This window comes from Notothenia rossii, assembly GCF_949606895.1.
Source record: "Notothenia rossii genome assembly, chromosome: 9".
NCBI lineage: Eukaryota > Metazoa > Chordata > Actinopteri > Perciformes > Nototheniidae > Notothenia > Notothenia rossii.
This window is the reverse complement of record NC_136907.1, coordinates 11,065,728-11,193,870: the sequence shown is the minus strand read 5'-3', so window position 1 is coordinate 11,193,870 and position 128,143 is coordinate 11,065,728. Positions and strand designations below refer to the sequence as shown.

At 40.3% G+C, this 128,143-nt stretch overlaps 5 protein-coding genes across 10 annotated transcripts; 3 read left to right on the top strand and 2 right to left on the bottom strand.

The window, feature by feature from the left end:
- Positions 1–16,519: 16,519 nt before the first annotated feature.
- On the bottom strand, positions 16,520–28,501 carry nfrkb (nuclear factor related to kappaB binding protein). 5 transcript variants are annotated; one of them, XM_079647473.1, is made up of 26 exons: positions 28,417–28,501; positions 27,844–27,994; positions 27,536–27,737; positions 27,313–27,440; positions 27,066–27,237; positions 26,850–26,954; positions 26,689–26,762; positions 26,530–26,611; positions 26,246–26,441; positions 26,037–26,148; positions 25,828–25,954; positions 25,372–25,449; positions 25,212–25,288; positions 25,078–25,124; positions 24,730–24,790; positions 24,464–24,638; positions 23,760–23,866; positions 23,560–23,683; positions 23,129–23,208; positions 22,778–22,971; positions 21,852–22,122; positions 21,583–21,765; positions 20,275–20,988; positions 18,188–18,294; positions 17,636–17,771; positions 16,520–17,197 (listed from the first exon to the last, which is right to left on the bottom strand). In XM_079647473.1, exons 2-26 carry the CDS (start codon positions 27,967–27,969, stop codon positions 17,057–17,059), a joined length of 3,819 nt encoding a protein of 1,272 aa, XP_079503599.1. In that variant the 5' UTR covers positions 27,970–27,994; positions 28,417–28,501; the 3' UTR covers positions 16,520–17,056. The 5 variants fall into 5 exon arrangements, with proteins under 5 accessions (XP_079503599.1, XP_079503597.1, XP_079503600.1 ...); XM_079647471.1 differs by having other exon boundaries at positions 28,364–28,465; XM_079647474.1 differs by having other exon boundaries at positions 22,778–22,968; positions 28,364–28,465.
- Positions 28,502–29,119: 618 nt separating this feature from the next.
- On the top strand, positions 29,120–84,106 carry LOC307017754 (ryanodine receptor 1-like). Its single transcript, XM_079647522.1, is given in 110 exon segments — positions 29,120–29,582; positions 33,329–33,448; positions 33,533–33,631; positions 34,141–34,161; positions 34,513–34,587; positions 34,675–34,753; positions 34,836–34,948; positions 35,035–35,134; positions 35,221–35,317; positions 35,757–35,831; positions 35,921–36,077; positions 36,169–36,333; positions 36,474–36,595; positions 36,695–36,881; positions 37,286–37,421; positions 37,530–37,625; positions 37,998–38,116; positions 38,250–38,383; positions 38,488–38,729; positions 38,850–39,042; positions 39,138–39,354; positions 39,602–39,706; positions 39,794–39,897; positions 39,981–40,064; positions 40,190–40,349; positions 40,483–40,630; positions 40,729–40,928; positions 41,013–41,187; positions 41,287–41,495; positions 41,596–41,954; positions 42,068–42,197; positions 42,439–42,599; positions 43,887–44,049; positions 44,143–44,229; positions 44,356–44,582; positions 44,814–45,252; positions 45,828–46,388; positions 46,807–47,007; positions 47,402–47,513; positions 47,632–47,775; positions 48,023–48,296; positions 48,398–48,512; positions 48,658–48,790; positions 48,873–48,967; positions 49,044–49,179; positions 49,302–49,488; positions 49,610–49,721; positions 49,822–49,942; positions 50,063–50,232; positions 50,346–50,566; positions 50,648–50,738; positions 50,828–50,968; positions 51,538–51,701; positions 51,805–51,883; positions 52,011–52,100; positions 52,173–52,313; positions 52,408–52,485; positions 52,556–52,631; positions 52,729–52,852; positions 53,312–53,427; positions 53,530–53,597; positions 53,685–53,806; positions 53,956–54,005; positions 54,172–54,232; positions 54,329–54,455; positions 54,570–54,681; positions 54,767–54,848; positions 54,942–55,072; positions 55,426–55,746; positions 55,855–56,095; positions 56,250–56,337; positions 56,431–56,523; positions 57,000–57,014; positions 59,749–59,919; positions 60,085–60,144; positions 60,246–60,380; positions 60,971–61,083; positions 61,195–61,291; positions 61,380–61,489; positions 61,592–61,643; positions 62,018–62,110; positions 65,477–65,576; positions 65,658–65,737; positions 65,806–65,882; positions 65,993–66,066; positions 68,669–68,749; positions 68,870–68,958; positions 69,198–69,326; positions 69,403–69,507; positions 72,910–72,991; positions 73,089–73,113; positions 73,115–73,137; positions 73,140–73,832; positions 73,835–74,197; positions 74,200–74,405; positions 75,322–75,391; positions 75,694–75,845; positions 75,958–76,044; positions 76,111–76,380; positions 76,491–76,621; positions 76,731–76,773; positions 76,858–76,991; positions 78,830–78,890; positions 79,005–79,151; positions 79,230–79,364; positions 79,454–79,610; positions 79,773–79,837; positions 80,023–80,123; positions 80,198–80,249; positions 82,854–84,106. Coding segments are annotated over 110 exon segments (15,198 nt in total). The 5' UTR covers positions 29,120–29,534; the 3' UTR covers positions 82,950–84,106.
- A 9,550-nt stretch (positions 84,107–93,656) lies between these two features.
- LOC307017745 (uncharacterized protein) lies at positions 93,657–97,172 on the top strand. 2 transcript variants are annotated; one of them, XM_079647510.1, is made up of 5 exons: positions 93,657–93,807; positions 94,177–94,565; positions 94,670–94,811; positions 94,917–94,989; positions 95,206–97,172. In XM_079647510.1, the coding sequence occupies exons 2-5, from the start codon at positions 94,187–94,189 to the stop codon at positions 96,094–96,096; spliced, it is 1,485 nt and encodes a 494-aa protein (XP_079503636.1). In that variant the 5' UTR covers positions 93,657–93,807; positions 94,177–94,186; the 3' UTR covers positions 96,097–97,172. The 2 variants fall into 2 exon arrangements, with proteins under 2 accessions (XP_079503636.1, XP_079503635.1); XM_079647509.1 differs by having other exon boundaries at positions 93,657–94,565.
- Positions 97,173–97,602: 430 nt separating this feature from the next.
- Positions 97,603–107,299, top strand: sms (spermine synthase). Its single transcript, XM_079647523.1, has 11 exons — positions 97,603–97,852; positions 98,939–99,059; positions 99,907–99,994; positions 100,271–100,335; positions 100,434–100,609; positions 100,778–100,925; positions 101,084–101,180; positions 101,905–102,019; positions 105,118–105,197; positions 105,594–105,709; positions 106,057–107,299. The coding sequence occupies exons 1-11, from the start codon at positions 97,807–97,809 to the stop codon at positions 106,085–106,087; spliced, it is 1,083 nt and encodes a 360-aa protein (XP_079503649.1). The 5' UTR covers positions 97,603–97,806; the 3' UTR covers positions 106,088–107,299.
- Positions 107,300–107,612: 313 nt separating this feature from the next.
- Positions 107,613–124,985, bottom strand: LOC307017734 (uncharacterized protein). Its single transcript, XM_079647470.1, has 31 exons — positions 124,952–124,985; positions 124,642–124,760; positions 122,710–122,783; positions 121,770–121,838; positions 120,986–121,053; positions 120,330–120,880; positions 120,021–120,057; positions 119,902–119,939; positions 119,697–119,821; positions 119,560–119,611; positions 119,319–119,371; positions 118,432–118,473; positions 118,290–118,357; positions 118,148–118,188; positions 118,013–118,052; positions 117,703–117,737; positions 117,475–117,602; positions 117,233–117,353; positions 116,706–117,136; positions 116,407–116,608; positions 113,838–113,994; positions 112,819–112,986; positions 112,069–112,194; positions 111,721–111,766; positions 111,533–111,636; positions 111,321–111,445; positions 110,012–110,383; positions 109,633–109,916; positions 108,996–109,097; positions 108,735–108,887; positions 107,613–108,146 (listed from the first exon to the last, which is right to left on the bottom strand). The coding sequence occupies exons 2-31, from the start codon at positions 124,734–124,736 to the stop codon at positions 108,046–108,048; spliced, it is 4,008 nt and encodes a 1,335-aa protein (XP_079503596.1). The 5' UTR covers positions 124,737–124,760; positions 124,952–124,985; the 3' UTR covers positions 107,613–108,045.
- Positions 124,986–128,143: the final 3,158 nt, after the last annotated feature.

Below are 128,143 nucleotides of genomic sequence, written 5' to 3'. Positions count from 1 at the left end.
TGTTGACATCCTCATGACTCATTTTGCCTGTTCTCTGGTTTTCAAAGTCACAGTCAGCAAGCTCTTTAAACCTGAGTGTGCTGACATTTGTTGTACATCCCATGTGGCCCCAGCAAGAACCATTATGCTTTTTGTTTTCATATCGCCTTTCCCCTCTCTTACGCTCCCCTTTCTCAACTTAATTGTTGCTTTGCTTTCTGAGTGTGCCTCAGAGGCACGACTTAATGCTTTCTTCTAAAATATCACAGTGCCTTGCAGAGGCAGTCTGTTTCATGTCTGTGAAGTGAGTCGGGTGCAGGGATTTGGGGATACTGAGGTTGTGGCAAAGGAGAGGGGGTTCGCTCGTCTCTCTTTCAGGCAACCACTCTTTTATTCCCACATTTTCCACGCATTAGGCAGTTATTATTGAACTACTGAAGCTTTCGTTCACACACTCACTCAGACACACACCGTACGCATGCATGCACACCATCGTGCCCGTGCCATAGGGAGGTTGTGCTCACGGCTTACATGAGGACAGAATGGTGACTGTGTTTCCCATCATTCTCTGTACACACAGATAGCCCTGAATGGAAAATCAAGGTGGTGTGTGTGTGTGTGTGTTGTGTGTGTGTGTGTGTGTGTGTGTGTGTGTGTGTGTGTGTGTGTGTGTGTGTGTGTGTGTGTGTGTGTGTGTGTGTGTGTGTGTGTGTGTGTGTATGCCACCGCAACCAGAAAATGTGCTGCACCGCTTAGGATACCCACCGGCTGTCCACATCACAGTGACCACTGATTTCTGAGCTCTGTAATCACCGAACACAGGACTATTTTAGTGGAATCTGACTATGGATTAGACAGCAAATTGCCAGGGATAGCGAGTGTTTCCATGGAGAGGGTGGAAGTTGCTTGTAAGGAATAATAAACAGAGTTAGATTAAGATTAGACGTGATGATCTGAGAGCGGTGGCAGCTGGAGGACAGTATGAACGTGTGTGTACAGTATCAACAATGTCCAAGAATTTTTTTTAAGTACACGATCAAGAACGTTATATATGGGACAGAACATTAAAAAGCTGTGCAAAAACTTTCTTTCTTTTAGCCCCACACTTAATCTGCTCCATTTGTGTCCAACTGATGATTTCTTCCTCATCCACTATTAATCAGATGGGTGTAATGACAAGCTGACATAGCCATAAATGTTTATACTCCGTCAAGCTCGCACATAATGTGTTGGAGACCCACACAATTGTCCCAAGTCTTCCCAAAGCTGAACTCATCACAGAGTTTGCGGTTAGAACTGTCGTAAAAGTGAGCTAAACCCAACAATTAGCTCCTTTAATGAACGAAAATATGAACACTCTGTCAGAATGCCTCCAGTCTTCAACGCTACATCGTGTTTTTATTAAATATGACTCTCATCATCTGGAAAACTGCTGAAGGACTGGCGTACATACACAGCATGTGTCGGCCACATAAGCATACACAAACAACAGGAATATATCATTGGCAGGAAAAATCTACAAGAGATTGTACAGTGCAATCAGGAATATATAGATTATCAAATAAGGAGTTATTTCATTAAATCAGGAAATCCAACAAAAATAAACTCTCCAATGAATTTCATTGGGGATCTCTACATTCCATGACACTGTCCCATTGCTTTATTTACACAACACACCAAGCTCTTCTCTTCAACAATAACAATTGAAGAAGACACACATCTTTGTCTAGTTTTGTGAGGAATGTTTTCTTTGGTTGGGAAGAAATTGAACTACACGATGGGTATATTGAGTATGAGATTTTGCCCTGCATGTTATACGAAGTTATGTTGAATCTCATTTATAAGACAAGGAATCTATTGTGCTGATAAACTTGGTAAAGACTGAATGCAGATGCTATGTAAATCATGCCAAAGAGAAAGAATCTGCTCTGGCTCTATCAATGATAGTGTCGTAAATTATTGAAGAAATAACATGACCGTGCAATGAATCATCTCAGAGCAAGCAACCGGGTCAGTGTAGAAAGAGTCGATGCATTAAGTTGCCTTCATGAGGTCATCTGCAGAGTTTGTTTTTGTTACTGATCAGCTTCCAGGAAACATATCTAATACTAAGATGTTATTACAAAAAAAACATTTTCTTTCCTTTTTTTTAATATTAGACACTGAACACGTAATTGAAAAGCCTGCAGTTTGACTGAGCACATCCTGTCATCCACCTTTCCTCTGCCTTCATTTCCTGTCTCTTCTCTAATGTCACTATCTAATAAAGGTTAACACTGAACGAAATTGATAAGAGAAAAACGAAATGCAAAAGACAGAAGTCACACATTCAGTATTCAAACCTCTACACGTCCTTTAATCAGGTTTACAGTCAACATGGTTGAAATGTCATTTTCTGAGATTTATCAAGTGAGTGGTTAACTTTAGTCCTTCATCCTAAATGCCATAAATATTCTTTACTCAACAAAGTGACTGAGAGTTAAGCCACAGACTTTTAAAAAAACGGTTTGAATGTGTTGTATGACCTTCCCATGTGATTGTTTTACTTGCTTGACTCTTTTATTGCCTAATTATGCTGAAAATATGAATTTAGCCTTTTTAAAATACATTGCTTACTTTGGCAATATGATACATTTTCTGCAGATTGAAAATGTACACAGAGGGGCAGCTTGAATCTATGTTTTTCTTTATATGGGACTAAGTTCATCCTGGTTTCATCTTAACTGTTGATCAGTAAAAGTGTGCTCATTGTTTGTTTCGGTAAAGATTTTTAGGTAAACGTTTTTATTAAATTAAACAAGTGTTCAGTTCTCTTTCAGTAACTTGTGGCACGCTGAGTGGCCACCATTCACCATTCACCCCAAAAAATAAATGAACCCAAAATCTCCCTTTCCTCCTTTTCACAACTTTCTACGATTGGTTGTCAAATTGTAATTTATGTGTTCATGATTTTTGAACACATGCCATTGCCTTAGGTGCTTGCTGAGTGGTGCTTGTAGGTTTATCACATTTTCCAGCAACCGGTATGGCCTCTGATGCTAACTGCACACACACTCACCTGCGCTCCAACTGCTTCATTTCCTGAACATCAGAGGCAGAGTTTGGGTGGGTTAGACAACAAAGACTGGAAAGAGTTTGAAAAACTGACGGCTTTGATATTATGAGCTTATTGTGCTACTCTAAGCACTCTTTCTGTGTGTGCATGAGTGTGTGTGAAGGGAAATATGGGCGCCATGTGGGGTTTAAGGTGTGAGAGGAAGCCCAACAGGCGGTCTCATTTGTGATCCAATGCCACACGGCACACACTGAAAACACTTTGATGATTGTTCGCGTACCTCGCAACAGGCTCCAGGTGTTCAGTGTGACCATAAAAGTAACTCTTGACACTGTACACAAGCGTTCTTGTTTATACAAAAAAGAAAATGGAATCATATTTTCCTTTGCATTATATTCATAGGTTTTAATAATATAAAACACTTGCCTGAAAGCAACAGATTCCCTGTAAAGATTTGCCAGGAATCATGCTTATTTTACTCAGTTGATGTGATGATTGCGGCCCAATAAAGATGGCAGGGGGCTATGATTTTAACGAGACCCTTCGTATTGCTTGTGGCTACTCTTGTTCTTTCTTTCATTTTGTCCATCTGTCACACTGCTGAACATGCCAGCGTTGCTCTGTTGTGGCTAATGCTAAAGGTCTGTCGTCGCCCTCTGATGTGGTGGTTTCTCTGAGGGACATTGTAACTGTGGTGCAGTGGTAGATTGAAGGGATTTGATAGTACTTGACAGTATAGTCAAGTGAAGAGTGAGTCCAAAAAACCTCAAGGGATATGATCAGAAATGTACTTTCTGTGCTGTTGTGTTCTGCGTGTGTGCGTGTGAATGTTAATATATGGCAGTTTTATTTGGATGCAGTCTCTTATTTCTGTTTGTGTGAGAGAGTCTCATTTGGAGCTAATTCAGCAGAGCAAATATAACCTCCCCAAGGACACTGTGATCAGTCCCAGCCGACAGGGAAGATTTGGGTTTCTTTCGTGATTTTATAAAACAGGTGGTTTTCATTTCAGTGACAGTATCATCTTCAGATATTTGTCCTCTCCAGCTGTCTGGCTTCTGCACCCCGACCCACCCTGTTTTTCTATGTTACCGAACTCCTGCGTCCCCACTTGCCCCCTCCAAACCTTTTTTCTCAACTTCTTAGCTTTTTGTCTGTCTCTTCCTAAGTCTCTCCATTTAAAGATGAAGGCACTGTTAAGCAGGCAATCATGAATCATTTAAAATATGAAACATTTAAGAGCTTTGTCACCCAGTTGATGCCAAATGTAGCATATTACCATCAGGAAGTCATTACGCGGTTATATTTACAATATTTCAGCCGGTTAGGCTCAGAGAAAATTGCTTATGTTTGCTTAAATTAAATGGGAATAACTTTTAATTTCACCACCTTTAATATAGAAAGTCCAACCGGTGATACATTTGCAGTCAAAACTCCCCAGAAGTCTTTGAAATGTTGTGCCTTCAGCTCTACAGTATATTCACTGAAAACGTTCTGAATCAGTTCAAGATTCAAACAAAGAAAATGGCTCCGCTCTCACAGCGGGAATAGAGCAATAGTTTCTTACCCTGGCAGAAAGCAGAATTTTAAAAGACCCTCAGCACATTCTCTGTGTTTATCCAGCGTGTGTATCTTGTTCACTAAAGCAAATATGAAAGCTCTTAACCAGAAGAAATAAAGATGCTCTTTGCAAAAGGAAGCAGTTCATGGAAAATGTGGTCCTTATTTTAAGAAACACTTACAGTAAACGGCCACTTGTGTTGGTTAAAAGCTGCAAATCATCTTTACTCTGGCCCCATTTTGTTGAGAATAATTACATACAAATAAACTATTATAATGACAATGACATATTGGTGTTAAAACGTTTGGCATGAGTCACCTGCAAGGCAGCCTTTTTCAGAGCCAGTCATCTCCGACATCCCGGACCCAAAACTGTCAGAATACACACGACAGATCCTCCCTGCTTCTCATCCGAAGACATTGATCAAGTTTAGCTTGCGGTTGTTCCTGCACCGCGATGAGAAGAGTAGAGCGGGTTGGGATGGTACAGGAAGCGCCAGAGGAGAGCTGCTCTTCCTAGGATCACCGGACTTCAACGGTCGATTCAAAGCAAGTATTGCATATATATATATATATATTGTTGGTAGATGGCAAAGTGCAGGTCTGCTAAAAATGAACTCAAGAAAGTTGGAACACTTAAAAGCATTGTTCTTAATGTGCCTATGATAACAGCGTTTCGGTATACATGATATAAAGAGTAGTTAGAGTTGCATGTTGCATGGAACTCACTCCCACAACCCATCAGAGACCGCACTGACCTCACCACCTTCAAAAAACTCACCTCTTCAATCGGGCTTTTAATGTGTGATTGTTTTTGTATTGCTTGATTTTTATTTGACTTTAACTATATTTAGTTGTTGTTCTTTTATTTTCACTATATCTGTAAAGTGTCTTTGAGCACCTATAAAAGCGCTAACAAAATAAATCTATTATTATTATTATGTTGAACTAACCCTCTTTTTTCTTCCTCCACCTTAATGTAGCATTTCTTTTTTTTATGAAGAACCAGAAAGGCCTGGAAGGACTCACATTGTGAATTCCTTGTCCACATGCAATCCCCATATGAAGATAGCAGGATTGTTCACAATATAAATGATTCCAAAACACATCCTCTGACATAATTTATCATCACAATTAAAAACATATGATCATAAAAGCACACATTGTGTTGTTGTCTGATATATCAGACTAAGCAAGAACATTATTTGAGTAATTGAGGTGATTTTGAAGCCATGAAAGTTAATGTTTCTTGGTCAGTGGTTCAAGGACTTCTTATCTCAAGTTTAATTATGATTTTTTTTTGGCAACGATACTGATTATAGACATATCCTTATCTTGACTTGTCTTTTATTAATACAGCATTCAGGGTTTGCAATAAACTGTAATATGTAAGGCAGCACACTGAAGAGACATTTGTGAGCGCTAACTTTAGGGTTGCCAGGGGTTTCCAGCAAACACATCAGGATCGAAATGGCACTCTCAGCGACTCCAGCTGTTTCTCCCCTCCTTCAACACCATCCTCATCCTTTGGGTGACACCAACAGGATATCCTCTACGAACACTGCTCACCTTGGAAGAACTCCCACATGCACACTACTAGAGTATGTGTTCTGCCATGTGGCCTGCTTTCCATATTTGATATTATCACAATATTCAATGATTGCCTTTAACTCAGAGATTACAATGAGTTTAATACGCAATCGTTTTTTTATATAAAGTACCAAAGTAACGACTTATCAACCAAGTTTAAATTCATATGAGCTGCTTTGCTTACAGATGACTAAATTACAAAGGAAACATGTTTATAGTATTGTCTATACAAGAAAATATGTCGTGTTTTTCCATCTAGATAACTGCAAGAAAGTGTTGAATCAGAATGTATTTTACAGCAAAGGTGCAGTGCAGATAAAATGCAGACAATATGCAGGCTATCATATTAAATAAACAGACAAGCACCAATTATTACATTCAAATACATGGTGAAAATACAAAGTAGCAGCATCATAAAATTAAATTGACATAGAAAGTAAAAGAAGAAGGCAATATAACAATATAAATTATAAAAGTGTGTTTTAAACAGCTCTTAACACAGTCTGTAAATTGCTTAATTTTTTTACCGGCTGCCTTTTCCCCCCCCTAAAACACAGAAGCAGACCTCATCAAATCTCGACTTCTGTTTAAAGCTCTTGCTGCATATTAAATGTACTCTCTTGAGTATTTCAAAGGTCATGTCCACTCAGAAAACCTTCTCTTTAAACACACACATACATAGTGTTCCATGCACACACCGTATGAATGAATCACAGGAAATGTGGGTTGTTTCTTTAAAACATCCAATTTGCTTATTATAGTATTAGAGGTTTAGTATTGATTAGTTTATGCCTGTTGAGCCCTGTGAGAGGTCAACCAGGCAGTCACTATGTTAAGGGAATATTTCAACATGGCTGTCGATGACATATTGTCCATAAATCTCAGGGAACAATAGCGTCGTGGTCCCTTCCTAAAATCTGGCTTGGAGACGTATTTTCCTCCAAAGATTTCACAGGTCTTTTTTTTTTTAAAGATTGGAAATGTTGACTTTAGGAAACTATAACCATTGTGAAGCAGAGGGAATGGAAAAACCAATGGTATAAATGTTTCTATCCCGGATGAACTGACCTTCCCTTATAAAGAGTTTGGCACGATAAAAAGATCTAATGATTTAAAGTGCTGGTCAGGAATTCACATCGTTTCCCCTCTTCAATGTGCTGCATGTCTTGCTGAGATGTCACCATTTGACAGCGCATCTCTGTTTCATGTTTTACTACAAAGCAACAGTAAGCTGATAAAGGGATAATCAATAAGGTCAAATGAGGGTTAACCACCCCTCTCTGCATGACTGTTAAACATCAGAGTCAGCAGCATGCAAGCTGTATCACAAAACCTACATCTGGTAAGAGTCCCAAGCCAGATCATTTGGGTCACATAAGTTCACTTTTTAAATGGCAACACATGTCAAATCCTAAATTGACAAGAAGCAAAAAGCTTTTTAGGCAAAACATTTCACTGTAAGTAGAGGAAACACCAAACGATTTTTCAAAAATAAAGACATTTACACAAAAAGGTTACATGCCATATATTAATTGGGAACATTTTGTTAAGTTTATATTATTTTTAAGGTTTATTGGCTTTATTTATGGACGTAATTTACATTGTCTCAGTGGGAACAGTGGAACAAAAGGTTCAAATTGTCCTGCTTAAAGCATCTGGTTTCACCCCCTGGTGTGGCAGTTAGCATGTAACAGATGAAATCCAGGAAACATCTTGGCAGAGTTTGTTCGTTTCCAGGTGCGGGGAAGTTTAAAGCACCCTCATCCATCTTTTTTTCTCTTAACCTATAGGTAAAGAAAAGGCTAAGAAACAGTTCACGTTGGAAGCTAAACCTTTGAACGACACTTTTATTATTCCAAAAGGACTGAGAAATCAAGGACAAAGATGGTTTTCATTGAATTTTGTTTACATGCCTTTGCAAATTATGTTTACAATTTACAAAGGCAGTAGTCTTCTTAGTACTGATATTTATTTTCAAGTTCACCATGTCAGTCAGTTTGTTTGTTTGTTTGTTTGTTTGTTTGTTTGTTTGTTTGTTTGTTTGTTTGTTTAGGCGATTTTCTAAGAAAAGCCTGACATCATATCGTTTGGATCAGATTACCAACATTATTTATCATAACAGTAGTGTGTGAAAGGTTGTGAAGGGTTAGCTTATAATTACGTTACAGCAAGTAAAAGAACTTTGAGCCAGATTTTGGTTAAGTCATTTGAACACATTTATTCAAGGTTTGGGTAAGGTTACAACTTTATTAAAGGATAAAAAAATCGTTTAGAATAATACAACATGTGAGAGTCTTGGCTTTTCTTTTGGACCGAATAAAAAAAAGCTGACAAAAAACACTTTGTCCGTCTCATAGTCTTTTACGCAATTTTAATGCACATACAGAAGTATTTTATTCAAATTGGAGTGAATCTGGCATTTCATTTTGGAAATATGCCAAAGATAGGGCTTAAACAGCGGAGGTGACAGCTCATAAAGCTATCATGTACACATATCTGGTTGTCATTCTGCAGATGCATATGTTCATGTTCATATGTTCATGTCAGTGATATTGCTGAATTCACTGACACGGCTGACATCAATCACTTGCAGACATGGGACATATGTTAGCAGTGTTCCAGTAGACACAAATAAGTCTCAACAGCTGGAAGAAGAGACCTCTGGAAGGAAGATAAGGTCAAAACAACCCTCCGGATATTATTTTTGTCTTTAGACTTTCCCTGCTGGTAGGAAGATATCTGCCTCTGAAAATGCCGCGGCTTCCAGGCTTTACAAACAACAGGAGGGTCCTGTCTAAGTAATTCCCTGAAAGTCAGAACAAGGACCCAAGGACATTGCAGTAGTCTAAATCTTGCCGCAAGTTCTTGAGAAATCTCTTGTTGTTGTAGGGAAGAACGGAGAGAGGGAGGAATCCTTTGGGACAGCATGGACAATAGATTCCCCATGCCCCACACTCAGCCGTAACCCAATATCATCTACTACTGTACCGAATGTGAAGGAGTCTTCCTCTCTCATGTGTGGGTTCATGACATCTGGCTTGATAGACAAAATACAATCCATCTTGAATGACTGCCTTCATCAAAACGTGGTCCAGATGTATAATTTGACACCAATGTTGAACATCGAGGGATTTGCTAATTCAGACAAATTAAAGCAAAACAATAATATTTAAAAGGGTCAGTGACAGGGTGGTTTCCAGAGAGAGATTGTTGGTTGTGGAACTTTTTCCATAAAAGTCAAACAAGAAGTGGATAGAAATGCTGTCTCCATGAATAACAGGGGGGGCCTTCATGAAGTTGTTCATCTTCAATGGTTACGATTGCTTACAGTCAACCAAAATCTAAATTGAACCACAACAATTGTATTGTATTGTCTGTTTAGCCAAATTCTGATGTAGTTTATTCATCTACGACGTGAAGCTCAAATATGTACACAAACACTGATAACGGGAGGCGTGTGGTGCAGTGGGTTGTGCGTTGGTGTTCGGATCAGGGGGTCACAGGGGGTCACAGGTTCAAACCCCACTGCAGTCAGCATGTCGTTGTGTCCCCGGGCAAGACACTTCACCCCAAATTGCTCCTGTGGGGATTGCCCACAGTATTGAAGTTGCTTTGGATAAATGCGTCTAAGGTGCAGTGGGTAAAACAGTCCCTACCATAGCCATTTCAGTTTATTTTGAGTCAATAATACTAACTTAACAAGCCTTAAAAAGGGAAAAAAGGAAACGTATTATATGTTACTGCTTTTTAATTATTAACTTACTCATAGAAACCAATGGGTTTGTGACTGAGAGCCACACACAGCGTAGGGAAGTCCGGAAGTATCGAGAAACAGACTCTGTTGCTTTTGGTATTTTTATGTGATTTTCTAACAATTAAAATTATGTAAAACCAGACTGATGCATGTGTATTATGTCATTACAGAGGGTAATGGGCAATCAACTTTCTGGATAGCTGTAAGATAATAATTTTACATTTTAAACTTTTTTTGCAGACAATTTCCACTCCAAGGCCATAATTAGAAACCTGATGCTCGTGAGCGCTGCGGAAACTGTGCTAATGCAAACTGAATGAAAATGCCTATTAATAGGCCAGTGAAAACCACACATAGCCAAGTGCAGGCCGTAAAAATGAGCTCATTGGAGAGAACAGAGGCATGGGTTGGGTCAGAGAAAATCTGATAAATACAGATGTGACTGTGTGCTCACACATCAGTCCACAGCATGCTGGCTCACTGTTTGCCGGTGTGGCTAAACAGAGGGTTCACTAGCCCTGTGGTTCCCTTAAAGTAAGAGCTTCTGATTTGACCAGGGATACCTCTCTTTGTCAGTTTGTGTGTTTGGGTCTGTTTGTGTTTAGGTACACGCCCCGACCAAATGCAATTAGTGCGAACCCACTTAAGACACACGTTGCTGTATACCCAGAGGGAAAACAAAACATTCAAGGATAATTGAGACCAGAGAGAGGAGACCAAAAGAAAGAAAAATCTGGATTGTGACGATGATTGCATATAAATCATGACATATAATGACGATACGAGTCAGTTTAGGTATTAGTAATGCTCACTGTAATCCCTCAGAGGTACAGACATTGAATGTGGCCCAAATATCACTGTCTCCTCATTCCTCTCTGATTATAAGGTCCTGACGTTCCCTTCATCCAGGCAGCAGGCTGATTAGTCTGAAGCACTGAAGCAGTACCGGGAAAATGGAGAGAATTGATTGTCACAATGACCTTTCATTTGCCACTGTTCCAATGTGGGGGGTAGCTATTATTTAAGACTCCGGCACACCATCAGCCGAGAGTGGCTAAAAACAGGAGCACTTCTCTGCATAAATGACATTCATTTCTTTCACACACTAAATTGTAATCATTGTGTTCTCTGGGGGGTGGCATCATCCTACAACAACCTTCAGCTGGGCCCTCCTAATAATGGTGGGGGATAATCAATGTGATTTGCCATGTTCAGAGAAATGACACAATACCAATGTTATGATTTTGGCCATTCAAATAATAATGTATATGAAAAAAATGAATATCTGCGCTTTGCTTCAATTGTATTTATCCCTGGCAATACAGTGACCTTATCAATCAATAGTGTTTGTGTGTTTTGGTTTGATTGTATCTTTCTGAGGCTCATATAGAAACCACTTATCAAATCTGAATCTTTGAAGGTCTCCTAGGTGTAGTTTAGAATTGTAAAGATAAGACCTTATACAAAATAGCTTTTTTTTGTTCAGCCAAGTCACAATTGTGTTATTTAAATCAAGGATACCCATTATACCCATTCGTTTTCGCCATTGTTCCATGCTAATAAAAATTAAAGCAATAGTACTCATTAATCCCAGTATATGATAATAAATGTATTACTGAGATCCCAATGAATCCTGATATTTTGACACTTTGGAAAGAGAAGTAAAATGAAGGCCCTGTGTGTAAGTGTATGTGTGTGTGTGTGTGTGTGTGTGTGTGTGTGTGTGTGTGTGTGTGTGTGTGTGTGTGTGTGTGTGTGTGTGTGTGTGTGTGTGTGTGTGGTGTGTGTGTGTGTGTGTGTGTGTGTGTGTGTGTGTGTGTGTGTGTGTGTGTGTGTGTGTGTGTGTGTGTGAGAGAGTGTGTGTGTGCGCCCACCCTGGAAAGTGGTTCTGTGTTGCTGTGAAATGTGGTAGTACTTCTAAAAGCAATCAAGGAACTGAATGAAAATACTGGCACTTGGATGTGGCTGTAAGTGTGTGGATATGCAGGGGCGGGGGGGGGGGGGGTGAAGGAGTGACTATAAAACCTCTTCTGGTTGGTAGGATGGTTGGAGATTACACAGGAGAGAAGAGGGGTCTGTGGTCGGGGCGTGTGCCAATAACAGCAGTCAAAGATCTATATTTGAAACAAAACATAAAAAGCTAGGCAAGTAATTGAGAGAAAATGAGGATGTGGAGGAGGGAGGTAGGACCGACAGGGGAATCAACATTATTGGCGGTTAGGACAGAGAGAAGACATATGTGGAGGGAGTGGGTAACCACAAGAAGCCATGGGATCCAGATGGGACCGAAACAGGTAGAGAAATGTGTTCATAATGAAGTACAGATAAATAAATAAAAAAGATCAAAGGACAACCGAGCAAAAGGGTTTATGGGAGAGTTGAAAATCCAAGTAAAGATGACAAGTGATTTCAACCTTTCATAGGGAAAAGCATAGGAGGGAATGGCAGTAATTACAGGTCAGGGACAGAGCTCCTGGACCTCTGACACACTTCCAGCTAAGCACACACATAACTTATAACGCACACAAAGATAGCACGTGGGGAGCGTGAAATCATCATAACATCACTTTACCGACACATATTATCTGTTGCACTGCAAGGCAAGCCTGCCAGCAGGGGGAAACCAACACAGAGGCGTGACCTTTGTCCAGGGTAAAAGAGGTGTAGATAAACGAAAAGATGAATGAGCTCAAACCAATTGACAAGAAAAGAATGTCTTTGCTTATTTTCTATTGCCAGTCCTGTAACTGTACAAGTCAAAATAGATTAAAAAACATCGGGGCAAGGACTAGTACAATTGTGACTGTTGACTCTTTTAAAAGTAATTTAAAGACGTTTGGGTATAACCTGTGTGCTTTTATTTTTATCCTATGTTTTTATTGTGTATTGTGTGCTTAGCACTTCTTAACACGTGGCTTGTGTGGTCATTTATTCTTTTATGACTCCTATGATGTTTTAATGTTTCGTCAAGCACTTTTTGACTATGTCTTTGAAAAGGGGTTTATAAATAAATGTTACTTACTTATCATTGTGATGTGGTTTATTCAAACTATAGCGTTATTAAAGCGCATAGAAGCAGACATGAAACCTTAAAGCTCCTGAGCTGCGTGGGAAAATATGCTGAATGTGTCAATAATATCTGCACAACTTCAACTGTCAAGCTGTATCTGAGGAAAGCATTCAGGCTGCATCTGCTCCTTGGAAGCGGTTCACTTACAAACTATTCAACACTTTTGTATTGAGCATTTTCTGTGCGTAAAAAAAATGGGTCAGAAGCAGCTTTTGTGGTCAGCAAAATCAACACACATTCATATTAACAGTCAGTCTTATACTAAAGTTAATTATAGCTGAGCCTATCTGTATAGAAAATGAGAATTAAAAACATTGAATGGTGGAATCAAATCTTCCTCCAATGATCAAATCGCTCCAGCCTGGGAAGCCCCTCTACTGCACCCTTGTAGCTTCAGTCACGCAAACCACCTCAAATGTTTTTTTTATATTATAGTGAATTATCTCCTCCCAGGGAGCAGAAGGTTGAGATAAAGAGAGGGTCTGTTAGCAACTTACTGGATCAACATCAGAGATTCAGCTATTGGCGATGTGATGTGGTATAGTGCAGATGATCGTACTGCTGAGTCACCTCGTTTTGGAAACCAGAACCCAAAGACCCTCGATCCCCCTGCCTTCAAGCTTTCCTTTAATCCTCAACGACCCCATGCATGCCAGACACATTCAAGGATTTTTACCCCCTGGGAAAACGGTCTCCTCGCCTGCAAACTATCATCACTCTTTACCACACCTTCATCTCTAATTTAACCAGAAACCTCATGTGTGATGCCAAGCAAGTCCTGCATCAGATGATCCCTTATTTAACCTCCGTGAATTCAAACTCAGTGTCGAAATTACCTTACAATCACGCTGCAGTCACGGTTCTGGAGACTTGAGGATGGAAATCAAATAACTGCACATTAACATCAGACGTCATTTGGGTTTCCGTGAATGAAGCCAATTCAAACTGACACACCAATTATCAATTTTTAAAAAGGAAGCACACTTTCACTGGCATGTTTCTACTTCAACTATGTTCACTGAGTTTCCCCTTGGATATTAATAAAGTATAGGTCTTCTTCTTCTTCTTGTTCTTCAGCAACAAGACTTCTCAGAGGGCTGCTACATGTTCTCCCACTGAACCAGCTTGGTGGTTATCCAATTGTGTTTGTCTTGCATTTTTAACCTTTTTCACAGGAAGTATTTGTCCTTTCTATTCTCATGGGGGTTTCCCCGTCATCCCTTGCAAATCACATCTCTCAACTGAGTTTAACTGATAGAATCGTAATGTGCAGACAAAAACCCTTCAACAACCAACCCAACTTAAAGATAAACTGATTACCAACACCCATGATGCACTTGTATAACTCTAATGTGATCTAGCGGTTTCAGTGCAGATGTATATAAGGGTATTGTATTACATTGCCATCATCTCTTTCATCGTTTGTGGGTGCAGACATTATTTACATGCCTCTGTTTCCACACTAACACAATGGTCCAGTAACCAAGCATACAATCTGATAGGGTCCGTGCCAGGATTGCTAATGCCCATTCATCATCCATAAAACACACACCGTTTGCTTGTGACATGCTTTCTATTCAATCCAACATATCTCCAAGAGAAGGGGCAAATCTAAGAAAAATAAGGTTTACACACATGCACATACACACAATGACAACCTGTCTCAGTAAAAGACAAAGACAGGAGGTGGGAACTTTAGAAACTTCAGCACAGGAAAGTCAAATACAATTTATTTTGGTATGAGAGGAACAGTAACGCTTGACGTTTTTGGAGCATGCACTGGTGGAAGAAATGTCTGACCATTTCCTATAATCAAAAGGAATTGGTCACCAGCATAGCGTATGGTATATTGTTGCTAAAAAAAAGTGTTCTTGTATTGGGGACCATAACATTTTGTGGAGACAGCTCTTAACTCCTCGTCAGACTAGGGGCGGGCGATATATATCGTCACGACGATTATTTTTTAACCTCCGTGAATTCAAACTCAGTGAAATTACCTTACAATCAAGCTGCAGTCACGGTTCTGGAGACTTGAGGATGGAAATCAAATAACTGCACATTAACATCAGACGTCATATTGTCGTGACGATATTAGGTCTCCACGATATGCTTTTTCAGAGATGTCGTATATATCGTGATAAAAAAAAAAAGAATTGAAAAAAAAAATTGGAAAAAAAAAGAATTGGAAAAAATATATATATAAAAAAAATAAACTGATGTGAAAGACATGCTCTAAAGCTGTCTGGTCAGGATTTAGACAGCATTGCACTTTATTTATTGTCTTGTTTGATTCTGTTGACTTATATTTTATTTGATCAATAAGGTATTTATATAATTTTTCCCTTCAGTTATGCTAAAGTATTTTATTGCACTTCAAGTCTAAAGTTTACATTTGAATTGTTTGGCACTGACTTTTCCTCATTGATGTTTTACTTAGTTATGTTTTACCCTCCTTTTCATGTTTATCACTGCTAGTGCTACCTCAGAAAGTTCATTTTTATACTGAGAAACTGTGCCTTGAAGCCATATCAACATGTTGAATTGTTCATTCAGGGATTCATTTCAGAAATAAAACCAGCTTGAAATGCTATTTTGGTCTGTTACTCCTTTTTGTTTTAGTTTCTGTTACCTTGTAGGTGGTTGTACTGTTAAGTAACTTGAAAAATAACCATAATAACCGACATGAAAAAATATCGTGATATATATCGTCTATCGTGATACTGCTTGAAAAATATCGTGATAATATATTTTTCAATATCGCCCACCCCTACGTCAGACCATTACATTACGCCGTACGGCTGCACTGCCAACATAATCAAGTTTGTTGTGGTTAAACCTAGTCTTCAATAGTACCTTTGTAACACTAAAAACGTGTAAAAAGGACTGGATAAATATAGGTTTACTGCTACATTAATATGATTTCAACAAATGTCATCGTTCATTCCTTGTTAGACAACATTGAGGTTATGATTATTATTTCTCTTTATGTCCATGTCTACAACAGCTGGTATTTTATGTAGGGGTTTACATTTATATTGTGTTGGCTGATTATATTATAGGTGTAGCAGCATGTCAGTGAGCCTGTAAGACTGGACCAAGAGTGACACCTAGTGGTCAATATGCAGAGGACAGAGTCACACATCAGTTGTTAACCTGCATGGGATTATTCATGAGATACAGTATATTCAAAGTTTAATACATCCTCCAAAATGAGCTCCCAGAAAGCTTTGCTTGAAGAGCCGGATGAAGATTGAATGCATGGTTATGACTCGTTTAACTATACTAGATTTCATTTTAAATGTTGACGGTCTATGAGGCTGCGTCTGTAGTTTTGCAAAAAGTAATTTCAGTTTCTTTTTTTGAAAGAAATCTAAAGATAAAACAGAAATTCTGTATATATGATATGATCTGTTGTTCTGTTAAAAACAGAAAAGTTCCTTTAAAAACAGAAAAGTAAAAGTTACAGAAATGTATGGGTGTATGGCCTGCGATCAAAAGAATGCACACCTGATAGGAGAACAAATAATGTATTAAAACAAAAATCACAACATCCAAATAAATCAGACAAATTTCCACTTCACATTTGATAATATTGCTTTAAATCAAACAAAATGATAGAGAAAATCCTATTGACAGTCAATTAGAATTTACAATGTGTACTTTAATATGAATGAATGAGTTGTGATAAGAAGTTGTATTTAGGTTGTAAAATATTAACAGAGGAACTGGTCTTGTGTACATGTGTACAGTAAGCTGCTGGAAAGGAAAGAGCCTGCATGGTTGGAGCAGCATAGTCACACATTTTCCATTGTTTACATTTTTGTTGAAACAATGTGGCCATTTTTAACATACTGTTCATAGTGACTGAAGAGTTTAACGCGCTTCAACAGAGAAAGGGTTAGACGGAACGCAAGTCAAAATCCTTAAAAGAAAAAAAAGCAATGTTTCTGGCTTTGTGAGTATTATCCAAATTGTAATGATAATATACAATGTTACAAATACACTTGCGAGAGAACAAACAAGTAAAATCATGTTGAACAACCGACCATCACTGTTTGGGTGCAGGAGGGGGGTCGGGGGCACATTTGGGTGAAGGTGCTGTCGTGACTACAACTGTGGAAATAGATTTCGGGGAGCCTGTTGCCATGCGCTGCTGGAGCTGCTGCGCTTGGACCGTCTGGATGCGAACCTAAAACAAAGAAAGAAAAACGATCAGGCTCTAGGCTTACATTAGTGGACCGTAAAGCAGCCTCAAGGTGGTTTGATCAAGTCTTTAAAGCTCACCTATCATACTGCTTTCATCAATATATTATAGGTCTCAGATAATATACAAAACATGTCTCTGAAGTGTTTGGCTCCAAACACCAAACAGATCATTGCAGCATTACCCATAATCCCCTCTGTTTCAGCCCTGTTTCAAAAGTGCTGATTCTCTGTCTGTTACTTTAGATGAAAATAAGGAGCCACTCCCCACGCCCCTCTGAGAGATATTTGGTTAAAAAGAACACAAAGGAGCTCTAGGAGGAGATTCAGGTGATAAGGGGGGGGGGGGGGGGGAAGTGGATTTTGCATAATAGTTGATCTTTAAATTATTTGACTTATTGACAACTGTGCGCTGTAATGTCACCTGTGTGGCCTGTCCCTGCTGCTGAAGCTGCTGGAACTGCTGCGCGGTGACGAAGCTGACCGGTTTGTTCCCTGCGATCAGCTTGGTGCCTGCAGGCATGGTGGTGAGGATGATGTTCCTGCCCAGACTGCTCAGACTGCAAAAAGGAGAGGGGGGAGGGGCAAAAACATTTCAATCCACCGGCCAAACGTACAGATGAAAAGGAGGATCAAGTGAGACAAAATGATTGTTTTATTGATAAATAAATATATATAATAAAGAGGCTTCAAAACTACAAAACAAAATATACATACATTAGAAAGAAAGATGACGATTCCAAATTAAGGTTAAACGTCAAAGGATTGGATTTAACAGTTCATGAAAATAAAAAGATATAGTGGAAATTCGCAAAATAATACCTTACTTACCAATCATTTTACTTTTTAGATTTCATTTAATCTTTTAGCGATTTATTAAAATAGATAATTACCAATCATTTTGTCTTGAAAAGGTTCAAACAAAAGAAAATGTTCTCCAACTTTTTTTTAAATAAATGCAGATAATGAGACTTACCTAGCGTTTAGACTTCCTTTCACCATCGGTGTGGTCACAACACTCTTGCTCTTCAGTGGTTGGCTCAGCACAGAGATGGGTACAGTTATCCGTGTTGGTAACTTCCCCTAAAGGGTTGTAAAAAAAAAAAACATTATTCCCTAGTCATGTGACTTAAAAATGATTAACTAGACTTTGTGGGTTCCACATGAATGAATTCCCATTGTCTCTGAGAAAACTATTCAAATCAATAAATCACAACCTCAAGCCGGCCAACTCTAATGAAACAAAGCATTGTCTATGTTTTTAGGATTTCACTATATAACATAGCTATCCAAAAAAAAGGATTTTCATTCATTGTTTTGTCCTAAGAGAGCCTCGATCTTTTTCTTTGAAATCAAGAAATCAACTATTCAGAGATGCATTTGTTTTCATCCAGCAGCATCTCAAATGCTGAACACATTTCCTTGCTGTTTCTTGTTGGGAAACTGGGATGCATGTGAGGAGGAAGAAGGAATAGCAGATTTGTGCTTAGCCGTGTCCATCGGTTATTTCATATTTCACTCCGACATATCCGCGTTGTTTGGCATGGGCAAACGTGCGTAGGCGGCGCGTGAGGCTCAGGTTTGGGAAGGCTAAATAACTTTTTTTACCTGACGCTGCCCGCCTCCGGCGTGTATAGAAAAGAGATCAACTCAGTGACCAATCAGAGCTCAGTGTGCGGAGTTTAAATCTATCAAGTCATATTACAGGATAAAGGAAATACAGTTTAAACTGCCGTATGCAGAGAAGACGCCGACGTGTCGCACTTATCATTCATATCACATCATCAATCAGATCATCGATCATATAATATCATAATATATTTCCTTATCTGAGTCAGCTGAGCCGTATCTGGCCGTGCAACACTTACATTGTCACATACTGTATGCAGAAGTATTATTTTAAGGAACACATTAAGTTGACGAAACACTCAACTCAAATGTAATTAAAGTCAGATCCACTCGTGTCTAGATGGGGCAGTGATATCATAAAACTGTTGTACGCTCTCAACACTCTGTAGTTTATTTATTTTTTAACCAGTTGTTCTGTATTCACCTTGCAGGTGCAGCTAGTGGCTTGTATCCTGGATTATAAGTTTAAATCATGGATGGTTAAAGCTCATATTTGTCTAATATTAGTTTACTTTTCATGAATGAAGTATGACGCTGCGCTGTCAGTAGGCTACACTTGTCCCTGTTTGTGATTGGTCAAATGTTGCTAACCCCGCCCTTTTCACGTGAATGCACACTCAGCTGGAGAGAGAAACCCTTGCTTGATTTACAGAGTTGATAACCAGCGTCGTAGGACCGCTTAGCGAGATCTCGTTTTGTTAGGGTTAGTTAAGATAACTCAAACATATCCAGGGTCTGTTGAACTGGCTTCGTAGTACAGGGCACAGGTGGCTGCATAGCAGCGCTAATGTCAAAGACACAAACATTATATTTTTATTTTACCACGATGCAGTGACAAAAATATTTGAGAAGGCTTAGCCTTCCCTAGCCTACAGTACCCGCCGCCACTGCAAACGTGAGGTGTTTGTCCGAGGTTGGCTTTATAAATCATTGCTGATTGTGGTTACATGCATACCCTTGCTGTAGGGCAGGGGTGTCATACTCATTTTATGTGGCCCGCAAGAGTTTGAAAATAAAATAATATACAATACAATTGGTGTAATTGTTGAATATTTGCTTTCCATTATTTGCCCTAAACTTCAGACGAAGTTATTACCAGAACTGATAATAATCCAATGCAGAGCCAATAATGTAATATAATACATTATTAAATTAATATGATTTATTTATATATGTATATTTATATAGTCTTAAAGTTACAGCCGGCCCTTTGAGTGCTACCATAATGCTAATGTGGCCTGCAATGACATTTAGTTTGACACCCCTGCTGTAGGGGCTTTGGACCGGATCAATTCAAGTGAAACAGTGACACCTAGTGGCCATCTGCTGTTATTCAATTACATGAAATACCTGGTGCGATCATGATGGCGCAAAATATACAAAAAAAATAGCATTGTCCTTAAAACATGAGCAGAATGAGACAAACTCTCTTACTGTTTGTGTGGTAACCACGGTAGCGGGGACCTGCCTCACGGTGGCAGTGGCTGTTCCTAGCGTCAGAGTGGAGCATGAGACCCCCGGAGCCACAGTGAGCCCCTTGGCCCCGGCCACAACACTGGCAGCCATGGTCACTACGTTAGCACATGTAGACGCTGTGAGGGTCTTAGTGCCAGTGGTGGTTGTCATAGTGATGGTGTGACCCTGTTTCTGTGGAATCACACCGAGGCCCGGCATTATCCGAATGGTGGCCCCGCTCTTGTCGGGGGAGGAAACAGTGGAGAAGGTTCTTGTTTTTTGGTCCGCCATAGTGACAGCCAGAGTGGGCATCAGACGAATGTCGCCGGTGGCCTTCAACAAGGTGGAGGTAACAGAGCCTGCTTTAGTGGTCTGAAGATCCGAAGTGGAACCGGAGGCAGAGGAAGGCAAGGAGTGGGGGGGCGTCATGTGCAGAGTAGCTGATATGCTTTTACCGCCTGAGGCTGAGCCCAGGAAGTCAGGGGTGAGTTTGACAGTCGCAACTGGGGATTTGGCGAGAGTGGCCATCATGTCTGGGGTGATCCGCAGCACCGTCTGGCCCTTAGAGTCTGTAGTGATGGAGGAGGGAGGGAGGCGGAGGACATCTTTACCCTGGATACGCAGGTTGGTAGCTGTTATTGGGATTCCTGCTCCTCCAGCATGCTTCATTCCCAATTGGCCTGTGATAGACACCTTCAAAAGGAACATTCAAAGATATGTTTCAGGTTCATACTTGTATTTTCAGTTTCCATGTATACATGCTCTAATGGTTGATATCACATTATTTTTCTCATACTGCCTGAATATACCTGTATTGTATACCTTGAATGAAACACTTCTATTTAGTGGCCATATTTTTGCTTTAACAGCATGTAAATAGCACCTAGACCTGGTTACTCATTAAAACACAAGTGAAATCTCACTTCTTACAATATGGAAGCTCTGAAGAAAAAGTCAGAAAAAAAGTGTTACTCATTTAAGAATATGGTATTTGTTTCAGTCTCAGCCAGCACCAAAACGTGTAACTATATAACGTTTGTAATCAGAAGGGGAACAAAAAAATTCTCCATGCGCGAAAAGAATGAACCAAAACTAAAAAGACTGATTTCCACAATTAGGAATAAGAGTTTAAAACATTTTAACGACTTTATCTACTTGTAAATACCTTATTGCAGTTTGAGGGATTAGCCCATTTACACATTTTAAACCTTTGCTTTAACAAAACATTATAGCAGCTAAAGACTGTTCCGGTTAACTTACTGGATAAACATCATAGTTTAAACAAACCTGTTTTATATTCTGGCCGGAGACTCCATGCAGCAGAGCGGGGGAAGAGGGGTGGTTGTGTGCCGGGCTTCCAGGGGACCGGGCTTGAGGTTTGGCCAAAGCTACAGCAGACACTGAGAGGGTGGTGGGCACGTGGACCGGACTACTGACAGACTGAGTCCTCAGAGGAAGAGAAACCACTGTCTGTTGACAAATATAACAGACACAGCCATAAGTCATTATGTATTTGCAAGATACAAAACAATAAACTCTGCTCTTTATCTGTCTACCTGGGAGATGCCCTTGGCTGTCATTGACATTGGCATCCTTATCTGGTGGGGGGTATGATGCAACATGGTAGCCTGTTGACCTCCTGCAGAGGGAATCAGACCAGAATGAGCGGACACCACCCGCACCTGAGGGAGGGAGCCTGCCGCCAGGTGGCTCACTATCCGAGCCGCGTGTTGGGACGTGACCGTATGTGAAACCTGTGGGCAGGCCTGACTGCTGGGTAAGATCGTTCCCAGCTGGGGCAGCGAGGGGGGGGACACGAGGAGAACCCTGGGATAGCGAGAAGAGGCAAGGAAACGATGAGTTAGTACACTTTTTTTAAATTTTATTGTTTTACTTTTATGTATGCACCACGACATCAAGTCAAATTCCTACGTACGTGTCAACCTACTTAGAAATATACCTGTTTCTGATTCTGATTCTAATGATGCTGAAGAAAATAGGTTGTATGTATTGTATTGTATAAGAAGATAAGATCAATATGATAAGAAGTCATTTATTGATCCCAATTTGGGAAATGTTTGCGAGGCAGCAGCTTAAAGACATGGCATTGTACAATAAAAAATAAAAGACTAGAAATAAATATTCCAAAATGTAAACATCTCAATAGAAATAAAATAGCATTAAAAAAAGCTGAAAATATACATGTTGAATTACAAAAGCAACAAAATATAAATCAGGATATTATATATACATAAGTATGTGAGGAATGGAATATTAAATATTATAATATTAATAAGAACATAAAGACGTTATAAGTGTGTCTTTTGATTGTGTATTTATGTATATATATATATACACACACTGTATATATATTATATAGTTTTTGTATTCGGGATTGTGGGAAACGGTATTTCGATCTCTCCGTCTGTACACACAAACTGAAAGATTGACAACTTTGACTTTTGACTTGTGGCACACTGACCCTGTGCTGGTCTTGATTGTGTCCGGGCCCCCGGTCTTTGTTGGCGTGCTGGCAGCGCAGGGTAAGGGGGATTTAGGGTTTCCTGGTATGTTTAGAGTGGGTGTTGTAGGGGTTGGGGACATAGGAATGGAGCCCATATCCTGTCCTGCCTCCAGACACCCCGGGGTTTTACCGCCTCCTTCTTTACCAGACTTCTAAAAGATAACCAGGAGATTCATAACCAACACTTGACAACTTTCACACACTGATAAGCCACTTCAAACTTCCACAGTGTTTTCCAAACAGCTAATAGTTTATGTGTGCAGGTAGATGTCGCTTTTTTTTGCAGTTAAATGAAGGTGATGGACTCACAGGCTTTGACGGAGGTTTAGGTTTCTGCTGTAGGGCTTTTCTTGCTTTTGCAGCAGCAGCTTGAGCCTGGTGGATCCTCTCTGGAGAAAAGATAGAAAGATATGAAAAAACATTGAAATAACTGAAAGCATTTACTACAAGAAAACGTGTTTCTTCCTCTCAATTCAATCAGAGTATGGTGAACACAGGACCAGGGCAATAGAAAGTTAAAGGAATGAAAGCTATCAAAGTTCAACATCTTCTACAAATCCACGGTACAAAAAAAACTAACTTTTTGAATTCTGTGTCAGGCAGATCAAATGGAGTTATGGGAAATAAAATGAATCTTATCGTCAAAATAAGACAAATGAAAAAGACCACAGACTTAAGAGATCTTTACGCTTTAAAAGGTGGACAGCTGAGAGCTAAACATCGAGCACATGCTATCTTACCAAATTCCTCTTGGCTGCGACTGCGGTGCAGGTAAATCCAGAGCTTACGACCAATGTCATACTTCACACAGGGGTCTTTCTCATAGTGAAGTCTATCCAGAGCCCCACTGACCACCGTGTTCACCTAGATAGCAAAGAAGAAAATTACTTAAAGGCTTCAAGCCACTGTAAAGTTGACTAAAAGACAAATAATATCTTACCTGTGCACTGGTTACATCTGGAGCAAGAAATTGTGAGTCTTTCAACAGTTCACAGATCTCCGCCCTTGTTCCTTCTCCGTTGGGTAACCTGGCCGCTGCATCTCGCACTACGGGAGAAATAAGGTCAGAATTATGGCACACACTTAAAAGGTCCCCTATTATACTGTTTTTCATCAATATATTATAGGTCTCAGATATATACAAATCATGTCTCTGAAGTGTTTGGCTCTAAATACCAAACAGATCATTGCAGCATTACCCATAATCCCCTCTGTTTCAGCCCTGTTTCAAAAGCGCTGATTCTCTGTCTGTTACTTTATATTAAAATAAGGAGCCCCTCCCCACGCCCCTCTGAGAGATATTTGGTTAAAAAAACTCAATGGTGCTCTAGGAGGAGATTCAGGTGATAAGGTGTGGGGGGGGGGGGATATGGCAAACACTGACCAAAAAAACATTGTGACATCATAAAGTGGCCAAAATGTGATCAGCTCATTTTCAGACAGGTTTTTATAGAAATGGATCAGGACAAAAAGAGAGGGGGTCTTAGTTACTGAGACTTTCAGAATCTCTTTACACAGAGGGGACACATGTTGATGTATAAAATACATCGAAAAGTGGATTTTGCACAATAGGTGACCTTTAAATAAATACTGATTTCCCGCAGCCATACAATGGTTTTAGAGTAAAAGAGAGGGTCTACCTACCCAGAGAAAGAATGGTGACATATGGGGGTCGGTCTGAGCGCAGCAGCGTGTGCTCCCTGGCTTTGTTGAGGGACATCTCCTTATCGAACACGCCTTTAACCGGCCCCACCACAGATTCAAAGCCGTGCATCCTAAAGGTGAAGGCCTTATGCGGCTGGTTGTATCGCTGCTGCTCCTAAAAAAAGAAAGAAAAAGATGTTGGGTTCAAAAGATTGTGCAGGAAAAAGCGGAAACATGCTTTAATAAAAACATAAGATTCCACAAACCTGGATTTGAAATACTTGTCTCTCATCCCCAGTGCTGGGCCGTACCACATAGTCAGTTGAGCTGTTTGGGAAGAGACATTACATTGTTAACTTCAAAGAACATATTGTAACTCTTACTTCTTTGGTATGTTAATGTCATGCTAAAGATACCTCTAATATTTATTTAAAATAGAGCTATGGTTACTTTTTGGCTGATAAAATAAAATACTTAAATTAATTTTAAAAAGCTAAGTACTACCAGGAACCCATAAAAAAAGTTTTTCAATTTAGCTATGGTCCATCAATTAATTCATAATTTGTTCAGCAAGTATATTGTGTTTGCAATGCTTTTAAGTCGCTGAATCTTACACTCTTGCAGTAGGAGAAGTCATCTCCATCATTTCTTCATTTTCGGTCTGTTTAAAACACAAAGAAAATAGTGGTGAACATTAACATCGTAGTATAGCACAGTACAAACAGATTTGATATAACAACGGAACTACCTTGATGACTAAATCTTTGGAGTCCAGCCACAGCTGACAGAGTGCGCTGAGATCCTTCTCTGTATCGTGCGTGGGGCCTGAAACAAATGATCCACTTTAACCCTCAAGTATAAAATCAGGAATTCATCGATATGGGATTTCAAAAGCTGACCCTCCTTACCGATCCACCTCCACTGCTGAGATTCATCAGCGAATTCCACAAATGGAAAAAAGCCACTGGGGAGTGCCATCATGCCATCTGATAACAAACATAGCAAATGTAAGTAACATGGAGTTGAGAAAAGGCATCACTATGTCAGTGTGAGTGAGCACTACTTAGGCAAGGCACGTTTATTTATATATGACCTTTCAACACAAGGCCGTTCAAAGTGCTTTACAAAAATGAAAAACATTAAAGAAATAGTACAGCAGAAACACATTATAAACATTAAAAAGCAAAGATAAGAAAACATGAATAGGACAGGTACATGAATACAAGTTACAGTGCAGTGTAAGATGTGAATAGTTCAATTAAAAGCAGCAGCAAAAACAAAAGTCTTCAGCCTGGATTTAAAACTAGCAATATCCCTAATTGAGTTCAATTAAAAGCAGCGGCAAAAACAAAAGTCTTCCTCACCTTTAGTCTCTCCTGCAAGGAACTGCAGGGCTTGAAGCACCAAGTCAGACCAGCACGGGACAGATGAGAACCAGACGTTGAGGGAACTGGCTGGAGAGGACTGCCACATTTGAACTTTTTCCTCCAACTGAGAGATCACAATGTATGTGTTATAAAGTGAAGTCAATTGTATAATATGTAAGTGAGACTCTGTGGTGCTGAGTGCATACCAATGAAGTGCTGGTAAGGCTTTCTGACGCTAAAATGCTCTCCAACAAGCTGAAGAAACTGATAGCTATTTCCTCAACTGGAGCCGGACTGCTCGGACACTCCTCCACAATTCTGTAAAGAAGTTTTTTTATATTAGTCTTTGATGATAGTACAATAAAGACGTATACAATTCATAATATTCTTAATGCCAGCAGAGGACTAGACTTACTCCTCTTTGATGTTGGCCAGGGGAGTGGACGGCGTGTCCGGCAGGGAGTTGATGATGCTCGCTGGTGGAGCTGATGCGTTTTCTGAAGGTGAGAGAATTTCACAAGGATCCTCAGATTCCACTTTTATTGTCCTCATTTTCTTCTTTCTTCTTTCATCTTTAATCTTCTTCTTAGGCAGTGACAGATCAAAAAGTGCTGCAAGGAAAAAAACAAAGAATAATAAAGAGTTTGTCATGACAGCAAATAAAGCAAGACTTTTTTTATTTATTAAAGTTTTACTCACGCAGTGTCCCCTTCCGACCGATATTTGTTCTTGAAAGTATGTCCCCAAGGTGGAGGTCAGAGGTCATCAAGTCTGGATGATCCTGAGTAAACAACCAAATAATCAAGTACAAAATAGGACAAATTGTATCTCTGTTTTTTTTCTACCGACATCACTTACTGGCTGTCGCTTCCTCTTATCCCGATGGTTTTGCAGCATGGCCTTTAGATCTCTCTCCCCTAGTTCTATTTTTTCTGTGGAAACATTTCAATATTTGTAATCATTTTTATTTGCTGTAGTATTGTTAGGAACATCATCTTGATATTGCAGAAACCACTGACCAGTAATCTTCATGTCTTGGGTGGAGAGGCTGGGGAGGACTCTGAGTGAGACAGTGGGCGTAGGAGACGAAGGCGAATGGGGTGCTGGAGTCCATAATGATATATCTACAAGCATATGCAAGACTTATTAGTGTTCATCACATTTTTATCAGAAAAGGCTTTAGGAATATAACGCTATTGTTATTGGCAGTGAAACAAATGAAAGAACAGACTCACCGTCATCATCAGATGAAGCGTTGCTGTCTCCGCACTCAGTTTTGACCTCCTTTAATATGCGGCTCAATCTTCTTCTCACCCTTGGTTCTCGCATTTCAGCATGAGTCTTGGTCTGCAACTTTCTTTTTGGTGGAAAGTCCAGACCATTTTGAACTGCAAACTCAAGCAACTCCTAAAACAAGAAAACACAATTAGACTGATTGTGAGACGCCATGTGCCTTGTATTTCAAACTTTTATAAAAAATACCTTTCTGGAGACGAGGATGTGCTTCAACAATTTGTGGTAATACTGCTGAAGGGAGTGTAACTGTCGCTTCTTCTGGGACTTGGCACACAATTGTCGGTACTTGACCACTTCGGGATTGAAGTAACCATCTGGGATAAGATAAGAGTCATGTTCAGAAAAAGTGCATCACAAATGTATTCAGCATGATATTGTTGTTTGTTGGTGGGTGAATCTAGGTAAGCACCTCTGAACTGTCTTTGTGCAAGATGGAGGGGATTTCCAAAATGAAAGTTTGTGTTGTTGAATAGGTCACCGATGGTTTCATCCTGTTCTGCAACATTGTTGTCTGGAAACTTTGGCAAAAACTGACGAAGGTGCTGTCTCTGGGAATCTGACAGTACTTCACTCCAGGTGCTTTCACTCAGCACAGAGAAGAAAATGTCAGGCTAATAAAAACAAAAAGTTAAACAACAATATTGAATGCATGACTGTGAACAGTCATTTAAAGCAGGAAAGAGCAACATTTAAATCACTGAGCGACAGATAACTCACGTCCTCGAGTAGGTCCTCTGGTAGGTTTAATCTACAGTTTCCCAGCATGCACTCCTCTGTGATTTGTCCATTTTCTTCTTCTTTTGGATCAAGGGGGTCTGTAAGCATGTGAGTGAGGGCATCCATTCTCCCTCTGCACCAAGCTTAAAGTCTTTCACACAGGAAAAAGACATATGACTTTTAAATATCTCAACATCTGTGGACGGATTCTGAACGATCCGTTTGATACAATTCATTCAATTTGCAAAATGTTGTTGTGATTACATTCAATGTAGAATCTGATAGTTCAGTGCGACAAACGGTTTGAACATTAGAAAGCATTCACCAATGTCAAAACATTAGCCACTCTAACGCAGCGCTACTTAGCAAGTTAGGCTACCAGCTGGACTAGCAGTAGAGACAGTTATAACATGTTGATTCCTGTTCCAAAGCAAACATACTATTAATGTGTGAATTGGCAAATGTGCATATTTTTGACTAAGTTGATACTGATAGTTAAAAAAATGCTGCTAGCTTTTACCTGAAACTGCTCTGTGTTTTGGAAATAAAGGGGGAACTGTTTTACCGACGTACCGTTTTCTTCTTCTACTGAGAATGTTTGACAACCAGCCGTCCGTCGCTCTGCTGCCCTCCACAGGAATAACGTTACTAGGTCATTCAAGTTATAAACTGTAAAAATACATACAAAGACATATAAATTATATGTTTTTCTATAACAACGTGCTTTGTATTATTCATATATTTGTGTTCCGCAGAAAAGCACTATAATAATGTCAAATGTTCAATCTCACATTTTAGCTAAATGCGACAAAACCGTCACCTGGCTAACGTTAGGCTACACGTAATTGTTCAATTAAGATGTATATTCTGTTGTTTTTGTCGCTATACGTCTCTGAATTGTTTTATTTTATTTTCCTGTTATCTATATTCTCAACAGAAAGTGCAGGATATAGCCATTTAGGCAGCTGATCCTATAGGTGAGATGTAATTCCCAGGGATGTAAAGTAAACAAGAATGTAACGTTAATAAGAGCTAGCGTTAAGCTACTCTTAGCTAATTAGCATAGCCTTAACATGTTATATTTTTAAATAGCATTATACACATTCATTTTATGATGAAAAGGCTTGTAGCGGCTTAATTTTTAGGGCAGTAGGCCTACATATAAACTATACGCTAACATAATATTATCCTTTTAATTTATTTGTCAATGCAATGTATATTGTATATTGCATAAACAACTGCAATACTTAGTAATAATGGATACAGCATGAGAAAACTAAGGTTAAATGTTCACACTGTCTTTTTAACAAACACAAAAAACGCATATTTACTTCAATTGTTGTTATTATAATAATGAAAGTTCTAACTTCAGGTTAATAACTTTTTTAATGCAATAATTTAGATGACACAACATAGTGCAAAAACAATGGTCATGACAGAAACATTTGAATTGCTGATTCAGCTTTGTCAGCAGCAGCTTGCTCCACCTCTTTATGATGCTGTGATGAACAGGAATGAACAGTCAATCCCCCTGCCCTATGCCACAGCCACAGAGAGAAACAAGACCCACTGCCCTTCAGAAACATTTGGCAACATTGTCTTGCTTTAAGTAGTGGGCAAACAGGCACCAGGAGTTAAAAGCTGAGAGACAACATTTTTCATCAAGGTTTTGCTTTTAATGCCTTGGGAGAATGGCAGAAGGTGCAGATGGAGAGGAAGAGATTCAGTTCCTGCGTACAGTAAGTGATGCTATATGCTTTGTGTCAAAAAGTATTACTAAACCTATCCACAATGTAAAATAATGAGTCTTTTGTGTAGTGAATTGTCACTTCACTGTATAGAGCAAAGGCATTTACTGTGTTGGTTGACTTTCCTTACATAGACTGATGGCACAGATTGCCACGGACAGGTGGCTGGTTTTGTCAGCATTGTCATCTATTTTTATCCCATTGGGTTCTTGATATATTACTGTTTTGTCTCAAAGAAGAATACTTCTGGTGACAGGTGACAGTTGATACAAAGACACTGTGTAAAAAATGTATAAGCATTTCGATGCAGTCAAATTCAAGTATTATGACAGTTAGACACAGACAACACCACATTTTCTTTAAAAGACAATAATGATTTTTTTTTTTTTAAAGAAACTGGTTGAGTGTTTAAAATGAAAGACAGAGTTCAGTTCAAATGTATTTGAGCAGGTTGTGTAATGAAGAGGCAGTTAGGACTAGATAGGTGAATTTGAACAAATCCTAAAGAACAATTGTAGGATTCCAAACTTATCAGATGACAAATGCTGAAACCAATAACTCTTAATAGTTGAACTGCTGGGTTCAGATGTACCATGCCAATGTTTTATGGGATTGTGGATGTGTCAACTTGGCTTGTAGTTTCAAGATCTACATCCAAATAATATATAACTATATCTAAATCTCTCTCTATATATATATAGATATACTTAATTTTTTAAAGTTTCGGCAAATGGATAGATGTTATTCTAAATTACAAACATGTTCCTTTTTCCCCCCGCTGTTAGAGATACAAATAGGATACATTGAAGTATTTTGGACCATTTTTTTTATTTGTATCAATACTCATTGTTATCTGGACAAGTCTTCATAATTTATAGTAGGCCTACATTTCCTTCACTTTTTTAAAGACAAAATGCCATACGATGGATTGTGTTGTATCAAACCTAAGTTGTTTCATTTATGGTTTCGTAAGGATTAATTTGCCCAAACATCATGGAGTTCGATTTTAATTTGTTGTTCTAAAATAATGTGCGGCACAGATGGTTGCAGTTTCCTTATCTCTGCCGTTTTAAAAAAACAAACAATACAAATAGCTAGCTCTTTTTCCAAGGCAGTTAACATATATGTTATGATAGTAATATCTTGCTTAGGGATTTATTCATTTAGAAATGTTACCTCAAAGTTTTACATGTTTCGCTTAATTGATTTGACACTACGGTTAAATGTGTTTATTTTTGCTGCATTACTCACCGCTCAGCTATCAGACTTCCAGTTTAGATCTCTGCGCCAAAGTCTACAGAAGGGCATTGTGGCCTTGCAAGCAGTCTTCCAAATGTAACACGCTCTATTTGTAAAGTTAGCGTTGATACTCAGCTATTGTCGATGTCCCACATAGTGTCACTTGAGTTTCTCTAGAGCCTGGTAACTCGAGCCCGTCGGTTAGTGTAAGCCAGGTACTCATTATCTATCTGCATTATAACCATCACTTGAAACTCAGATCCTTGTAGCCACTTGATCATAAGTTGTGTATCTTGAAGTGTGACGACAGCCTGTGTTTGCATTGACTTTATATCATATTTTTAATTGGACACTTTTAAATAAATGACTATTACATATTCAAACAGAAGTAACGTAACTCAAAATCATGTTTGCAGTTGGCATGGTCTCATGGCTTGTAACATAGCACTAAAGTAAAATATGTTAACAATGTGTCATTAGGTTACTGTCAGTCTGTAGCTATTCACCCTCAACCCAGAGTTCTATATTTACTGTGTGAGGATTAACAGGTTCGAAGCCCGACCCACTGCATCACCTGCTAACGTCAGTCCATGCAGGAGCTTAACTACTAAAGTAGAGCAAGAAAGGGTTGTTATCACATGCTATGCTGACATTTTAGTAGATTTCTCTGGTCGTTTTTTAAATGACAAACAACAACTTCTGGCAATCCAAAACGTTTAGAAATAACACGTTAGAATTGTATGTGAACACACAGCTGCCAGCCCCATGCTGTCATGTTGCATCTGTCTCTCAGCCCATCTGTCAGTCAGTCCGTCTGTCTGCCTGGGAGTATGTCAGTCTTTCTGCCTGTACACACATTCCTGTCCGCACAGTAACTTAGGAACCGAACCTGTAAGAAACATGATATTTACTTCGGTAATAGGCTGTGATAGATGTGTCAATTTGTCTGTGGGTTTCTAATATTTTGCAGAATTAGTCTTCAAAGTAGCAACATTTTCAGATGCATTTATTAAATCAGTATAATGCCTGTTGTACATTATTAACAAACTATTGACTTCACAATAATGTGTGCGATAGACAGTTAATTGTCAGATATTTGAGCAGTCCATAACAACTCTGCAAACAACGCAAGGTTCATTTAGGCACAATACAAATTCTCTTATATGTGTTTCAAAAAACTACAATAAGGCACAAAGTACTAGTAATTAAACCTTCATTAAGCGCTCAAATAACCAGAAGCATTTGGCGAAAAAGGTTTAATCTTTTGAAAAGGTTTGACCTGAGGTGAATTTTAAATATTCCTTTCCTGAGCTAGCGGACTAATTGAAGCATCCAAACGTTCCAATGTGGGCCTTTTTTCCCCCCTGGCCGTCAAATCCTAAATATCTGTTGCTTTCCAGAAGGGGTTGTGTGGACAGCAGGTGCAGCGGCCTGAAATAGAGATCAAAGTGGGAGTGGCTTGTGTTTTGGAGCAAGAGAGGCGGGGAGATTAGAGCTGGCTGACAGGAACAGAGGACTCCATTAGTAAGACAAAACAAGTGAACAGTGTGTGAGGAAAAACTGCTGTTTCTGCAGTTTATTTTACTTTGTGTATTTTCCCAAGTTTGTTTCTTTATATTGTCGTCAGTAAGGTTTTGCTGACCAAAACCAGACACTTGTAAGATACAGTCAGACACTGTCTGTGTTCCTTTGTTAACTGCTTCGTTGGCACGTTGACACCTCTAAATAAGTTTCACTTGTAATGTCAGCCCTCACAAATATAGTACAATTTGCGTCACAACGATTCGACCAATCACAGTCATGAATGGCAAGTTTAATATGAGAACCCATGAAATGTAAGAGCTATAATGTATTATAAGATTTGCAGCATGCATTAAAGGGGATCTTTATAGATTTTACAACTCCAAGTCCGTTAAAAAGTTCTGGAGTCTTTAACGCCAATTATGTGAAAAATAAGTTTGGGAGGGAGCCATACAAAGCCTGATAAATGTGTAATGGCACTTGAATCGATTTGCATTGTGGGTAATGTTAACGACTGAAAGAGCCATATAACATCACATCTCCCATGTTTCATATATGTTAACTCTCGTTGTCCCAAGGCAATGTCTTGCTCTAATATATATCTATATTTGTAATGCTCTTGTGTCAAATTCTTGATAATGTGATAAATTGTATTTCTTTAAAACTAAAGTTGTGTTGCATTAGGAGATATGCCGTTCTCCTTTTTAAAATAAAATTATGCACAATCAGAGTTTGTATAGCAAATATTCTTACAATAAGTTTCACAGTTCAACAATTCAACGTTTTTTTTTAATTAAATGTTTATTTTGCGTGACAGTTATCTAAAATCCAAAATGATAGGTTTACCTGAGACAGCTCTGACTTGGGACCTTTGTTGGGTCCCATTTCATATCTCTTGCTCAATCCCAATGTTTTCCTGTAAAGAATCCCCTTGTAAAAAACTCTTCGTTAACTGTGGACTTGCTCTGTTGTTGTAGGATGATCAGGTGGTGCTTCAGTGCACTGCGTCTATTCTGAAGGAACAGATCAAGCTGTGCCTGTCTTGTGAAGGCTTCAGTAATCGTCTGTGTTTCCTGGAGACCACCTCAAACGCTCAGGTAGTGAAACACTGTTCATTCTGTCTTTAATGTTATTTCTTAATGTCTGATCTTCTTAATCTAAACTGCTCTCCTCTGTTTCAGAATGTGCCTCCAGACCTTGCTATCTGCTGCTTCATATTGGAGCAGTCCCTGTCTGTGCGAGCGTTGCAGGAGATGCTGTCCAACTCTTCAGTGGATGAGGCAAGATCATTATGTATACAGTCTATTGGCAACTTGGGCTGAATTATAACTGTTTGGTTACAACGATAAGGTTCAATGGATTGATTTAATGATCAACGGTATAATCTAATTAATATTTATTTATCATTGATCCACTCACCTTTTCCCCAAACCTCCTAACTGTGCTCAAACATGAGGGATGTGGCACTTGATGTTAAAATAAAGAAGATTGGTTTTTTTCATTTTATTAAGAATATAGATTTTTTTTTTTTATTTCTGACAGAGCACAAGTAAAACATTTGTAAAAAACATTTTTTAAGCAGTTTTTTTCAGTATTTACCTGCAATGAATACACAGCTATAGCTTTGCTCGATTATGATTGGTCCGTCAAAAATGTCCCTTTCCGTTGGATGTACCCATGATATAATAAACAAATGACATTTATTGTTCATTCAAAATCGGAAACTTACCTTCTTTCTTTTTTGATTTGCCAACACATGCTGCTTCACTCTCCCACCTGCCAACGTTAGGCTGTGGATTTGGACAAATGGGTAAGTTCTCCTTTGCTGTCTGTCACTGAACGTTCATGTCATAAATGTGTTACAGCTACCTTTCACAACCCCATTAGTGCTAAAGTTATATATACAGTGTTATCATGCAATGTAGCTGTTGTTCCACCCATTTGCCTCAGCTGTTCTCAGATGATTTAGTATATTTCCAGTAAGTTGTACTTCGCTTGGTTTTTACAATTGTAAGATATGGCTGTATTTTTGTATTCTTTGCTACTGGCTCTGTAAACCCTATGGTCATTTTGATATTAACAAGGCAAAGTTGTGTCAACGGGCTAACTTTTAATACAATAACCTCTTTCTGTCTCTGAATCTATTTCCTTCTTTTCCCAGTCTTCACAAGGTGGGGGTCACCGCACCCTCCTGTACGGACATGCCATCCTCCTGAAGCACACTCACTCCAGCATGGTAAGCACATTTACAATCGAGTCTGTAACTACTGCTGCTCGTTTTGAGTCCTCCTCTTAAGTTTTTCTCTCTCTGTTTATCTTGCAGTACCTGTGCTGTTTGACTACTTCCCGCTCACTGACAGACAAGTTGGCTTTTGATGTTGGCCTGCAGGAAGACTCCACAGGTTTCTAGACTTACCGTCCGTTGCCTCCCACGAACACAGTGTTTTTATATTTCAGTGTTCTAAATCTTTTTGTCTGTCACAGGGGAGGCCTGCTGGTGGACTATCCATCCAGCCTCCAAGCAGAGGTCTGAAGGAGAGAAGGTCAGGGTGGGAGATGACCTCATTCTTGTCAGTGTTTCCTCAGAGCGATACCTGGTAACCATGATTTTATTTACCTGCACTGTAACTAACAGCATGCTCTCAATAAATCCTACCGATATGAACTCCTGCCCTTTTTTCAGCATCTGTCCTACGCCAGTGGTGACTTGATGGTAGATGCCTCTTTCATGCAAACGCTGTGGACCATGACTCCTGTGATGTCTGGATGTGAGCTAGCTGAAGGTCTGTACTTTTTTTGTTAAAAGAAAATGATAATTTTTCCAGAACACGATCCACTCTTTCTAACCTGTATGACTCCTTTCCTCTAGGTTTTCTGACTGGAGGGTATGTGCTCAGGCTGTTCCATGGGCACATGGACGAGTGTTTGGCAATCCCAGGGGCTGACCAAGGGGACGACCAACGCAGGTGACCAGTGTACTTCATTACTCCAAAATGTGATCATTTACTGCCCCAAATGTGTTTGTTTCTGGTTTGTTCTTAATGTTGTTCTCAGCCATTTTCATTTTACCATACGTGTGTCAGCACTGTCTCTACATTATGAAAAAGTTGTGTATTTGGTGTTAAAGTCCTACGAACTGTCTTGACTGTCTCTTTGACCCTAGTTTGGATGTCGAACAGCCATATGGCAATGTTTTCCGTTATTAAGAAAGCCAGATTTTTTTGGCAACATTTATTTAGAATGTTTCTCAACAGCAAGGAGTTCCCATATTGGTTTGTGCTTGCAAACTGCATTTTCTGTTGTGTTTATTTTTAATGTGCTACCACTCTGAAGACAGTTTCAGGTGTCTGGAGGAGTTTTTAAACCTTAAATGAACTAATACCCGTTGTATGTCATCAATTTCAGAGCTGCTTATTATGAAGGAGGGGCTGTATGCAGCCATGCTCGTTCCTTATGGAGACTTGAGCCACTTCGTATCGCGTGAGTATCTTAATACAGTGCATTTTTATATGTGTATTACAATCATTCACTTGTATTGACATTAAATGTATTTATTTTTCTGTTGGTAGTTGGAGCGGAGGTCACATTAAATGGGGCCAGTTTTTCCGGATACGTCACATAACAACAGGAAGATATCTTTGTCTGGATGAAGAGAAAGGACTGCTGTTGGTGGACCCGGAAAAAGCTAATTCTAAGTTGTCAGCCTTCTGCTTCAGAATTTCAAAGGTGATTGTCATGCAAAGTCACTGGCCTCAGAAATCTCAAAACTGTCTTCCCTGCCTTGATGAATCAAACATATTTTTTATTTTAATTACAGGAAAAAATCGAAGCGATCAAGAAGCGAGATGTGGAAGGCATGGGCACGCCTGAGATAAAGTATGGAGAGTCCATGTGCTTCGTGCAGCATGCCTCAACTGGCCTCTGGCTCACATATGCTGCTGTCGACGCCAAATCTGCCCGTCTGGGTCCTCTAAAGAGAAAGGTAAAGCAGAATTATACGACAAGATAATTCTCTCACCAACAGAAATGACACAAAAGGCAACCAGCGATGCACTCAGCTAATTGAGGATATATTCCTCCTGTCGAACTTGTGTTTTAATAGCAACTGTGTTCAATTCTCAGGCCATACTCCATAAAGAAGGTCACATGGATGATGCTCTCACAGTGGCTCGATCTCAGATAGAAGAGTACCAAGCTGCCAGAATGATTTTCAGCACTACGGGCCTCTTCAACCAGTTCATCAAGTAACACTCAGTTTTATTTAAATCTTGCTTTAAAAGCCATTTTTTCGAGTTACAGCATATTCATTGTGGTATTCCAATGTTCTCTTTCCGTATCTCCAGAGGTCTAGATGCTCTGAGTGGGAAAAACAAGTCTTCCAGCTCCGGATCTCTTCCTATGGACACGGTGGTGCTCTCCCTGCAGGACCTCATTTTCTACTTCCGCCCCCCCGAGGAGGAGCTGGAGCATGAGGACAAACAGTTCAAGCTGCGTTCCCTCAAGAACAGACAGAACCTCTTCCAGGAGGAGGTTAGTCCATACACTGAGGAATACATATGAATTAAAATGTATAAAAGTGGCAAGTTTGGGTGTAAATTAAGTTTGGTTGATTTAGTTATATTTAGTCAAAGTCAACTTTAATATCAGATTTTCTGTGTGTTTGTACAGACAGAGAAATCAAAATAACGTTTCCAACAATCCCGAATTCAAAATACAAATATGCAAATATGTATACAAATATGTATAAATATGTATATCCTCTATATATACTATCAACAGACACATTTGCACATATGTACACATTAAGATAAAACACAACAATCAATATATACAAAATAACAGTCACTTCAATATCTTAGGGAATGTACATAGTGCAAGATCGTTTAATATTTGTATTTGAGTTCTCTTCATGTTTTTCTTTATTTTTGAAACAGGGAATGATCACCCTGGTCCTGGAGTGTGTTGATCGTCTCAACGTCTACAACACCGCAGCCCACTTCTCAGAGTACGCTGGGGAAGAAGCCGCAGAGTCGTGGAAGGAGATTGTGAATTTACTTTATGAATTACTAGGTAAGCCCATCTGGTGATTTGTTCAATGCATCCCAATATCTGACCAGCTTCCTTATCTGTTAATGAGATTTAATAACAATCATTTTTTGATCCTCTTCTTTTGTCTAGCTTCTTTGATCCGAGGAAATCGTGCCAACTGTGCCCTGTTCTGTGATAACCTCGACTGGCTGGTCAGTAAACTGGATCGTTTGGAGGCATCTTCAGGTATTAAGAAACATTTAAACGTGAACGTTTTTTTTCTCTCATTTGTACATTCCTTAACCGTATTTGAATGATTAGATAAAGAATGAAATAAATGAAAACCATGTGTATTGCCCTGTCATTTGAATTTACAGATGGTGTCAATATAAAAGGAACACCTTGAAATGTAATCAGAAGTTAAAATATTATTCTTGCAACAAAAACGACCTACAGTATTTGAAACTTGCAATTCTTTATGAATACAGTTGTCATTTCTTTGTTCTAAGCTTGATGTGTCCTGTTTGAAGACGTACATAATCGTATATAGCTTTTTCACTATATCAAATAAACATGACTACGAGGGTTTGTTTACATATTTGTCCCATTTTATGACAGGAATCCTGGAGGTGTTGTATTGCGTTCTGATTGAGAGTCCAGAGGTGCTGAATATTATCCAGGAAAATCACATCAAATCAATCATCTCTCTGCTGGATAAGCACGGACGCAATCACAAGGTCAGGAACATTAAACACTGTTTGCTGAGAAAACCTGATCTATTGCAGTTCAGATAAGACACTGAAATATGAAGCTACCAAGCAGCACCAGAATGATTTTCGTTTATTGAAAACAATCTCCCTTTTCTGCCAGGTCTTGGATGTGCTCTGCTCTCTGTGTGTGTGTAACGGGGTCGCTGTGAGGTCGAATCAGAACCTCATCACAGAGAATCTGCTTCCTGGTCGTGACTTCCTGCTACAAACCAACATTATCAACTATGTGACGAGGTGGGTTCATTAGCTCAAGCACACTTCAGATCCTGCTCTTCATTCCACGCTACAGCCAATCATCAAAACCTTTGCACTGATTGTTTTGTCCCCCCCTCCTTCAGCATGAGACCCAACATTTTCCTTGGGACTTGTGAAGGATCCACTCAGTACAAGAAGTGGTATTTTGAGGTGATGGTGGACCATGTGGAGCCGTTCCTTACAGCTCAGCCATACCACCTGCGGGTGGGCTGGGCTCTAACGGAGGGCTACAGTCCTTACCCTGGTGGGGGCGAAGGCTGGGGGGGCAACGGTGTCGGAGATGACCTGTACTCCTACGGTTTCGACGGGCTAAACCTCTGGTCAGGTAAAGTAAACATGGCATAAATTAAAAGTAGTGTTTTGCAGAAAGTGAACAGTTTATTTCCAAGAACGAAAACATGTTGTTAATAAATATGTGCTAATTAATTACCCTCTGTGTACACAGGACGTGTTCCGCGTCACGTTGCCACGCCCAATGAGCACCTCCTGGCCGCAGAAGACGTGGTCAGCTGCTGTTTGGATCTGAGCGTGCCCAGTATCTCCTTCCGCATCAATGGGTATCCTGTACAGGGCATGTTTGAGAACTTCAACCTGGACGGCCTGTTCTTCCCCGTTGTGAGCTTCTCTGCAGGCGTTAAGTAGGGCATTGTATTAAGATTATTTTTCCTTTAATAAGTGCATTATAGATTTTACTTTATGAGACTAATTTCAATTTTCCCGCTCTAATTTCAAGGTTGCGATTTCTTCTCGGAGGGCGTCATGGGGATTTCAAGTTCCTCCCACCTCCAGGCTACGCTCCGTGCTATGAAGCAGTCCTGCCGAGGGACCGTCTGCGCATTGAGCCCATCAAGGAGTACAAGCACGATTTTGATGGCGTCCGTAACCTGTTGGGACCGACTCAGTCTCTCTCACATACAGCCTTTACTCCTGGCCCTGTGGACACTATACAGGTACAATTTATACCATACTATTTAGTTCTCATCATCATTTGCACTGTTTAGTATTTGTTTATAGTGTTGTGGACAGTCCCCATTGATCAACTGTCACAAAAAACAGTAAACGGGGCAGCTTTAGCCAACATTGCTAAATTCCAGCTGTTGTCCCCGGCCAGATGGACACCCTTAAAATCACGATACATCCACACCATTAGTTATAGTTAATATCATTTGCACTGTACTGATTGTACTATTCTTTCAGATTGTACTTCCTCCCCATTTGGAGCGCATTCGAGAGAAGCTTGCAGAAAACAGCCACGAGTTATGGGCTGTTACTCGCATTGAACAGGGGTGGACCTACGGGGCAGTGAGTTCCTTCTCTTTTCCTTCCCAGTATACTAAAAGTTCCCCATAAAAACATTGTTTAACTCTCCTTTTTAAAACCAATGTCAAGTTTCGCGATGACAACAAGAAGCTCCACCCCTGCCTGGTAGATTTCCAGAGTCTGCCTGAACCAGAGAAGAACTACAATTTAGCAATGTCAGGAGAGACACTCAAGTAAGTCACTGACATTGGCTTATTTAACAGCATCTGCTTTGGTTTCTTCGTATTTCTAACTCTCAGTGTGATTCATTTCATAGGACTCTGCTGGCACTGGGCTGTCATGTAGGAATGGGAGACGAGAAAGCCGAAGAGAATCTGAAAAGGAACAAGCTCCCCAAAACGTGAGCTGCAAGGCATTTGTTTATTGTGATGCCCTTCTAGCATTGGTTCTCTTCTATGATGTACTGTTAATGGCCCTGTAAAGGCTCTCTAGGACACATTCTGATCACAAAGCATTGTTTGTTAGTTACATGCAGAGCAGTGGATACAAGCCAGCGCCTCTGGATCTCACCTATGTCAAGCTAACGCCTAATCAGAACACTCTGGTGGAGAGACTGGCAGAAAATGGACACAATGTGTGGGCAAGAGACCGGGTTCGCCAGGGTTGGACATACAGTATCGTTCAGGTACAGCCATTCTTTTTATAGAGACGTCCCTATAAGTATTTGTAGATAATATGCTGGTTACATATTGTACAAAGTTAATTTGCACAAATCTTTATTGCCCTTGTTACATGTTTGATCTTGTTTTTTTGTACAGGATATAATGAACAAGCGTAATCCCCGCCTGGTTCCTTACAACCTATTGGATGAAAAGACTAAAAAGACCAACAGAGACACAGTTTCTGCAGCTGTTCGCACTCTCATCGGATATGGCTACAACATAGAGCCACCTGATCAGGAGAGCAGTACGTTTGCCCTGCTGTCTAAAATGTATCTGTCCTAGTATCATTATCATTACTACATGCTCTTCTAAGTGTTTGTTCCTTTGTTTGTGTTAATGCAGGCGGGCATGGACCAGAGTCTGGCGATAAGGTCAGAGTGTTCAGAGCAGAGAAGTCTTATGCTGTCACTCAGGGGAAGTGGTACTTTGAGTTTGAGGCGGTGACAGTCGGGGAGATGCGAGTGGGCTGGGCCAGGCCTAATGTTCGTGCAGACACTGAACTCGGTGCAGATGAGTTTGCGTATGTCTTCAATGGCTTCAAGGTGGGAACAAGACCTACAGTAGTTACATCATTGTAAAACATTCAAAAGCCCCTGTTGTACTAAACGTACATGTTTCAAATTCAGGCCCAACGTTGGCATGTGGGAAACGAGCCATTTGGTCGTCAGTGGCTATCTGGTGATGTGGTGGGCTGTATGATCGACCTCACAGAGATGAACATCATGTTCACACTCAACGGAGAAATGTTGATCAGTGACTCAGGCTCCGAGATGGCCTTTAAGGATATAGAGATAGGAGAGGGTGAGTAACACAGAACAGATCATCTCAGGTAGCGACTATGGATATTAGCCCCTGTGTATTTCTGATGCTAACGATCATTTATGTTTCAATCATCCCTAGGCTTCATACCTGTGTGCAGTCTGGGCCTGTCCCAGGTCGGCCGGATCAACTTGGGTCAGAACGTCAGCAGTCTTCGTTTTTTTACGATCTGTGGGCTGCAGGAGGGATTCGAACCCTTTGCTATCAACATGAAAAGAGACATTACTATGTGGTTCAGCAAAAGCCTTCCCCAGTACATCAATGCACCTACTGATCACCCTCACATAGAGGTACTGTGCCTTACTTCTTGTAATGTTTGAATACATGAATTGTTTGTTATCATTATGAACAAGCCTATCACAGCCTACCTCCCTTTCATTTATGCTCTAGGTGTCGCGTGTTGATGGGACTGTGGAATCTGCCCCTTGTATCAAAGTGACCCACAAGACACACGGGTCTCAGAACGCAAACACAGATCTGCTTTTCTTCAGACTCAGCATGCCAGTTGATTTTCATGAGACTTTTAAAGTCCCAGCGGGAACCACACTTCTTACACGTGCACTTACCATACCTGAGGACGATGTGTTAGAGGTGGACCCAGACTCTGACTTTGAAATACTCAAGAAGTCAGCTTCTCGCAAAGAGCAGGAAGAGGAGAAGAAAGAATCGTCCGTGCCGAAAGAGACCCCTGCCATCAAAAATGGAGAAAATGAGAAGGATTCCTCAACGGAGAAAAGCAAGAAGAAAGGGTTTGTACAAATCAATGTAGAGTGACTTGAGAAGGGTACATGTATGGGGGAGAAGGCTGGTGTACTTAGTTTATTTTGTACACATAGCGAGTGATTGCTGCTGTTATTTACAGATTCCTATTCAAGGCTAAGAAGGCTGCATTGATCAATCCTCCACCTATTGTTCCTGCAATGCCTCGCTTAATGGAAGATGTGGTGCCAGATGACAGGGATGACGTCGACATCATCCTCAACACCACTACAGTATGTCAAGAGCTTACATTTAAATGATTATCATATTCACAAATATAACATCCATTCACGTTCTGCTCGTTCTGCTTGTACTGTCATCTATAGGTAGAATAATCAACAAAAGAAATAAACAATGTTGCCTTCATTGCAGTATTTTGTCTAATAAACTTCTGGCTGTACTGTTATTACGCCATCTTGACCTGAAACTGTACTTGTGTGTATTTCCCACCCACCTCTTTCTTCCCTTTACTAGTACTATTATTCTGTGCGAGTGTTTGCGGGGCAGGAGCCCAGTGGAGTGTGGGTGGGCTGGATCACGCCAGACTATCACCAGTACGACCAACATTTTGACATCAGCCATGTGAGAAATGTGACGGTCACTGTGGGCGACGATAAAGGAAACATTCATGACAGGTATGAAACCTTTTTCTAGTCAGTGTTTTTATTTGTATTTAAAGGTCCCATGTCATGCTTTTCCAGTTATTACCCACCCCCTTGTGTGTTATGTAGCTTGTTCTGCATGTAGTCACAAACCCTCAAAGTACACCCTGTAGCGAGTAAAACTCTAACACAGAAAAGAGCTGTCTGTGCTGCCCCAGAACGCCTCATTGGAGATTTTTCATTTTCCATTTTTTTCTTCCTGGGTATGGTGACGTAACCATACCCAAATGGAACAATCCGCGGAGCCGTTACGTTACGTACGCGGAACGGTTACGTTGAGTCCGCGGAGTGGTCCATCTTTCCTCAGCTGCAGCTCCGCGGATTTCTCAGCCTGAGACAGCGGGACGCGGCGAGGCCAGGCTGTGTGTGTGTGTGTGTGTGTGTGTGTGTGTGTGTGTGTGTGTGTGTGTGTGTGTGTGTGTGTGTGTGTGTGTGTGTGTGTGTGTGTGTGTGTGTGTGTGTGTGTGTGTGTGTGTGTGTGTGTGTGTGTGTGTGTGTGTGTGTGTGTGTGTGTGTGTGTGTGTGCGTGCTCGGGCTGGTTTCGGGCTGGGTTTCGCTGTGTCTCGCTGTCTCGCCGACCAAGCAGCAACTAGGAAACCACATCAGTAAGCCAGCTCACACTGTCCGCTCCTCGCAGCAGCGAGCCTCGCAACGTCCCGCCAACACAGCACCCAGACCCCACGCAGCATTCTCATCTGCTTCTCATTACTGGTGTCATTTTCTGGTTGCTAACAAACGCCATTGTAACACATAATCACTGATGTTCCGCTGTAACGGTGGTGGACTCGAGGGGGGGGGGGGGGGGTGCAGGAGCTCCAACAAGCCGTTTAGAACAGAGTGAATACACATATTATACAGAGATGCTGTATGAGAAACCAATGTGAGTTGCGTAATGTAAATCTATTCTAGTATACCTCAACAATGGAATTATGATCAGTAGAAATGGCCATGTCATGGAATCTTTAAAGGTGGCCAGAATTTCAGTTTAAAACAGAAAAACTCAACTAACTTTACCAAAAAAATAGTTTTTTACCAGATGGCTAACGCACTGCGTGTAGATTATAAGAAAGCATTGTCTCCGAATTTCTGCAGTTTGCTCGAATATTGCACCCTCCCTTCAGTCTTGATAACTTTAATATCATTTGTTTGGACCAAGAAGTAGAGGGGAAATGATGCGCTTTTGGAGTGTGTGAGCAGGGAATACACTATGCACCTTTTTAAAATGACAAAATGCATGATTGTATTTTGTGTCTTCCTCAGTATAAAACGCAGTAACTGCTACATGGTGTGGGGAGGGGAGTTCAGCAGCTCCCAGCAAACCCGAGTCAGTCAAGAGGATTTTATGATTGGCTGTCTGGTTGATTTGGACACAGGACTCATGACTTTCACTGCCAATGGAAAAGAGATCAACACTTTTTACCAGGTCAGAAAAGCTTCAACAAAGTATTAAAACAGAGCCTTTATAAAGTCTTAACTTCATAATGTAATGCAACCATGTTATGTTCCTTTCTTGCAGGTGGAGCCACACACAAAACTGTTCCCGGCTGTCTTTGTTCTTCCTTCCAGTCAGAATATGATTCAGTTCGAACTAGGCAAGCTCAAGGTCAGTCACAAGGACTCACTCCACTCAGCCAGCGCCAATCTGCAAGATCAAGGCTACAGTTACATCCGTTATGTATCTGTCTTCTTCTCTAATACATCATTTGTCTCCCTTTTCTTATCTTGCTAGAACATCATGCCGATCTCAGCCGCCATGTTCCGTAGTGAACGCAAGAACCCCGTCCCCCAGTGCCCTCCTCGATTGGACGTCCAGATGTTGACCCCCGTCATCTGGAGCCGCATGCCCAACAACTTCCTGGCTCCAGAGACAGGGCGTCTTAGTGAGAGACTGGGCTGGGTGGTGCAGTGTCAGGAGCCCCTCACCATGATGGCCCTACACATCCCAGAGGAGAACAGGTCAGAATTGTGTCCCTCTTTAAAAAAAATCTTTGGGTTAACCTTTTTTTGACTAATTGACCCAGCTAAAATATATATTTTTTCAAAGGGAGCCCTTGCCAAGACAGCAGCAATAGAGCAGAACACATTTATCAAACATACAGTAACCACATGTTAAACTATGACTATGCATTTATTGTAAGGAGTGGTAAAAGCTAATGTCAGCAAAATGAACCTCTTAAATTCCTCTAGGTGTATCGATATCCTGGAGCTTTCTGAACGTATGGACCTGCTGAAGTTCCACTATCACACTCTGAAGCTGTACGGCTTGGTGTGTGCTTTGGGAAACAACCGTGTGGCTCACGCTCTGTGCAGCCACGTGGACGAGTCCCAGCTCTTCTACGCCATCGAGAACACCTACCTGCCCGGACCGATGAGGAGCGGCTTCTACGACCTGCTCATCAGCATGCACCTGGAGTCTGCCAAGAGGAACCGGCTGGGAACCAACAAGGAGTTCATCGTTCCCATGACAGACCAAACACGCAGTATCACACTGTACTCGGACAAGTCTGACGCTTTACCTGGGGTCGGACTCACGACATGTCTGCGCCCAAAACTGCATTTTTCTTCTGTCGGGTTTGTTGGAACGGATCAAAACATATACACACTGAGCCCAAGCATCCCCTTACAGGTGAGTTTCAACACATTCAGCACTTAAAGGGGCCCTTTTGGGGGTTTTCCCTTTCCTGTAGTGTGTAATATAGGTTTATGACAATGTAAGGTCTACAAAGGCTAAAATCTTAGAGTTCGGTCCAGAGGGAGTTTCTCTCCCACACAGCCTGAAAAGCCTCCATTGGATTCCTTTGTTTATTTCCATAACATACATGTAGTGACATATAACACTTGTGCTTCTACTGTATTGACTATCGCTCCAACACATTGTACGTGATTGGCTAAGGGGCGGGACATCACAGCAGAGCCAAACATGTCACAGGAGTGGCCCAAAATACAAATATGACCTGAAAATGAGCACAATAGGGCTCCTAAAGACACTGTTGATGCAGTACTTGCATTTGTATCTACAGTACTGCATTTTTTTCATAATGTAATCTTTTTGTAACCTCTGTCTCCTGCAATGTTGTCCGACTGAAAAAATGGCCTCCCTTACTGGTTCCCTTGATAATTGCTTAACGATTGTGGATGATATCAAGCATTCTTTGATGTAAACCTGGCCAGCAGTATTGACAAGTTTGCTTATATTTCCAGATGCTAAAGACCAAAGCCTTACAAATGCTGACTGAGGCCGTGCAAGATGGAGGTCAAGCCATGAGAGATCCTGTGGGCGGTAGTGTTGAGTTTCATTTTGTTCCAATCCTGAAGCTCATCAGTACCCTCCTCATCATGGGTGTGTTTGACGATGAAGATGTCACACACATCCTGAAGATGCTTGAGCCCGTAGTGTTCAGCGGTAAGAAAGCAGAGGAGCCTGCTGAGGAGATTGACAAATCGAAGGAAGAAAAGGAACAAAAAGCACCCCCAGAAGTAGGAGCGGTAAAGAAAGAGGAGCATGAAGCCATGGGTGAAGAGGAAGAAGAAGAAGAAGAAGAGGAATATGAAGATGATGGCTTGGGTGAAGAGGAGGAAGAAATGGAGGAAGAATTAGAGAAAGCTGTCGTGCCACACGGAGAAATGCAAGTGGAGACTGCGCCAGTAAATGGTGAGAAAGGCGCTGAGGAAACAGAGAAAGAAATCAAAGAGGAGAACAAAGAAGAACAGCTGGAGCAGGGACTCTTTCAGATGAAGCTACCAGAGTCTGTCAAGTTGCAGGTAGGACTTTTTAAAAGATACAAAAACTTGGTTCCTCCCAGATACTGTGTAACTGATTCACCTTTTTTATATTATTACATTACATTTAGCTGACGCTTTTATCCAAAGCCACTCACAATAAGTGCATTCGACCAGGAAGATACAAACTTGAAGAAACCAGAATCATATAAGTACATCAGGTTTCATAGAGCCAAAACATTTCAAGTGCTGCTCAACTGGCTTTAGATAAGCCAGCCCTTTATTAGTATATAAGTGCTTTGTTAGTAATTCTATCGCTCGAAGTGGAGTCTAAAGAGATGAGTTTTCAGTCTGCGCCGGAAGATGTGTAAGCTTTCTGCTGTCCTGATTTCAATGGGGAGCTCATTCCACCATTTTGGAGCCAGGATAGCAAACCCACGTGTTCATTTATTTCCTTCAGATGTGTACTCTGCTGCAGTATTTCTGTGACTGCGAGCTACGTCACAGAGTGGAGGCCATCACTGCGTTCTCAGACCAGTTTGTCAGCCAGATACAGTCCAACCAGAGGCACCGCTACAACGAGCTGATGCTGGCCTTCACCATGAGCGCGGCCGAGACCGCCCGCAAGACCCGGGAGTTCCGCTCCCCGCCACAGGAGCAGGTAAACACACACACACACACGCACACACACACACACACGCACACACACACACACACACACACACACACACACACACACACACTTCATTTCATTTTATTAGGATTTGTTCAGTTAAGGAAAATCTCCATCCTTATAACACAGTTAGTAAATTAACTTGGAATCTACCTTTGCTTTCTGACTTACCGTACATTCTCTGGTCTTTGATGTATTTTATTTCATTATGTTAGAAAACCTGGCAAATGCGGATGAAATTATGTCAAACTGATAACTTTTCAGTGCAGCTGGTTTAAAAATGTCCTCGCTGGAAGAGAACTTACCTGAGAAATTCTCCAAAGAGCAAATCTTTTGAGAAAAGTATCATAACAATGGAATTGTTTTTTTGCTGTGTGTCTAGGTCAATATGCTCATGAACTTTAAGAACTGTTCTGAGGGCGATCAGTGCCCCGTTCCTGATGAAGTCCGCGATGCTCTGCTGATTTTCCACAATTTCCTGCTGGCTCACTGTGGTCAGTGTTTATCCATACAGTATAATCAAGTCTACCAACATCTGCATCTTAGGTAAACACTGCAGATGGAGCGTTGGAATGGAAGTTACACTATCTGATTTAAAACTTACCCTCGCAGGTGTTCATATTGAAGAACAAGAAGAGGAGGAAGAGGTGGATAATTCGGTCCGTGGCCGACTGGTCCGTTTGTTGGCAAAGGTGAAAAAAGTCCGTGAGAAGAAGGTGGAGGTGGAGCCTGAGCCGCAGGAAGATAAAAAACCAAGTGAGTCTCTCTTCTTCTACATGTCACATACATCTGGAATAAGACTGCATCGTGTCACGGTTTCTCTGGAGATATTAGAAATATTCCTTTTGTAAAGTGACACTTTCTTTCTAAAGCACTTTGAATTGCCTTGTGTTGAAAGGTGCTATATAAATAAACGTGCCTTGCCTTGCCTTACGTTTCCACAGTCACTTTTAATATGGTGTCTTCAGTATGATTGCTTAACTCTATGTTCTTTGTATCCCAGGCACATTGCAGGAGCTGATTTCTCATACAATGATCCATTGGGCCCAGGAGTCTTTCATCCAGAACCCAGAGCTCGTGCGCATGATGTTTAGCCTTCTCCACAGACAGTATGATGGGCTGGGTGAGCTCATGCGTGCCCTTCCCAAAGCCTACACCATCAACGGCGTGTCAATTCACGACACCATGGACCTGCTAGAGTGCTTGGGCCAGATCCGCTCACTGCTTATTGTCCAGATGGGTCCTGAAGAGGAGAGGCTAATGATTCAAAGCATCGGGTCATTATAACATTTTAATTATTTCTGAATATCTTGCCTTAAAGTGAATTCCTAGATAACTACATGTGACAGAAACTGAACTTAATGTTTGTCCTCCTTAGAAACATCATGAGTAACAAAGTTTTCTATCAACACCCCAACTTGATGCGAGCTCTGGGCATGCATGAGACTGTCATGGAGGTCATGGTTAATGTCCTTGGCGGCGGGGACTCCAAGGTATGTTTTTTCATCTGCTTAACTTCGTTTTAAATATCCTCAATACACAGAAACCCTTTGCTTAGTATTCCCACAAAGTGATACAATGAGATGGATAGATGTTACGCTACTCAACCTTACATGTATAACATTCTTCCTCCAACAGGAGATCAGATTCCCTCGAGTGGTGACGAACTGCTGCCGCTTTCTCTGCTACTTCTGTCGCATCAGTCGTCAAAATCAGCGCTCTATGTTCGACCACCTCAGCTACCTTCTACAGAACAGTGGCATCGGCCTTGGTGATTGTCTTTATCGGCTTTATTATTGATGCTCTTGAAGTGTGAGCTGTCATTAAGCTGGACATTTTCTGCTGTTCTTTAGGAATGCGAGGCTCCACCCCCTTGGACGTGGCTGCAGCCTCTTGTATCGACAACAACGAGCTAGCATTGGCTCTCCAGGAGCAAGACCTAGAAATGGTAAAAACCGTCAACACGTACCAAACAAGCATTGTTCAAACTTCGTCAATGCTTAAATACACTGTTATATTTCCAGGTGGTGAAATATTTAGCAGGATGTGGACTTCAGAGCTGTCCAATGCTGCTGTCTAAAGGCTACCCTGACATTGGCTGGAACCCTTGTGGTGGAGAGAAATACCTCGACTTTCTTCGTTTTGCTGTTTTTGTCAACGGTCGGATATTTTTTTAAATGGCTAAATGATGCAATATTCCAATTTCTATTGCCCTGATTTCAAATAAATACATATTTTTTTCACCCTTTATAACAGTTAGTATGTTGTTCTTCCCTCTACAGGAGAGAGCGTAGAAGAGAATGCCAACGTGGTGGTACGTCTCCTCATTCGGAGGCCTGAGTGCTTCGGTCCAGCTCTGAGAGGCGAGGGTGGTAATGGTCTGCTGGCTGCGATTGAGGAAGCCATCAAAATATCTGAGGACCCTGCAAGGGATGGCCCTAGTGTTAAGAAGGATAGACGCTTTCCCATGTAAGAGTTATTAGCTTTGGCTTAACGGCCTTCTGATCGTATTTAACGAGGTGCCAAAGTGTGCATTACCCCCCCCCCCCGGCGTTTGATAAAGAGCCACAATGTTTTTTTTTTCTGGTAGGTTTGGAGGAGAGGAGCAGCAAGAGGAGAACAAGGTGCACCTAGGAAATGCCATCATGTCCTTCTACTCTGCTCTTATTGATCTGCTGGGACGCTGTGCTCCAGAGATGCATGTAAGTAAGAGAACACTGGGGTTTTCAAAAAGGTTGAAGAAAGGAAGGAAGATGCAGGAGTAGGGCAACTAGATGAAAATGTTTATTTGTGTCTCTGCAGTTGATCCAGGCTGGTAAGGGTGAGGCTCTGAGGATCAGGGCCATTCTGAGGTCTCTGGTCCCTATTGAGGATCTGGTGGGAGTCATCAGCCTTTCTGTTCAGATTCCTTCATTTGGAAAAGGTAAACACTTGGGAAAACATTTATACATTTCAATTGTTACATTTGAACATTTGATCTCTTCTATCCGACTTTTCACATTCACAATTATTTATCTTAAATGTTTTTTTCTGTCGTGCTTAGACAACAGCATCATTGAACCAAAGATGTCAGCCAGCTTCGTGCCGGATCACAAGGCTCCCATGGTTCTGTTCCTGGACAGAGTGTACGGTATTGACAACCAGGATTTCCTGCTCCATGTGCTGGAGGTGGGCTTTCTGCCTGACATGAGGGCTGCTGCCTCTCTGGACACGGTGAGCATCACAACATTTACAAATATACGTACAGTATATGGGCTTTCGGAAGAAGAATCATTCAATCAATTCATATTACTGTCTGACTTAATTCGCCAATTTCTGTCCATCAGGCTGCTTTCTGCACCACAGAGATGGCCCTGGCTTTGAACCGCTACCTGTGTTCTGCTGTGTTGCCACTCATCACTAAGTGTGCACCGCTCTTCGCTGGCAGTGACCACAGAGCCATAATGATCGACTCCATGTTGCACACGATCTACCGGCTGTCTCGTGGACGAGCCTTCACAAAGGCGCAAAGAGACATCATTGAAGAGTGCCTCATGGCTCTGTGCAAGTGAGTTCAACCTCCTGGCAAATGTTGTTTTGTAATCAAACATATCCAAGGTTATATTGAATGTGTTTTTCTTTTCGTCAGACATCTACGTCCATCCATGCTTCAGCACCTGCTGAGACGGCTGGTGTTTGATGTGCCCATTCTCAATGAGTACGCCAAAATGCCACTGAAGGTATGAGCACTTTAAAACCTGTTAAAACGATAAAAACACGACTCTTCTTGTATTAATGTTTACTTTCCCTTTTTGTTTACATCATGCAGCTTTTGACCAACCACTATGAGCGTTGTTGGAAGTATTATTGCCTCCCTAATGGTTGGGCCAACTTTGGACTGGCATCAGAAGAGGAGCTGCATCTGACCCGCAAACTGTTCTGGGGCATCTTTGAATCGCTAGCACACAAGGTGAAGCAACAGCTATATGAGTGTTTCTTTTTCAGTTGATCAGAATCAGAATACCTTTCTTAGTCCCACGGAGGGGAAATGTGTGTAGTTACAGCAGGAAAAAGAGCCACTGACAGCTTAATGTTACATATGTTAAATATGTGACATGCATTTAAAAAAAAGTACTAAGTTATGATATAATAAAAAAAATATAATAAAAAGTTAAATAATTAAAAAAAATACACATCCTGTAAAAGTTCTTAAGATTTAGCAGCCATGTATATATTACAGTTATTAACGGCATCTATATATATTGCACATCTAGCACATATTGCACATAGATGGTTGGTATTTAAAAGCAGCAAGTTACACAAAATACAAAATACACACCTTGTAACAATTCTAAGGATTTAGCAGCCAGATATATATTACACAGTTATCAACGGTATTTATATATTGCACATATTGCACATAGTTTGTTGGTATTTAGCAGCAAGGGGTGATATAGTTTGTGTTGTGGTGTGTGTGGGGGGGTCAACTTATTATGGTATGAGCATATTTAAATTCATTCATTTACATTTTGATTTCAGAAATTTGATGCTGAGATTTTCAAGATTTCAATGCCGTGCATTTGCGCCATTGCTGGAGCCATTCCTCCCGACTATGTGGACGCCAGCTACTCCTCCAAAACGGAGAAAAAGGCATCAGTCGATGCAGAGGGAAACTTTGATCCTAAACCAGTAGAGACCACAAAGTGAGAGGGTTTTTATAACTCCTAAGACATCGACATCTCAAATAATAATGATATCTCTCATAATGCTGAAAGCTAAATTCACTGATTCTCTCTCCAATCACAGCACCATCATCCCTGAAAGGCTGGATCCCTTTATCAACAAATATGCTGAATATACACATGATAGATGGGCCTTTGAGAAGGTAGAACAACTTCCTATTATTATTCTTCAGCTATTTCAGGATCAACACTTGTGTTTAGTTTCAACAGATAAGAATGCATTATATTTGTAAGCTGTAACACAATGTTAAACTTGTTTCTATGTTTTAGATCCAGAATAACTGGTCATACGGTGAGGTGCTGGAGGAAAATGCAAAAACTCATCCCATGCTCAGACCCTACAAAACCTTCTCAGAAAAGGTAGGTTTACAGTCGCGTTAACTCATATAAAGCGTCCCTGGTCATGATCACACTGACTCTTTCTTCTGGCAGGACAAAGAGATCTACCGTTGGCCAATCAAAGAGTCGGTCAAAGCCATGCTTGCGTGGGAGTGGAACCTAGATAAAGCCAGAGAGGACGAAGAGTCTGAAAAGAAGAAGACAGTATCTCGAAAAATCTCCCAGACAGCTCAGGTATGAAGCAGTTGTATACATGTACTTACAAACCTAATATGTCAGCCATTGTTGTTTATTGTACAGTATGTAATGATAGGTATTTTTGTTGTAGGCAACCTATGACCCAAGCCAGGGCTACAGTCCACAGCCCATTGATGTCACACACATGGCTCTTTCAAGAGACCTACAGGTAAATATTGAACCTTCTGTGCTGTTATCTTAGTTTCTGATCCTTATTCATAGTTTATATTTGTTCACAGTCTATGGCAGAGCAACTGGCAGAAAACTACCACAACACCTGGGGGCGTAAGAAAAAGTTGGAAATACAGTCCAAAGGTAAGATATATTTTTCTGGAGAAGGGGACCGAGACGTATAGAAACTGAGAGATTTGGCTTTCTGGATGAGTTTAGATTGTGCCTCTGTTTGTTGTAGGCGGTGGGACACATCCTCTGCTGGTGCCCTATGACACTCTCACGGCCAAGGAAAAGGCACGAGACAGAGAGAAGGCGTATGAAATGCTCAAGTTCCTGCAGCTCAATGGTTATGCTTGCACAAGGTAATAATGCAGAAGAACAATTATCAGGGTATGTCTGTATTATTGTGTTTATTCTAATTGTTTAACTCTGATTACATATTTTCTTTTTAATATGTTAATCGTGTGGCCACAGCGGATAATACCCAGAGTACCTGGCCCTTTAAATTACATACATTTAATTAGAGTATTAATACAGATGACAGTGAAAGCAGTCAAAAGTGGATGATACAAAGCAGAAAGACTGGATGCATGAAGCTGTGCACATTTGAAGCTGTTTCAAATTATACAATTGCCAAAGTATATTTTCTATAAAGTGCTTTATTTACTATATTTTAAAAAACACTTACAGAACAACAAATCATTAAAAAATATTCAAAGTTTTCGGTATATCCTTCTGTTTATGATCCTACATTTTTGACTGTATGTGGGAAATCTTTCATTAAATTCAAGCACAAAGCGTTAAACTGTGTTTCACTTCAGGGGCCTGAAAGATATGGAGTCTGACATCTCATCCATCGAGAAGAGATTCGCTTACGGTTTCCTGCAGAAGCTGCTGAAATGGATGGAAATTGCCCAGGAGTTCATCGCCCATCTTGGTACTGTGGAGCATGAACGGAGAGCATATCCTGTCACATCTGACAGTATCCCAATAGTTAGACGAATAATATTGTATCGTATTTTGCAAATGTGTTTCACAGAGGCTGTGGTAAGCAGTGGACGAGTGGAAAAGTCTCCTCATGAGCAGGAAATCAAATTCTTTGCCAAGGTGAGTGTATTGTGAAAAGCTCGTGTTTCCACAGTTTTTAAGGAGTAACTTGTCTCTGTACTAAGTGTGAAAACTCCCTATTTTCAGATCTTGATGCCTCTAATCAACCAATATTTCAAAAACCACTGCCTCTACTTCTTGTCGACACCTGCTAAAGTTCTGGGTAGTGGTGGACATTCTTCCAACAAGGAGAAGGAGATGATTGCGAGGTGATCTCTCTTTGATATATGAATATAATGCAGATGTCACCTAAACATGATTTGTCCTTTTTTCATTTCATATAACTTTCCCTCTTTCATCAAAAATCTCTTTTTTCTTGTATTTCCCTTTCCTTCCTTTTCTTCCCTTCCCTTTATAGTATCTTCTGTAAAATGTCCGCTCTGGTGAGGCACAGAGTTTCTCTCTTTGGTAAGATGTTTGTCTCTCAACATCAATCCTTCTGAATCTTTTCAATCTTTTCTGTGTTTCTCATGTGTGGCTGTAATGTATTTTTCCATCACTCAGATGAAAGCAAGTGGCGTGACAGTATGTGATGATCTGAATGTTTTGTTAACGAGCATAACTGTATTTGCAGGAACGGACGCTTCGGCTATTGTTAACTGTCTTCACATTCTGGCTCGGTCATTGGATGCAAGGTTTAGTATTTTTGTATTTCCTCACAAGATACATAAAGCCATTAGGATAAAAGTGTTTTTGTTTTTCATTATAATCTTTGTTATTTGCCTTATTAGGACAGTAATGAAGTCAGGGCCGGAGATTGTGAAAGCGGGGCTGCGGTCATTCTTTGAGAGCGCTGCAGATGACATAGAGAAGATGGTAGAGAATCTCAAACTGGGCAAAGTGTCCAAAGGCAATCAGGTAATAGACAAGCAACATGTTTCAAAATGGTCCTACCCCCAACTTCTGCAAATTAGTTTCTAATCATTATACCTTAACTATCCTAAGACCATGTTCATACATTCTCTTTTATAGCAAGTGAAAGGTGTGTCCCAGAACATCAACTACACAACCATCGCCCTGCTGCCGGTGCTCACCTCCCTGTTCGATCACGTCGCTCAGCACCAGTTTGGAGATGATGTCATGCGTGAGTGCTTTCACATGAGCACATTTCTGCTCTGTTTATTTATTTATGTATCCTTGCTTTACATGTCTCTGTTTCTATCACACAGTGGATGATCTTCAGATGTCATGCTATCGAATCATGTGTAGCATCTACTCTCTTGGGACTGTCAAGAATCCACATGTTGAGAGGTAATTCCATATCTTCATACATTGAAATCTGTAACGTTATTTAGAAGGAATCCTCAGGAGAATTTCGTTGAACACTCGTGTTTGCATTTACAGGCAGAGGCCAGCTCTAGGGGAGTGTTTGGCTCACCTTGCAGCAGCGATGCCAGTGGCCTACCTAGAGCCCAATCTAAATGAATTCAATGCTTTCTCTGTTTACACCACAAAGACACCGAGGGAGAGAGCCAGTGAGTGCTTTGCCCTTCCCTCAGCAGCATTTACTGACAACGTCTTGTTTCTGAATTGAATTAATGTATCTTCCTGTTTCTGAATTGAATTAATGTATCTTCCTGTTTCTGAGTTGAATTAATGTATCTTCCTGTTTCTGAATTGAATTAATGTATCTTCCTGTTTCTGAATTGAATTAATGTATCTTCCTGTTTCTGAATTGAATGAATGTATCTTCCTGTTTCTGAATTGAATTAATGTATCTTCCTGTTTCTGAGTTGAATTAATGTATCTTCCTGTTTCTGAATTGAATGAATGTATCTTCCTGTTTCTGAATTGAATTAATGTATCTTCCTGTTTGTGAATACCAAAGTCTTGGGCCTTCCCAATGAGGTCCATGAGCTATGTCCAGACATTCCTGAGCTGGACGCTCTACTCAAGGAGATCGGGGACTTGGCAGAGTCAGGGGCCCGGTACACGGAGATGCCTCATGTGATTGAAATCACTCTGCCCATGCTGTGTAACTACCTGCCTCGCTGGTGGGAGAGAGGTCTGGAGAACTTCCCTGATATGGAGTGCCAGATCTGCACAGATGTCACATCCGAACATCTCAATCAGCTGCTTGGCAGTATCATGAAAATTGTAGTCAACAACTTGGGTATTGATGAAGCCTCTTGGATGAAGAGGTTGGCTGGTGAGTTTCTTTGTATCCTCTATTAGGTAGAAACACTGTATACCTCACAGTGTACGCCTGAGTGACTTTTGGGGCAAGTTAGATAACGCCATTTTCTTTCTCTTTTAGTGTTTTCACAGCCCATTGTCAGCAGAGCAAAGCCAGAAATGCTCAAGTCCCACTTCATCCCTACAATGGAGAAGCTGAAAAAACGCACTTCAAAGGTGGTGGCTGAGGAAGACCATTTGCGGATGGAGGGGAAATCAGAGGGAGATGAGGAAGACGGCACTATACGTGATGAGTTTGCTGTCCTCTGCAGAGACTTGTATGCGCTCTACCCTCTGCTTATTCGCTACGTGGACAACAACAGGTACATTACAATCAGCAACATATCACACACTTTGAACTGTGAATCCTGCCTGCTAGTGACAGAAATAAAACACAATGCAAATATCCGTTCAATCATTGTTCATAAGCCACACTTGTTGCGCCTCTGGGGAGCCTTAAAGTTATTTGTTCTGCAGGGCAAGATGGCTGACATGCCCAGACCCAGATGCAGAGGAGCTCTTCCGAATGGTTGGAGAGGTCTTTATTTTCTGGTCCAAATCTCATGTGAGTACAGTATGTCCCCTTGCCTTTCAATTCAGCCATATGCTGCTACTTGCATCCTTTACTGTATTATTTCCATTTCTCTCTCCATTGTAGAACTTCAAACGAGAGGAACAGAACTTCGTGGTGATGAATGAGATCAATAACATGTCATTCCTCACCGCTGACAGCAAGAGCAAAATGAGCATGGTGAGTTAAAGAAAGGCAGAACCAGCGCTGCTGTGAAGCTGGTATAGTGTCAGATCTTAAATCAGGTATATTGCCTTACAACTGTAGTTTTTTTTGTTTTTTTTACCCTTGTTATCATAATTTTAAGATTTAGTTACAACCATTTTCAGCCAGGTGTAATGGCCATTAATTAAACTATTATAACCCGTAGTATGGCTGTAAAAAATAATATTATATCACAGACTATAATCAAAGAAATACATCTTAAAAAGAAAGGCACAGACATCTTAACCAGGTGGTTAATAACCCTGCTGTTTTTTTTTGTTTATATTCTTTAATATCCTTTTTATTGAACTTGGTTAACAAAGCAAAGCCTCCTACAACTTACGGAGTTTGATTTTAAGTCGCATTTTTTCGAACAATAGCAGTTGTGTTAACAATATTCTCTCTTTGGTTGTCCTTTGTCCTCTTCTTTTGGGTTGCGGCTGGGTTTCCAGGGCGGGGACTCAGAGGTTAGACTTTGTTCCTGCACGACCGCTGTGCTGACCGCATGGCACCTCACTTTGGGGGAGCTTTTCATCAACCTCTCCAGCACACTGGCACATCTGATCCACATATAGCGCATCCACAAACACAAAAAGTACACTGTCACTCAGACACACACAAAGATATCCACATTCCCTACAGGGAAACAGGATCTGGGACAACTAATTCAAATGCTTTTTCTGTACACGCAGCGGTATCTGCTTAGTCATGAATACCTTGCAGTCTATTCAGAGTGTAACAGTTGAGAATTTGTCATTGCTATAAATACAAAGGTATACATATTAATAGAATATGAAAATCCTTGCTAGAAGTCTCTTCAAAGGAGCAACAGATGGAGTTTGGATCCACTTACACTGTCATTAGTTTTGTTATACCCCAGTGTACCAACACACAGTCCTAGAATGGATCACTCCATGTCACACACAACTGATTTATCTCTGCTTGATATATCATATACAATTTGTTTTATAGAAAAATGTATGATTGTGCAATAGGACGAATCACACATTATTCTCATAACGGATCACTGGACAAATGGGCAGGCCCCATCTGTGGGCCATCCCCAGTCCTGCCAGTGTGTGAGGGGGGGAGTCTGGAGGCGCTTGATGAAAGTACTCAGCTGTAGATTTGGGCTCATGGCACTGGGCTTTACACCGAGCCCGAGGCGGCAGTGAAAGCACAGTGCCATCATCCTGTCACTGAGTTTGCTCTTTTCTGATCTTAGTTGAGGTGGAATCTTCTAGTATGTCTTTTGTTTCTTTTTCGTTGAAGGATAGTTGACCTGTAGCTTCTGTAATGCAGCTTTTGGCCACTAGGGGATGATGTTAGTCTTCTCTGTGCTCTTTCTTCTCTCCTCCCTGGAAATGCCATGGCACATCATGGCTTAGTTTCCTTTTACACTCCCTAGTCTCCACACTAACACATGACTTGATGCTTAATTTCACTGAAGCAGATTTTCCATGAAACTATTTCTTGGGTTCCCTCTTTAGAATGTGCTCAAAATCACCATGAACCTAACCAATACATTAATTCACTCTTTTCTATATTATTCCCCAAAATGCTTTGCACCCTGTTTCCTCTAAACTAGGCTTCCATAACACACTTGTGTCTGGCACTGAATTAAAGCAGGAGCAGTGGATGATGCACATCTGGCACTGATAGTGTTTGTTTGAACTTGGATAGGGGGGCATAGGGCCTCAGGGATTGACTTGATAAGACATGTCTTACAACGAGAACCCAACAAACACCCCCAATTAAGATATTGCCGATAGAAAGCCTGTAACCGGGCTCTTCTGTACACTTTTCGCCTTAATGTATGAGTCTGAATTTTGATTTCAATTCATCAAAGGACTACATTCTAGCCATTACTCATACACGGCTAGCTAAGGGAATACATACTCGAGTCGCTATAAACAACACCATAATAGCCAACATGGGATTTGGTGGATAATTAGCTGCTTTTAGTTCTTTCTAGCGGCAATATGAGTATCAATATCTCATTAATACAGTTGCTACTTCTTAATTTCTCTTAATTTCTCCTGTAACAATCTACACTTTTCTGTGTGGTTGCTGATGAGAAATACCAAGTAATAATACATTTGAACTGGTCAGATATAAACACGGTTCATAGTGTATTTAAAATATTGCCTTTTTGTTAGAGGTATTGAGAATTGGGGGAAATTAATTCCTAATACCTGAGTTTTGACCCGTACAATTCTATGGCTCGAATAGAAATACCATGTGACTTGTTCACGTAAATGCATTTATACATTGTATGCTCTCACATTCATTTGCACATCTCGGAGGACTCCAGAAAGAGCAGATAACAGAAGGACTGAACTGTCACAGAAACAGAGTAGGAGCTCAGGAGCACAGCGTGTGTGTTATTAACAGCCTGAACACTAATAGGTCTAACTCTAATTTCAAGAATTGTGTGCTGTAACTTCATCTAATATTTTAATCTTTGAACAAGGGCTGCTGTTGTTACAACATTTAATTTCACAACTAAAGAAAAACCCAGGAGTTTGTTTTAGATATTTATCATGTTCACGGAATGCTGAATGGAGTGTCACTTGTTTTCTGTTGCATGTTGTTTCAATGTAATTTCACTGATTTTGTTTCTTATAAGACCCATTCCCTTTCCCAAAGCCAGCTATTTTCCCACGTTGCCCACACATTTTCACAAAACCCTCTACTTACCAGTCTGAGCTCAGAGAAACAACTACTTAAATATTTGGGGAATTACAAATACAACGTTTTTCTATTGACAGTAACATGTCTTAAAAGCCAAGTGAATTTAGCTGGGTATTTCTACGCGGGGAGATCTACTGTTTGCATACTTTCCTACTGAAGAGCTTGCAGAACTGTATAGTCATTACTAAAAGGTAGGAGGATGTTCATTGTGTTAAAACAATCACCTAGCTTTGTCATAGATTTAAAATAATGTCATTGTCATACATCATACTGTATGTGATGTACAGTAGCATATACTGTACATGGAATCAGCTGCATATTTTCTCTTGTGGTGTTCCAGTCGTTTCTAGGTTAAACTGGAGAGGGCTTATATCCATTTAATGACTGCCTGGCATTGAATCAATGGTGGAATGTATTTCGATTCAAAGCAGTGGTAACTGTCGTTTCATACCTCTGGCATTTTATCAGATGCTGTGAATGCTTTCTGGTTATCGTCCCTTTTCTCAGGGTGGAGGCTCAGATACGGAGCGTACCAAGAAGAAGAGACGTGGAGACCGTTACTCAGTGCAGACTTCACTTATTGTGGCTGCCTTGAAAAAGATGCTGCCCATAGGCCTCAACATGTGCTCTCCCGCCGATCAGGAGCTTATCAACTTGGCCAAGATCCGATACTCCTTGGTAGTTTGATATTACTTTAAACGAACTTGATTAGTGTAAGCTTCTGTTGTCTGACTTTTAACCCCTGTTGTAGCCTAAGCAAAGTAACCATTCCAATTTGTAACAGTTTTACCTCCCAAACCATTTTTTAGGAGGACAATGGTTGATAAACGTTTTACTTTTCAGAGAGACACTGATGAAGAAGTTAGAGAGTTCCTGCAGAACAACCTTCATCTTCAGGGCAAGGTATAGCTCCTGTGCTGTAAGCTCTTTAGTGTTGGAATCTCATTTGTGATGCATAAGCAGAATACATATCAGGAAGCTCTGTATCCCTTTGTTTGGGAAAGGTGGACAACCCGTCGATGCGCTGGCAGATGGCTCTCTACAAGGTGATGGCAGGGAAGGCTGAAGATGCTGACGCTCCGATGAAAGTTGTCAAAAGAGTGCAGGAGGTTTCTGCTGTCCTCTACCACCTTGAAGTGGTGAGTTATTCTCAACCATACCCGTCTTTACTTAAGATGCATACAGTCTCTCTAGATAGGAGCATCCCCCATATATTCAATAAATGAATGGCAGGCTGTTCAACTCATCCCTTTGGAGTGTCAGACATGGCAAAGGCTTGTTGTCAATATGATGGCACTTAACTTCTTATTTATTTCTATTGTTTATGTTTTTTGTTTTCTTTGTACTGTTTCTGTTCAGATTTGACGTAAAAAGCGTCTTTGAGCATTAGGAAAAGTGCTATAAAAATGTATTATTATTATTATTTCATTCTTTTTAGTTTATTTGATCTTTTATTGCACATTATTACGGTACTTCTTTTTTTTTTTTTCTTTCTTCCATTTAAGTTTATGCTGTCATGAAAATGTCCCTATAGGATTATTTAAGTATTTCTGATTATGATAACTTTTCACTAGAATCATATCTTAAATTATGACATATGAAAACTGTAGTAATTGGTGTTGAGGGGGAAATCAGTCAAAACATGACCTAATACCTTTCCTGCAGTACATTCAAAGTAACCATAGGAATTGTTTGGCCACTCTGCCAATGACTCCCTCTCCTGTGACAGACGGAGCACCCGTTTAAATCCAAGAAGATGGTGTGGCACAAACTGTTGTCTAAGCAGAGGCGCAGGGCGGTGGTCGCTTGCTTTAGGATGACACCTCTATACAACATTCCCAGGTTAGTGAAGCATATCAAGGTCACAAGTGGGGTGTTAAAAAAATAAGTGTTTCAGATGTTTAAAAGTGCAAATACCAGTTGTTTATGGTTTTTTGTTTCTTTGCATTGCAGGCACAGAGCTTCAAACATGTTCCTGGAGGGATACAAACGCAACTGGCTTCACTCGGAGGGTTACTCGTTTGAAGACAGGATGATAGATGACTTATCTGTGAGTGTTATCTAACATCTGTTTGATCTTGAATAGTGTTTTTTTTCTCTCTGACATTACTTGCTCTCCTTCTCCTTGTGCATCCCAGAAAGCGATGGAGCAAGAAGAAGGAGATGAAGAGGAAGAAAGAGAAACGAAGCCAGATCCCCTCCACCAGCTTATTCTGCATTTCAGTCGTACTGCTCTTACAGAAAAGAGGTTGGATAGATCATGGCTTTTACTTAACTGAAATGCTGGGATGTGGTTTAAACACAGGGCGGTAGGTTGTTGACCAACTCTCTTCTCTTGTCTTCACTTCAGTAAACTTGATACAGATCATCTGTATATGGCATATGCAGATATTATGGCGAAGGTGAGTGACAAAGGGTTTTGACCATATAACTAAAACTAGTTGACTTATCACGTAGCTGTTGAAGAGTGAATCAATGTCAGACTATTTTGATAATCGATTAACCATAAGAGTAATTATTCATGAACGAATAGCAAATAAATGCTAAAAAAAAATCATTTTTCTTTGTTCTCTCACAAAACAAGACATTAACTTCATTTACAAATACTTCCCTTGATCTTTGAGAAACGAGAATGACATTTTTTTTCTATTTCTGATATTTTATGGACTGAATTCTAAATAATAATTGACAGATTAATCAATAATGAAAGTCATTGTTGGTTGCAGCTCCATTTGACTATGCTCTAAGATCGTTTTTCTTGTCTCCATCTATGTAGAGTTGCCATATTGGTGAGGAAGAAGAAGGAGGAGAGGAAGTGGTGGAAAATGCGGAGGATGAGCTGCCATTTGAGGTGCGACAAACAGAACTGGTAATGGGCGGCGAGGGGGGCAAGGGACCAGGAACACAGAGGAGCGGTAGCTCTCAACGCATTGAGTGACCTCATCATCAGAACATTACTCCACAAGCACATCTCTCTCTCTCTCTCTCTGTCTCTCTCTTTTATTTATGTTTATGTCTGTTCTGTCTGCTCGTCGTCTCTTCTGTTAGTAAGTTCTGCTTCATTCATTGTGATTTTATTCAGCTCGAAACTTGAAGCTCCAATCCAGATTTTTTATTACTGCATCAAATACCATTTGTACCCTAATCTCTTTAAATCATACTTTCGGGACAAAACCGTACAATTATAACACTCACTAGACATGTGTACATTTAAGATTAAAAGTTTCAGAAGACCCATTGGTCCTGGTTGCCTCAAATCTGGATTGGGTCTAATAAGATTCAATTAAATTAATGTTTTAACATCAACAAAGTTAACTATTAACTAATGATAATCACACTAATAATCATCACTCTAATAATAATTCACTTCGAAATGTGTAAGAAAAAGAAGCTCAAATGATTCTGTTCCCCCATGGCCTAACCCACTGTTCCTTCCTCGAGTTTTTTACTTTACAGCTCAAAGAATTTCAGTGGACAGGCAAGGCTTTTTAACTTTGAAGGAAACGCCAGCTGCTACATTCCTTGTGACAAGTTTAGGAGTCGCAGACACCTTCTGAGACACCCAGTGCTGACTTCACTCTCTAATGCAGCTGAAAACAGATTTCTGTTTGTTTGACCATAAGCTATTTTCATGCTTTGTCAACGCATATTGTTTCTTTAAAACACTAAAAAAATATTTGTATATTTAAAAAAATCCTTGAGTGTGAGGGCTGATATCAAACTGGGGAGTTAGACATGCTAAAAATAAAAAGGCTTGAGATGATATTAGATGTTTTTAGAAGCCTTTCAAATTCAAATCTTTACTGAGAGTGATTTTGAATGTGATCTCACGCAAACTCACTGACTAGTGATGTCATTCCTCCCAGTTTATATAGCTGTCTTGTCTTTGTCTTTCTCTCTGTCTCTTTCCCCATTGCTCCATGTAACCCCTTTCACCTTCATAACACTTGTCTTCACTAACTGAATGCTACTGATCAATGTTCCCTTCCCCCACTCACATAGCATACTGACAGACTACAGTGAAAGCCAGTGTAGAACACGCAACGTTGAAAGGTAAATATTCACACTCATAGTCTTAAAAGTCACATACATCATACAGTGCATAGTTTATCACCAGATGTCATCAGATACTCGATAGGTATTATATTTCGAGGTCCAACTGCACTACACATAGTGGGTAGAGCACGGACAGGCATACGTGGGTGGTTGGGTGGGGGGTGGACTTGGGAGGGGGGTGGTTTAGGTTCATAATGTGGGATGTTACAAGTTGATTGTGATGTTGCTGAAAAGAGGAATATTCATTTGTCCTCTGAATTCAGAGATATTTGTTTGATTGCCATTTTCTTTTCAAAATGGCCTTTCATACACAGTCGGCGCAATGCAATAAATAAAGACGAATGCATAAGCAAGATGTAAAGATTGAAGGCCATTCAGAGCCAGGGCTGTCATGGTCTTGGGGTTTATTTTTGTAGTTTGTTTCCTGTTTTATTTTGAAAGTCCTTCTCCTCACGTATCATTTCTTGTTTTAGTTCCTGCCTTTTTCTTTTCCACATCTGTGTGATGGTTTGCCCCGCCCCAATGAATTCCACTTCATTCTTCTCTGCCCTGCTGTCATCCGTCTCTCGTTATCAGCCTTATTCCTTCATTAATGCTGCGTTTCAATCTGCGTTCCACTGTACCACCATTTGCTGTTTTTAATGTACTAGTATGTCAAAATACAGTGTGCTATGTGTATCCAGATGGGACCAGCCTTGTTGCAGTTGGTCCGGTGAACACAGCACTGTTTTAATAAACACGCCTTAATACTGGCCACCATTCAATCTTTTGTTACATTAAGCAGTCTGTAAAGATTTGCTACTACGAATCAAGCTAACTAACAGCTGCAATCGTGACTCATGGTTGGAGGAAGGACTTCGACCATGTGCGATTTGAGACAGCACGACAAGGTCACATTTCACAAAAAGTGTTTTCCCAGTGTAGGCCTGGCAGGGTACTAAGAGAAAAATCCAAATTGAGACACAACATCATTTTCTGTGCTCGCCTTGTCTTATCTCTGGTGAAATGGTAGACCAACCAGTATTAAAGGTAGCAATTAGCACGAACTGACAAAAGACAATGGGAGTACAGAAACACAATGAAAGGGGGGACGAAATTGAAGGACAGGTGACTGCTGACTGATGAGGATCGAGTAAAACACTTTAGAGCGGGGTCTATCTGGGGGAAAAGACAAAGGCAGTTCAAACAAGAAAAACAAGTGGAAATTCAAAGGAAACAAACTTCAAACAAAAAAACAGAGGAACAAGTTAATACGTTCATATTTTAAACAAAAGAAAGACTCTGCTATGAAATGCCAAAGAAATATCTCTGATACAGAGGGATTACAGCTCTTGCTCAAAGTGAAGTTAATACACTTTGGTAAACTATACGGCTGAAATGCTAAGCCAATCAGGTTGTTTCCTGTAGTCTAACGCTTGCTCTAGCTAGCAAACGTGAAGAAGTAGAGTAACAACTCCATGACTAATAAAGTGAGGTGATAGAATGTATGCAAGAGACAGATTTTGTTTACAGTAAAACATTACTGACAGTAAAACAAAAATATAAAAAGACAATAGTGTTGCACATAGAAGAGAAAAGAAACTGCAATAATTGTCCAAATATTTTTGATAAACCAAAAATAAAAGCATGAGATGTACATTTATTTATTAATAGTTAATCGACAGAACTTACGTATGAATAGATGCCTTTTCTTTTAAAATCACTTTATGTATAGCTGGTATCTGAAGTGGAAGGACGGTAAGTTGATAAAACAATGATTAGATGAAAAGTTAGGGACTTGAGAGAGAGGAGAATGAATGTGAATTGAAATCGAGAATATGAATTGATAGAATGGACACTTTTTTAAATAAATATTTAAACACCTTGAGTCTCACGCACCAGCTCTTAGTATGTTCGGAATTAGACTAATACTTATAAGTGTTAGGTGGAGTAAAAAGGGGTGCAACCCCATTGACTAAATCCCCAGTTTGATTCTAGTACTTGGAACTTAGGACGGACTTCCTGTCCAAACCTGGACATTGGTTTAAGAAAAGCTGATGCAACCCAAACCTAGTGTATTTATAACTACTATTAAATATTTAATCAACTATCTGACCTTGAAGAGTCCATTCTATCCATTCAAATTCTCTGTGTGAAGTGAAACCGTACCAAATGCTCATAGTGTTTGCATCCACCACAGGAAAAGGAAATGGAGAAACAAAGGCTTCTGTACCAGCAGTCACGACTTCACAATCGTGGCGCTGCAGAAATGGTTCTGCAAATGATCAGTGCTTGCAAAGGTAGGCTTGTTTACAATGTTTGTCTGGAAGTTTCCTGCTCTGTGAATACGTTTATGCTAAGTTTACTTTTTGTACATGTAGGTGAGACCGGCCCTATGGTGACTACCACCCTTAAGTTAGGCAACTCCATCCTTAATGGTGGAAACTGTGAGGTTCAACGGGTATGTATTCTGAAAACAGTTAAGTCTTTAAATTCGAATTGTTCTTTAATAATCTTTTTCTTTTTCAGAAAATGCTGGAGTACTTGAGGGACAAGAAGGATGTTGGATTCTTTTTGAGTATCCAGGCATTGATGCAGACATGCAGGTCAGTTTATTTATTTTTTAAATGACACCATTTTCAACTAGGAAGAGTTATGTGCATTAATTAGAAGAGTTGGGAGTGCAGATCTAATTTTATGTTTATGAATTTTGCAGCGTCCTGGATCTCAACGCCTTTGAGAGGCAGAACAAAGCAGAGGGGCTGGGCATGGTCTCAGAGGAGGGCTCTAGTACGTTTTTAACACTCATCCATCACTTAGATCCAGCAGACATTACACCACAGATACTGTTTGAATATACAGTGGGTAAAAAGCTAGCCAGAGTAAGCTTCATTTTTATCATTTGGGCTGCTCTAAACTATTATGAATTATAATATAAAGAGGCTTTTCAGTCCTGAGAGAGCCACAGATACCAGATGTTTTGCTTTTTATTGTAAGAGCTTATGCTTTATTGATTGCTGTTGGGTTGTAAAATCAATTTGAACAAATACAATGTTTCTAAAATACTTTACCTACTCTAGCTGTAATACCATCATGTAATAAATTGGAACATTTTGTATAAATTACAACTCAAATCTGTAAACTGTCCACATCAACAGGGTAAACACAATCAAAGTAGATCTGAAAAGTCTATAAAAACAATTTTACAACCTAAAAATATGTAAGAACTCAATTATACCATTATTATATTTATCACAACTTTTCAAATACGGAAGGCAAACCCTGTTTCATATACGCAGAATTGACTCTATTGTTATTCATTAATTTATACATTAAACGGTAATTTGCTGAACAATTTCTGAGGAGAAAACAAGAACCAAAAGCAAGTGATGTTATCGTTATGTGCCTCATTAACAAAAGAATACATTAATCAACATAAGACATGAATTAATAAATCAACATTCTGAGAAAGTATTAATTCATCTTCCTCTAACATGAAATATTAACACTTAAATAACGGTTAGAGAGATTTAACGATTGAACTTGTTCTATGTCTAGTTGTATAACTTGTTGATTGTTTTTCCGACCTTTTGTGCTTTTAATTCTGGAGGTTTTGGAATCTCCCCCTGAATGAACATGCCATGGAACATTGTTAATCTCCCCCTCCTCATCTCTTAGTCCTCTACTGTCAACACACTGATCCTCTCTCCCTTCCCCTCGATCACTGCCACCTCTCCCTTGTCCCTCCTTTCATGGCCCTCAGACATGAACCCAAATCGGGGTAAATCATCATTTCTGTCCATCTCTTATTTCGCTTTCTCTCCCTCCTCTGTCCCTCCTGCTCCCTTTTTCTAACGCTGAGAGTCCAACAAGAGAGGATTGGATGTGTCTGTCCATCTTTCCTTTTCAAAGCTCATACCCCTTACTCTCATTTTGTCCATTTTGAAAAGCAAATAATTGAATCTGGTTTTATCCACTAATAGAAAAAGACTAATAGTCATTATCTGAACTCTCAGACTCACACTGTATAAACTGACTGAGGTTCAGCAGTCCCATTCCTGGACATAATGGGCTGGATTCCATTCAACATTTTGATGGACAATGCCCTAACCTCTCTGACAATTAACCCTGCTGTATTGGAGCTAAGCTGGTGTGTGTTGCATGGTTGTGTGTTTGTGTGTGTGTGTGTGTGTGTGTGTGTGTGTGTGTGTGTGTGTGTGTGTGTGTGTGTGTGTTCATTAGTGGTGGACTGGGATTTAAAAAAGGCAACAGGCCAATAAGGATTGGGCGCTACCTTTTAGGTTGGATATTTCTTGAGTTACACAGAATGTTGGAACTCTCATACGATCACATTATATGGAATATTTTGGGAAGAAATGCTAAAAAAAAATACAAAATTGGAAGCTATTGACAAAAGATGAGGCTTTTCAACTCCAATAAAAACAGCTGTGTCCTATTGGTCATACCGCTCACCTTCAAGGCCATGATATGTTCAGTATGCAGCCCTTTTTCACGATATATTTATAAATGGTTCAGTGATTTTATATAAGCGATTATACTGATTTAGATTAGATTTGTCATTATCAACCCAATTAAAAAAATGTTTACATGCAGTATAACAATAAATGTACAGGTTGATTTTGCTGCCTACAAGTAAAACTAGACCAGTTTACCCAAGACCACTGCAATGTTTTATGAACAAACTAACTGTCTGTCTGTCTGTACAGCAACCAATATTAATGTCTGTATGTTTATACATGTTGTTCAAGGGATAGTTTAGATGTTTTGACGTGAGATTGTATGATCTACTATAAATAAATGTCAACTTAAGTGTACGCTATATTTAGACATTTTTCACTTTCATCTTACCTTGAGACAATCCTTCTGACGGAGAACTGAAGGTGTCATATCCATGTATACTTCTTTCAAAACCACCACACTGCCTTCAAATAAACCTTCACTAAACTCAAAGAACTTTATACAACATCACATAAAGACATCCAATCTTTAATATCCCTTTTAAATGCATTGTGTGTGTCATTCGTTTTTGTCTTAATTATTTGTACTACACTTTGTTTCTACAGTATGCATGTGATGCTGATGTCTCCTGTATGTTATTATTACAACATCTCATTACAACTCATTCTTTGATTTATTGGGGGTGGGGATTACAGTTTGGTATAAGGTGGTCACTGCTGTGTCCTATACTAAACTCCATTGAGAGTTGATGGTAAGTTGAGTAATCACTTCAGTTTACTAACCCTGACACTGTTTTTACTCAGGCAAACTGTTTAAGTAACCAACAGTAAGACCTGTTACCCTTGTATGTTGTCTTATCTCAATGTGATCTTAGGATGTCATTTAACCATTTCTTCTTTTCATTTTCTTTTAGATGAGAAAGTGATGTCGGACGATGAGTTCACCTGTGACCTTTTCCGGTTCCTGCAGTTGCTTTGTGAGGGCCACAACAACGGTGAGGATGAGTCATGTTTCAAATGAGAGGAATATGAAACTCAAACCAAGTTGAACATTTCATTACAGCCAACATTGTCAAGCCTTACTGCCTTTCAAAATGATGTGTCCTTTGCTGCAGATTTCCAGAACTACCTGCGAACACAGACAGGAAGCACAACCACCATCAACATCATCATCTGTACCGTAGATTACCTCCTCCGACTCCAGGTGAAACTTTTCATTTAGCTTCAAGTTAGTGCAATAAGTAAAGAGTAAAATCCAAAGTTTTAAAGGTTGTCACTAAAACTAGTATGTGTTGATTAATGTGTGGCTGATCTAGACACTGTAAGTACTTTGTAAATATTTAAATAGATACAACAAATTGATAGACCTTTGTCCCTATAAGGAATAATGTTTCAAAGTATTTGTATGATAAACAACTGACCTCTAATTTTGTTACAATCCAGGAGTCTATCAGTGATTTCTACTGGTATTACTCTGGCAAGGACATCATTGATGATCCCGGCAAAAAGAATTTCTCCAAAGCTATTATGGTGGCGAAACAGATTTTCAACAGCCTGACTGAATATATTCAGGTAAAATCTGAAAGAAATCTGACATTTGCTCTCTGCTTTTATGCATGTTCTGCTAACACATGGTTTCTCTGTCCAGGGCCCGTGCACCGGCAACCAGCAGTCGCTCGCCCACAGCAGGCTGTGGGACGCTATTGTCGGGTTCCTTCATGTCTTTGCCCACATGATGATGAAGCTGGCACAGGTACACATATATTCAATATATTATACTTTACAAGTGAGAATTAGTTGCTAAACTTCCTTCCCCGGCCCCAATTTACATGGATTTGATCAAAATTGACAGAATACAACTTTAATCTCATGACACTTAGTTTTCTGTAAAAATGACAAGAATCACTGAAAATGATTATGCTCCTTAGGACTAGCTCCAAGTGTTGCAGTGATGTCCATTTTTAAATCTAGCTCTGTGATGTTATCATGAGTCTTAAAAGACAGGGTCAACTTATTGTGCATCATGCTAGTGAAGTTTACTAAAATACTCCATCATTACTTCAGCAATGTCTCTCTCGAGGCATATGCATATAGCAGTTTAAACCATATGCCTCGTTATATATGCATGAAAAACACTAAGTGGTTACAGGACCTACTGTATAGTAAAATGTTTGTAAACCTTCGTTCAATAGGTTCCTGAATACACTGCATACAAAATGACAATGAGAGAGCAAAGCCACTTTAGATTTCTTGAAGTATTTCAACCATTTTGTTGTGCCTGTATAGGCTGGTTTCAAAGGATTTTTTATTTTTTGTATCCCTATATATATATTGAAATTAATTTTAATGGATGACTTTTTTTTAACAAAATACATTTTGATCTGTCACAGCAGGAACAACACAAGTGTACATCTTAAAATGACGGATGGCTGCTTTGGTTTCAGGGTCCTGGTGTTTGCATGCTGGCTCTCGGTCAAACTGTCATGGCTTACCGGGACCCTTGTATAGTCCATGGTCATTTTGAATGTGCTTTTCCGTCCATGACAAGTCAAAATGTCTGTAGTGAAAAAAGAAGAGAAATATACAGTATGCATTGAATATATTAGACATTATATATTTTTTTCCAGACCACTCTTTTACTTTTACATTATACAATGCACTTAATCTTTCAAATATTAGACAAACCAACATGACCAAAAGTGAGGAATCAAACTTCATATTATATAATGTTATTCAATTTCTACAAATAAAAGGTCCAAATACTTGAAGGGAAATCCCTGGGCTTTTCCACTTCATACAGTGCCGTCATCGAATGAGGTTAAGGCCTTTAATATTAGCACAATATCCTGCATGTATAACCCTTTAATCGTACATTCAAGCCGTTGTTCATCAGTTTTCAGATCAGCATTCTCCTAACACACGACTCACACAAAATTACTTTCCCATGCGATGTCCTCCTTGACCTGATAGCATCAGCTGTTCTACCTTGCAGTCATTATATTTAAATACTATGATAAACAAGTAAAATGCAACATTTTAAATGTTTAAAAAAGTTAAATAATCATAGTACAGGTTGTAAAAGATAAATGTGTATGATGATATAAATGCATGTTTTAGTGTCCAAATGTTGTTTAATTGTCAAACTAAAGAAAATGTGTCGTGCACAACAGCATTTGAAATGTTTTAATTGTCTAACAACTGAATATTTATCTATTATTTAAACTGTCTTCCACATGGTCAATGCAGGGTAAAGTATGTATCTATTTTATTTATCTATTATTGATGTGATATTGTGTTTACTAGTCTATAATCTTTTCAATGTTGGTTTCCCTTATGAGGTAGTTTTGTACCCACCTGCTTTTAAATATCAAATACAGACCATTTTTTACTTTTGCATTTTATTATGACATTGATCAATGTCATCAATGCAACAATGTTTTTGTATTTAACTGTATTTATTTGTTGTTGATTTAATTTAATTTAATGTGTTTTTTAGTTACACTTATGTATTTTTGATTGTTTTGTTTTAATGTTATTAGCATTTTATTGCACGGCTTAATTTAATACACAATTCTTATTGGTCAATTTGGACATTTCGGAGGTTGTAAGGGATAATGTTCAGCAAGGTGTTCATGGAGCCCTGTAGGTACTACGTATAGATAGTTAAATAAAATATTGAACACCTACTCATCCATACTGTACCACATTAGGCAACAAGGAGAGCATACTAAATATAAATTCTCCGCCCAGTAATATTTTCCTTACTACACATTGTTTTGCCTTGTTAAGCATTCATTATATGTACAGCAGAGAGAAGTTTAAAACCATCATTATGTAAGTAACAACACACATTACTTTTGCTGAATCAAATATCTTTAGAAAAAAGCAGGTGATTACAAACTTCCTGTGAGAGGGACTGACTTTTAACCTCCACTGTTGGAGTATACACTTTAATATGGGATTATTTGGTGTTGAAATATACATTTTGATGTGAAATCCACTTTGTGTGCACACATTTAACACAGTTTACTGTACTGCTGCCGTTTCCTTTTACTAATGATTAACCTGAAGCGATATGCTTTTTATTTGCCTTGTGTTGATTTGTGGCTTCTTGTGGCTTTGGTTTGACACTATTTTAACCATAACATAACATTAGTATATACAGTATATTATACTGCATATACATATTTAAACATATATATATATATATATTTATATATATGTATATATAAATGGATGTCATGGATTTCAAAACTGAAAGTGTGTTTTGGTTCATAGCAATCCATGGCATATTTAGGTTGAGAATACTATTGGACATTATATCCTGAGACTATATCCAATGAGTTTGCATTTCTCTGGATAAAGAAACAATGAATTAACAGGTGGTATAATGTTTATTTACAAAACAAACCTGCAGACCTTTTTAGACAACATTTTTGCAGATGTAACCTTTTCTACGGTAGCCAGCAGGTGCAAATGCACGACAACGGCCTTGAAAACTTCCATTAGGAGAAAACATGCTGCACTTCCAGAGATGACATAGAAATATACAAAAACAGTCAACAAGGGCTCCGGTCCCAGCTGTTTGTTTCACTTTATAGTGTCCCCGCTTCATTAGCAGTGATTTTGCACATTTGTGTTCTTATATTTGCATCGTTTCTTCAGCTGCAGTGCGTTGCTCATATATTGGAAATGTTTTGGGCCATTGTAGCGCGTTTGCACCTGGTGGCCACCGTACTTTCCTGAAAGGTTCTTACATGCCATGATGTTCTGTCTGTGTCACAAAAAGATTTAGCTAATAAATCTACTGTCGTGAATATCTCCTTCTGACATTTAAGTTTTCCTAAAGCACATTCATTGACACTTTTTATCCCAGCGTGAGGGTTTGGTGGATGAACTACTTTTTACAGCACCTTATTTGTTGTGAATGTGACTTTAAGCAAAACACAGTAGCATGAATGTACATCTCACAACATCACATGAATTTGAGTTACTACAGTATATGATCAAAACATTCTGTGTGACTGCTGCTGAACCTTTTGAATGTTTCCTCCCCACCAATGACTATTACATTTCTATAAGTCCATGTACATTGAAATTATATAATGTTTGCTGTCATTACTGTAAGACCTTTTGCATTTCTTTATGGTCACAGGACTCAAGCCAGATTGGTCTGCTGAAGGAGCTTCTTGACCTCCAGAAAGACATGGTGGTTATGTTGCTTTCACTGTTGGAGGGTAAAATAGTTTTTTTTACTCATGTTTACCAGTTTTTATCTCTCCTTGTCTTTTCCTTTGCAAATCAATATTTGAACTATCACTCTGTGTTATTCAGGAAACGTGGTGAATGTACAATTGCCCGCAGATGGTAGACATGTTGGTAGAGTCTCAAGCAACGTGGAGATGATCCTGAAGTTCTTTGACATGTTCCTCAAACTGAAAGACATAGTGGCTTCGGATGCTTTCAAGGATTATGTCACAGACCCTCGAGGGCTGATTTCCAAGAAGGACTTCCACAAGGCCATGGACAGTCAGAAACAGTACTCTTCTTCTGAGATCCAGTTTCTTTTGTCCTGCTCCGAAGCAGATGAAAATGACATGATCCACTATGAGGAGTTTGCTAATCGCTTTCAGGAGCCTGCCAAGGACATCGGATTCAACATCGCGGTGCTCCTCACAAACCTGTCTGAGCACGTCCCCCATGACGTCAGGCTGCAGAACTTCCTAGAACAAGCGGAAAGTGTGCTGAACTACTTCCGCCCCTTCTTGGGCCGCATTGAAATAATGGGCGCCAGCAGAAAGATTGAGCGCATATACTTTGAAATTACTGAAGTCAACCGCAAACAGTGGGAGATGCCCCAGGTCCGAGAGTCCAAGCAACAGTTCATCTTTAACGTCGTCAATGAGGGCGGCGAATCAGAGAAGATGGAAATGTTTGTCAACTTCTGCGAGGACACCATCTTTGAGATGAATATAGCTTCACAGATTTCAGAGCAGGAAGAGGAGGGAAAGGGGGAAGAAGATGACGAAATGGATGAAGTCGCAGTTGAGGGAGTACCAGGAGGGGGAGAAAATGGAGGCGGGATGAGGAGAGTAACGGCGATGAAGGGCAGCCTGAGTCGAGCTCTGCCTTTGCAGATTTTATAAACAGCATGCTAAGCTTCTTCAGCATCTTCACCTTCCGTAACCTTCGCAGACAATATCGCAGAGTGAGAAAGATGTCCTTCAAGGAGATTGTGGTTGCTCTGTCCATCTTTTTCTGGACCATCCTCATGAGTATACTACACTTCATTTACAATGTGTGCAAAGGCTTCTTTATGATCATCTGGCAAACACTGTTTGGAGGTGGCTTAGTCGAGGGGGCTAAAAATATCACTGTGACGGAGATTCTGGCGAGCATGCCAGATCCCACGCAGGACGATGTGCATGGAGACGGACCAGGGAGCTGAGGACAGGGGAGGAACAAGACACTGGGGGGGTTACGGACACTGGGGACGCGGGGAGTGGAGAGGAGGAAGAGGAGGATACCCAGGACAAAGAGGGTGGGAGGATAGCAGGTATGGATGCTCCAGGTGGACTTGGAGACATGGGGGTAGAATCACCTGTTGAACCTCCAACCCCTGAAGGAACTCCCATAACAAAGAGAAAAGTGGTAAGATTTAGAAGACAACTAAGTTGAATACACATATGTAAATATTAACTCATTCACTGGGTAGTCATCAATCCAGCTTCAAGTGTATTCTACTCTTTTTATTGATACACATCTTCCTAACATTAAGACACAAGGTTCAAGGCTTTTATTTGTCATACGTACATAGCTACAGTGTAGTTATGTCGATGAAAATCTTAAAGTGGACCTATCATGCTATATTTGAATAATATAGTGTAGGACCATACCTATATAAGGCATATTTATACTTTTTATTTTTCAAAATACCAAACAGATCATGCTTTTTAGCCATTCCTCATTTCGCTCAATTTAACACTGTCTTTTTCATGGGCTGATTCTGTGAGAACAGCACCACCTACAGGCCTGGCATATGTACTAACAGCGTCTCCAACGCTTTCCAACGGCAATGTCCGTGCTGTCTCCTCCTGATTGGTGGAGTTGGCCCAATAGCCGTAGCGCCACTTCTGTGACGTCATAGAAGTTTTCAAATCTGGATCAGTCTGTATCAGATCCCTTGCAGCCCCTTTTTAAGAGATTTGGGTATGGAGGAAAGAGAGAGGGTTGTGTTTTCTGACACTTGGTGAGTTCCCTGGAACACCGGGGAGTATTCATGTATGAAAGACGTAGAAAAGTGCATTTTGCATGATAGGTCACCTTTAAGTCACAGGCTCCACCAACAGTGCAACACAATAATACTAAACAAACAAATAAAAATAGTGCAATAAGAGTCTATATACAAGTGATTGGAATATGATGTATTAAAAATAATGTGGTAAGTTGCAGCCAGATTAATGTTATGGATGTTCACAAAAAAAGGATCAAGTCAAGTTTAAAAGATAACTATTTGTGAAATAGAAAGGCTAAATGTTAGTGGCTATGTAATGTTTGTTTTTTACAGGCACCACAAGAGGCTGAAGCCAGCCAGAAACCCCCTGAACCGGTTCCTGTAGCAGAACCCGAAAAGCTGAGTAAGAGTTTTGAGTTGTTTTTTATCCTTTACGTTAGTTTGCTCTGAAGATATAATCTCACTTCAATAGTTCGAGATAACAGGCTAGACTTTTTGCTAAGGATATAAAATGTATTTGGCATGTAAAGTTTATTTTCATTACACTTGTTAAATTACAGAAAATAGGGGCTTCTTTGTGGGGGTCGTTGAGACTCATGGCAAATTCAGAGTGGCACATCTGCCACAGTGACAGCCTTGATTTGTATGTTGACGAAAACCAGAAATAAAACTAACTCCACTGTGTTTTGGTTGTCAGTGCTGAAGCAGCAGAGAAAGCAGAGAGAGAATCCCAGAGCAAGGAGGAAGCACGGCAAGAAGCACCAAAGAAATCTGCCAAGAAAAAAGAAAAGAGGCCGAAGAGGGAAGGAGGCTTTCAAATCTGGACTGAGCTGGAAAACCAAAGAATTAAATTTATGGTGACACATTTGCCAATATTTTCCCAGAATTATTTGCTAGCATAATTTCAAAATCTCTGAAATTACCTTCTCACTAATCAGCTGAAATAATTAGATTCTCTCTCTCTTGTAGAACTACCTCTCCAGAAACTTCTACAACCTGCGGTTTTTGGCTCTGTTCCTCGCATTCGCCCTGAACTTCATTCTGCTGTTCTACAAGGTAAAAAGATCATATTGTCTTTAAATGATTATGTTGGACTTGATTACTAAATAATACTCTCTTCAGGTGTCTGACAGCCCGCGTGACGGTGAGGAGATGGAGGGATCTGGAGCGTCGGAGGGAAGCGGGTTCTTCGAGGGCTCTGGGTTCTTTGAAGGTTCAGGGGAAGAGGCTGAGGGATCGGGAATGAATGAGGGAGAAGAGGATGAGGAAGATGTACCAATATATTTCTATTTAGAGGAGAGTACTGGCTATATGCAGCCTACTTTGACCTTTATTGCTGCCCTGCACACAGTCATCTCATTCATCTGTATCATTGGCTACAATTGCCTCAAGGTACTGTATGATTGGCGAACAGTAAACAAAAACAGTTAATTCGGTGTGTAAAATATGACTTTGACCACAATTTTGACTCCAAAACGTGCATTCTGTGATTGTTTTGCCAGATTCCACTGGTGATATTTAAAAGGGAGAAAGAACTTGCTAGAAAACTGGAGTTTGACGGCCTCTTCATCACCGAGCAGCCTGAGGACGATGACATTAAGGGCCAATGGGACAGACTGGTCTTGAACACACCGTATGTAGATCAATATAAATAATTTGTCTCGAAAAACTGTCAAGATTTAGTACACACACAATTCATCTTTTTAAAATAACAACAAAAATGAATGTCCCTTTTTTCACAGCTCTTTCCCAAACAACTACTGGGATAAATTTGTCAAAAGAAAGGTGAGTTGTGTTTGATTTCCGTGGTTTTCAAATGGCTGTGTTGAACAACTGTTACATGATGTGCAATCTAATGTCTGTGTCCAGGTTCTGGATAAGTACGGAGACATTTATGGCAGAGAAAGAATAGCTGAGCTCTTGGGTGTCGATTTAGCCTCCCTGGATGTGAGTCAACAACATGAGAAGAAACAGGAGGAACCCGACAGCTCTGTGTTTGCATGGTAAATAGTTTCAATAATTCAGGACCTCTTTTATAACACTTCGTCTGCCATATTCATCACATCAAGGAACATGTTGTTTGAATTCATCTTCAACTTGACCAGAAGCCTTTCGATATACTGGCCAAATATTCCACAGGTTTGACTTAAAACTAAATCAACTTTAGGTTTAAGTTTACTGTAGATCAAACGGAGTACAATACACCGAGTTTCAGAACAACTTACTTACAACATCAAAATAATGTAACTACTATTTATAACTCCTCCCAATATAATGCCTGCTGGCCCTTACTTCAAGATTTTCCTTTCCTTTATTTATTTACCATGCTGTTTACTTTCTTCTTCTCAACGAGTCATATGTCAATACATACTAGTGTCACCCGCACCACTCCTGCTTTTTCTCAAACCATAGGCTGCATGATTACCTGCTTTTTCATTTCCTCATTTAGTCTTACCCAGAATATATTTGACTATATTGTTTTGTATAGTTAAAACATTTATAACAGAAATATATTTTTAGCCTTTGAGACCCTTTACATGCAGGAAAACATGACAAAAAAAAAACCTCAAAAGCACAATAGGGCCCCTTTAAGGCATAAACTAAACATTTGAATATCAATCTTGCTTTATCTATGTGTGTTCCTGTTAATCAAAAAAGAAGGTGATCAGAAAGTAAGTATACAAATGAAGGTAGATCAGCATGAAATGTGCTATGAATCTTGAAGGAAGACGTCACGTTAGTGAAGGAACTTCCCAAAGGGTGCTCAGAGAAAATAACAATCAGAATCAGAACCTTTATTAGTCCCACAGAGGGGGAATTTGCAGCGTTACAGCAGGAAAGAGCCACAGACAGCTTAGTGTTGCATATCTTACATGCGTTAAAAAAAGTACTAAGTTATAATATAATAAACAATATGCTAAAAAAAAACTAAAAAAGTTACATCATTTTCAAAAATACAGATCAAAAACAAATCAAATCTACAAATCAAATCCTGTAGCAGTTCTTAAGATTTAGCAGCCCGGTATATATTACAGTTATTAAAGATGTTACATACCTTGTAATAGTAACAAGGGTTTAGCAGCCAGGTATAAATTACACAGTTATTAACCGCATATATATATTGCACATATTGGTTTGTATTTAGCAGCAAGGGGTGTTATAGTCTGTGTTGTGGTGTGTGTAGGAGGGTCTACTAGGGGCAGTGTTGGTTGTAAAGTTTGACCGCTGCAGGAAGGAAGGACCTGCGGTATCTCTCCGTGTGACAGGTCCTCTCCTGGTTGTATTCTGGGAAAATAAAATGCAGGAGGCCCATTATGAAAATAAGTGAAGCCTAACAAAGAGATATCTGTGTAGAATATAATTGGTAGGTGCAGCTGGCAGGCGAAGGTTAAGAGAAGATCCAAAAATGACCTTGGGTGAAAGCGTGGGAGCGCTGTCTTCAACTTCAGTTACCGTGCATTTTTCTCAAAGTTTTCTTGTCTAATAACAAACACGCCTTCATGTTGCACAAACAAGCAGCACGCCTGCACAGGCCAGAGACCGATGATGTGATTTAATTCAAAGGTTATTGTGTGTGTGTGCGTGTGCGTGTGCGTGTGCGTGTGCGTGTGCGTGTGTGTGTGTGTGTGTGTGTGTGTGTGTGTGTGTGTGTGTGTGTGTAAGTAAACATACAACTGGATTAATTAAACTTGGATTATTCAGCACCGGTTGTGTGAACGTTTTTAAAGGGGCACCATTATGTTTTTTGGGTCCCTTTAACTAACTTGACTTTTTTTCTTACATTTCAAACAAATCATTTAAAATAAAAAGCAATATAATAAGCAATCATGTATCTCTGTAGGACGACCACCGTTGACTTCAAGTACCAGATCTGGAAATTTGGCGTTATTTTCACAGACGGTGTAAGTAAATCTTTACTCACATGTATATTGCACTATATACTGTGGTATACTTACAATTGAAATGCGAGCTGACCTTTGACAACTGAAAAAACCTTCCCTGTTATCTCTTTGCAGACCTTCCTGTATCTCTGTTGGTACACCATCATGTCTCTGCTTGGGCATTACAACAACTTCTTCTACGCCTGCCACTTGCTGGATATTGCAATGGGCGTGAAGACTCTGCGCACCATCCTGTCCTCCGTCACACACAACGGCAAACAGGCAAGTGCAGTCCAAAGCTTGAAATTACTCATATTCAGTATTATGGTACTTACTCTGTTCCCTTCTTGTCTGCACTAGCTCATGATGACAGTGGGCTTGCTGGCCGTGGTGGTGTACCTTTACACTGTGATCGCCTTCAATTTCTTCCGCAAGTTCTACAACAAGAGCGAAGATGAAGGCGAACCAGATATGAAATGCGATGATATGATGACCGTAAGCCGCTTATGATGCAAACAAATGCACTTTGGTACATTTGTGACAACTCCACTTCTTAAGCGATGTGTATTTACTCAACTTTGCAGTGTTACCTGTTCCACATGTACGTGGGTGTGCGTGCTGGCGGAGGCATCGGAGACGAGATAGAAGATCCTGCTGGAGATGAATACGAGCTTTATCGCGTGGTCTTTGATATCACTTTCTTCTTCTTCGTCATTGTCATTCTACTGGCCATTATTCAGGGTAAAGACACTCTTAAATGTCATGTGATTCGTTAAGAGGAAAGCGAGGAAAGAGGACAATGTAAAGGGCCTTTTCAGACTTGCTTGTAACTGGATATAGGAAGTGGATTCAAAGTTATGTTGGGAACCTGACATATCTTGACTCTCCGTATGATTACTTTAGGTTTGATCATTGATGCCTTCGGAGAACTCAGAGACCAACAAGAGCAGGTCAAGGAAGACATGGAGGTATGACCCTTTCATTCATTGTTCATTGAATCAACATTAAGCTGTCTTTGGCTCTTTTTCTGCTGTAACAACGTAAATGTCCCCTCTGTGGGACTAATAAAGGTATTCTGATTCTGATTCATTCGACCCTTGTATACTATGTATTCACCAAGCGGCTCTAACCCTCATGACGGATTTTTGTGCAGACAAAGTGTTTCATATGTGGCATTGGAAGCGACTACTTTGATACAACACCACATGGCTTTGAGACCCACACTTTGGATGAACACAACCTGGCCAATTACATGTGAGTGTACCTCCTCTGCGTTCAGTGACATGATGTGTCAATGAGGAAAATATTAACATGTGGGTTCTTTTCAGGTTCTTCTTAATGTACCTTATCAACAAAGATGAGACGGAGCACACTGGTCAGGTTAGTCTGAATAGTTTTATTTCCTTTTTTTGGTTGGTGTTTTGATGTATTAGTCAGATTAAAACTGACTGATAACCAGGGGCAGCGGGTATTGGAGACTGGAGAAGACTTCCCTCAATTATTGGTCCCTTTACTGTTGTGCACACACCATTGTTGCCTAAAAGTAGCATCATATACAGGATACTGCTAGGGTATATCATGTTCATCATCTACAAATATCAGCCTGTAGCACAAGGCTACATTTTATATAGACCAAGACAAACACATTTAATTATCAAATAACTATTAAGAACTAACAGTGTTGGAGGAAGGACTTAGATCCTGTACTTAGAGGTAAAAGTATGAATACTACGGTCTTAAAATATTCCTGATTTCAGTTAAAGTCCTGATTTCAAAATGTTACTTAAAGAGCAACTTGCAGGTTTTTTTTTAATAGATTTATGCTTAACCTTGCCAGAAAATTACAATTAAAAAAAGTTAATGCAGGATTTTATATTTTTTACAAGACATAAAGGCAGGAATTCAGAGGGAAAGCAGCCGTTTTGAGCTCTGCTACTAAAAACTGCTTTTTTTTAACGTCAAACGCGTCATATTACGTCACATGGGGGAGCAACTTTCTCGGACTTGTTCTCTGTCCAATCTGCGGTAGTAGTTTGTAGTTGGTTTGAGCGGTTGTGATTTAGTGAGCTGGTATTTTTTCAGTAATTTTACATTGCATTTCACCATTTTTAATTATGGTGAGCTGGAGCACAAACTCCAGCCTGTCAGGACACAGAGTCCACAGTTTCTCTAACAGTAAAAGGACCGTTGTTCCTTATTAACTGGTTTACAGAGGTCCTGTAAACCAGTTTATCCGGAACACCGGTCCTGTGGCCTTCGGCTGAAATATACATTTCGATCGCTTCTTCTGTCGTTTACATAAATCTTTTGGTATATTTGGCTCGGTAGGAAGACTTTGATGCACATTCAGTACCAGTGTGTGAGGTTGTGGTTACGATGGCGATATCCGGACGCGAACAGCGAGGACTACAAAAAGAAAAACGAGTTGACTGGGGATGTCTGTTCAAAACATTGCGAACTCCAATAAATCATTTAAACCAGCAATTGTTGCCAGACTAATTACAGAATATCGTTCTTAATGTGATACCAAGTCCATCTGAAACCTGTGTACACCTTCAGACAGCCTACAAGTGAAGCGTGCGTTGTTTACTCACAGTTTGAAAGCAGCGTGTCTTCAGCTGTGGTAAACTGCGATCCGCCCAGGGGAAAATGTGATCCGCCCAGGTTAAACCGTGATCCCACAGGTTAAACCGTGATCCACCTCTGTAAACCAGTTGATCGGGAAACCAGTTAATCCGGAACACCGGTCACTCACCAAGACAGCTGCCCTGTTCTCCACTGGTTCTCCTCACACCACAGCTCCATTTCTCGCCGATGGCCGTTATTTCTTCTAATCCTTGGCTGCTCCTGGTCTCTTGGATGCATAGCAGGCTCATAATTATAATCATATGCATTCGAATATATATTTTCAACCTCTTCTGTGTCAAAACTAGCATTGTGATCCATGTTTATTCATACGTTAGACCGGCCGCTCTCCCCCGTGTTACGTCACACGCGGGAGGTCACGTGGGGCGGCTTTTTTTACGCGGAAGTAAACATTTCTTCTAAAGACGACGCCAGATGTCACTGTAGTGTATATTTCTGTATATTTTCTTGAAAATCTAGTGTATACATCATTTTCCTACACATTTATTCACTGGTATGTCTAACCTGCTCTTTAAGTAAAAGTACAAAAGTATTAGAATCAAAATGTATTTAAAGTACAAAAGTATTCGTTCTGCACAATGGTCCATTTGGGAATAATATAGAGTAGGCTACAGAAGTCTTATATCACCTAAATGTACTTCAAATACTTACAGTAAAAGTACTCGTTGTGCAGAATTGACCTTTTCACAGTATTTTATTATTATGGTTATAATATTATCCTGTTTTTATAGAGGTAAGAGTCTTTAAGTATTCTAGATATGTGAAATACTCTGGAGAGTAGTTCACAGTACTGTATTATACCATATTTGTAAATCATTTGTTTTTATGTACCAAATACCTAGTAACTGTGAGTGTTAAATTGAATGAAGTGGAGTAAAAAGTACTGTATTTGCCTCTGAAATTTAGTGGAGTATAATTATAAAGAAGCAATATATGGAAACACTCACGTAAAGTAGAAATATGTTTAAAAGTATTTAAGTACAATACTTGAGTATGTGTTCTGCAAACTCAACGTATACTTCTAGCAGGATGTGTGTGTGTGTACATCGACTGTTTACATGTTTGTTTGCACAGTAACGGTTGGTGTCTGTGCATTACCATCGTTTGAGCTTACAGCAACAGTATTTTGATGAGCAACAGCTAAAAGCATCCAGCATCCTGTTCTCTGCATTATTGTTGTTCAGTAGGTGCATATAATTCCTGTTATAAACATAATAACGTCTTCTGTGCTGCTTAAAACAAGTCTGATAGTTGGTCAAATAGTAGCCTTCCTTATCCTGAGCCTGTGCTGATAACACAGTTTGCTTTCTTTTTGTTTATTGTCTCACGCTCTTTTAGGAGTCGTACGTGTGGAAGATGTACCAGGAGCGTTGCTGGGACTTCTATCCTGCTGGAGATTGTTTCAGAAAGCAATATGAGGATCAACTTTCCTAGCCTACAAGTACTTGACACAAATGCAGGGAGAATAACAACTGCTAAATACAATTTTTTTGTCACTGGCAAAGTGGATGTTTAAAATGTTACCAGCCAATCAATAGAGTACTTTTATTTTGGCTGGTGAGTGATGCAAATCTAATAGCTATTTGCATATGTTTTGCATATCTCACTGAGGGGTTCATTTTGTGTCTTATGTACTGTTGTACATCATTCCTGACAAAACTCACATCAAATGGATTTTGTCATGAAAATGCTAAATAAGTTTCATCAACATACTGTAACTCCAAACGTTGATGACTTCAGCGTCCTTGAGATGGCTAAGATACTTTTTATATGTGAAACGCATTCACACCACGTTTTTTTAAGATTCATCTTGTTATTTCATTATTTATCAAAATGCTTGAAAATGTTTTACTAAGTTTTAGTTGAATGTGTTGGCTGTTGAGGAGGAAAAGATAAGACTGTGTTTTTGTGATCATTTCCCAAAGTGCCTAAGCTACCACATTTATAAAAGCATGTAGCTGCTAGCAGCTTAACACTTTGCCTTTCTGTCTTTATATGTAGTTAATCGTTTTTTCTTTGATTATTGTTACTTTCACTTAAACATATTCAGTTTTTTTTTCTCTGTTGAGATTTCTTTAGATACTCTAGCTTTTATTTGATTTTAAATTATTTTATTTATTGTTTCTCAAGACAACTATAAGTCTACAATGATTAATACATTCTGTATAAGAATAAGCTTCATTGTAATCTGACACTTATTTGACCTTTTACTCATCAGCACAATAATGTGCGTATTATGTATGTAGATAGTACTTTCCAGTATCAGAATCCTTAAAATGTGGCTCCTAATTTGCAACATTTACAGAAAGGATTCAGTTATTTTTCAGTGAAAAGAGGTCAACTAAATTACATAATATGTGTTGATCAGAAGGAAATATATTTTATGTCGATTGTCAAATGAAAATCCACAGAAGGTTATCTAATGTAAGGCTACTTTGACAACCATAACAACAGTTTGAACAAATCAAATTATTTTAAACTTCCCTCAAATCAAGTATGTACCAAAACCTGTTTGTGTTAAAAGTGAGAGATTCTGGAGTTGGACTGTTGACATTTCAACAACCATAATAAAAAAAAAGAATGTCTGGCTACATTTGTTTTTCTTTCTACATCCATGGCCTGTTTCCTGTCCCGTGTGGCTGATTGGCTGGAATAGTGCACCTTTAATTAACATTGTGCTTATATTAGCGTAACGTTCACAGTGATTTATACTTTTACTGTATTGATACTGATTCAAAATGACTAAATAAGAGAAAATATCAAAAGAAAATGTAATGCTGTTGAGTCATTTAACACAGTAACTCTGGACACACTGGTGCAGTTCTTTTGTAACATCTCATCATCACAGCCCATTTTCATCCCGAGCTGTTGAACTGTGTCCCTGTGGAACATCCTTTTATAAACTGGAATTAAGGCTGAGCATAAAAACTCACATTGAGCCCATTCAGTCCTCCAACATTTCTCTCTGAGCCAGAGATACAGCAACTGTCAACATGAATGTCTTGGGGATGAACGGTGACTCGATCTCTTCACTGAGCAATCATCATTACAGCTGTGTGACATTTTATATGCAAACACTTCCACCAGTAAGGTGATTTATAGACTGCACCAACAGCAGTACAAAGATGCCCTCAACAGTGCACGCTCCTTCCACTACTCCTCTGTAATACAAACTGGCAGCAATAACCCAAAGACCCTTTTTTCAACTATTAACAAGCTCCTCAACCCCATGGATAATATCTCCAACTCATTCACCACCTCAAAGTGTGAATCCTTCCTCTCATTCCTTCAAATGCAAAATCGAAATAATACACAGCAACATAGCCAACTCCTGCGTCTCCTCCACCACCCATCCTTTTCCGGAACCTGCCTACTCTCCTCCTCCCAGGCACCCTTTTACAGCCTTCAGACAAATTACCTCACTGGACATAGTTGCCCAAGTCACAGGCATGAATACCTCAACTTCCATCCTGGACCCCATGCCCTCCACCCTTGTCAAGGCCTGCCTCCCCCAACTCACTCATCTGATCACCACTCATTAACTCCTCTCTGTCCACTGGACTCGTCCCCCCTGCTCTGAAACTCGCTGCTGTCCCTCCCATACTCAAAAAACCTGGTCTCAACCCTGATTCCCTCAATAACTACCGGCCCATTTCTAACCTCCCATTCCTGTCAAAAATTCTGGAGCGAACTGTTGCCTCCCAACTCAAATCCCATCTGGACTGCAATAACCTTCATGAACCTTTTCAATCTGGTTTCCGTACTCGCCACAGCACAGAATCTGCCCTACTCAAGGTCACCAACAACATTCTCCTTTCTGCTGACTCTGGTTCCCTCTCAATTCTCATTCTCCTTGACCTAACAGCCGCATTTGACACGATCAACTATTCCATCCTCATCAATTGCCTCCAGTCTTCCATTGGCATAACCGGTACTGCTCTCTCCTGGTTTAAATCCTATCTTTCTGACAGACATCAATTAATCTCCATTAACAACTCCAAATCCCCCACAGCCCCCGTCAATCATGGCGTCCCTCAGGGTTCTGTACTTGGTCCCCTTCTGTTCATCATCTACATCCTCCCAATTGGACAAATCCTCCGTCAACACCAACTCCAGTTCCACTGTTATGCTGATGACACACAGCTCTACCTCTCAACAAAATATATTTTTCCACCCACACACTCCCAGCTCAGCACCTGCCTCACTGACATTAAAATGTGAATGCAAAGCTATTTTCTAAAACTTAACTGTGACAAATCGGCCCAAACTCACTTACCCGCTCAACCCAAGATTTTTCACTTACCATTGACGGCTCCATTGTCAACCCCTCCACTCACATCCGTAACCTTGGCATCACCCTCGCCCCCACCCTCACTTTCCTCCCTCACCAGGTCACAAAAAACGCTTTCTTTCATCTAAAGAACATCGCCCGCATCAGACCCTCCCTCTCATCGACCGCTGCTGAAACTCTAATCCATGCCTTTATAACATCCCGACTGGATTACTGCAACAGCATACTTTTTGGATCACCTGCATTCACACAAAAAAAACTTCAATATGTCCAAAACTCAGCTGCCTGCTTGCTCACCTTCACCCGACGCTCCGACCACATCACCCCTATCCTCCATGACCTCCACTGGCTCCCCATCAAACACTGCATTGATTTGAAAAATCTTACTTTTCATTTTCAAAGCCCCCCACCCGTCGCCTCAGGTCTTCTGAAGCTAACCTACTGCAGCCCATCAGGACAAGAATCTGGACCTGGGGTGACAGGGCGTTCCCAGCAGTCTCCCCCTCACTCTGGAACTCCCTCCCCAGCCACGTCCGAACTGCCAACACTCTCACATCATTCAAACAATCCCTCAAAACTCACCTTTTCACTCTTGCCTTCAACTCCTAATCCACTAACCCCTTGCCCTTATTCCATCTAGTTTAGCATTTTTGTTGTTATTTTTGTTTGTAAGTGCTTTGAGCACCAGGAAAAGCGCTTTATAAATGTAATGTATTATGATTATTATTATTATTATTATTATTATTATAACCATCAAGCATGAATGAATGGAAGTCTTGTTAGAGGAAGAATGTTGTAGAAGTTTAACTGGAATCTGCATAAATAAGGTGTGATGAATAGTTAAGGATGATGTGCTCAGTTTCTGTATACATTATTAGAGCTTTTTGTTAATGACACATTTCAACATGTTATATTGTTAAAAGTGTGCAATGCCTTTCAATACAGTTTTTGAGAAGTAAATCTTAATCATTTTCCTCTCCTTTTAACAAATGTAATAAGAGAAAAAATAATGCATTTCCTATTTGTTTGTGATACACATATAAAAACAATCTCAGGATAAAGCTGGAAAGAGTTAACAATATTACAACTTTTTTGAAATAACTCTTCGTATTATTTTATTCGCTTTAATAAAATGTGCCCATGTGTTATTTACTGTATGTTTATAGATTAGATCCAGATGTATGTGTGATGATGATAGCTGATATGTTGATTGGTCGTGTCCCACATGCAGACCCCTTGATCCACCAACCATCTGACCGCCTCTTATCTGTGGACATGATTTAATAATTGGGCGATCATGCTCCCACTGCACCGAGATCACTGACTATGTGTTATACTATCAATACACTCTGGGTGTTAAGTGGTTATAGTTAGAATTGTTTATCACAGCATTATTTCTCCAAAGGAGCACTATTTAATATTGAGTAAAATGTCAATATTCAATCTGCTTCTCTGCTTCACTTATAATTATTTTTCCTTGTTCAAGTAGAAATATATTATGTCCAATTCTTAGATTTAGCTAACCCAAACCCATTTTGCCAAAAGTCAGATGAGATCAGCCGGTTTGCTTAGCTTAGCATAGCTTAGTTTAGTTTAAAGACCTGAAACTAGGAACCAGCTATCGTGGCTATACACTGAAGAGTAAAAACAACAAGACGACAGTCCAGGAAGTACATTTTCCCAGTTGAAAAGTATTTCTAAGAAGGACATATCACACAGTTAACAACAATACCCGGATGTGTAGCAGGAAGTTTGCTAGACTGACAGGTGCCAATGCTCATTCCTGCAACCAACCAGTTCATTGTTTTATTGGTAGCCTGTGCTCTTGAATTGATGCATGACATCATGTTATAACATCATCTTTTTAGTCAATGGCTGAAAAAGGTGAGTTAAGACATAAATGTAATTGTCTTGAAAAATGTGCCAACTTAAAAAGGGTATTCTTTATTTGCACTTGGAGACTCGGTAAAGTTACACTTAGCACCCATATTTTTACTTATTATTATTATTTTACCACTTGTACCTCTTTCGTCAACTATTAATCCTTGTAAGCGACATACGGTGCCACCACTACCACACATTTCTCTCCAAGATCTTGTGTCTGAGCATATCAATGACAAAGATCCACCAACTCCACCTTTCACCCCAAAGCCTGTGAACGGTGTTTCCCAGAGGAGAAAGGTGAGTTCAGGATGTTGGCTTATTCTCTTTTAACAGTTGCTGATAAATTAAACTGAACTGTTTACTCAAACAAATGTGTTATTTTAAACCACTTAATCCCAACAGGAAGGAATTCTCCCCTTTCAATAAACTACAAAGGAGGTGCAAATTCAGCAGGGTGTCTGCGCCATGGCAGTTTCAGTAACGACGAGCAGTAGGCTAAGGGAGATTTATCTGCTGATGGGAGGTGCTGCTGCTTCCTCTGCTATGGGTTAGCTAGGCCCATGCTCGCCCCCCAATCTTGACGCCAAAGCTACTGACCTGCCATCCAACACAAATGTCTCTGGCATGGGACAAGTAGGAGCATACACCAACAGCGATAAAGATAGTTTAAAAGGAGCAATGTGTAATACCTAGCCACTATTGAAAAAATAAAAATGGGGCAGAATTACTCCAACTATTTCCCTGATCAATGAGTGGCTGTTTCCTTCTGCAGCGTGTAAAATATCCAATATAATTGAAATAATATAAATGAAATTTGGGAGGTTTTTGCAACATGAGATACTTTTTTCTTCATAATGTTGTGAGTCTTCTGCTCATGGTTAGATGAAAAAAGATTTGCAACAAATGTTCATTTTAGCTAGCTTCTGATTGTGGACACAGGCTTTTATCAAATTTCTTCATTTGAGCCTATTTCATTCCTATTAAAAAAAACTTGACAGTGACTTTAGCAAGGTGAATGCAATCTTGATAGCTTGCCAACAATATACCACACATCTACTGTTTCATCCGCAGCAGTAAACATTTGTAATGCTGATGATTGAGCTCAGTCAACAGTGAACTGTAATAGTAGTGTGCGGCTTAGCACTTCCTCAAATCCGGCTAATATAAACTTTGTTCATTTAATACTATGTTTTAATTGAGGGTTTTCCCCAATTGCAATAACATGTAAACACATGTGTTTCGGATGCACCCATCCTCCTGTCCCTCAAGGCTAAAAGGTGTGTTCACCTGAAAGCTGTGTTATTATCTCTTTCCCACTCTTTTTTTGTACAACACAGACATTTGCCCTATTATTTGGAAGGTGATGCGTCCACCCGAGAAGTCTGGTGTTCATAATTGAGAAACTGAAGCAACCATTTGAAGAAAATAAAATATCAAGGATCTATTGTCAAAAAACTGCTGTTGCCAAACATGTTCCTCTAGTTTTGGATCAAATGTACCAAGATGAAAAGTGAAAGTCTCTATTATATTTTATTTTATTGTATTGAATTGTACTATGTTATCTGTTTTATTGTGTTGCACTGTTGGAGGGAGCCTGTGACTACACTGTAGCTATGCACACATGACAATAAAAGCCTTGAAACTTAACCCTCTATGGTACGCACTATTATGCCATTTGTGGAAACAAAAAAAGAGTTATTGTTTCAAATTTGAACAACATTTATTTAAAAATACGAAATAGCCTCAACAAGTTAAATTGCATGACAATTAAAATGTGAAAATCGTTATTTTTTATATTTTAACAAGATTATATGTCTGAATGTTGCCTGCAGGCAACATTGTACCATTGTGAAACAACCTTTAGGAATAAATACGCGAAGAGCCTAGGCATCTTTCAGCAAACTTTATTGAGCCATTTGACAAAATAGACTCAGTGCTTGTGGAAGTTCATGAAGCAGTTATTGTCAGGAGTGAAGCACAGGTACGTGACACACTTTGATCACTGCACTTTCACCCTTACAGCCAGGGTATTTGCACCGGCCCTTTTTCTCCACCGACACAGGCCAATGGTAAGTGTGGTCTTGATGCACAGGTGTTGATGGCACTGATGAGGAAGAACCTCTGTGCTTCTTCTCAGCCAGGTTTCTGTCAACATTATGAGATGGTCTCCCCCTCTTTTTCAAGACTTTCCTCTCGTTGCAAAGGCAACTTCAGCTTTGAATTTCAGCAGGGTGTACACTTCTTTCTTGGGGATCTCGCAATCCTTGCAGTCCCTGCGGTACAAGAGCCACACATTCCCTAGTGTGAAATCCATCTTGTGCAACACGATCTTGTGATACCACTTCCTTGCATGCACAACACTTGCAGGTAACCTGGAATGTTTCTTTATTTTTCTTATCCCATCTTTGCACAGAGATCGTTGGGTTGGCTTTAACATCAAATGTCCATCCATCCATCCATCTTCTCCCGCTTATCCGTGGTCGGGTCGCGGAGGTAGCAGTTCCAGCAGAGAGCCCCAAACTTTCTTTTCCCTGGCCACATCAACCAGCTCTGACTGGGGGATCCCAAGGCGCTCCCAGGCCAGAGAAGAGATATAATCCCTCCATCTGGTTCTAGGTCTACCCCTTGGTCTCTTCCCAGCTGGACGTGCCTGGAACACCTCCCTAGGGAGGCGCCCGGGTGGCATCCTAACTAGGTGCCCGAACCACCTCAACTGGCTCCTTTCGACGCGAAGGAGGAGCGGTTCAACTCCGAGTCCCTCCCGGATGACCGAACTTCTCACCTTATCCCTAAGGGAGACACCAGCCACCCTGCGGAGAAAACCCATCTCGGCCGCTTGTACCCGCGATCTCGTTCTTTCGGTCATGACCCATCCTTCATGACCATAGGTGAGGGTAGGAACGAAAATGGCCCGGTAGACAGAGAGCTTTGCCTTCTGGCTCAGCTCCCTTTTCGTCACAACGGTGCGGTAAAGAGACTGCAGTACCGCTCCCGCTGCTCCGATTCTCCGACCCATCTCACGCTCCATTGTTCCCTCACTCGAGAACAAGACCCCGAGATACTTGAACTCCTTCACTTGGGGTAAGGACTCATTCCCTACTTGGAGTGGACAGTCCATCGGTTTCCTGCTGAGAACCATGGCCTCAGATCTGGAGGTGCTGATCCTCATCCCAGCCGCTTCACACTCGGTTGCGAACCGATCCAGTGAGTGCTGAAGGTCGCAGACCGATGAAGCCATCAGAACCACATCATCTGCAAAAAGCAGTGGTGCAATCCTTAGTCCACCGAACTGCAGACCCCCTCCCCCACGACTACGCCTCGAAATCCGATCCATGTATATTACAAACAGGATTGGTGACAAAGCGCAGCCCTGGCGGAGGCCAACCCTCACCTGAAATGGGTCCGACTTACTGCCGAGGACACGGACACAGCTCTCGCTTTGGGAGTACAGAGATTGGATGGCCCTGAGTAGAGACCCCCTCACCCCATACTCCCGCAGCACCTCCCACAGTGACTCCCTGGGAACCCGGTCATACGCCTTCTCCAAGTCTACAAAACACATGTAGACTGGATAAGCATACTCCCAGGCCCCCTCCAGGATCCTTGCGAGAGTAAAAAGCTGATCCGTCGTTCCACGACCAGGACGGAATCCGCATTGTTCCTCCTCAATCTGAGGTTCGACAATCGGCCTGACCCTCCTTTCGAGTACCTTAGAGTAAACTTTCCCGGGGAGGCTGAGTAGTGTGATGCCTCGGTAATTGGCACACACCCTCTGATCCCCCTTTTTGAAAAGGGGAACCACCACTCCGGTCTGCCACTCCTTCGGTACTGTTTCCGACTTCCACGCAACGTTGATGAGACGTGTCAACCATGACAGTCCCTCAACACCCAGAGCCTTCAGCATTTCTGGGCGGATCTCATCCACCCCCGGGGCTTTGCCACTGTGAAGTTGTTTGACGACCTCAGTGACCTCCCCCCGGGAGATTGGTGTCGATCCCCCTTCATACTCCAGCTCTGCCTCTAACATAGAGGGCGGAGTTGTCGGGTTCAGGAGTTCCTCAAAGTGCTCCTTCCAACGCCCTAACACTCCATCAGTTGAGGTCAACAACGTCCCATCCTTACTGTACACAGCTTGGATGGTTCCCTGCTTCCCCCTCCTGAGGTGTCGGACAGTTTTCCAGAACAACTTTGGTGCCGCCCGAAAGTCTTTTTCCATGTCTTCTCCGAACTTCTCCCACACCCGCTGCTTTGCCTCGGCCACGGCTGAGGCTGCTGCCCTTCGGGCCTGTCGGTACCTTGCAACTGCCTCGGGAGTCCCCCGAGATAACAAATCCCTGAAGGCCTCCTTCTTCAGTCGGACGGCTTCCCTGACCACCGGTGTCCACCAGGAGGTTCGAGGGTTACCGCCCCTTGAGGCACCTAGGACCTTGAGACCACAGCTCCCCGCCGCGGCTTCGGCAATAGAGGCTTTGAACACCGACCACTCTGGTTCAATGTCCCCAACCTCCACAGGAATGCCCGAAAAGCTCCGCCGGAGGTGTGAGTTGAAGGCCTCCTGAACTTGGGCCTCCTCCAGACGTTCCCAGTTCACCCGAACTACACGTTTGGGCTTACCAGGTCTATCCAGAGGCTTCCCCCGCCACTCGACCCAACTCACCACCAGATGGTGATCAGTTGACAACTCCGCCCCTCTCTTTACCCGAGTGTCCAAAACATACGGTCTCAGGTCCGATGATACGATAACCAAATCGATCATGGACCTTCTGCCTAGGGTGCTCTGGTACCACGTACACTTATGAGCATCCTTATGTTCGAACATGGTGTTTGTTATGGCCAATCCATGACTAGCACAGAAGTCCAGTAACAAACCACCACTCCGGTTCAGATCAGGGGGGCCGTTCCTCCCAATCACTCCCCTCCAAGTGTCTCCATCATTGCCCACATGTGCGTTGAAGTCTCCCAGCAAGATTAAAGAGTCCCCTTCAGGAGCCCCATACAGGACTCTTTCCAGGGTCTCCAAGAAGGCCGTATACTCTGAACTGCTGTTGGGTGCATAAGCACACACAACAGTCAGAGTTTTCCCCCCCATAACCCGCAGGCGTAGGGAGGCAACCCTCTCGTCCACTGGGGTAGACTCCAACAACGAAGCACCCAACCGGGGACTTGTGAGTATCCCCACACCCGCCCGGCGCCTCACACCTTGAGCAACTCCGGAGAAGAATAGAGTCCAACCCCTATCCAGAAGTAAGGTTCCAGAGCCGACGCTGTGCGTAGAGGTGAGCCCAACCAGATCCAACTGGTAACGCTCCACCTCCCGCACAAGCTCCGACTCCTTCCCCCCCAGAGAGGTGACGTTCCACGTCCCCAAAGCCAGCTTCTGTCGCCCGGGTCTGGTCCGTCGAGACCCTCTGCCTTCACTGCCACCCTTCTGGCAGCGCACCCGACCCCATCGCTGTTTCCCGTAGGTGGTGGGCCCGCGGGACGGAGAAGCGGAGGTGTTGCCCACGTCGCCTTTTCGGGCTGTGCCCGGCCGGGCTCCGTGGCAAGCCCGGCCACCAGACGCTCGCCGACGAGTCCTCCTTCTGGGCCTGGCTCCAGAAGGGGACCCCGGGCTTCCTCCGGGCCGGGTATCCTCACTTCGTGTGTCGTCTTTCATGAGGTCTTTTGAACCAATCTTAGTCTGGCCCCTTGCCTGAGACCAATTTGCCATGGGAGACCCTACCAGGAACACAAGGTTCCAGACAACACAGCCCCCAGGTTCATCAGGGCACACAAACCTCTCTACCACGGTAAGGTGCTGGTTCTTCAGAATCATCAAATGTGTCTTGGTTAAATTGTAGAGATCTATGATGACTGATATGCTTTTTAACAGTGTATACCTAAACACACAATACCACAATATCATGGTGAATCCATAATGGTACGGTGTTGCCTCAAGGCAACATTTACAATTGACCGTAATGGTAGGGGAGAGCGGGGTAATGTGGGACACCGGGTAATGTGAGACACCCGCTGTAACTAGGCAAAGAAACAAATTTGCGGTCATGTGACCATAATGTTTTCAAGCCCCTCCCACCCCCCACTTGTCATGAAGGAGAAGTTGGTGCTGGTTCTGTGGTAAGTATTTTTTTTCACAAAAATGTGTTTGTTGCATGCAAAAGTAAATTTTCTTACTGCGAACGTAATCAACTGTAGTATCAAAGCAAATTGATTCAGGTTGAAAAACTTATATCATACATGTTGATGAACTTCCAACATATAAAACCATGTGATTGATGCTAGTTAAAGATTAGCCTGAATTGCCTAGAGATGTTGTTTTTTCTAAAATGGTGGCTGTGGGGTAAAGTGAGACAGATGCTGTGGGGTAAAGTGAGACGCTGACTCACTTTAGCCCGACATGAAGCACAAGTTAAGTTTAGTCTTATATATATTTTAGTGTAATATTACAATACATATGTTTTAATTTTAATGTCATAAACATTGTAGAAAAGTCATCATGCCAAGACGATACATCAGGAAGACAGCTTGGGGCCAAACACCCCTCACAGAGATGGAGAGTGCAGCTGCAGAGGTCATGCAAGGAAAGAAGTCCTTAAGACAAGCAGGAAAGGAAAGAAATATCGACAAGACAACCCTCCAAAGATTCATTAAGAAAATAGAGAAAGGGAGAGTTAAATCAGTAGCCTGGGGTGCAGTAGCTGAGGCAAAAAGAATACTGACAGATGAGATGGAGGAGGAGCTTGCCCAACATTTAAAACAACTGGCTGACCAGTTCCATGGCCTTGCTCCAGTTAAGTGCCGTGAACTGGCATTTGAATATGCAGACAAAAACCATATCCCTGTCCCTGCCAATTGGATGGAGAAACAATGTGCAGGTAGGCTAGGGTGCGCAAGAGATCACATGATTCTGTAGGTCAACTTAGGCCAACTGATCTTGCCACAAAGCTTATCTTATAATAACGAATTGTCCACTCTTTAGGAGTAGAGTGGTTTGGCAGCTTTCTAGCCCGTCGCCATCTCTTTGTCCGAACTCCGGAGGCAACATCCCTGGGAAGGGCTACAGCCTTCAATAAGACTACAGTGGGGGAGTTCTTTACAAATCTGGCTGTAGTGATGGACAGGTGACAGAATTAATTCTTTAGTTGCAAATGTTTTATGGAGGCTTTACCTGTATGATTTGGTTTTGATTCTGATAAGGTTCTTCCCTTGCCTCTCTTCTTTAACAGACACACATGTCCTCCACACATGATTTACAATGTGGATAAAACAGGCGTCTTTACAGTACAAAAGCCACGGCAGGTAAGCTACTAGAGAGCAGCAGACTGATACTGAGTGGCTTGTGATAATGACCAGCTAGCTATTGGCAGAATGCTGAAACTAATGCTATTAGCAATGTTGTGAGCCTGTGAACTAGAAAAAAATGAATGGACTGCAACAAAATAAAATGTACCTTTAGACCAATAGTAGCCTACTGATTGCACATGCCATTGATTCTAAACTTTCTACTTGATTCAGGTTGTGACAGAGAAAGGGAAAAAGCAAGTTGGTTCTATCACATCAGCTGAGAGAGGAGAACTGGTGACTGTGGTGTGTGCAGTGAATGCTGCTGGGAATGCCATACCTCCCATGTTTGTCTTCCCCAGAGTTAGGTTTAAGGACGACTTCATGATAGGAGCACCTCCAGGAGCCAAAGGTGCCTCCACCAGAACAGGATGGATGAACGAAGACACCTGGCCTGAGTTCCTCGATCACTTGATAAAGCACACTAAGTGCACTCCTGACCATCCCATGCTGCTAATCCTGGATAATCTGAGAGCTCACATCTCACTCAAGGCAGTGGAGAAAGCAAAGAGTAATGGTATTGTTCTGCTCACCCTCCCACCCCACACATCCCATCGCTTGCAGCCTCTCGACGTGACGGTGTATGGCCCGTTCAAGACCCTATACAGCCGAGCTCTTGATGGGTGGATGAGATCTAACCCTGGCAAAATAGTCTCCATATATCAGATTGCAGGATTTGTGAAGGAGGCCTTCTTGTCAGCAGTGACACCACGCAATATCACCTCTGGCTTCAAGTCCACTGGGATCTTCCCATATAACAGAGATATTTTCCCTGAGGAGGCGTTTGCACCATCCATGGTGTCAGACCGGCCAAACCCTGAGCTGCGGCCTGCATCCACTGGTCCATCCACTTCAGATGATCCGGATGGTCCACGGCCTGCAGATGATCCACCCCCTGCAGATGAACCACCTGCTGCAGATGCTATTCCACTCGCTGATGCTATTCCATCCACTTTGCATGGTCCACATGGATGTGCCTCGCCAGCTGTCTCACGACCTGGATATGTGTCTCCTCAGGAAATCATACCACTTCCAAAATGTCCCCCCAGAGGACAAACAAAATGAAAGCGTGTGAAGACAGCCATCTTAACAGATACTCCAGAGAAGCAAATCATAGAACAGGCTTATGAAGAGAGACAAAAGAAACTAGCAGGGAAAAAGCAAAATAGCAAAGAAAAGGGAAAACCGAAAAAGAAGGCACCCAAGAAGAAAATCATAGATAGCAGCTCGGAGGAGAGTGATGACCCTGTCCCATTTGAGGATGATTTTGAGAGCTCTGAAGATGAGAGGAGTGACCCCGGAAACAAAGATCTGTCCGTGGGTGACTTCGTCCTCGTCAACTTTGCCACAAAACACCGAAGTATCCGTTATGTTGGCATGGTTGAGAAGGTTGAGGGGGATGAAATACTAACCCAATTCCTCAGAAAAATCCAGGGAAACAACAGAGAGTGGGAGAGACCCACGTTTGCTATGAAAGAAAAGGATGTGGCACATGTTCCTAAAGGTGATGTGGTGAAGAAGCTGCCTCAACCTAATAGGCTTGGAGGAACAACACGGAGAGAGCAACTGTTCACCTTTCCCTGTAACCTTCAGGGCTGGAATGTAGAGTAGGCCTTGTTTAAATATGCGGCTGATGTTCATATCATCATGTTCTAATCTAACTGGTTAAATGGTTAATTGAATGTTTATTAAAGCACTTTGAAATATATTATGTTGTATTTGACTTTGTTTGGAGTTACTTTGTTTAAAAAATGTGCTAAATTGACCAATCCCCATGATTATGTTGCGCATCCGACATTAGTTTTGGAATGTGTGGTTGTCAATCTATCTGTCAGGATTCTAACTGTTACAACATGTGTTGTTTTTGTAGTTTAAAAGTGGAAAAGGTAAGTGGTTCACTTTACCCCCTTGATTTCTCTAGTCTGTCTCAGTTCACCCCTTAGCTGGGGTAAAGTGAGACACAAGACCACTTTTTAAAAAACAATCATATTTTCACTGCCCTTTGTCCTGAAGACATTCTGATCATTTCCAGTGCTAGGAAACATCCTGAATTAATGGGAAATGTGTAAATTTTACTGATATATCATTTTAGCTCGCCTACAGGAGAGCAAATGTAAAAAATGTCTCACATTACCCCGCTCTCCCCTACGATGTTGCCAGGCAACATTTGCATTTTAAAAAGTTTCCATTACCCAATTAGCAAATTAAGTACATGAAACTATTAGAAATTAAGGTTTACTAACCTATTATTGTGAATACATTTTTTTCCAGAAAGAAATGCGCAGGAAATGACGTTTTTAGACACATTTCTTAGAGAGAAATGGCTGAGCTGATCCTTGTGAGAAAGGCGGCAAACAGGGTCTGGAGGCAACATCATACCAAAGGGTTAAAAAACTTGAAAGCAATAAAATGTTTAACATGTGCTCACTTTCTAAATGTTTCTGAACTGTATTTAAAATAAAATACCAATCATGACTGGCTCTTGGTTCCCTTTATTTAATTGATATTAAATTAGTTCATGTTAAACTGTGGATATAAATAATGATAAAAGAGAGATAGCTTTCACTTGTTTTCACTTTGTGCGCCAGTCCAAACACACCGGCGGAGGATTTCTATCTCGTGGCTTCCTGACTCTTTGCTCTCGCCGCATCGCCCGCAGGCTGTGCAGTGGGCAGTGATAGCAGCAGCAGCGGTAACAGGGCCCTCCCTCTGTCTCTGCAGATAAATACTCGCAGCCTGTCTATTCCCAGGCATGGATGACGGTTGCACTCAGACATGGCTCTGCGACATTATACCCTCGACTTCAAGCTCTCAACGGCAGGTAAAACGAGTGCGATTAGCGGCTTAATGCAGTCAATTCATTCTGGTTACATTCAGTGCATCAGGGCTGCATGCTAGCTCGTTGGCTACCATGCTAATACCTGCTAGTCTATCACTGCCCTTCAAAACAGAAACGCGGTATTGATTTTGATGAAACGAGGCTGATACTGGCATATACATAAACACTATTTGACAAGTGGGGGTTAAAGCTTAACGTTATTATAGGTTAAACATTGAATCTTAATGTCATATGCATGGTGGTGTGTTAGACGCATAGGTTAGACGTTAGTTTTATTCAGTCTCCGAATAGAAGCCCCTCTGGCTAACAGTATGAATAAAGTATGCTGCTCAAGTCAGCTCTGTCGCACAGGAAGTGGCGCATTTTCACCCATTTTTGTAGTTTTTATGTGTTGATCTAAAACTATGTAAAGGTGAGCAGTGTGCTAATACCGAACAGGAGATGTGTGCCGAGCTCTTAAACCGCAGTCAGACGAGCATTAACCTAGTTTGCCTTTAAATAGCACTTCCAGGGAAAGTTACCTAGGTCACCAATAATAATGTGGAAATAAACATGTTTTTCTATAATTGGGTTTTGAATCACATGATGGCACATTGCAAAAATATTAATACTTATTTAAAATAAAAGCAGTATTTTTAATGTCTTCGTAAATAAAATATACAAAACTGTTAGAACAAAACATGCCCAATCTAACAGCTTCATCTATAGCAATATAAATCTAATTATTTTAGTAGTTCTTGATTTGAAAATGAAGTAGACTTTCCTTCTGATGTTTTTACAATATATTAAACAACCATAAATAAGGGATTATCCAGCCATGTTAAGTATTATAGAACACTGTCATTGTTATTCTTACCAGATAAGTTGTACTTTTAGTTGATCCATATAACTATTTTGTTAATAATACTTTTACTTGAGTAATACTTTTACTTGAGTATTACTATGAATGGCATTTTTATAAAGCATTTAATAAAGGATCTCGGTACTTCTTTTACCACTGATTTACAGAATGTTTAAAGTGAGTCAATTATTTTTTATTTTTTTATTGTTCTTCATCTCTTTTCCCAGTTGACTCTGCTACGACAGTCCCTCACCTACTGTCCATATTTCATGAACAGGAAATGACCGAGACTGTCCATGAAACAAATGGACATGGATACCTCGGTACTTTTGTAGGCAAGAATGGCCGGTAAGGAACAGCGTTTTCTGCCAAACAAAAGCTTTGTGTTTTCCTTGTGACTGCGGCATAAATGCAGGAGTTTACAGAAACATCTCAGAGTTGTCATTACAAAATATTAGATTTTATTACTACCACATGGAACCTGTAGTTTCATTGTAAATATCATCCGGGGATGCTTATATTTAGCTTACCATTTGGAAATGAACAAGTGGAATTATTGGGCTAGGCTTTGTTTGTATTTGTAAGTCTATCCTACATATATAGAGATGTGTAGTTTTTAGTTTCCCCAGTTTTTCTATTTGGCATACTGAGCCCACTGATGGTCAGCAGATCTGGTTAAGTGGATGTATCGATGCTTCCACTGTGAAAACGTGTCCTCATTCAATGTCCTTTGCAAAAGAGGAAACAAAAAACCTTTCAACTCATCAGGGTGTTTTTTTTCAAATATAGATTTCCATTAGGGATGACCCTGAATTGTTGCAGTGGCTTAGAAATGTGATAATGTAGCAAAGGGTCATTGAAGTTGGGCAATATGTGGGTCCTTCATTTCTGATTTGATCTAGAATAGCTTTAAATGAATCATGATATATTTATCCTGTTTAATTACAAATAACCATTTTTAAAAAGTACACAGTCAAAGAAAACATTTATTAATCAGTACATTCTCATCATAGCACTGAATATAATTTCAATTGTGAATGATTCTGTTTTAAATGAACTTGGGGAGGCAACAGAAGCAGCTGTTTGTGGCTCTCTTTATGTACATGCTCAGCCCTGAGTTAGTAATCAATTTAGCTAAATGTAATGTTCTTCTCACTTAACGGCTTTGTTCTAACTTTACTCTGTTACTTTTCAGGCTTGCTATTCTGCGTGTGCACTCCCACGGGCTGGTCACCGTTGATCTTCAGTGTTATGAAGGGGATAACATTGCACAACTAGACAATGTAGGTGGAAAAAATGAACAAAAAACATTGCGTAATACTTCAAAACACACAAGAAGTCCCACAATGCAGCATGTCGTGTGAGGTTTGCAACTTTTGAGCTAGGGGATGTAATAACGTTATCACTCGTAAAACGTAGATTCACATCTTAATAGCTATGCAGAAAAGCAAGTTTATACTATAAACCTTGGTTTCCAGGAAATACTATTAACTGTGTTTTGGTGTTAGAGTGCTGCCCATACATTATCCTAAAAGTTGACATTTTATTTTTCTCCATAGCTTTTAAATGCACTGGAAACAAAGCTAAAGATGATCCTAAATGGCAATATTACACGGATTAAAAGGTAAGGCTATGCCCCTTTGCTAATTTAGTTAAAAAGCAATAGCATATATTCACGGTGAAGTAGAGTTGGTTATTTCACCGCTCACCCTTCTTCCCAAGGCTCCCGGCCCTCGTACGAGGAGCAGAGGTGGACCGATACTGGCCCGCGACTGACGACAGACTGTTGGAGTACGACATGGACCAGCTGGTGTATGAAGAAGATTCTCCATACCAAAACATAAAGATATTGCACTCACAGCAGTATGGGAATGTCCTGATACTTGATGATGACATAAGTAAGTGTATACAGTGCCTGGCATGTCTGTCACACTCGAAAAAACAGATCCAGTTTGACTCCTTTAACTTATTGAAATAATTATTAAGTACACCATTCGTGTCGATTGATTCAAATGTACCAGGTCCTATTTGCATCAGTTTAAATAATCTGTGTTCCTTCCTTGCAGACTTGGCAGAGAGCGATTTGACCTACACCCAGGCCATCATGGGTAACGGAAGAGAGAGCTATGCTGGAAAAGAGGTGCTGATATTAGGAGGAGGTGATGGAGGCATCCTTTTTGAGATGGTCAAACAGAAGCCAAAGATGATCACCATGTTGGATATATCCTTTTTGTATCAATGTGTTGTGACTCTGTTTCTCTCACAGCGACTTTAATCAGTCTCTAAACTCGATCACATAAAAAGCCAGTTTTCTGTTTGGTGTTGTTCATTGTATTGTTCATCTACACTTGAATGATATTTCCTTTACAAAGTGTGCACATTGACCAGAAGGTGATAGACGCGTGCAAAAAGTACATGAGACGAACTTGTGGCAATATCCTCGACAGCCTGGAGGGAGACTGTTACCAAGTGAGTGCTGCCATCTGATGTTTGCCTCTCACTGAGCTGACAGAGGACATGTTATGCTCATTTTCAGGTTTTGGCTTTAATGTTCAAAAAAGTCTTTATTTTTCTCATACTGCCTGTGTTGCAGAACCTCTTTTCACCCTCTGTCTGAAACCAGAGCCCAGTCTGCTCTGATTGGTTAGCTGGCCGGCTCTGTTGTGATTGGTGAAGTGCTTAGCGATGCCCCGCCCCTTTAGCATATCACATGCAATGTGTTGGAGCGGTTGGAGCGCTAGCCAATATAAGTGCAAGTGTTCCATAGTGATGCCATTCTGTTACTGAAGTAAACAAAGTGTGTGGGAGAGAAACTCTCTGGAGCAAACTTTAGGATGTTAGCCTTTGCAGACCATTTACATCCACAACAACCTATACACAATACTAGAAAGGGAAAAACACAATGCGGCCTCTTTAACATCGGTGCACCTAATATATCATCCGACTGTAAACAATTTTGATAACAGATTGAGTGTTTTAAACACAGCATTGTTTCCATCCATGTTTACTTATTTGGATTGTTCTTCTAACCTGTCTTCCACCATCCTTTGTAAAACTGCATCATGTTATCAGGGTTAGGGTTAGACAAACAGGATAAGGAGAACCTGAGATTGAACTGAACTCATGTATGTTATGTATCAAGCATATCTTTCTAATGAAGTAAAGTGTGCTCTCTTTGTCTCCTGTCTGACAGATACTAGTTGAGGACTGTGTCCCTGTGTTGAGGAAGTATGTGCAGGAAGGAAAGACGTTTGATTACGTTATTAATGACCTGACTGCAATACCGATATCCACGGAGCCAGAAGAAGGTTTCTGTATTTTCTTTATAATATGTATTTTCTGTATTTATATTTTTAAATATATATTTTTTTTAAAATCCACATTTCCACTAGGCACTTTCTCTTTATTTGTGTTACATTTCTGAAACATAATATTAATAATTAGGCTGTATTTGTATACACTAGGTGCAGCATATAGTGCTTTCACAACATGGCACACATTATACATTTCAACAGAAAAATGAATTACATTTAGGTTAAAGGAAGTGCTGTGCAACGATTACAATGTTTCTCAACTTAAACATTAATTAATTGAATCCAATCAAATATCAAACCAAAGCTATTTGCACACATGCAGCATAAAACCAACAGTTCAAGGAATATAAGGGGGTAAAAAAGCTATGATAACAAAAAAGGTAGAATAAGTAATGATTCAAAAGTTGACAAAACACTTAATTTTTGTGGAGTCAGTAATACCTGGAAGTAGAAATGTGGAATGTATAAACCCTGACTATTTTTAACTAAGGAGTATTGGTTTGTATACAAAAAAAAGTTTGTTTATAAAAGGAAGACCTGTCTAACATGTTTTACCTATGAGCTCAGAACAGTCTCATAATACACACATGCACATAGAAGGATTCACACTTGTATTTCCGCATCCACACTTGTGTTTTTCAATGCACACACAAATGTGTTCCGTTTCATATGCATGCAAATAAAATCCAAACACAGAAAAAAGTTTTACATATGTATTTTTGATCCACACATATTTTTTTTCCGTTTAAATCCCCTGAACCTGCAAACACAAACCGCTTTCTGTGCACGGATCGCTGTGCATTCGTGTGTGGGTTTTTTGAGACTCCCCTGACGCTCGCCCGATTCGTACTTGTAATTTCTCTCATCTATAGCCAATCAGATGTCCCCCACGAGGGTAGGATTTATTGCGTTCATGGCACTTCATATGCATTTCGCGCTGTCCGGTCAGCTCGCTAAACAGAGGGCGGAGCATCAGGTGATCATGCAGAGCTGCCTGTCTCCGTCAGACTCAGCAGCTGATCTGATCTCTCTCTCGCGTCCAGTTACACTTCACTCGCGTTTATGTCCATATCGATCAGATCCAGCTCTCCTGATCGGCCTTTATAGAGAGCACCGATCAAACTATTTAGAGTGAATATCGGCCGATAATGACCGGCGGGGCTCCCCCCGTTGACAGTTCACTGTCTAGCACTGGCTTCGTAGTGCACTGATCGATTAGGCTAAGCCAGGGGTCGGCAACTCCTGGCACGCGGGCCAGCATTGGCACGCGGCACCGTAACCAGTGGCACACTAGGAATAAGTGGAATAAGTGTGCAAAAATATTTAAATTGTATTTTCGGATCCTGAACGAGACCGCCGCCAGAGCGCGTCTCCCCGTTACCTGCAGAAGGAATCCATGCACGCAACGCAGCCCCGCTCTCTTTATCTCCAGGTGACTTTCTGCCGCTTTCCTCCGTGGTGCAGTGCTGATCGTTTCACCACGGAGGAAAGCACTTCACTAATTCCAGTACCCATAAGGAGCTGTACATATGACGCAGTTTTTGCGTGGCTGTGTCTTTAGTTGAAAGCCCAGTGGCGATCTGCTCATCTCTCATCGAAATAATATGCTACAAAGGGGCGGACTGGCCATCTGTGTGTTGAACTTTCCTGTCGGCTCCCAGACCGTAGTCGAGGAGGGAAGAAGCAACAAGCTTCAGGTTCAATAACCCACTTTAGCTTCAATGACTGGAGAGAGGCGAGCTCTTCTTGGGAGGCCGTTGCATTTATTTAGCTGTTCTTCTGTTTCACAAAATACATCACAGACCTCTGTTTTTCTGCTTCCTCGTTTCACTTCCAGAAACACGTTCCCTCACTCCTGCTCTACCATCCACAAACACACATGCACAAGCCACACCCCTCTCTCTCTCTCTCTCTCTCTCTCTCTCTCTCTCTCTCTTAAAGGGACAGCGATCTCATCTAACTCTGACTCCTAATATCAGAACATGTGTGTTCTGGAGAATCACAGAACGGACGATCGTCCTTATTATTATGCCGTTTAAACCAATTATTTAAATGTATTTGTTAAATTCGGCATCATGTAAGTTGCGCTGACAGGTCCACACACTGCTTCCCCGCAGCGAGGCTCCCCCGCCCTCCTGCTGATAGTTGACGAGCGTCAAGCTCCTCAACCCACCCCCCCCCCCCCCCCCCCCCCCCCCCGTTGATAATTCTCGATCGTCGGCACGCTGATAACAATTTTTTTTTAAATGGCACTTCATATCAAAAAGGTTGCCGACCCCTGGGCTAAGCTGACCTGTAGCTGCTCCCTCCACACTCACAACAACTTAATACAGACATAAATAAAGCAGTTGTATTCGCCATACAGGAAACACACATTTAAAACGGTTTTGCCTGCCGTTTTTATGTACACACAAGCGTTCAGCGTTCGGAAAGTGGCGCTGTACCTTAATAATATAAAGGCTTGTATTTGCATGCATTTCCTGTTCGAAAAGTGGCAATGTACTGAGAGTGGAGGTGTCCTGAGATTAGCTCCATGGACCTGTCAGCTCCGGACTGCACAAAATGCGTACATGAAGCGCTACGTCATGAACGCAATAAATCTACCCCTCGTGAGGGCGCGCTCATGCGATTGGCTTAGAATTGAGGAGACATCTGATTGGCTATAGATAGAAAAAATGACAGGTACGAATCGGCTGACCGTCGGGGGAGTCTCAAAAAACCCACACACGAATGCACAGCGATCCATGCACAGAAAGCGGTTTGTGTTTGCAGGTGCAGCGGTTTTAAACGGAAAACAAATATGTGTGGATCAAAAATACACATTTAAAACTTTTTTCTGTATTTGGACTTTATTTACATGTATATGAAACGGAACACATTTGTGTGTGCATTGAAAAACACAAGTGTGGATCATAAAATACAAGTGTGAATCCTTCTGTGTGCATGTGTGTATTATGAGACTCTTCTGAGCCCATATTTACCAGCTAGTCAACCTTCACGCTGTTGTGTTGCCTATTTTCATTCCTTTGGTGTTACGTAAATGATCTGAGCTTGTTGACCTGGTGTCTGAGCCTCTTATCTGCTTGTTGCAGACTCTACATGGGACTTCCTGCGTCTCATCTTAGATCTTTCAATAAAAGTCTTGCATCCCTCGGGGAAATATTTCACACAGGTGAGTCGCTTTTTTTAATCAACTGCTGATAATGTTGTGTAATTATTTCTTCTGAAAACTTGTATAGCACCTAGAGTCATATTTCAATCTGAAGTGATTGCATTTTCTTATTCCATGTTTTTTTTTAATCGTTGATGAAACAGTCTGATATCATATTTAGAGAATGGCATGCTCCGTATCTCACGATATAATGTAGTTTCACATTTTCACAAAGTAATATTTCATCACATTGGACAAATGTCAACAAGTGGCAAATGCATCTTATTATTTGATTGCAGCCAAGCATCGTAACCCACCACTCCCACTTAACACCTTCCATTTGTGTTTAGGAAGAATCCATATCTACAGCACGTGTGTCCCGTGACATTTATTTTTTCTTGTGCCACCTGTCACCAGGGTAACGCACAGACCATGACGGAGGCACTGCGTCTGTATGAAGAACAGCTGAAGAAGCTCTCGTGTCCTGTGGGGTTCTCTAAAGAGGTGGTGTGTGTGCCCTCCTACTTGGAGCAGTATCCTTTCATCAGTATTTGGAAATGTTGATGTTTTTAATTATGCTCATGATAAATGTGGTGTTCATATACCATTGCAACAACAATCCAATATTTTTGTATTATACCTTATTTCTGTCTTAATACCTATATTTCTGTAGCTTTGGACCTTATTTCTATCGGTAATAATGATATACTAGTTATTTGCAGTGATCTGATGGCTTTTTGTAGTGTCTGTTCGATCCTATGATGTTATCAAAACCAATAGAAATGAGAAGCCAAGTTGAGTTAAAAATTGTTTATATATTTGTGAATGGGCAAATGCTGTCCTATTTTGTTGTGTACAATCCTTAATTCCATTGTGTCAGATGGGTTTTCTACTCTGTATGGAAGAAGTAAAGACCAACAAGTTTCTCTGCTTGAATCCCCATCAGCTGGAATGTGAACGCTCCTCCCATTTCTGCTGTAGCCTTAAAGATGTGTTCAGACTGAACGTGACATTAAAAATGAGAGGCAAGTAAGCGTTTGGGTAAGCGCAGTGTTAGGTGGGCTTTAAAAGAGTCGATTATGGAGAAATATAACGTAAATAACTGGAGCTCCACACACAAGTGGCAGTGTATGCCTGATGTGTGTGATGTGTGTGTGTGTGTGTTTGTGCCTCTCCTAACTCACTAAGGCTAACATGTACTGTAATCTGCTGGGTTTTTTTCCTTCAAAATGCTCCATCATTTTAGTCATTCAGTCTGAGCACATCTCAAGGGGTACAATGACTGTTTTATTTTCCTGCTTTTATTGACCCCATTCTGCTCTGATCATCATTCACTTTCTTCCTGTTTTAGTTGTCTTACCATTTTTTTGCTACAACCTCTCAGTTGTATTTCGTTTGTGTTACTTGGAATGTCCATTTGCATGTTCTCCGAAGGAAACGGTTAGATGTGTAAACATTGATTTGATACACACAACTGATCGTACGACAGGCACGTGTCCTCTTGTTTTCAGACGTCTCTGCACTTGAGTTATAGGCTCATGTCGTGATGTTTAGGCTCAGCAGAGCTAAACTGAGATGCTTTTAAGCGCTGTGTTTTTTTTTTTACTGCCTCTTAAATGTGATTTGATTATTTCAGATTGTATCAAAGCAATGTGATCATGCCCAGTGAGACTGACGTGTTGAAGTCCAAATGTGTTTTAAAAGGGAAACTATTCCACCACTTTAATGCCACCTTTGTGCTTGTGCTGTTTTTATGTCATGTTCTGTTAGCACCTTTTGGGTTCCTACAATATATATTACATTTTTTTTTAATACTGTATTAGGTGCATGTAAAGGACAGTGAATGTAGCTTGCATATACAGTACACAGCACGTTTACACGTGATCAACCCTGTGGGACTCGGTTACATTTATTTATTCAATATAATTTCACCAAATGCTGTTCCACTCGAGTTCTTTTCTGTGACCTCTACAATTAAATGTGTTTTAGGGGGAAATGTGTGATTTGTTGTTATCTTTTCCAAAATAAATGTAATTGAAAACATGCCAATACAAACAATGGGTAGTAAAATAATAAGAATAATTACGTTTCAGTGTGAGCTATTAATAAAGGTTGGCACTGTATTGAAAACCAGTATGTTCTGCAACTACATATAATGGAATATGTATTAGCTATAATTGTCTTATTCAAGTAAAAATGGCCCGGAGAAAAACGTACTGGCTCCAGCTAGATGTATGAAGGTTTCCATCTGATATTGCCGAAACTACTGAACATCTGCTGAGATCAATGCTTACTGTAATATTAGCATGCTGATACAATAAGTGTGAACATGCTTCATTTTGTTCAACAATCAAAAGGCAAGTAATTCACAGTGAAAATAATACCAGCTTGTTGGCCTTTGCTAATATTGAATAGTTTACAATGAGTCAACATCAGTGTGTGTAATGTACCATTTTTATTCAGCTACGTATCTCAATAACATCCCTATACAAAGGAATAAAGGTTATCCAGGTTCCTTCCAGATACAAATTTAAATATAGGATAGCGTGTTAAAATCAAGTGCTATAATGTAGGATTTCCATTGCTCATTACAAATCATATAATACAAGTGACAGGAAGATGGACAGTATATAAATTAGTCTTTATTAACATTATATACAAGTATTTCAAAATAAGAGCCTTTGAATATTCAGTTCTGGGCTGCCCAAAGCAAACCCGGTAGAGATTAAGCTGAGCGCTCCCTGCAGGGGTTCGACTCCGACCTGCGGACCTTTGCTGCATGTCTCTCCCCCTTTCCAATCCATCTGAATCAATAAAAGGCAAAAATTGCCCTAAGAAACCCATGAAAAACAGTCAAGTCCTTTCTGGATCAGGGCGTTTGTTGGTTTCTGTACTGCATGTTGATCTCGTTGAGGACGACATCCGTACTGTAGTCTTCTGCTGTGATCACATGGTCTTCAAATTGGCTACCTGTAACACAGCACTACTGCATTATTTCAGTTTTTTCAAAAGGACTGTTAAATGAAGCGCTCATTTAGTCAATATAAATGTGTTGTATTGTACACTGGTATGACAAGTGTGTAGGAGAATAAAACTGTTAAAAGTGTTGGGCTTCTGGCCACTTTGCTCAAGAGCCTCCAGTATTTGGCATGTAACAATATGACTATATTTAAGCAATAGCTCACGACAGGCTGTGGTATATGCTCATTATATCACAGCTAAGGGGCGTGGTTCGGCCCGACGCGAAACCGTTGGGTTTTTCAGTCCAACGGTTTACTGTTTTTCTCAGACGCGGAGGGATACTGACTTGTTGTGAAAAGTAACTTACAATTCTACCCGTGGTATACGCTCAGTATATCACGGCTAAGAACCAATCAGATTGCTTGATTTGACTTGTCCATTTTATGATATTGTATTATAATATTGCAGTGCACAGCCTTGTTTAATATTTGTATCCAGTAAACCGCAGCAATAATTAAAACTTGTTTTACATGCGTTGAGTCTTGCTTAAGGCAAAGCTAAGGATTATAATCCGGATGGCAGGCAGTCTTCACTTACTGATGCCATTAGTGAGCTCTGAGGAGTCGCTGACCAGGAAACAGGAAGAGCTGGATGAGTTGTTGAACTGGGACGAGTTTGAGGAATTAAGAGATGTGACTCCATTCACTGATGACTTCGTTGCGGTCTTCTGTGTTGCAGTGCGGCTCCATTCTGTTAATAACATAAATTCCACAGGATAAAAGGTGAAATGTTACATAATAAATTATAATTGATGAATAATTACCATGGATGTCCAGAATGGTTATGAAATGTAAAAACCTGAGTTCTCTGCCAGCCTCATTCTGCCGCAGCACAGGAAGGTCCTCCACTGCTTCCTCACATTCTCCTTCCCCGCACAATAGAAGATAAATATAAAGAAACCTAAAAAACAGAAACAGGGTTTATAGGTTCAGCATATCACCTGCAAAGTGCACTTGTTTAGGTTTTGGGCCTTCTTATTTTTCTTTTTGAGTGGTGAGCAATATAAGATAAAAAGCTTTAAAAAAGTGGATTAAACTATTTGTAATGTCCTCACACATAGGATTCAACAATCCCTTTAGATTTCGTTCCCCATAATATCCTTGTATACAGGCTCATTAAAATACACCGCCCATTATCTGAGTATCCCTTCCTACCGCCTGAGAACTACCTACAACTTTTCTCAGAAGCCAATCAGAGCAGACTGGGCTTCTTCAGGAGAGAGTCTTAAAGAGACAGGTGTCAAAAATAAGCATTTTTCGACAGAGGGTGAATACAGGTACATTCAAACTAAGATTATGAGAACAATTAAGTGTTTTGAAACATTCAAGCATGAAAACATGAACCCGAAGATGTGTATTATACTGCATATCTCCTTTCTCTGCTTATTTAGTTCACTATTATGTCAATTTACTCAAACCTGTATGAGTCAACTCACCTTGGAAGGAGTTAAAGATGGCAAACAGGTACATGAATGGCAGGTTAAGGGGCCCCCAGGCAAAAAAAGCAAAGCCCCATGTAAGTCCCAGGAGGATGGTGATCCCCGACACGCTGCGCATGTCCTGCAGTATGCTGCGGTGCTGCAAATTGTGAGGGTTCTGCCTCTTTATCCGACACAGCTGGACCAGCACCACCACGAACATGATGAAGTTGAACACAAATATGAGGCAGAAATAGGCCACCACTGACACGTAGAAAGCAATGTCATTTTTCAGCCAGCAGCTGTGGGAGAGAATGAAAGGGTTAGCTTATTGTTTTGTGCAGAATTTGTTTTTCGTGTGTCTGGATATTTGTTTGTATCGTATCAGAAGACTCACAATCCATCACTAGTGCCATCGGAAAACCTTCCATAGGAGACAAGGCCGTAGTTATCCTTGTCAACTGCGATGACAATAATGACCACAATCATCGGGACGCCCCAGCCGACGAGCGAGAACTTCACCATGTAGTGGGAAATGTAGCTATTGAAGACTTTCACCAGGGCCAGGTACATTTGGACGGCCTCTAGTCCCATCCAGGTGAAGGTCACCAGCAGGAAGTAGTGCAGGAACCAGGCGGTGGAGATGCAGAGGCCCACAGCCTCCGGGTAGAGAGCCAGCCAGGCGTCCACCAGGAAGACCAAGTTGAGCAGAAGCAGAGCCAGGCACAGCTGGATCAGGATCTTAGAGGGAATGTCCTTACGCAACTTCCTGCAATGTTCAAACAAAAATCATCAGTGAACTTTTCTTAATCAGCTGTTTGTAAAGAGTGATCTGAAAAAAGATCAGTTTCATTTTTTTGTTCTATTCTTTTTATTCGGAACTACAAGCCCACGATCCATTAGGAAGTCAAAACAAAGTAATACAGATGTGTTTCCAATCACTATCTAATTTATTGATTGTTGAAGATCATTTAGATTGCAGAAGTAGTACAAAACTGTTACTCATGTATTAGCAATGTCTAGTTTACAAACAACGTCAGATATTGATTTGAGTATTTTAAAAGGTCCCATGTCTTGGCCATTTCTTCTGATCGTAATTCCATTGTTGAGGTCTACTAGAATAGATGACATTGTTCAATGTTCCAAAATCACATTGGTTTCTCATACAGCATCTCTGTATACTATGTGTATTCACCCTCTGTCCTACACACCTTGTTGGAGCTCCTACTCCCCCTCCCTATGTGCTCTGATTGGTCAGCTACTGTGCTCTGATTGGTCAGCTCGCCCACCCTGTTCGGATTAGTCAACCACCGTTACAGCTGCACATCAGTGTTTGTTTTACAATATCGTTTGTTAGCAACCAGAAAATGACACCAGTAATGACAAACAGATGAGAATGCTGCGTGGGGTCTGGGTGCCGTGTTGGCGGGACGTTGCGGGGCTCGCTGCTCCGCCCTGTGGGGCAGCATAGACAGGTCTTTTCTGTGTTAGAGTTTTAGTCGCTACAGGGTGTACTTTGAGGGTTTGTGACTTTGCAGACCGTTTACATGCAGAACAAGCTACATAACACACAAGGGGACGGGTAATAACCGGAAAAGCATGACATGGGACCTTTAAGGACCCAAGACCTAATGAAATATATATATATGCTACTTCAATGGTTATTATAACAGTTTTTAATTCATGCAATGTATCCTAAAACTCACCCAAAGGCCAAGTAGGTGAGGAGGGTGATAGAGAGGAAGATGGCCGACACTCCACAGCCAATATATGTGATAAACGTTAGGATGGTGGCCTGCGTACGGCTGGTTAGAGGCTGTCTGGCGAGGTCCTGTAGGCAAAAGAGAAATAAAGGCAAGTTACAGAAGAGTGGAAAAGTGTTCACCAAATAAAAGGATGCAAATTCTCACTGTCTCACCAGCAGGATAGCAAAACTTGTCAAATGGTTGCAGCCACAAACCGTCTCGTTGTCTGTGCTTTTTCGGACAGAGCAGCCTCTAGGATTCCAGCCCCCTGAGTCGTCTGCAGGTATAATACACAGATTAATCATATTTTCATCTTTGTTTAAATTTATTTAATTCTGATTGAGATAGTCGGAAAACTTACTATTGAATGTGAAGTCCCAGAAAACGCAGATAGCCACAAAATTAGCCTGCAGTTTCAGAAAAAGCAAAAGAAGCTAGTATTTGTTGACAATGTCCAATTGTACAACTTTATATTTTAATGTAATATGCAGCTGCTATAACGTATAACACATTTTATCTTTATTTTTCTCCTCATTTTTTTGAAAAAAGGAAGTTCAGATATTCTCTTGTGATCTTATTTGCTGTAGTTGCTGGTTTACCTTTGTTTAATATTTAAAGATGAAAAGACAATACGGCTATGAAAATAAAAAACAGTAAAGCAAATATACTTTCCCTAAAAACATTTTTAAAATCATTCAGTCTTGCTTACCGGAACAGGCTCTGTGTTCTTCAGCTGAATTACAACATCATCTTGGAGCTCCTTTATTGTCAGGTTGGCCGCACTCGCTCCCAGGATCCCACTGTTGAGTTTGCGTTTGCCTCTCAGAGAGCTGTCCTAAATATTTAGAGACATCACAACACACAAGAGGGGTCAGTTTGTGAAGACAATGTTATAATATTTAAATTAAACTGTTTCCTTATCAACTTAAAACCAGGGATATTAAATTCAAAACAGATCTGATGCACAAGTCTGCATTGTAATTAGGGTTGCAAAGGGGCGGAAAGTTTCCGGTACATTTCCGGAAAGTTTTTCTTTTTTTAAAGTAGAACAGAACAACTTTTCATTATTTTATTGAACAATTATTTGTTTCATTGAAGAACGAAAACAGGAATGTTGAATTAAATATTACTCATCTGTGCATGTGATGGAGGAATGGAGGGGGTGTGGTCTCAATAGCCATGCAGTAAGCAATGTGCTATGGCATGGATATTCGAGTGTACTTGAATGGCATCTGTTTGTTTTAGTCAAGATTAGGCTAAAATATACTTTCCCCTACTACATTTAAGTTCCCAATGAAGAGCCAACCTTGAATTTAGAAAATTCCCAGTTTATTCCCGTTTATTCCGGTTAATTCCCATGGAAAGTTTCCATCTTTGAAAATTCCCGGAATTTTGCAACCCTAATTGTAATGAGTTCTATTTCTTGTTTGGAATGTAATGTTCTGTTGAAAGTATTGACCTGGTAAACTGTGTCCTTCTGGTAGAAATTGAACTGGACTCTGGAGACCAGCTGCTGCTCCTGGCTGGTCAGGTCCTCAGTGAGGGAGGGGGGCAGCTTGATTGAGCCCTGCGGGAGGGGGGGGTCTGCTCTCACCTTCCTGCTGGGCCTGCTGGGACCCCCACGGACCTGAACAGAGAGACACTGGCTTACCAACTAGATTGTATCATCAGACTGTAAATCCAACTTCTATTGTATTTGGGGTAATTGATGTCAATCTGTCCAAGCTCAACCCATTTCTTCTTGTGTGCAAAAACAACTGTAATCCAGGGACTTACCATGACATATAATTGTAAGTAATGTCCTTGTTATTAAAGGAAGAAGGTGACCTAGTTTACTGCAACAACCTTTATAAATGTGTGGAATAAACTGAATCTAGCTCTAACAACCAGTGTATGTGTAATGCAGGGTTTTGTTTACAGATAAAACATTTTTTGTAATTGTTTAAAATTGAATTGATGGACAGTTTTTCATGCTGTGACATGTCAGTGTTTCTGTTCTAACAAAGCTCTTTATACTTTATCTGCATTATATACAGTTTAGTCCAGTATTGTCAAACCTAGAGGGTGTTAATATCTTAGTATTTTTCTTCTTAAAAAGGTTAAAAAAGGTAAATGTCTATTTTGTGGAACTGATAAAACTCTTAGGCTTCTGAAACATGTGACAAGGGGCCCAAAATGGACATTGCTGTTTTGTAATGGGTCTCAAGATGAAAAAAACTGCTTAAATGTGATCTCACAAAGTGTTGTATTTCGCCCTGGAATTAAATGGATTTGAAGCATCGAGTAATGGAAATATTGAGGTCAAGTACAGAACCTAAACAAGTTATGTATGTTGTTCAGGCTAAAAACCTCTAAAAAAATCCAACATCTACTGTAAAATATCTATAAATGCAATCAATATCATTCTGGCAACAAACAGAATGGCATGTTATATAGACAATGCTACAGGTATAGTCAAATTGACTATTCATGTCATACCTGTACAGTCTTAGGGTCTGAGATGGAGAAAACTGTTTCCTGGAAGTTGCTGCCATCTGCTGGTTTCACAGACAGAGCCACAGCGGAGGAAAGGAGGTTCTCAACCTTTCCATCAAGGACCAGCTTCAACCCCACGGTATCAACAACCCCTATAATACTGATTAAAAAAAGGAAATGTAATTGGTATTACGCATATCATAAATTATTATTAGAGTTAATTCAGTTACACCAGTGGTTCCTAATCTCTGGGCCATAGAAACAAGCCTTTGTTACCAGCTAACAGGTTCGAACTATATGATTACATTCATATAGAGCAGTGGTTCCCAACCTTTTTTCCCAAGATCCCCCCCAAATGACTCCTGTTGGAAGTTGCGCCCCCCCCCCCACACACACACACACACAAGGGGGGGGCGGTAATTAAAGTTTAAAAGTCTCAAAAATGCTACAACTACTGTCACAAACTAGATCAGGGGTCGGCAACCCCTGGCACGCGTGCCAGCATTGGCACGCGGCACCGTAACCAGTGGCACACTAGGAATAAGTGGAATAAGTGTGCAAAATATTTTAAAATTGTATTTTTCGGATCCTTAACGAGACCGCCGCCAGAGCGCGTCCCCGTTACCTGCAGAAGGAAGCCATGCACGCAACGCAGCCCCGCTCTCTTTAACTCCAGGTGACTTTCTGCCGATTTCCTCCGTGGTGCAGTGCTGATCGTTTCATCACGGAGGAAAGTACTTCACTAATTGCAGTACCCAAAAGGAGCTGTACAAATGCCACAGTTTTTGCGTGGCTGTGTATTTAGTTGAAAGCCCAGTGGCGATCTGCTCATCTCTCATCGAAATAATATGCTACAAAGGGGCGGACTGGCCATCTGTGTGTTGCACTTTCCTGTCGGCTCCCAGACCGTAGTCGAGGAGGGCAGAAGCAACAAGCTTCAGGTTCAATAATCCACTTTAGCTTAAATCACTAGAGAGAGGCGAGCTCTTCTTGGGAGGCCGTTGCATTTATTTAGCTGTTCTTCTGTTTCACAAAATACATCAGAGACCTCTGTTTTTCTGCTTCCTCGTTTCACTTCCAGAAACACACATGCACAAGCCACACCCCTCTCTCTCTCTCTCTCTTAAAGGGACAGCGATCTCATCTCACTCTGCATTACCCTAATATCATAACATGTGTGCTCTGGAAAATCACAGAACAGACGATCGTCCTTATTATTATGCCGTTTAAACCAATTATTTAAATGTGTTAAATTCGGCATCATGTAAGTTGCGCTGACAGGTCCACACACTGCTTCCCCTCAGCGAGGCTCCCCCGCCCTCCTGCTGATAGTTCACGAGCGTCAAGCTCCTCAACCCCCCCCCCCCCCCGTTGATAATTCTCGATCGTTGGCACGCTGATCAATTTTTTTTTTTTTAAATGGCACTTCATATCAAAAAGGTTGCCGACCCCTGAACTAGATGAATGTGAAGTATTTTGTTAAAGGAGGATGAAAGCATAATTAAGGAGCACTATGTGACTTTGATGGTTATTGGACTCAGGATTCATTCATTTGAATTTCCCGCTGTATGAAGAAATTAAAGGATGGCGCGGAAGTGGAAACAATTCACAAAGGGATTAAACTGTTTAAAACACATGCTCAAAGTAAGCCGGATTTTGCCGATGTGTTTATGTGGATTCAAAAGTCGTAAATAATCTACAAAATGGAGGAGACCGTACTGATCGGAGCAACTGTGACAAATAATCCAACTGAAACCGGCATGGACAATGACTATGTTTTAAAAATGCGCTTATCCAGAAAAGCCCGGTTTGGACACTTTACGGGCAGAAGAAACATTTCTATTAAAGACAGAATTATAAATTTCTGTCTTTTTATGCCTTTAATATACTAACTTGAAATGTTATTCAAATTAATTAATCAATTATTTTTTATATTGTATCGTAATGTAGAGACAAGGCTTTTAGTGACAACCATGTATTGCTTTACAATTATATGTAAAAAATAAAATAAAGTAAAATAAGAAAAAAAGTCTAAATATGACATTTGGCCTCAAATCATATGAGGCCTGGCGCCCCCCCTGTGATCTTTGGCACCCTCCCCCCCAGGTTGGGAACCACTGATATATGGGATACTATGGATTTTTTTGTAGGCAAAAACAGGAAATTTGGTGCTGTCGGTGCTGCGTTTTGTTTTCACCTTCACTGCCTTTCACACCCCAACAACAAACCGATTTTGAATTTAAATAGGATCTCAGATTACAAAACAAAAATCCATGATCTATTTGGACATTAAATACATTCTCATGCATGTGATGTAAAGATAAAAGCCTCTTTTAGGAGAGGATGTATTTTTGCTACCAGTGGAGTCGCCCCTTGCTGGATATTAGAGAGAGTGCAAGTTTGAGGAGCCTTTCCATTGCCTTCATTTATTCAGACCTTGAGATGACTGCTTGAAGTGAACTGCTTCCCAAGGGGGCAACTTGCAACTGAATTGTCCAAATAAACTTCTCAAAAAGGTCTTGAGTTACACCATCTCATTTCTGTAGACAACAAAATAAATGAAAAGTGAAACCTGTTGGAGGAGTCGGACAGCACCTCAGGAGTGGCACCGAGCAGATTGCTGACAATGTGGACGGAGGTGTTTCCGAGAGCAAAGCTGACCGTTGGGCCCGACAAAAGTCTCTCCAGCTTTGACACCAGCTGACGCACCTGGCTGGAGTTCACCTTGGACATATCTTTGGTCAACTCAAGCAGTGCATTGGCTTGGCTTTCAGCTGCAGTCAAGAACATTTGAAGAGTACACTTTAATGATGCTATAATGATGTCAATGTTGGGAACAGAGTTGTACACATTGCTGAGGTGAAAACAAACCTGACTCGGGGACAGTAGTGAGGGTTGCATTCAGAGCTGGAGATGTTGCTGTCAGCGTGGATGAAGTCACATTTGCAGATGAGTTGGATGAAGTTACATTCACAGGTGAGGTGAATGAAGTTACATTCACAGATGAGGTGAATGAAGTTACATTCACAAGTGAGGTGGATGAAGTTACATTCACAGATGAGGTGAATGAAGTTACATTCACAGATGAGGTGGATGAAGTTACATTCACAGATGAGGTGAAGGAAGTTACATTCAAAGGTGAGGTGAATGAAGTGACATTCACAGATGAGGTGGATGAAGTTACATTCACAGATGAGGTGGAGGTGTTTGGTTGTGCGGTTGTCACATCCGGGCTGGGTGTAGCACATGGTGTAGCATCACACGACTCTTTAAGCTCCACAAGTATATTTTTCCTGCCATGACTGTTAAGAAAAAAGGAAGAAATTAGAATCCTGGGTGCAAGTATTCGTTAAGATTTTAAATCAGGTTTTTGTTGTAATAGTGCAGATCATACAAACCAAGTCAGGAGGTTAGACTCTACTATTGTTGGGCAAAAGTAAGCAGGAGGTATGTTCAATTGGTACCACATGTTGTTGAGAGAATTCAGTGGATTGTCACTGAAGGAATTTCCACAAATGGCTGTGGGACACAAAAGAAAAAACACAAATGAGGAGTTTTACAGCAAAGACTTGCAGGTATTTTCTTGACGGCATGAATTGCTGTTGAATTGACTTGTTTTCCCTGTATTAAGTTCACACACCAGCTCGAGTCACGGTTCCAATGTAACGTATTCCTGGCTCAGATTCAAACAAATGAATCACAGCATTCGACAAATTACAGATAGGAACCTCATGGCCAAAGTGTAAAGTCACTCTGCATTTTTGAAGACTTAAAGTAAAAAAGCAGAAGAGTACAGATTACAGTCACTGTTCAAATGCATCAATGCAAAGAAATGGTCCAGCAAAGCTATGAGTAGGATTAAACTCACTTTGTTGATGAGCTTCCACATGTCACAGTGGCATTCTAGGAAGAAATGTTCATTGTTAAAAAGCATAATATCCAGTGTCAATCCAAAGCAAAACATTTATATTTCATGGACATCTGACCAAAAAGAAAAAGTGCAATATAGATGCATATGTGCAGTGGCCAATTGCCTCAATGCCATGCATCACATTGGCAAAATGAAATGCAAAAAAAATATTTTCACTTAATATTCGAATTTGATCTTTCTTGTAATTGCCTATTTAAACTAAAATGTGAAGTTCAGGCACAATTATTACAGTTTGGTCGTCGGTTACCCTGTATTCTGATGCAATGACGGACAATGGACATGAATCGCTGCAAAGGAACATTACAAAGATTGTGATTTATTTTAATGTTAACAAATGGTATTTATTGATGTCAAATTTGATTTGATGAATGCAAATACTTACTCTTCCCTTGAATAGCAATCTGGTTTACTCAGGTTATACATCTGGAAATATTCAAGAGATTAGAGTTAGATCATTCATTTATGTATAATTTGAGACACTTAATAAAATAATTGAACATTCTTACACGTGAATGTTGACTTACCATGGTCGAAACGTACGAAAAGTTCATCTTGGAATCTTGTACTGAAAATTCAAAAGTGTAGTATGCCTCTGAAAACAAAAAGATAACACTTAACAAATGTCTTATTTTATCAGGTGGTTTTGTTGTTAATAAAAACACTCACCAACTCCATTGCAGTAGGCAGAGCAGTTGCAGGGGTTATGAACTGGAAAAAAAGTCAAAGCATATTGGTTTTCTTTATTTAAATGATAGTATGAAAACAACCACTTAAATATTAAATTATAGTATTCAACCTGCCTTTGTCTAATTTTTGGCCACTGTGCCATTATTTCACCTATTATTTACACAAGAAATAATAAACTATAGCATATAAATGTGTAGGTTATATAAAGGGTCTGTTTTAAAGAGTGATTTGTGCAGGACTATATAACTCGGCCGGCTGGGCACATTGACTTCCTGGAGCGTCCGCTGGTTGCTGTTTCTCCATGGTAACAAAATTAACCTGACGCGCCAGGTGATCTTGTGATCGCGCGATTCTTGCGTGATATCGCGAGATGCATTGAAAGGTAAACAAGACACTGCACGCGGCCAATAAATGAATGTATACACAAAATAAAACGTGTTAATTAGTGACCATCAGTGGTCTTGCCAGGGTTTGTTACCTACCGACAAAAGCCGGACTAGTTTCTGCACGTTTCTAGTCTTTATGCTAAGCTAAGCTAACTGGCTGTAACTGTAGGCTATATTAACGGTACAGATATCAGATGGGTATTGTTCTTCTTAAAACATTATAAGCAAGAAAGCGAACAAATCTGCTTCCCAAAAATGTAAATATAAACCTTGGAATAAATGTTTAGCCTCACAATGGCTCTTCCAATTAACTGTCCAAGTTAAGTCAACTTTACTTTGACTACATGTACTGTAGGCTAACCTAGGCCTATGCCACATGTCTACCTTGAAATTGTTGGTTAATGAATGTAGCCTAGATCAGAAGAATTTTCTTTACTTTCTGTTTTTTGAAGATGTTCAAAGGAAATGTTGAAAGCTCACCTGCCCCACAGTGTGTTGAGTTGCCTAGAGCAGCCACAGTCCCAGTGTCTTCACTGTGAAAAGATAGGCGAATTTGATTAATAAAAACAAGACAACCTCATAAAATCTTATAAAAAGGCAGCACATAACATGGCCATACTGTATATATTTAGCCTAAAGATCAACCCATAAATACCCTTTAAAAAAAACTTTTAAAATATACAACAAATACAAACAAGATTTTAAATACCAAACACCTTACCATAATTCAACGTCTTGATCAGTATGATTGGAACTGCAGTCCTTTGGTATACCTGTTCAATGACACAGAAGGTTGATTGTATTATGAAAATGTGTTAGGTAGGTTATTATCTATTTTCAGACTGTGCGAACACTCACCGGTTGTATTTGCTCCCACCACATGGATGTCAGAGGAGGAATGACTTGCCTCATAGAGCGTACGGAAGATACAACACAAAGGGACCTGCTGCTTCAGCCTCAGCAACACAGAACAGTTGGTCTCTCTGAAGTATAAGGTCAGTGTTAACAACAAAACAAATCTTGACACACTTTTTAGTCATTTGAAAATGTATACTTCACCTACCTTATTGCAGTCTTGTTGATGCATGAAACACAAAGATCCTGTTAAAAAACAAATTAATTCACATGATTGTTCTTTTCACACACACTGTTACCCACAGAGACATCGTAGTGTTGACTTACTTGAAATAGATCAGATGTTATGCCACTGGTGGTCGCACTGAAAATCAAATTGACATAACAAGATTGATTTAAAGTTGCTACAAAAGTCTGTATAACTTTTGGTAGATGAGATATCACATTTTCCTCTTACAAAGTTGAACTCATAAACAATTAAAAAAAAGACCTTACTTAATTTATTTCAGCAGTATTTTTGTACTCAATCATGAGTAATATCAACAAAACCTTGGTATGACTATTGTTGTCTATCACCTACCTACACTGAACCCTTTCAATCATTAGTTTGTTTAATCAAAAATGTTTATGAGATACCTGTTTTTTGTCACACTGGCCCGAATTTCCCGAACTAGGCGCTTGTTGTTTCTGTTTTCAGGTTCTGTCGTCTTTGTTTTGCGGTTCCCAGTGGCTTTTGTGACCAATGTTGTTTTAAAAAAAAGTGTGCTTCCAGGTTCGTTTGTAGTGAGGCCTTCTGACAAAGTTGCTCCAGCTGAAGTTGTGGTTTTGCTTTTTAAGACTGTGGTTGATGCAGCTGGTCTTCTGGTGATACTTTTTAACTCTGTAGTTGATTCAGTTGGAGTTCTGGTGATGCTTTTAGATACTGTAACTGTTGCAGCTGCAGTAGTTGTGTCCCTTTTTAAAGTTGTATTTGTAGCATTTGTAGTATGGTTGTTGCTCTTTAGCCTAGTGATTGCCAGAGCTGTAGTTGAATTATAGCTTTGTGATGTTGATGTTGCTGTCTTCACCAGTGTTGTTTCATATGAAGTGTTTGGAGAGGTAGTTTGTGGGGAGGTAGGTGCGACAGTGGTTTCTTCAATGTTTGGAGACAGACAGGTGTGCAGCTTGTTTGCAAACACCTGTTTAAGCTGGGGAAAGGAACACAATGCTAATTATATTTATTCACAGGGTATACATATCATATATCCGGTATATTAGTCAGCAACAAGTCCGGAACCTATTCCTAAACATACCCAGGCAACTATTTCCTCTTCATCTTTCTCTTCATTGACATCCACAGTGACAACAAAAAAGGAGTATACTGTGAAAGGAGGAAAGACAGAATGTAGTTCAGTAAACAGATTGAAAAAATGATAAATAACCTCGGATAACACAGATGATATCAGCCATATCCCTGATCCACAAAGTTCATTATAAAGCTGTTTTCACAGGCAGAATTTTACTTGCCCTATTTAGTCAACTGATCTTGAAGAGGACATATTATGCTCTTTTTCAGGTTCATATTTGTATTGTGTGCCTCTTCTGTGACTTGTTTACAGGATTTCATGTTCAAAAAGGTCTTTATTTTTGTGATGCAGCACCTCTTTTCACCCTCTGTCTGAAACCAGAGCCCAGTCTGCTCTGATTGGTTAGCTGACTGGCTCTGTTGTGATTGGTGAAAAACGTAGAGATGTCACACCCCTTATCCGGTCACGTATAATGTGCGCCAATAGAAGCCGAGTGTTTCTTGATGTCCTTATGTTATGAAAGTAAACCAAGGAGTACAATCGTGGTGTTTCAGGCTGGGGGGAGTGTGTGGTAGAGAAACCCCCTTTCGCGTGAAATTTAGGATTTTAGACTTTGCAGACCATTTACATGCACAAACGCCTATAACACACTACATCCCCAAAAGCATAATGGTATGTAACATATTGTATTAAGTGTCAGCAGTCTTCAATGGTTACTGAGATCAGAGTGGATGAGCGAAGTACAAAGTTGGGTTTGACACAGTATAACATAATGCCCGTGCATGTTTACCTGAAGGCTGTGTGTTTGTTGGAGGAACAGTGGGGAGAGCATCAGCGGTCTCAACACAGGAAGCCTGACCTGTCGGCGTAAAAGACAGAATAACTATTTTTAGTTTGCACAGAATGAACGACTAAGAGGAACATTTTAAATGTACACTTCAGTTTAATGTTGATTTAATATGAGTCCTTTATTTTAGTGTAGACACTAGAAATTTTGTATTTTACACTACGCTAAAATAGTAATTATTACTGAATGCGTAAAGTCAAGTATAAAGTGATGCATCTATAATACTGCAGACTTCATCAATATGTTTCATTTTTTTCACAAGTCATTATTTACTATGTTATTGTGTGTTACACAATACCAATAATGGTCCATAGGACACTTGTAATTCATTCTAAATTACATCTAAATATGTTATACTTAGATGTAAACTGCCATGTACTTCGGAATGTTAGTTCAGGTATACATGGTAGTTTCCCAAAGTAGTTGAATTACAACACATCTCTTAATTTTTTCCTATTTCTTGGTCATGTTCTCTGCCTTCCTCTACAAAGTAGTTACAGTAGGAAACAGACAGATATTAGACTAGAGTAACCGTTTACATATTGCAAAACCCATTGGTGTGTGTGTGTGTGTGTGTGTGTGTGTGTGTGTGTGTGTGTGTGTGTGTGTGTGTGTGTGTGTGTGTGTGTGTGTGTGTGTGTGTGTGTGTGTGTGTGTGTGTGTGTGTGTGTGTGTGTGTGTGTGTGTGTGTGTGTGTGTGTGTGTGTGTGTGTGTGTGTGTGTGTGTGTGTGTGTGTGTGTGTGTGTGTGTGTTGAATGACTGGCATTTTAGACATGGGAGACATATTTAAATAGAAGTGCGAAGTTGTCAGTCCAGTTGAGATGACGGATGCTGACGCACCATTGTCTGCTCTAAGCTGTCATAGCTCATGTCAGAACATACCTGCCAATAGGACGGCCAGCAGAAGTATGTGCAGACAGTGGTAATGTTTCACACAAGAGCCTGCCTTCTCCAGTCTGTAAGATGACACATACAATCATTTAAACACTTTTTCAAAAGTCTATATGGAATGAAATATTCTAGTTCAAACGCCATTGTAGTGACGTTCAATTGAGTTGTTGAACAGCAGATCACACGGGTGAAAGAGTGAGTCATGTAAAAAATATTCTCACACTAATCTTGAGCACCTATCTCCTTCCCTCTCACGCTGATAATTGCTAAAGACTTTCCTGTATTAATTTTTTTAAGAGCGTTTCTCTTTGTTTTCGGATAATTCAGTAATTTACCGTATCTTATAATGTGCCTAAGAAATGGATAATGCCAAATCAAACACTATTATAACACATATTCCTGTTAAGCATCACCTTTAATCAGAGTCCACTACAACAGAGCAAACACATTAACTTTATCACTGCTTAAGGAAAAGTGCAAACAGTAACACATAGAGAGAAGTACATATCGCACAGTCAAGAAACACATGTTGGGTTTTATGAATAAATGAGGAATGTTTGCTCAGGTCGTAGTTTTCCACAAGTGTTTACATCTATTATGAAACTGTGCTTATACCATGCAGTGTATTAAGAAGTTATGTGGTATCAGAAGAGTTTTATTTTACATTTAAAGCTCTCTAAATGTTGGTACCTGCTTTAATATATGTTTTATTTTTTTCATTTAAAGCCCAAAATAACCTATGAACGTTATGTAATATAATATTCAACTACGAATACGACCCATATGATTGGTTGTTTGTTCACACTAGTAGCAAATCAAAACACCCTCACAGCTATACTTTATGTAATTGTTATCAGAATGGGTGAGTGAGGTTTGAAATTGTAGTTTCAAACAAGTGATTAACGTTGTGAAATGATTACTACTTGCTTTGGTTCATCACAAGATCATGGTTTACATGTGTGAAGTAATAAGAAGGACAACAGATGAGGTGTAAAGGATAAGCCTTAGAGATACTAAATAACAACATCATAATGCTGATGTTTGAAATCCAAGAATACATTTATTTATCAGAACATAACAATGTAGAACTAAATACATTTGTTATTTCTCATTATCTTTCTTTCCATTTCTCTGTGGATTGCTATAATGTTGAAGATGGAAATTATGCCAAATGTTTTGTATACAACTACCAAACCAGACAAAGTCATTCGTTTTTTATGTATTTTAATCTGCCATTGCTTTGCTTTGGTCAGCACTCTACCTAACACGCACACCTAGGGCCACAACACAGCGAGAAATATATACTGTAGATACATGAAGCTTCAACTGAGAGGGCAACACATACAGTATAACTTAGTCAGCTAAGTCCTTTCGAGGCAGTGGGCTCGACTGAAATGGAATTGAACCCTTTTCACCTACATCCTGTACGTAATGTAGTTAACGTTAGTACATTGACTTGAGGAAGAATAGAGTATATTAGAATTAGAGAAAGAGAAAATGAGAGAAGAAACATCTAAGCAATAGCTGTGACAGGTGAGAACATGATGATTAGAGTAGAGGACCGATGTTGCTCAACAAAATCAAAATCTTTTGTTTCAATATGTAGATGATGAAGACGAATTTTACATCAACAGTACAAATCCACAGACCCATTCATCTTGGGAATATTTTCTTCTGCCCCTTAACGTTATCTGAACTGCCATCATTTCTGGAAATATCATCCTGAACTTCACTTAATATACCCAAGCTAAATACGAAATAGTATATTCACAATCAAAGCCAAAAAGTAAAAGAAGACAACATACAATTTCTTTAAATGAAGACAAATATGGTGTAAATAATAAATATTTAAAATTTAGCAGACCAGCTGTGGGCACTATTAAAGGAAAAGCAGACACACCAAAACCAGCCGCACCACTTTACCTGACAGAGGGGCCAAACGTGTGTCGACTTGAAGATCCATAAGAACAAAAGCCAGCAGATTTCCTCTTCATTTTAGCCTCATTTCCTTGGAACATCACTTCCCGAGGGTGAATACTAGCCTTGAAAACAAAGCCAAAACACAAACTTTATGTGTGCATTTTCTTCTCTCTGCCGACACAAACTCGTTGCTAGCGTTGTTGACAGACTGCTGAGTGAGTTCACTTTGACTTTCCCATGCAGGATCAAAAGCTGAAACATGTGGCACGCCCCTGGAACGTCAACCTGAATAGGTGCATGTCGCAAACATTACCTGCTCAACAATGTCTACCTCCCGAAACTGGAAATTCTTTGAGTTTAGACCAGTTCAAAGAAGGCTCATTGCTGTACAATACTCCAAAAAATGATTAGCCTAAATGTCCACAGCTAATGTCTGTGTAGGTTTATGCAGGGGGTTTTCTATCTAAAAGTATTCTGATTCTGATTTGTTTGTCAGTAAAGGTGCGCCTAAGGGCGTGTCCTAGCCTTGTTAATGTAATTAGTGACGGACTTGACTTGAACTAATTGTCTCCAGGGTAACACTGCAGAAAGGGCATTCAAATATTTACTGTTGCGTAATACAAAATCACACACCAGCATTATGTGTATGTCCTTTTATGCACCTACTTTTCAGGAGGGGTTTGTATGTGACGCACCTGAACTCACACATAAAAATGTAATCAATTACTGTGGCATTTTAAATTATATTTACACAAGCAAACCTCTCTATATATTTTAATATGGACGCAGCCTACTAATTTAATCAATTATTGTGGCAGTTTAAATTATATTTACACAGACTAACCTCTATATTTACTGTACTGTAATACAGTTACACCCTAAAGAGTCAAAGCCATGTGGTTGTATGCGCACTCTTCAGAGGCCACACTGCTCATTTACTAAATAAAGTTAAATCAAATACTAAATAGAAAAAATGACTATGCTGGCAGTGGATGTAAAAGAAGGGTTCCTGAATTTGAACAGTTATATCCTGATAGCCGAGATTAGATATGTATCAATGTGTCAATGAAATAGCTTTTAGGGACGGGCTAGGGTTAGTAAACCATTAATAATTGTATTATTAACAACAACACTTATTATATTTTGGTACCAAAATAATTTGACAATGTGCGTTACCTGTAAATAATAAAGGAAGGAACAGTGGAGTAATAGGTGTTCCCAGTTTGTACACTAGGGGGCGACATAAGGATAAAGATCAGATGTACACACACACAGATGAGACCAGAGCAAATAAAATGTTCATGTTTTCCTTTTTTTCAATTTGAACCATATTGTGCACTGATATTCCCACCTGCTGAGCTTTTAGAAAATAACTCTGGTCAGGTTTCTTTACATTATTCATAATAAGCTTTGATGAAACTGACTTCCTGCTGGCTTCATGTACATTAACACCATGTTATGCAACCGGGGTATGACTGACTTTATGAACTCTAATCCCTTCAACCCATATTTTCTCATTCGCTCCAATCCTTTAAACTCATTTCATGTTAACATATAAAAGTGGGTATCTTTTTGTAAAATTGTATACAGCATAGCATGTAATTGTTTTTTTAGTATATTGTTGAGTGTATTGTCACTCCTGTCACACTGAAATATTTAAAGAATACACAATAATATATTATTGGGTTAAGGCATCATATAGGCTATACGTTTCAAAACTTCTAGCAGCAGCAGCACATAAAAGCTTCTATCCGATTCCCATACATATACTTTTAAATGTAGATGTGCTGTATGCCTGCTGTTATGATCTATTAATCCTCTGTTATGTCACTCTTGGTTGTCATGTTGCATGTGTTTGATCGATAGCATGAAGTAGTGTCTGTTCTCTACACGCTATGATCGTCATGGTGGAGGAAGGGCTTTGACATGAATCCCTTTCTTAACTGCTGTTTCCACGATCGATAAAGCAATTTAATTCCTGAGCTTTTAATCCTACATGGGCAATAATTCCTTAATAGAGAACATGACTACTTGTATTTTGAAAATAGTAGCACATTTTAGCTCATTGTTTCGTTTTTTAGGGCTGCACCTTAACTTTGTTTGTTCACCGCCACAGCAGCGGAGCAAAGATAAATAAAATAATGTAAAACACATTGTCGTCAAATTGATATTAATGAATGTCTACGGCTAAAGTACACAGATATTATTATCATAGGGACAACCGCAAATAGGATGACAAGAGGTGCAGCAAGAGCAGATTGCATTATTCCACTCAGGAAAGGTTATTTCAGTCGATCTTCATTTTCTGTTAAAGCTGCTAAACAATGGAACTCAATCCCAGCTACAATTGGAGAACATAATACATTCAGTGTATTTAAATCCCAATTAAATAGTTGGTAAGGAATCAGCTCTGTCAACACTGATACAATCTTCTGCACCTCACAACCCACTGTCTGTCTGCACTGCCTGTGCTTTATCCTGTTCTTTTTCATAATATGTATTTTTGTTTTATTGTTTTTTTATTAACATTTCCAGTATTGTATGTTGCATGTTTTTATTGATTGTATTTACTCGTTATTTTAAATGACATTTTGTCTCATTAGGGTGACTTACAAAATCTCTCCGGTTACAGATGAAAAATAGCATCTTGGCTTACTCTGGCACTAACACTAGAACCGCAAAGGGGGTCAATTTGACCCAGAGCTGTTTTTAATTGTAGGCTATGTAACTTTTTTTCAATAACATATTAAAGTCTCCCAGTCCGTGAGTTTTCCTGAAAGTTTGTTATGTAGCACCCTAGGTTGTTAAAAATTGTCAATATGAAGTCAGATTGAAGAAATCTGCAAAAACATTGCCATTTATACCTATTTCCGCCAAGCGGGTCATATTGACCCCACCCCTTTTCGCGCTATTGATTTCGCGTGTAAACAAACATGACGTGTTGCTATAGCAACGCCTTTTGTCTACTGCACTTCCTTATAGATTGAAAGATAGATTGAGAGAGAGAGATAGATTGATAGCGACAGTCTGTAGTGAAGGAGCGCGCTCCCGCTCACGGGAGACTGCTCGCACTGTGCTGTTTGCTGCTTTCATTGAGCTCCGCAGCAAACAGCTGTTTGCTTTTCACCCAACAACGACAACCGCCTCACGAAACCCTATGTTGTACCGTTAATAAACGAAACAATTTAACAAAATTGCTTGTCAAAATACCAATACCACAGGACCATTTTTCTTTTTAAAGCAATACTTTTACTTTGAGCATTCTAATGCTGGGTCAATTTGACCCCGGTGGCGGTTTTAGGTATAAAAAATGTCTGGCGGTTCTAGTGCTAAATGAAAAGGAATGTTGATTAATGTGCACTGTCCCTGTTAACCCTTAGATGCACGAGTGACTGGATCCCACTCTTCCATAAGTGGGTCAAAAAGGACCCGTATTAGAATAATATGTGTTTTTATGACATTTTTGTGATTTTGGTTAAGAAAAATCTCTTTTATAATATTTAGT

What these genes read in the sequence shown, in the direction of transcription:
- sms (XM_079647523.1), top strand. Translation starts at nt 97,807, where the DNA reads ATGGCTCTGCGACATTATACCCTCGACTTCAAGCTCTCAACGGCAG. An exon ending in AATATTACACGGATTAAAAG is followed by an intron (nt 100,336 to 100,433) that starts GTAAGGCTATGC and finishes CTTCTTCCCAAG; the next exon opens with GCTCCCGGCCCTCGTACGAG. An exon ending in GATACTTGATGATGACATAA is followed by an intron (nt 100,610 to 100,777) that starts GTAAGTGTATAC and finishes CCTTCCTTGCAG; the next exon opens with ACTTGGCAGAGAGCGATTTG.
- LOC307017734 (XM_079647470.1), bottom strand. Translation starts at nt 124,736, where the DNA reads ATGTTCCAAGGAAATGAGGCTAAAATGAAGAGGAAATCTGCTGGCTTT. An exon ending in CAGACCCTAAGACTGTACAG is followed by an intron (nt 112,987 to 113,837) that starts GTATGACATGAA and finishes CTCTCTGTTCAG; the next exon opens with GTCCGTGGGGGTCCCAGCAG. An exon ending in GAGGCTGGCAGAGAACTCAG is followed by an intron (nt 108,888 to 108,995) that starts GTTTTTACATTT and finishes TGTTATTAACAG; the next exon opens with AATGGAGCCGCACTGCAACA.
- nfrkb (XM_079647473.1), bottom strand. Translation starts at nt 27,969, where the DNA reads ATGGATGCCCTCACTCACATGCTTACAGACCCCCTTGATCCAAAAGAA. An exon ending in ACTTCTCCTACTGCAAGAGT is followed by an intron (nt 24,791 to 25,077) that starts GTAAGATTCAGC and finishes CTTCCCAAACAG; the next exon opens with CTCAACTGACTATGTGGTAC. An exon ending in ACAATCAAGACCAGCACAGG is followed by an intron (nt 22,123 to 22,777) that starts GTCAGTGTGCCA and finishes TCGCTATCCCAG; the next exon opens with GGTTCTCCTCGTGTCCCCCC.
- LOC307017745 (XM_079647510.1), top strand. Translation starts at nt 94,187, where the DNA reads ATGCCAAGACGATACATCAGGAAGACAGCTTGGGGCCAAACACCCCTC. An exon ending in GATGGAGAAACAATGTGCAG is followed by an intron (nt 94,566 to 94,669) that starts GTAGGCTAGGGT and finishes TCCACTCTTTAG; the next exon opens with GAGTAGAGTGGTTTGGCAGC. An exon ending in CTGGCTGTAGTGATGGACAG is followed by an intron (nt 94,812 to 94,916) that starts GTGACAGAATTA and finishes CTTCTTTAACAG; the next exon opens with ACACACATGTCCTCCACACA.